The sequence below is a fragment of the Pholcus phalangioides genome, unplaced genomic scaffold (assembly GCF_987345545.1).
Source record: "Pholcus phalangioides strain wild (caught in Gottingen) unplaced genomic scaffold, Ppha-v1.0 ptg000015l_1, whole genome shotgun sequence".
In the NCBI taxonomy this organism is placed as follows: Eukaryota; Metazoa; Arthropoda; class Arachnida; order Araneae; family Pholcidae; genus Pholcus; species Pholcus phalangioides.
In genome coordinates, this window is record NW_028301608.1 from 14,540,695 (window position 1) to 14,684,873 (window position 144,179).

Sequence of the window (144,179 nt, forward strand, 5' to 3'; positions counted from 1 at the left end):
ATTAGACCGATACCATAGCTCGATGGTCAAAGGTCGGATAATCACATGAAATATGCTGGTCGACCGTGAAGAGTCGTGACCCAATGAGCGGCAAAAGTGCCATATATCTGGGCCGCGGACGGTAAAGGTAGTACTCTTAGTGTGGAATTTGTTTGAAGTTGGTTTTGCAGCAATATAGACATTATTGTAGTGAAACCAACATCTGAGAATTTCGACTTATTTAGTCACCCGTGCTCGTTTTCTTCCCGCCTTGGTCCTTCTATGCTAGAGGCTGCCAACGGTAATGTTTCCCATGGATCTCTTGATAGTCATATAAGGCTGCTTCGGATCTCTTGATGATAATGAGGCTGTGTGTCCCTACTATCGTCTCAGCACCACCATAGCTCCAGGACAAAATGAAAAAGGGCTGCACGTCTTAATACAGGGTGGGCAAAGAGTCCGTAGAAACGTTAAAATTGAATAAAAACCGAAATAAAAAACGGTTTGTAGGGTTAGCATTGCTAAGTCACGGGAATGTTTTTGATAGGGGAAAAAATAACTCAAACACAGCCGATAGGTGGAGCTGGTACGAGTGACTACGGTGGAAATATGCAAATGAGACGGTTATAAGAACTTGCGTGCTCCTAATCCACAAGCAGTTCACCGTTATAAACCGTGTGTGTGGACCTGGTGCACTTTGGACGTTGCTGGATTTGGGACTCGCCTGCAATGTGTTATTACCTGTGGTAGTCATGTGGAACACATACTGCTGTAATAAACGATTTGGAGACATTCTGTTTGTTATTTGCGTATCTTTTCTTTGACTTATGTACGTCAGCGCCACCTATCGGCAGTTTTTTTAGTTTTTACCTTTCTTGAAAAGCTAACCCTGCAAACCGTTTTTTATTTCGGTTATTTTTCCGGTTTTCATGAATTTTTAAAGTTTCTACGGACTTTTTGCGCACCTTGTATAGTATTTATTGCAAAAAAATCATTACGCCAGATGTTATCGTGGACACCCTGTTTAACTGAGGTTCCCTCATTCCCCCCCCCCCTTCCACATAGAGGCGCGGCTGACAGGGCTCCGACCGGGGGACTGAGATGATTCTTTCATCATTTCTTGTTTTTCACATTATAAATATAAAAGAAATAGAAGCCCCTGGACAGTCTGACTTAGGACGGGTTGCCATAGATCTGAGCCCAAGGGCACTATTGCAGGATATGGATGAGGTCATGGGTATACATACACTGCCCGGGTAGGACTCGTGTGTTTAGATGGCCCTGGGAGTCCCGTAAATTACTCCTAAATTCTGCAATTCAAGAGCCCTCACTACTAAGGGACAAAAAAAAAATTCTAAAAAACCCATTCTTTTACAACTTATTATTCGATTGAATTGGAACACCTCCTGATGCCTATCAAAAAAAACTGTTGTAATGCTTCGTTTGAAAAATTAGTGACCGGTTTTTAATTGATGTGATGCATAAAAACTATACAGTGTAATATTATTGAATGTTTTAGAGCAATAATATTAACTAAACCATCAATTTAGCCTCGGACTTAGACAGTTGTTGTTTGTGAGTTGTAAAACAATAATAGTAAAGTCCACTAAGTGTTATTTTTTTTGGTCTTCTTAATTATAATGTTTGAACTTTGCCTGTTTTTTGATATTATTTTACGACACACAAATAACAACTGTTAAAAGTTCGAGGCAAACTCTCAGATAACGTAGAACCATACCTAGAATTGTCCCTTACCAATCAACAAGGGGACACCAGTATCGATTGGTACTACATTGGTACTGCATATGTTTACCGCAGATGGCATCAGAAGATCAACAATAAACAATAATTTTGTTTTCCAACAAAAAAAAGCACCGCTTTTAATATGTATACATTTTTATAGCCGTGTTTTTTTTCAACGGAGAGTATTTATTAATTATCAGCCATAGAGTGCGCTCGACACGTGTATAACCCGACATCTATTATTCTCTTGGTTGGCACAATACTAATTTCAATGTAGGGAAACTATCTAACTCGACACATGTTTGACTTAACTCCGCTTAAGTCGAACATGATCACGAAATTATTTGAAGTATGAAAACTTTTTACAGAAAATTACAGACCAAAAAAATTTGTGAATTTGTGGATGTTGGAATATGGACGCAAAAAATTCTGTTTTAGATGCTGTTGAAATGATTGATTCTGCGTGGAAGTCAACACGAGTGCCACGATTCGAAACTGCTTCCGCCATGTTGGTTTTTTTTCTGAGTCTTTGGAAAACAAAATTTCTTAGAAGGTTTCTCTCAGATTACGTGTGGAGAAAGCATAAATAACGCTATAATACAGGTGATTGTATCGAGGATGAATTTGTGAACATTGACTCTGATCTTGTAACTTCAGGACTTTTAGAAGACAACGATATTCTAGAAGCAATCAACCAAAGAGCAAGTACTTCATGTTCCGAAGAAATAGAATCAGAAAGTTCCGATAAAAAAGAAGTACAGTCGAATCCCGTTATAACGAACTCCAAGAGACCGGAGAAATCATTTCGTTACAACGAAATTTTGTTATAAAGTAATCCCAGGTTTTTGCATTATTCCTATTTAAACTTATCTGGGGATCAGTAAAGTGTTCGTTAAAACGAGATTTTCACTATAACGGTATTCGTTAAAACGGGATTTGACTGTATCTGCACCTTCTCGTCATGATGCATTAAAAGCTGCAGATGTGAGACGTCGATTCTTACGCACTCAAGAAAAAGCCGAGCAATCGCGGGATAAACTGAATAGTGTAGAAGAATTTCTGTTTTCTCTTCTGGAAAAAGCAAATAAATATACTTGATTATTTTTCATGAGGTAAATTTTTTTTATATGTTTTGATTCTATTATGAAACAACCCCGAATTAAAATTAATGGGAAATAGCATATTTTATTTAATGGAATTGTTGGAATGTATATAATTACGTACACAAAAACAATCGAACAAAAATTTTGAGCGAAATCCCACTAACTTGATATCCGCTTAAGTCGACATGTTTGTCGATACTTTTAGGGTGTCGACTTACCGAGAGTCTACTGTATTAGGAGTAATTAAATTTTTGTTTTCAAAGTAATGGAAGAAAATATTTGCTACAGCACTTGAAAAACAAGTCCAAATAGGAATCCCTGTGGTTTGTTTATATAAACAAATACCATTAAATAGATAGTTCTCAAAAACACAACATTTTGCAATAATCAACCATTCGTGTTTTTCCATTTTTATGCATTGTTCATAGTTGTTGTAGAGAAATTCACAGATGTTAAGAATCTCATTATGTGGAATGCTAGTGAAAACATTTTCAAAATCAAATGTCTCAATGGATTTAATTTTATGTTTTAAGAAGTTCCAATACTTTGACATTATTGTTGATGATAATGCCGGATTTACCTGTTGTTAATTTCTTTAGGAATATTATGAAGCACAATTGGTGAATTTGAAACCAATTTTATGATTGTAGCTATTTATTTTGCATGTCACAAATCTAGAATTTAATTGGATTTTTGAGAAATTTGACAGTAGCAAATAGATGTTTAGCAATTTTCAAGTTTCTGAAATTTTCCAAGTTTCTTTTATTGATTTCTTTGATAGATCTGTCAATTGAAGTGTAGGTATTGTTAAGAGAATACTCGTTGATAAGTAACTCTTTATAAAACACTTTGAAAATGACAGCAAAATTATTTGCAGCTTTATCCACAACCGAGATTATAAATTCCTCTTTGAGTTGCTTGATTTCTTGTAGAAGGTTTTTTATCTTCGACGAAATTATTATTACCGTATATACTCGTGTATAAGTCGAGTATTTTGTATGGAAAAATCCGTTCCACCAACTGCGGGGGGGGGGGGGGGGTCGGCTTATACTCGGGTCAGTTTTTGATGAGAAAATATCGACCCCCGCAATCAGTTGTCATTTTTGCAACAGTGTTCGAGAAACCGGCATTATTGGTATGGGCAGGGCCGTCTTAAGAGCATCATGGGGCCCCGGGCCAAATGATTTTTCTGAGGCCCTACCAGGCAAATTTTCGAAAATCTCAACCAGATCCCATTTATGTGAGGCTCCCTTTTCTCTTGAGGCCCCCAGGCCGTGCCCGGGTGGGCCCATGCCTTAAGACGGCACTGGGTATGGGACATGTTCAAACCCCACAGAACCGATAATGTCAAAGCCGAGGCAAATCAATCGGAAACATCATTGGTTGGTGGTGGCTAACGCTGATTGTACAGCCTTAAAATATAAGCATCATTAAACCTCTCAAAGAAAGATTATTTGAGGAATTTGTGGATCGAATGGATGAGTTCCGATGATAAAGAAACTACAAAAGAAGTGGTGCCTTGAGGAAACCTGACATTGACCTCGTGTGCCAATGGGTACATGAGGCGTGGAATTCTGTTTCCACCGAAATTATCATCCGATCCTTCAAAAAGTGTTGCATCAGCAATGCGATGGACGGAACTGAAGATGATATCCTCTTTGAAAGTGACAATGGCGATGACAGCTCAGGAAGATAAAAAAGAAGTGCCTCACCCTCTATGATGATCTCATGGATCACGATGAGCTTGGAGACTCAGAAGAAACGGATTAAAAAATTTGAATCATTTTCTATTGTAAATTTCCGTAAGCTATTCATTTTGCATGAAAATATAAGATTTTTTTTTCTCTGAAATGCACGGATTTTTTGAGATCGGCTTATACACGGGTTTTCAATTTATTGCGGTTTTGGCGGTTCTGAAGGGGGGGGGGGGTCGGCTTATATACGAGTATATACGGTGTATGAAATTTCGTGATTATTGAAAAATGTCTTTATATCAAATACAACGCCACAACAGGCAAACTGCCCAACGAGGTGGCTGACTTAAGAACATCATGGATCCCCGAGCCCCTACCTACTACTACACCACACATGCTCCCCCCCGCGGAACCCCCCAACGAATCGGTACATGCGGGAATGTGCGTGTACGTGTAGTGCAACCTGACGTAAAGTTTGTTTCTGTGTAATGCTTGTTATGTGTAGTGCTGTCATCTGCCCCCAGTTTTACTAACTATGAGTGAAGTGTTATGGTTGAATGATTTACCGTTGTAGGACTGTTGCTCTCTGTGGCGAGACTTTTTAACGGGGAGATCGGCTCGCATTTGCGCCTTGAAGTTGGGAACCACAGAAAACCAACTTCAGCCGACCACCACTGTGGGGTTCGAACCCGGATCCTCGCATCACGAGTCCGGCACTATAACCACTCGACCACCACAGCGGCATATCTTTTAGTATGTGAAAAATCTCCATTCCATATATGTACATAACTATTGATTTATTTCGATTATTTACACGTTTTTGATTGTGTTATCCTATGCTGATAAAAAAAATTACATATTTTAGGTACTTAATTTTTTATAAATTAAAAAAAAGTCATTTAAAATAGCTTGCGCGCAGGATAAAATACAGTGTGACTTCGATTAACGAGCTTAATTCGTTCGCCTACGTGCTCGTTATTAGATATTTCTATTAGAACCTAGTGTTTCGCCATGTTAAAGGTATTAAGTCCTCTCAAGTAATATTAAGATCTGAAAATCTTTTGTGTGTGTAATTGTGAGGGAAGAAAAAAAGACTAAACAAAGAAATATTTAATTGACAAAATTTAATCGAATAATACTCTTCAAATTGTACTCAATACTGATCATTCCTAAAATAGACATACATCGCATATTTTCACTTCTGTAAAATACTCTTTTGCGATTCTTTGGTTTTCATTTGGCCAAAATCTTGAAAGATAAAAAATATAGATAACCTCTATTCTTTTTTGCATGTTCGGCATGCACATTACGTACAATTATAAGTGTACGTATAATTATACAAAAAATTGTTTTTGGCAATTGCATTTCCTCAGTGTGTTTGCTCAATATGAGTCAACATAAATTTCTTGTGCGTCTAGACTACCATTCGGATGGGGTTTTTTTTTGTTTACTTTTACCGCTTCAAGAGTTTTCAGGAACCATTCGTCGTGTCTTCGATCCATTCCAAGTAGTTCGACACCAAGGTATACACTCCTGGCAGAAGAGGACGAGCACAACCGATCCCTGCCGATACGACGCCGATGACAGTGAATTTACCATTTTGGCGTAAAACCAATGGGCCACCGGAATCACCCTGGTAAAAATAAAACACATTTCATATGGATAACTTCATATTTAAAATATGGAGGCATAACAATGAAAAAGCTCTATGCCTAAAAGCCCTATGGGGTATCAAGTATCCAATCAAGTATTACGTCAGCATAGATGGGGGGGGGGGGGAATTTCCAGTTCGCTGAATTTTGATGACAACGGGGGGGGGGAGAGATTTGGATGATGCTTTATGAAGATATAAAATATTCTTAATGGCATCCTATTCGGTGCGCCATAAACGGAAAAAACCTTTCGAAAACTTTTCGAAAAATTTGGCAGCTGAGCTAACATTCGACCTATTGATAAGTCATCCCCCTATAGAGCCACTTTAATGATCTCTAAATGTTTCACGGATCGTTCAAGTGTTCTGGAAATGTTTCCGGGCCGCTCTGGAACTGCGCCACGGATCACTTGAGTAATCTGGGAGTAATGACTTGAGTAATGTTCCGCGGGTAACTTGAGTGGTGTAGAACCACACTGGGGGCCGCTAAGTGCTTTAAAGGGGATCTCTAAATGTGCCACGAATCGTTTAAGTGTTCTGTAACTGTGTCGCGGGTTATTTAGATGATCTTTGAATGTGAAAGTGATCTTTGAGGCCTACATCAGTGATCTTAAAATGTGCCACGGGCCACTTAAATGCTCTGGAATTGTGTCACGGGTCATTTAAGCGATTTGTAAAAATGTGCCGCCTAGTTGATCTTTACAAAATTGGGTTTGAGGGGGCAAGCCACATCAGATAACGTTCAGGGCTACATTTGTTCGGCGGGTCAAGGGTTTACCATATATGGCTTAAAGGGTGGGTCGCAATGAATTTCTTAAAGAGAAATTGTGAGTTCTTCAAATAGCATTGAAATTAACAGAAATCGATTATAATAACATATAAAGGTATTTTCCTTTCGAAATTTTAATTTTTTTAAATATTTTTTGCATTAAAAAATATATTTTTTCCGTCTGGGTGGGGAAGCGCACGAGATCCCTATGCCCCCTCCTCCCGCGTACGTTTCTGATCCCACCAATATGCGTTAGGAGGTAGGGGGCAGTGATGATGAAATTTTGCTGACAGGGTGGGGGGGGGGTTAGAGTTTTGCTGACGAGGGGGGAGGAGGTCAAAAATGGCTAAAAATTTGCTTACGTAATACTTGAACGGCCCCTATGTACAAAATTAGCACATATTTTTGAGAAAAAGGAAGAAACCCCCTATAAGGGGTGGCACCACTTTTTATTAGAATATTTAATGGTGAGTTATAAGCGCTGAAAGATTTGCGAAGTGCAAAATCGAATTGTCGCCAAAATCTGTTACCACCAATTCTGCAAACATCCTTCTAGAGCTAAAATCGATCAAATTTACCGAAAACGAATCCATTGCTTTCGAAAGAGTCTACAACAATCCATATCGGTGATCTGATTCAGGAGAAATTTAACCTTTTGTTTGCAATGTGTGCATCATTGAAATGAGCGTTCGTCGAAGTAGTCATTTGACGAACATTTCGGAATCGGCGGTTACGGATTTTGGCAACAATTTCATTTTGCGTGAAAAATCCTACAAGGTGACACTACTTTTATCAGGATATCTGGATTTAATGGTGAGCTACAGGTGCTGAGAAATTCAAGTGCGAATTCGAATTGTCGCCAAAACCTATCAAAATGTCTAATTCGGCAAACGCCGATTTCAGTGAAGTATCACAAACAAAAGACTTGATTTCTCCTGATGTGGAACACCGATGTGGTTTGTGATAGGTCAGGGCAGGACAAATACCAGGCTACCATGGCGATCAAAAAACTGACATTGTCTTACTGAATTGCAGTCTTAGGACAGTACTCATCTTATCGGAAATTATGTCAGTGTATCTGCTAGCATAGAAAGAGGGGTTCTTAAGCCCCGAACAAGAATACACTAGTTGGACAAATTCTATCGATAAAAAAGTACCTGGTACCTATAAACTTTTGCTGGCACCTAAATTTCTTCTGATTTTCCAGGTCCTGTTATGGGCTCTTTCGAAAGCTCACGGAACGGACAAAGTTTTCGGTAAACTTGACCGATTGTGTAGCTAGAAGGAGTGTTTGAAGAATTGGTTATTACAGATTTTGGCGACAATTCAATTTTGCAATTCGCCAATCTTTCAGTTCTTGCAGCTCGCCAATAAATCTAAATATTCTAACAAAAATGGCGTCACCTTATATAGGATTTTTTTTTAGTTTCCGTGTAGATCTTTCAAGAAGGTTTTTCTCTAATTTGACGCATTTTGCTTCTGTCGACCATAACGAAAGCTGTTGGAGATAGAACAAAGTTGCTAGGGTGTTTTATGCTTCATTTGGACTCATCTATCTCCCACTTTCGTTTGGCAGATCATTCAAAGTTCACGCTGTATTTTTGATGAAATTATTGGATACGGCATATTATATTGTTTCATGAGTAATTTGAGATTAACCAGTACCTGACAAGAGTCTTTCTGCCCTTCTCTGTATCCGGCACAGAACTGGCCGTCCTCGAACTTGACCTTTCTCTTGGCTTCGTTGTACATCTTTTGGCATTCGTTTCTATTCAGAACGGGAACCTGCACTTTCTGAAGTTTCGCGGATCTTCTCCCACCTGAAGCAAAGGGGATAGGAACATTACTACACATGCCAATGGAAAACCAAATTATTTAATTAATTACAGTCGACGCCCGTTATAACGACATCCATTATTGCAACCTTTGCATTATAACGACCGGAAAGATAATACCCGAATTTTTCCCCTATTTCTACCATGTTATTTTTAATCCAATGTAGCAACCTACAAAGATTATTCAATCCAATACAACGTACGATGGCAGATCTACTCCGTCTCTTTTTTACATTTTGAAATGAACAAAATTCTTGACTTTTTTGATTGCACAAATTGTGTTTGACATTGACCCTTTATATCCGAGGTTCTTGACCTATGAGTTACGCCCTAAACTTGGGTTGCGGATGCTTCAAATGGTGGTCGTTCAAATCCCCAACCGGGGGGGGGGGGGAACTCTTGAGCTATGGGTCTTAACGCGAACTTGATTCACAGGAGATTGGTCGTGCAAGAACCAATGCAGCCAGGGATTCTTGAGCGATGGGTTACACTCCAAACTTGATTCGCAAGGACTTCCTAGATGAGTGATACGAATTCATTTACAGCCAAAAATGCACTTATTATGTCACTGGTTTCACTAATTTTAAAAAGAAAACATTCTCATGGGTCGCGAAGCTGATATTGTTGATTTTGGGTCGCGGATGAAAGGATAAGAACCCTTGCTTTATACTGTAGAATTCGGTTGATATAGGTTCACAAGCATATAATAAATTCCTTCAATTTCATTATTATTTTCTAACCTGGTGCATTCTATATTGCCCAAAATATAATTCTGAACAAATATAAATTCTTTTAAGAAGATATTTTTGAACATTCGATATAACGGCATTCCTAATATAACGTCCTTTTCCGTGTAACGAGGGGGGGGGTCGTTATAACGAACGTCGGCTGTATTATATATACAAATACAAATACAACGCCACAACAGGCAAATTGCCCAACGAGGTGGCTGACTTAAGAACATCATGGATCCCCGAGCCATTTTTGGAGGCCCTACCTACTACTGCTACCACCCTTTCCCCCCCCCCCTCCCGCGGAACCCCCCAACGAACCGGTACGTGCGGGAATGTGCGTGTACGTGTAGTGCAACCTGACGTAAAGTTTGTTTCTGTGTAATGCTTGTTATGTGTAGTGCTGTCATCTGCCCCCAGTTTTTCTAACTATGAGTAAAGTGTTATGATTGAATGATTTACCGTTGTAGGACTGTTGCTCTCTGTGGTGAGACTTTTTAACTGGGAGATCGGCTCGCATTTGCGCCTTGAAGTTGGGAACCACAGAAAACCAACTTCAGCCGACCACCACTGTGGGGTTCGAACCCGGATCCTCGCATCACGAGTCCGGCACTATAACATATTTTTAAAAATTTCATTTTACCTTCTTTTGGGTCTCGGGTCCATCCCCAACCAGTGACAGTAGCCTTTTGACCAGAAAAATTTTTCTCATCGGGTTTCGGAAGGCAGACCGGCCAGGAGTATCCGTCGTAATCGATCGGCTTCTTGAGTTTTAACAGTGCAATGTCGTTGTGGTAGCGTTTCGGTTGGAAGAGCCGTGGATGCAACACGATCTTCTCGAGTGGTATGTCCAACGCCGAATGGTTAGCTTCGGGTTTAGTTATGTCATATTCTCCGATCCGGACGCTGAAATGTTTGGCAGAATAACTGGAAATAAATTAATTCACCAAGTATGAATATTAATTAACCTCTTCAATCAAATGTTGCATTTTAGGCAGTTCTTGCTGTAAAGGGCGATTCTAAATTCATGGGACAAACTTTAAGATGTGATGCAAGACATTTAAACAAGACTTTTCAGTCAGTAAATGCGTGGCCGAATTACAATAGCAGAGGTTGTAGATGGTGTTTTTAGAGAGTGCACGGCAGCACTTCACCAGGAGCAAATGTAGCAAAATATCGTATTTTTAAAACGGATTCACCCCTTTCAAACCCGAGCATTCTTTTTTTGGAATTTTCAAAATTTTTCTGCATTTTTGACACAAGAAAAAAATGCAATAAAAACAATTTAAGCATTTGATCAAATGTTTGAATGATTTGAATGGCAGATTTGCTGACGTTCAAGATGTCAGCAACACTGACAGATTCTTTGCTCTGTTGGTCACTCTTATAGGTCCTCATATCCTCTTATTTTCAATTAGGAAGTTTTTACCCGTTACCCTGTCTTTCTTGAGGCAAACAGAAAACTTTCGTTTCTAAATGTAATATTCGCCGAGATATTTGAATTCAAAATTCGGGTAAAAGTTCGAAGAGAATAGCATAAATGACGGAAAGAATCATTGTCCGTTCGTTTATGCCGTGTTGTCGAATTTCTGAATTCAAATAGTGTCTCAGAGAATATCGCATTTAGAAACATAGATTTTTTTTTTTTTTTGGTCTTGCGAGAGACGGTTGAATGAGACAAAGGCTGCATTAGGACTTACAGGATTTTTCAAATACGAAGACAATACTTCTCAAACTTTTGAACATAAGCTACGTTTGGCGATGATACTTTTCATGAATCAAGAGATCAATTGTTTCGCAAAGTTTGAAATCCGATTATTTCAATCTACTCTAGAATATGAACCAGGGCTGTCTGAACAGCATTCAGACTCGGGCAAGTTAATATTCTGAGTCCCTACTATTTGGGTGAAAGTTTATCGATTCACATACAATTACTACTTTACCGCACACCACCGGTCATATATCGCCATACTACCCACCAGTGGAGTTGGGTGGTTGCCCCAGGATCGGTCGGTAAGCGCCCAAGTGGCGTGGTGGTAAGATGCTTGTCTACCACCGCGACGGTTGCTGTCACGGTCCAAGGTTCAAACCCGAGGGAGAATATAGATAAGATATTTTCCCTAACGAGCCTGAGGCGACCGCCGACAGACAGTGCCTTCATTTCCAACCCATCTCATTAATGGTAGCAAAATTGCGATACGGCCAGAGTTGGTGAAGAAGGATCGGTAGATACAACACTTGCTTATGTGTCTAAGATTCTATACCCGGATTCGAACCCGTAGATCTTGACGGTAACCTTCGTAGCGGAAAACGAGCTCTTACCACTGTGCGCTACTCGGTCGCTCGATTCACGTACTATACTTATTTTCAAAAACCAGTGTTAGATCTAATTATCTCGCAACCTTTCTGTAATACAGCCGGTGTGTGTCCGATTGGATCCACGTGTTAAGACGGTACAGTGATAACTCGTCTTACGGTTTTTTAGGCTATTGAAGGTTTTCTTTGTGTGTGTTGGTTGTGCAGTTAGTGTAAAATAGAATGATCTTCAGTGCCTCATCTTCCTGTAAATTCTTATTTATCCAGTTTTGGAGCTGTTCAATTTAGCCTTCGGTAAATTTCTGTCTTATTAATAGCGCTTCTCGGTCTTTTTTGTAAAGCTCATCTTTAAATGTTGAGCAGTACGTGGAACGAATTAAACGATTTTCCATGGAAACCCATGGGAAATCGTGCTTCGACTAACGAACGTGCTTCCGGAATGAATTATCTTCGTTAGCCGAAGTATCACTGTACTGTGATCATTATCAGACTGATTGACCAGTTGCAGTTGATGATAATGTCATAAAGATAGCAGGTTAGGGAGAATGTTTCAGGGGAAAAACTGTATATAAATCAATATTCAGAGAGCATGACACGAAGAACCCCTGTTTTGTTAACATATTTGTTCATAATATTCGTTTTTTCACTACTATAATCAAAAAATAAAACGATCAAACAAAAATAATCCAAGGGACCAATGAGAATTGTTTATATTTCTTTGGTGATTAAAAAAAATGTTATTAAGATTTTTCGGAAAGGAGAAGAAATAGAGAGAGAGAGAGAGAACTATGGATCAACAATTTATGGTATACAGTAGTGGTGGAGGTGCAATTTTGTAATCATTTAATAATGATAATTGAGATATAACATATGCTGTAGGTTCCTATTTGCTTTTGGTCACTGAAAGCAAATTCCATGGGATAGGCTGGGTTGTTTTTATATCCCATTCGCCATATTCAACTCAAATCTGCCATCTTAATTCAATTTTTTCTATCCGTTCAAAAATTTTCATGTAGACAATAGTATTCTGATGTTGATTCTGTCAGAAAGCACTGGATATAATATTTTCCCCCGTCTCCTAAACCATTTTAAGTTGCACAGTAATGAAAGTAAAATTGCGCGCAAAACACCTTGAAGGTTAAGGAGAATAATTCGAAGAATATAAAGTCAAACCCCGATGTAACGAGCTGCGATTTAACGAAACCGTTGATTTCAAGAATTGTTTTCTAAAATTCTGACGATTATTTTCCTCAGAATAAAGGTCAAACCCCTATTTAACGAATAAAACCCCTCGATACCACGATTTTTTTTCCAACTATAATTGTTTTTTTCATCTTCGTCACCAAAAACACAATCCAAAGACGACTTCCCAGGAATTGATTTTCAGCTCTTTGGAGGGAGCAGTATTCCATTTCTTTTTGAATAAAAGAGGCGATAAAGCTATTTAGAGTGTGCCTAGGAAGATTTCGGTGGCCAAATGGTATACACAATACCGTAAAACATTGCACTGTGCTGTCTGTCTTCATGTTTGTATTTTAGTAAAGAAATAAAGTTACTTCAACTTTTTCGCTCTGTCTTGACAGGGAAAGAGCGATGAGTTATCTGAAGAGAAAGCGTTTTCTGGTTAGCCAAAAAATGACGATTTCGACAGAATTTGATAGAAATGTTGAGCGCGTACCAAAAATGCTTATATCAAGCAATTTTTTATGCATCCTGATTTCATTCTTCAGTTTTGATATGATATATATATATATATATATATATTTATTTATTTATTTATTTTTTCAATTTCTGTCAGAAATAAGTTGATACAGCAATCCCAAATAAAGTGGTTTTTTAAAAATTGCCGGTCCCCTATAAAGTTTGACGTTTCGAGTTTCGAGTGTATGTTTATGCTCCTGATCAATTTTCTCCCGATTCAGCGGTTTCTTCGATTTAACGAATAAAATTGTTGGTTTTTTCTGATTCAATAAATCGGGATTTGACTGTAATTAATGTTTTAGATCATTCATAAAATTAAAAAGTGATCTCTTAATAAAATTGAGAATTTTTTTGAAAGAGCTTTCTAGGAATTTATATTTATCATAAAATATTTTTCACTCATCATACCCATGAAATATATATATGAAAATATGGGTGTATTGAAATTCGCAACGCAATACGCGTTGTTCTGTATCAAAGGGCATTTGTGTGCGCGCGCAATGACATCTGAAATATACATACCTTCAAGAGCGGAACTTTTCTATATTAATTTTATCGGTGTTTACCTGTTGACACAATGGCCAGCGGTGAGAATCCATTTCTTGCCAATGATGGCCCCTCCGCAATGATGCTGTCCAAACATATCACCTCCGAGACGTATAGACGCCTGGAAACGTATAACACGAAGAAAATGAAAATGTAACTTATCGAAATTAAAAATTAAAGAGGCTATCTTATACAGCGAAACCTGTCTCAGTTGTACACCTATGGTTCAATTAACCCTGTAAGGCCTACAGTGCATATTTGAATATACAGTCGAACTTGATTAATTCGAAGTCCATAGTCACTGGAACAAAAGTTCGAATTGTTCAATTTATGCAGGGTGATTCTGAATTCATGGGACAAACTTTAAGAGGTGATATAAGACACCTGAACAAACATTTTTGATCGTAGAATGTGCGGTCGAATAGCGAAGGCGGTAGAGGGTGTATTTAGATAGTGCTCAACAGCACTTCATGAAAATCAAATTTAATATTTTTCGTGAGAATCATTTGCTGCGATATGTGTTATCAACCATTGGATGGTGCATATGCACCTTCAAAATTGGATTGCAGTTTGTTTTTTATTGGTTCAAGGATAATCAAGGTTATGTTGTGCCAAACAATGATCAAGTGGTTATAATGACTTGTGGTAGAATGTGCGTTATCCTGGTCGACCATGGAAAGCCTACCACATTACAATACCCCGTACACCCGGAATGGTTGATAGCACGTATCAGAGCAAATACTTCTGATATTTAATAAAAATATATTTGCTTTCAGTGAAGTGCTGTTGTGCACTTTCTAAAAACTCCCTCTACCACCTATGCTATTATTATTCAACCACACATTTTGTAATAAAATCTGCTTGATTAGGATAGCTATCTTATATCAACCCTTAAAGTTTGACCCATGAATTCGGAATCACTCTGTATATATTAAATATTTATCTATACTGTATCTGTAAAATAATTACAAATTGAATCTTCATCAATATTCACACAGGATAATACAGTAATAATTGGATTGATCTTAGCTTTTAAACTCTTATAGTGAACTGCTGAGAAAATGAAAGTCTGCTTATGATGAACTGAAAAATGTGCCTTCCTCAGATTTTTTCCCCAGTTTTTCAAGGAATCAAGGTGTTATTCGCAGCCTTAAATCTCACTACAGGAAACAGTTTGTTATGCGTATTTTGAAAGGTATGAAATGAACAGCGAGTATAACATCTCTCTTTTGGAAGCAATCGTTTTGCCGGAGAAGTCTTGCAGACAAGTAACAGATGCAATAGTTCGCAACTGCTTGCAACAAACGGGTCTTTCTGAAAATGTAATAGAGCAAGGAAGAAACAGCATTGCGGACGATAAAGATGGAAAACCTACCGATCGCTATATGGTTGGAAAAGCATAGTGTAAATCTTTTTTCTTAGAGATGAAATTGAACGCTTCGAATCTTGTGATAATGAGGTGCGTACTTCAGATATTCATACCGATGATGACATCGTATCCAAAGTAAAACAAAAGAACGATGTTGATCAAGAAGATTCCTTACCCTCAGAAGAAAAAAGTGAAATGTCAGCACCTTCAATCTCTGAAGTGAAAGCGGCTGTAAACATTCTGAATACATTTTCTTTCTACGGAAAATGTGGACAAAAAAACCTTCGTATTCTTTCCTAATCGCCGTTAAGAAAATTGACGAACTTTACTTAAAATCGAAATATATTCAATCAAAAATAACAAATTTTTTCCCTAGGCTGTAAAAATTAGGCAAATAATACTACTTCATAAAATTCTTCCTTTCTAATATTTGATTGTCTATTTAAGTGATAATAATTTATTAGTAAATGTGTGCTGTCGCAGTGAATGTTTCCAACAAAACCACCTTCAAATGCTAAGAAATATCAATGTTTCAACAAATTTGGATATAGCGAACCTTGGGTTATAGTGAACTTTTATTGGGTCCGTAGACAGTTCACTATAACGGGGTTCTACTGTATATGGAAACAGTTCATGATCAGCAGTAGGTTCGGATATTCGGGCAAAATGCGATATAAATGTATTTTTTGCTTATTTTCAAACTTTTTTTATTGTAAAAATGCCCTTTTTTGAATTTTTCCTGTTGTAAATGCCCCTTTCGGTATTGTTTTATGTTCATTCGTGAATTTTAAAGTGATTGTTTTGTAGAAGTTAGATATTTTTACCATTGAGAACTTCAAAATAATTTTTACGTTTAAAATCTTCAACCCTTAGTACGAATTAATTGACTCGGTCGATTGTCATCGAAATGGAAGGGTTGTAATAATCGTGCTCTCGCCGACAGGTCAATTGTCCTCAGTCTGATTGCCGTGATATTATGTGATGGAAGGGGAAGGGGGATTTCAAAACTTCTCAAATGTTATTTAAATAATCATTAATCCTGTGTCAAACTTATTCGGTTAAGGAATTGGAAGAACAAACAAAAGTGTATTGAAACGTGTGACAGAGAAAAAAGATTTTACTAGCGCGCGCGCGCGTCCTCTGCTGTCGATTTAAAACAATAATTTCTGCATCGGTGCATATCTCTCATAGGAATGTTTTTATTTATATCTTTTTGGAAAAACTTATGCTGCAAGTTATTTTCTCAATGAAATTTATTATAGTTGAGTAAAGTCATAGAGAAACTTGATGCAGTCAGATATCGATTAATACATTTTTATCTTATTTTGTATCAGTTTCGATTTCCTGCGTGTCAAAATAAATTACTTTCATTTTTAGCGTCATCTATGGTTGACTTTAAATATCATTTTTTAATTTTACACGTATAAATTTTGTTTCCATATTTTTTCATTTCTCTATCGTTTATTTTATCCGAGAAATCAACTTCTGATACTTTACAAAAGAATCGATTATTTTGGTGAGTTGTGCCCACTTATAAAATAATCGGATGTAGTGAAATATCAGTTAATAGAATGTTTTCTCTACCTCAATGAACCAGAACCATTAATGCAATATTACGGTACCATTGAGAGTTGTGGCATCCGCTTGACGACTTTTTTTCCTCGTAGGGAAAGAAGAGTAAAGAAAGAGTAGGAAATATTAACACCCTCGTCTATGAAGATTTTTGCGATTCGTACCCGCTCTTTCCCATAATCCTGCGCGATTTTTCCCCTATTACGGAGTAAAGGAAACCGGATTTTTCATTACCCACGTGAATGGGGCTTAAGAGAACGTTGAAAAACTTAATGCCCATTGCAATGTAAGCTTAACCCCCGACCCCTCCAGTTATTCTGTTTCCCCCACCCCAACTTTTCTCATTTTTTTTTCAATTCTCAGTGAATATTGCACTTAGAAACGTGGGTATTTATTATCATTATTTTTTTGGCATCAGGAGATACAGGGCAACAACTTTCTAATTGGGTTTTTGAATACAGGGTGTCCGCGTAAAAAATTGATTTTTTTCATTTTAATAATTATATAACCCCTTGCAACATGAATGATGTATCTGTGTTTTACACGTTATTTGGATTCTTTTTCTAATTGTAATTATGCCTAAAGGTTCAAGGATCAACGGTTTGCCAGTAATTTGCGGTGCGTGCTGTTAGCTATGCACCCTTGTATAAACACTAACTCTTTTTGGCTAGAAATAGTTAATTCCTTGTAGGTATTATTATTATTATTATTTTGATAACTTCTGAAATTTTATATATATATACGCATTCGGATATTTATAAAATCTCACCGGATTAAGGAAATTAGAAATAAAACTAAATGTAACAACTATTCAACTTTGCTAAGGAAGATTTATAAGATTAAGTTTATAAATAACATCAAAATCATGGCAAACTATATATTTTACACTTAATTAACTAGTTCATGTAATTAATAAATCCCCCCCCCTTATTACGTATAATTGAATTGCTGTATTGATGAATTGTTTCAATTAAAAATTTGCCAACAGCACCAATTTAATATTTTTTTTGCCAACAAAAAAATTTTTCATACGTTTTCATTGGAATGAAGCATACAGAGTAAAAATCTGCCCATATTAGAGAGGTGTACAAGATATATATCAAAAGTACAGTAACGAGAATATTTTGTGGTATAGGGTTATGGCTGGTCCCATTCAAAACTCTCTGATGTAAGAAGGTGCCCAAGAGTTGACAGATTTTACCGTACTATCTATCATACTGCATAACGCCTTGTCGAGCCGTAATTCGGATTCATACTCACCATATAAGGGAATTCTCCGTCGTATGCATCTTCTCCTCCAACTATTCGGCCTCCTCTGATTGATTGAATACCACAATCGACTGCTATTGAATTTGAAACTATAATGGAAAAAATAATAATAGAATTATTAAATATTAGAAAATACAACAAAAATCAATGAAGCCAAATGAGTAAAAACTAAATAGCAAAGACTGAATTAGTTCCACCCACCGTTAATGAATGTTATTTTGTCATGCACACTGAAAATTGTAACTAAATTATAACGTAATGCTTATATACATTCAAACTCGGTTATAACGACATCGAATATTTCACGAAATTATGCGTTATAACTAAGGTGTGATTACAACAGAGGTGGATGTTTTCGAGATCTTTTTCACGGGAAATATATATAATCACAGGCATTCAAATACTTTTCATGCTGTTTTTATTCCTTTATGATAAGGATGACTAAATTGATGTGGAAAAATGCGGGAAATTGTTATAATCGTACGGGACATCGCTGATTTTTGCCAAAAATATTGCCAAATGTCGACATGATCACCAAATATTGTTTATGAATAACCTTTGGACAGAAAAAAAAAATGGTTACAGTAAGTCTGCTAAAATGTATTTCATGGGAAAAAATAGGAACTTGGCAAATACGAGTATGTGAGATGAATATTTATAGTCATATTCATTCATCATAAAGCAACTTATAACTTATGAAAATTACCTTCATTCCTGATTATAGTAATGATTGCGAATTAAAACAAGCTTCACTGAAAACATAGGGCATTTTTATAGGGAAATATTCGGGAAGGGAAAAATACGAAAATGTTTTGCTTAATGGTCATGTCAATGAGCAAGTCGGAACGTCAAACAGGCTATGAATCGTTTTCCAATGCTAAGTGTAAGCAGAATAAGAGACGAACATTGCCTAGATATGATCAGCTCTTATCTTTCGAATTTCTTCAGAAAACGACATTGAAACGGAAACAAAAGTGACTAAAAAATATGTCGTTGTGAGGTGTCACTTTTCATCGACGCTACAAGCACGGTCATTAACATTATTCTCTATGGGAATCAGTCCTGACCACCGATTGTTAACGTTATAGCCGAGCTGCCGTTACAACCGAGTTTGACTATAGATAGAAATCATTAAGGGATCATACTATATTTCCGTAATTTTGTTTTTGTAAATGCAAGTTATCATCTTTCTTCCTTATTTTCCCAATTATTGTCACGCTAAATGACGAGACATGCTCATGCTAACTTTTTCAGACATGGAAGAGTCATTATTACAAGTGTGACAAAGTGGAAAAGTATGTTTCCGGTGCATCCCACATACAATGGTCCGATGAGCTCAACGAAGCGCGACTCACATTTAAAATAAAGTGTTTATCTATGAGATGCCCGATCGGGCATGTTATTGTAATTGTCCAGTTTCGTCACGTCGATTCGACCGATTCCTTGCGTTTCACTTCCCGAATAATTATCATATTATTAACTTGAATAAGTATTCAACAAACGATCATAAGAATCCCTTGACTAAAATAAACGGTCCCGATGAAGGTTTTATTAATGGATTTTTCTCGACCTAAACACGACCAGAGACGTCTCCAGCAGTAGTTTTTCATGAATTATCTGGACTCAGGTAGGAAGCAATCATTGTATATTGATAATTTTGAAATTTTCCCTCTATTGAATTTTTTAAATTTCATATTCGGTTTCAGCAACCTTAGAAATTCAGTAGGTTGAAATTAATGCGTCTTCAACTGAATTTTACTTCATACTTGATGCGTACGCGTTAATTAATATAGTCGGTATTATTTTCGTTCGGATTGTTACATTTTTTACAATAGAACCTCTCGATAAAAGACACTCATGGGACCGAAAGTTTTGTCCGCTAACGGGAAGTGTCCGTTTATATCAACCAAATGCATTAAAACTCTGTTCCATGGGCTTTAAATGTGTTCATTAACATCAAAGACATTAGTGGTAGATGTCCATTATGGAATCAAATTCCACTGTATTTATCATCATGTATGAAAGTCACAAAAACAACAATGATTGCCACATATCGTATTCATCCGCATTATCCGGCATGGCGTAATACTCGAGGGACACCAACCTTTCGAATGTTGGAGTTTGGTCCGTTCCCGGTATGCCGGGAAAAAACAAGGTTCAAATAAGGTTCACAGATCCATTCAGCCGATTCAATGGATTTTTAAAATAAAGATACAGTATTTAAAGAATTTTCCAAAATCGGTAACTCGAATTCCTGGCACGCCAGAATATACGGACATTCTCGGCATCCTAGTCACCCTAGCAGTTTCCTGGCATGCCGGCTAATTCGGGGAACGGTACAATTAATGAGATTTATTATAATCGAAACATTTCATTACCAATCACATTATAACAATTCATTTTCTATGATATTTATTTTTTAACCAGAACATGCTCAAATATCGGTCATTTTTCGCCAAGTTTTCCCTCACCCATTCCAGAAAAGTTAATTTTTCTAATTATTAATTCTTCTAATTCTCATAATTGATTATTTCTAATCAACATGAATTAATTGTTAACATGAAAATGTTAATATATTGTGCGGGTTTCATCTGAAGATGCTTCAATTCAATCAGAAGAACCTCCAATTCATTTCATAAAGTAGTGGGTGGTTCTCTTGCTCAATTTATGGTTCATCTTTGGCTCTCCAGAATAGTTCAGTAGACATTTTCCCATGTAAAAGAACCACTTCAAAGCATAAATAGACACATAGAGATCAATATTTCCAGCTAACAGCGATCAATATCTCCTAGGATCAGCGACGTACACTTTGAGAAACACTGCCACAGAGGGCTTTATATGAAATCCAAAATACCAATTATATAAAACATTCATTAAAATGCTCACCTCCACGTCCTAAAACGCCGGCACATGTAATCATAAAACACAAAACAAGTATCAAGTAACGACATGGGTAGCACATGACGTCCAACAACAACCGCGAGGGATCGAGCGAGAGGTAACACCTTGTGGTCTGAATTCCGATGGACGGCGGCTCGATTTTTTATACCTCTCTCCCAGTCAATCACTTAATCACATAACAAAACAACAGAGTTTCGGGGTCTAATAGAGAAAAGTAGAAAAAAATAATAATAATAAAATAAAAAAGATGCTGGGCGTTGGAAAGAGCCAAGAGAATGTGTGAGACCAGTCGGGAGTGTGTGGGTGAGCGAAGTTCTGACCTAGTGACCCGAGACACCAAAAACAACCAAAAAAATTGACAAAAGGAAGCACAGAAAACACAAGGGAATGTTCGAAAGTGATATGGAGGTCATAATGGGATTGGAAAATAAAAGGATCGCGCACTACATGCGGGATGAATGGCGACAGTGTAATGCTCTTGACCCATTGCTGTGAGTTTTTACTTATAATTACCACAGTTTCCCTTTCAATTTCCCCTCAATAGACACGAACAGACGCGAATTACTTTCCGAGCGACCTTGTTGTTGTTGCTCTTCTTTGCAGGCGGGCGGGCGGGCGGATTTCCTTTACCTACAATGCGGTGTGTATTATTTCAAAACGATATTTTGAGACGTGTGGAATTATTAATAAAAACGCGAACGAGATGAATATAACTTAATTCTCTCCGGTTTCCTCCGGATGGTTACCGTCCCCGACGCGTCGCGAAATTTGTTTTACACAACAGACCGTTTGGATATTTTAAACCGACGAATTTTCCCCCGCAATATGCGTGATATTCACGAGGTGTTTTGTATGTTGCGATATGAAGCGTTTCAATCAACCTTTTCTAGTCTCATCCCTCGTTTGACGGAAAAAATAAATTTCGTAATTAATAAGCTTCCATAGTAGGCTTAACAGTTCTTCAATGTTTCAATATTTTTTCTATGTACAGTCGAATCCCGTTATAACGAACTCCAAGAGACCGCAGAAATCACTTCGCTATAATGAAATTTCGTTGTAAAGGAATTCCAGGTTTTTGCATTGTTCCTATGAAGGCTTATCTGGTGGATTAGAAAAGTGTTCGTTGAAACGAGATTTCCACTATATCGGCATTCGTCAAAACGGGATTCGACTGTATATATTGAACTTGCTTTAAGGCGAATATCTGTTTCTCTATCTCTCAGATCTCTCTCTCTCTCTCTCTCTCCAGTGAGGAATTATGAGCGCTACGTACATAATTAACCAGTCACATGACCAAATAATTTCTCCGTTGTACTACCGTGGTGCCCCTTTTTATGAAGATTCGCGTTAAAATATTTTTTATAAAATATTTTAAAATATAAACGCGATGTTCAAAGGCAAACTGAGGACAGCTTGTTGAACTGAAAAGTCACAAACAAGAAAAGTGTTTTTTTTTTGCGGTAGAAAGCGTCAAATAACCTATGTGATACACTACTTCTGCTAAACCACACATGCACCTCGTCCCACATTCCTCTGCGGAATTTCTAACAAATCGGTACATGTTGGAATGTGCTTGTACATATTGTGAACCTAACGTGAAGTTTGTTACTATGTAATGCTGGTTATGCGTACTGCTGCCGTGTGTTATGTGAATTTTACTATGGTAAGATACATACATCAACTTGAACTCAAATAGCATTTTTGCATCAATTGGAAATATGCACAATTTCACGAAAATTGTGCATATTCGTAACAATTCATCAAAGTAACGCAAGCTCTTTTCCGAAAAATGTTATCAATGAAATGGTAGCGATGTAAGAAATTTAAAAAAGGAGTAACATTCATAATACTTTGAAATACAACAAAACTTTGCAACAAATAAGTGCAGCACTGAAATAAAACTGAATGAAAATAAAATAAAATTGTGTTTGTGTGTGATATAGGTATTTTAATTTCATAAATATCAATAAAACTTTTTATTAAGTGTGTGAGAGAGAATTGAGAAATTTATTATATAAACACTATATTTTTAATGCAGCTCCGACCCTATCTCTTGGAATGAGCCCAAGTTCAGAACCATGTTTCAAAAACACATCACCTGCGGTCTGAGAAGGTTTTATTCCAATTCGATCATCTGTAATAATAGATGTTTCCTAATTTTCCTAACTATGAGTGAAGTGCAATTATTGAAAAATTGTACCATTGTAGGCCCGTTACTCTCTGTGGTGAGACTTTTTAAAGGAGAGATCGGCTCGCGTTTGCGTCTCGAATTTGGGAACCATAGAAAAACCGGACACGACTCCATGTTACTACTCCTCGGGAACTCCTAACGGATTGGACCGCATCGGAAGTTGGGAACCATAGAAAAACAAATTCAGCCGACCACCACTGTGGCGATGCAGGGGGTGCCCTAAAACCGGTTTTCTAACTACTCTTTTCGAAAAATCAAGTGACGTCACCTGATTCCTCACGCGACCATCGCCCGTTGGAACGCTGAGTAAAATTACTGTTTTTTGATAATTTTTTTTGCATAGTTCCAATTCACAAAACTCTATCATTTTTTCTGAGTAGATGCCACAAATACCGCTGATTATCAAGGTATATTTTTTTTATTTTTGACAGATTTTTTTTCGACCCATGTATGCAATGTTAAATCAATGGGAAGTATGTACGTTTGTAAAATCGAAAAAGGAAACGGAATTATCAGAACTTTTCCCCATTCCTCAAAAGGCCATCTTGTACGGGGAAAAAACTTTTCCCCGTAATGGCCTTTTGATATTCAACGGTCAGTGGGAACGTATAAATTGGAATAAGTTATGTTTTCATCTTTTTTTTATAACTCGGCCTTACATTAAGAGCCGCAACTACGGGAACGCAGGCGAATTTGGTCCGGGGGGGGGCAAATTTCACCCTTTCACCTCTGCTTCAATCAACATTACAAGCAGGGCCGCAACTAGATGCTTGGTCACCCGGGGCAAGTGCGAATTTTGGCGCCCCCTCTGGTCCAGCGTCCGGGGCGCGAGACCCACCTGCTCCTCCCCCCCCCCCTGACTACGACCCTGATTACAAGGGGACGCCAGAATATGTACTTGCTTGGCTGACCAAGCATCTGGTTGCGGCCCTGCCCACATTACTTGTTGAAAATAGAACAGGGCCTGATTTCGAATGGGGAAGTGAAACATTTGCCCTGGGACAGGACCGCAAATAGATGCTTGGTCACCCGGAGCAAGCAAGTATTTTGGCGTCCCCCCTGTAATCTCGAAAGAAAGGTTAGAGAATAAAATTTAGCCCCGGATCCATAGCACAAGACCCACCCGTTCCTCTCCGGGTTACGGCCCTGCCCGGGAGCTCCAACATTTAAACAGCATGCGTTCACTGATTAACAAAACGTCTTTGATCCAGGTTACGGATACCCCCCCCCCCCGCTGTGTCTGATTTGGGGCCCCAACATGGATGTTCAAACTCTTCGGTTTGCGGGTCATATGACAATGAAAACAGGGATAAAATTAATTTCAAAATGTTTAATTGATTCTTGAACAATTTGTGCATAGTCACTACTTCGAATTTGGATCCATAAAAAATCTTTCCGAGGAGGAAGCCCCAAGGGCCGTTCTAGCGCATGGGCAGTGCAGTTGGTTACAAAGTTTCACGTTAACGAGAAATATGTAAAACAATATAATGTCTAACAGGCCCGCAACTAGGGGGTGCAGGCGGATCTGGTGTCCCGGGCGCTGTACTAGAGGGGCGCAAATTTCACTCTTTAATCTCTCCTTCAACATTATGAGGGGGCGCCAAAATGCATGCTTGCCCCGGCTGACCAAGCATCTAGTTGCGGCCCTGATGTCTAATACTGTGAAATAAGATTTTGAATCGTGATGACTGGCGCTTTAAGCCTGATAGGGTGAGTCTTTTGCACCGAGGGCTCATCACAGTGTTAAGGCCTTGGCCAATTTATGGGAAAGGCAGACCAGGCTGTAGGGGCTGTAGTGACCCTTTTTCAACTGTTTATTATCATCCTTTTTTATTATTATTATTATTTATGTCAGTGTGGCAACATGTGTATTTTTATGCAGTCAAAGCCGACTGTCTTTAGTGTTTGTTTTGCATTCGGCTTCTCCGTGCGCCTGCCACACGCTCCTGCCGTTAAAGTTATAATGGTTGTATAAATTGTAAATAAAACATGTAAGTAATTAACAATCGCTATATTCAACTTATGAGCGAGCCTACTGAACAACGTCGCGCCCCCAACGCGTAACAGTGGTGACTTGTTTTTTTGAACATGTGAGATGCAAGTTGCTGTTTCCCTTTCCCGACCACGTTGTTTGTTCTACGACCGTGAACTTGCGTTTTCGGCTACCGGCGTTTTACGGTTTCCGATGAAAACAGATGCTGTCATCTCACCTTCCGAAGATGTTGTCAAGCATACGGTAGGCTCTTTTTGAACTTTTCTTGATTTGTGTCGCAAGCGCCACGATGTCAACGACTCAACCCGAATCGATGGAAATCAACCCAGTCGCGGTAAAAATGCCTCCGTTCTGGCGAAATCGCCCGGAATTGTGGTTCAAACAGATAGAATCGCAATTTTTGCTCTCCAAAATTAGCGCTGACTCGACGAAATTCAACTATGCAATTACTATAGTCCGTTTCAGGTTAACTTTGCAGTGAAGGGGAAGCTACGAGGGAACCGCATCACTCGTTGCTATGGGAACGAAAGCCTCTTAACCAATGTATCGATGCGCGGCCTCGGTAAGGTATGGCCGAATCTCGCCAATCTCACTGGGAAAAATATTTTTTACGTGTAACGTAATTGCACAGTTACATTAGTAATAATTATAGAATTAAAAGAAAACCATTGCCGATACTTTCAGAAATTAAAGTGAGGTTTTTGAAATCATTTGTTTTGTTTTTTGATTAGAAAGTGTTTTAAAATTTAGAAAAAATAATTATCTTCTATCAGCGTGTCACTTACTCTTCATTGATGTGCCGTAAGTAACAGTAAAAATTTCAAAAAACAGTCATATTTTTCCGCAATATTTCCCTTACCTCAGTGAAAGCCCAAACCACTGTGGACCCCCCCCCCCCTCCTTCTCATTTATTTTATCTGAAGAGACACTAAAGGCAAGGGGCATCGAGAGAAACAGGTGGGTGGAAGATGGCGTCCGTTCGTGTGAGTGGAAGTCGCGACTGTGTCAACACTCTCCGTGATCGGAAACTAAAACTATCCCATAAACATGGCAAAAAATAAATAATTTAAAAAAAAAGGAGGACATAAAACCAAAACTTCTGTACCCATAGAGGGCCTCTCATAATATCGGTGCTCTCCTGGAAGAGAAACACTTCTTGTAATCTATGAGTGAATATCTGAACTCACTGAGCCTATTTTTGGGAGAAAATAAACTGATTGAATATTCGTTTTTATGTAAGCCTATAACTGCATGTAAAACAATGAAAAATTGTATCGTTATGGAAAATTCTACCAAATAACGAAAAAAATATAAATATACAGTATACAATTGTGTAATGGAAAAAACGAGTGATATTGGCGGGGAAAATTTCTAGGATATCGCGCCAGAGTGTCGTCGCCGTTGCTATGGTTTTTTGATAATGGTAACCAATATTTTTTATTATTTAAAAATTTTAAACAAGTAAACATCGGTTCAAAACGATGTTTTTTCAGTATTTTTTCAAAATCATATAAAAAATTGAAATATTCTGTATAAAGGTTCATCTTAAACTTCCGATATATGAGAACTATATTTTACGGCGAAGGAATACACTCTCTACCTTTCTCTTCACTGCAAAGTTAACCTGAAACAGTGAATCAGCAGGAACTCTCGGCCATTTCGGATATCTTAATGAATCCACCGGCTCAAAATAGCTATGATGCCCTGAAAGAGCGGTTGATATCCCAGTATGCCGATTCCGAATCTTCTAAGTTAAAGGCTTTTTTGCAAGGCCTAGTTTTGGGTGACGAGCGCCCGTCACGTTTGCTATTGGAGATGCGCGATTTAGCTGGCAAACATTTTGATGATAAAATTTTGAAAACTGTGGTTGCAACAATTGCCAGTAGCTGTTCAGCAAATATTAGCCGTAAGCACTGACGACTTGCCGAAGCTTGCGGAGATGGCAGACGGCATATTGGACGTTACCAAGCCCACAGAAGTCAGTTCAGTCCAGCCGTGTCCAATCGGTACCAGATTAGATGAGATCTGCACTCGCCTGTCTAGATTTGAAACTAAACCTCATGGTCAGCGTTTTCGTTATCTTTCGCGATCTAGGTCTCGCCAATCTCTCCCAGCGGGACAAACATCTCAAATATGCTGGTACCACAGGGAATTCAGAGAAAAAGCGCGCAAGTGCACAGCCCCCTGCTATTACAAGCACTCAAAAAACGAGTAGAGCATTCGTTGGGGGCGCACAGCGAAAATGCTAATATTGCAAGTCGCCTATTCGTGTACGATCGTAAAAACGGATTGCACTTCCTTGTTGATACTGGAGCATCAGTATCTGTATTACCCGCTGAAAAATCTGAATTGTCAAACAAAACCAATTCCTTTCAGTTAAGTGCCGCTAATGGCACTCAGATTCCTACATTTGGTACTAAGATATTGAACTTGGACTTTGGTCTGCATAAGAATTTAGTTTGGAAATTTGTTGTGGCCTCAATCAATAAGCCAATCCTAGGCGCTGATTTTCTTAGTCGATACAGCTTTTTGGTTGACACGAACAAATGTCGATTAGTTTCACACGATTCAAAAATGTCCATATCCGGATCCAAGGCAGAAGTACCCTCCACTGGTGTGGCATTTGCTATGCATGATACTACTGACTATCATAAGCTGTTATCCAAATTTCCCGAACTGACTAAGATAAATTTCTCGACCAAGACCGTTAAACATAACGTTACTCATTTTATCGAGACGACAGGCCCACCTGTGTTTGCCAAGGCCAGACGTTTGGCGTAGGACAAGCTTACTATCGCTAAACGCGAATTCGCTTACATGGAAAGTCAAGGTTGGTGTCGGCCCTCCAAAAGCAACTGGGCCAGCCCTTTGCATATGGTTGCGAAAGCAGATGGAGGATGGCGTTGTTGCGGGGATTATCGCATGTTAAATGCCAGAACGAAACCCGATCGCTACCCAATTCCACACGTGCATGACTTTGCTCATTTTCTCGCTGGAAAAACAATATTCAGTACCCTTGATTTGGTTAAAGCATACTACCAGATTCCGGTACAACCAGCACACATTGAGAAGACGGCAGTCATCACTCCATTCGGACTGTACGAGTTTCTTTACATGCCTTTCAGTTTGTGCAATGCCGGTCAAACACTACAAAGGTTCATGAACTCTTTACTTCAAGAATTTGACTTTTGTTTTCCTTACTTGGATGATGCACTCATCGCTTCGACGTCTCCAGAGGAACATCTCGTTCACTTAATATGCATTTTCGAGAAATTCTCCGAATTCGGAATTGTCTTGAATATTGATAAATGCATTTTCGGAAAATCTGAAGTAGCATTTTTAGGACATACTGTAAGTGAGCACGGTATCAAACCATTGGAAAAGAAAGTTGAAGCTATCCTGAACTATCCTCAACCGCAGACCATTCAAGAGCTGCGCCGATTTCTCGGGATGCTTAATTTTTACAGACGCTTTATTCCAAACGCAGCGAAAAAGCAAATTTTGCTCAACGCGTACCTTAAAGATAGCAAAAAGCACGATAAACGTCTCATCCAATGGACTGAAGAATCCAAAATCGCCTTTGAAAATTGCAAGACTGATTTGGCTAATTTAACCCTTTTGTCATATCCACAGCAAAATTCTGCGTTGGCACTGATGGTCGATGGATTCGACTATGCGATTGGAGGTGCCCTACAACAACGAGTTGGAAATGACTGGCAACTCATCGCATTTTTCTCTCGTAAATTGTCAAAATCTGAGCAGAACTACAGTGCGTTCGACAGAGAACTATTCGCCATATACGCTGCTATAAAGCATTTTTTATACCTATTAGAAGGACTGCACTTTATAATTTTTAGTGACCATAAACCATTGTCCTATGCCTTCAATCACATCAGTAAGAACACCTCAGCCAGGCAGATAAGGTATCTGGACTTTATATCGCAATACTCCACCGATATTCGTCATATATCTGGTGTTGAAAATGTTGTTGCTGACGCTTTTTCCCGTATCAGTTCGATCGAATTTCCTTCTCTCGATTATAAGGAAATTGCCAAAGCTCAAAGGGAAGATGAAGAGTTGGAACAACTTCGCACTTCTACTAGCTTAGAGTTCAAACCCATGCTGATAAACAGCGAAATTGAAATTTTATGCGACGTTTCAACTGGAAAGGTTAGACCTTACATTCCTGGACCATTCAGATTCCAAGCATTCAGCACTGTTCACAACTTAAATCATCCTGGCAAACGAGCTACTGAAAACTTGCTCTGCAGTCGTTTCGTTTGGAAAGATATGAAAAAAGACTGCGCAGAATGGTGCAAGACTATGCCAAAAAACTAAAATCATCAAACACACCAAAGCGCCACTTGGAAAATTCCCGATGTGTGATAAACGTTTTGGACATGTACACATAGACATTGTGGGGCCACTCCCACCCTCCCGTGGATTCCGGTACTGCCTAACAATAGTGGATCGTTTCACTCGATGGCCGGAAGTTATTCCCATGGAGGACATGACAGCAGAAACTGTTGCAAGATGTTTCTTTTCAGGTTGGATCAGCCGTTTCGGTACCCCTGAAATCATCACCAGTGGTCAAGGTCGACAGTTTGAAAGTTCCTTGTTTCGAGCCCTAGCTACAATTCTTGGTATTAACAGAATTCGTACCACACCATATCCGGCCGCAAATGGTTGTGTTGAACGTTTTCATCGTGACCTGAAGACAGCGTTACCCTGCCTCGAAACTGGCCACTGGACCAACATGCTTCCTAGCGTTCTTCTGGGTATCCGCTCGTGTGTAAAGGAGGATATCGGAGCTTCATCATGAATGAATGAACGCCAGAACTTTGCCACTGGACTTATCCCGTTGCCGAGATCTCTTCCAGCCCAGCTTCGTGGCAGAGTCTGGAACACTTTATTTAGTGTCAAAAAAAACAAAACCATACAAACTTTTTTACAACATATTTTCCCCGGACAATTGGGCACTGTCGCGATTAACAAATTTTGTGGTGATTACGGACGAGATGGGATTAGGAGTTGGAGAAGTTTCGAGGTTTAGTTAAGATGAATGTACACATATTAGGATGGAGGTATGTTTTAAAAGCAATTGAGCCCCCCCCCCCATGCCATTTCATCTGTTATCTTACACTTGCCATATTATATACACAGGATACAAAAAGAAAGAGAAATGAGAATCTTATTGTGAAATAATATATATATATATCCATCGGAGCGAGTCATCTCGCTTAACACCTTATTGGTGAGCAAATGGGTTTGATAACTTACGACTAGAAGCCAGCATCAGTTTTATTGGGTTGAGTTCACTCGCTCCGTTAGTACATGCTATATCATGTATTAGTAGTGGCAGTCATGTGTGGATATGATTTTTGTTGTTGTTTTTATCCATTTCTGTTTTTCCTCCCACTTATTTTTGTAATATTTAAGACATTATTTTATAAATCTGGTGGACAGATTTCTTGTTTTTCGTTGGCGTGTATATATCTGACAAGGCTTGTAATCCTTGCTGCTGTGTTTTTGTTTTTGATTATTTGAGTGAACCATTGTTTTCTATTGTTTTCGGAATATTTGTACATGTGTAGATGTTTCGTAAATTTGCACTCTGTTGCATAGTGAACAGGAGTAGTACCCACCATACCGCAGGCACATTTGTCTGTTCGGCGGCGTTTCCGTTCGTGTAGATATATAGGGAATGGGCCGTGTGCTGTTATGAAGATAGTCACCTCCCTATTCCAGTTTAGTGTGTTGTATGTGACTCGAGGGACAATTTCGTGCACTTTCCTAGCTGTTGTTCCTTGGTCCCAAATTTGCTGCCATTTCTGTAGGGTTGCTTGTTTAAGTTGTCGCTTCAGGAGCGTTAGTGGGAAAGGGTTATCAAGTTTATTGTCACAGTTGATTGCAGCTTTGGCTAGAGAGTCTGCTCTCTCGTTTCCAAGATTACCTACATGGGCCTTGGTCCAACCTAGGAAAATGTTTGGGTTATTTAATAGACGCCGCCTTAATACACGTACTATTGTGTTTCTATTTGTTGGATCTAGAAGTGCTTGAAGGGAGGAGCGGCTATCAGTTATTATTAAAACTCGCTCTTCGGCTCCCGTTGCGTATTGTGCAGCTGCTTCTATCGCTAGAACTTCAGCTAGCTTCATCAGCAGAACTCGTCTATGGGACGCCACTTCGCTTACCTGGGGAGTTTTTCCAGCTCTCCAACGATGTTCCGCCCGATGAATTTGTGGAAACACTCCGCAACACTATATCGCAAATTCGTCCAGTTCCTACAACTACACATGGCTCGCACAAAATCTTCTGGCATCCAGCTCTAGATGACTGTTCTCACGTTTTTGTGCAATGTGACGCAGTTAATCCCACTTTGCGGCCGCCTTATGATGGCCCTTACGCAGTCATCAGGAGAGGTGATAGACATTTCACATTGCAGTTCCCGGATCGTGTCACTACTATAAGTGCTGACAGACTGAAACCTGCCTTCTTAATGAAGCCAAAGGACATAATTTCGATCCCACGGAAGACTGTACCTTCACGCCAAAAAGAAATGGAACTGCGTTCCAACTTATAATTCGTCGAGAGCCTATGATCCTCTCGACTGGGAGGGGGTCATGTAGCGACCCTTTTTCAACTGTTTATTATCATCCTTTATTATTATTATTTATGTCAGTGGGGCAACATGTGTATTTTTATGCAATCAAAGCCGACTATCTTTATTGTTTGTTTTGCATTCGGCTTCTCCGTACGTCTGCCACACGCTCCTGCCGTTAAAGTTATAATGGTTGTATAAATTGTAAATAAAACATGTAAATAATTAACAATCGCTATATTCTAAATGTGAGCGAGCCTACCGAATGACGTCGCGCCTTCAACGCGTAACAGGGCTTTAGTTATCGGTCTTATATTTATATAAATTTTCTTGAATTTCAACCAAAGAAGCCAGATAAAAATCTTATTGTGGGGGGGTCCTTTCAAAAATTGAGGCCCCCATCCGAGGATGTGGGGGGGGGGGTGCTGCAGATTCACTACCATATGTGTGTGTCTTTTAATAAATCGACATATTTTCATCAATTGATTCAATAGAATTTCAAGTTCTGACTTTCTAAAGTACGCAGTTAGCGTAAAATATTATACATAATCAATGCAGTAAAACCCATTTTTACGGCCCGGTGCGATCGCACCCTTCGCAGCTGTCCAATTCCGGCACTGGGGGGCCGGAAGTTGTGCACCCTAGGTTTAAACAAACGTATTAAAGCATTAAACGTAGTAATTGCATGTAGCAACATTCGCGTGCGCAAGGGAAGGGGGGGGGGAAGTAATACCCCCCTCCTCCTAGAGCCGAAATTATAGTGTTATTTTTCAGGAAAAAACGTACCCCCCCCCTTCCAGGTCCGTCATTTGGGGGGTCCGGGGGAATCTTGCTCCCTTCCCCGGCTTTAAAAAATGCACTAGAAGCGATATATGTGTATACATATATTGAGTATAAGTTCTTTGTTCCCCTCCTGCCCAGAAAATATTGAAATGACGGGCCTCCCACCCCCATCAGAAAAAAATGGAACCCCGGATAAGACGGTTTTCAATAAAAGTATCAGCAGAATAACAGAATATTTGATATTTGCAATGGCATCTCAAGATGATGTGGCTCACCATTCGGGAATCACTGTCTTCAATATAACCCCTAACATATCTCGCAGCACTGCCGTACTCGGAGGGAAGAGCAGAGTTGTCCTAAGAGCATCTTGGGGCATGCGGGCAAATTGATTTTTTAAGACCTCCCTACGTAACTAGAAATGGTTACACAGTGCCGCAACTATGATTTGTCAGTCGGGGCAAGCACGCATTTTAGTGTCTCCTTTAATTTTGAAGGAGGTGTTAAAGGTTGAAATTTGCACACCTTCTGGTTCAGCGCTCAGGGCACTAGACATGACTGATCTTCCCCTAGTTGTGGCCCCGTGATTGCTTACCAATTTGCATGCTTAATCTCGAACGATATCTCATTATCATGAGGGGCCACCTCTGCGTGAGACCCCCGGGCCGTGTCCGTGTGGACTACACTAGGAAAGAGCGCGATTACTTTTTTTAAGGCAGTTAAGAAACGAACGAAAACCCCTTCTTTTTGTTATTGCCCCTTACCCACGGTTACGTGGCATCCTGTTTGGGAATCAGTTTCACTACATTATAACTGTTTAAACAAGTTCAGGTGTGGGGGAGGTCAAAATAATGATAATAAATAACTAGCAATAAATAATAATAATAATAAATAACTAGCAATAAATAATAATAATAATAAATAACTAGCAATAAATAATAATAAATAACTAGCAATAAATAATAATAATAATAAATAACTAGCAATAAATAATAATAATAACAAATAATGATAATAAATAACTGTTAATATTTACCAAGAAATTTTTTTAAATTCAATCAAAATTATTAAACACTACAAATGTATCTAATATTTTTCTTTCCCTGTATGTTTTTTTCTCCGTAAAGACCCGTTCCTGATAATTTCCCTCTCGTGGAAGAGAGAAGCTGCTTCCATTGACTTAAGATTGTATACATGAGTTGGGGAAAAAATTCATTAAAAAAATCAAATAAATTTTTTCAAAATAAAAAAAAAATTGCTTGACAATAAGCGGTTTTTGTGGCATCCGATCATAAACGATGCTCTGTGACGTCACGATGTCACGTTTTCTCGTTGTAGCGCTTTTCGCCTGGTGATGGATGGTAACCTAGCAACGGATGGCCAGAGAGTTTTTTGGAACGTTTTAATCAGTTGATTGTATTTCGTCATAGAGTATGGATGTCGCGTATAACTTGTCCGTGTGTGTGTAAATAAATGTTCATGTCTTTAAAAATCAAATTTACATCTTCTCACTGCCGTCGCCTTTACTGGTGACCCGGACGTGATCCCGAACCTGCCAAGAACTTATCGCCATGGCTGAACAGCAAGAAAGCGATCTTCGAGTTCAAGCTGTCCACGCGAAACTGCCGACATTCTCGAAGGACAGGATCAAACTTTTTTTCGTCCAGCTCGACGCTGCCTTCAAGATCAACCATGTTACTTCCGAAGGAACCAAGTATAACTACCTAGTCAACTGCCTAGATGTGGAGGTCTTGTCAACGGTAAGTGACATTGTTTTCGATCCTCCCGCATCGGATCCGTTCTCGAAACTCAAGGAGAGACTCCTCACTGTGTATAAGCATTCAGCCGCGAAAGAGGTCAAGATATTGTTAGAAGACCTATCCCTAGGTGATCAGAAGCCTAGTACGTTGCTACGTAAAATGCGCGAGCTTTCGACAGGGCGAATTAGCGATGAGACTTTCCTCAAAAATTTGTGGCTTCAACGGCTACCAAAGAGTATACAAACGGTGTTAGCAGCTAGCAGTGAAGAACTGGACAAGCTAGCCGAGTTAGCTGATCGAGTAGCTGAGCTCACCGAACCCAATTACGGTCATGTAGCAGAAGCCTCGTCTTGCTCGGAAATAAGAGACCTTAAACTGCAAATCTCGGAGCTGACTAAAAGAGTTGAGCAGTTGGGCAAATATCCGAGGAATAGCCGGAACCGCTATCGAAACTCCAGTCGAGACCGACGTTATTCTGGTTCAAGGAATCGCTCGCGATATCAAAACTCCGATGAAAACACTGACGTGTGTTATTATCATAGCAGGTTCGGAAATAAAGCTTTCAGATGCAAGTCCCCCTGTGCTTACAACGCTCAGAATATTCAGGGAAACGGTCCAAGCCCCCCGCAGTAACGGCATGCGGTGGCGGCGATAACAGTCTTCATCATAGCCGTTTGTTCATTATGGAAAGGAAAAGCGGCATGAAGTTTTTAATTGACTCTGGAGCTGATATATCAATTTTACCTTACAAAGGCAACGGCAAACCGACAACTTTTGAGCTTTTCGCTGCAAATAGTTCCCGTATATCTACCTACGGTTTGAAACTCCTGGAATTGGACTTGAACTTACGGCGGAATTACAAATGGCATTTCACCCTCGCTGACGTTGAGAGACCAATTATCGGATCGGATTTCCTTGCTCACTACGGACTCATCATCGATATCAAAAACAAGCGACTTATAGATCCACTCACTTCTCTCACGTGTAAAGGTTTTACTTACAATGGACCTTCGACATCGATTAAAACAATCTCAGGAAACAGTGCTATAACTGAAATTTTGAAGGAATTTCCCGAATTAACGAGACCTCGTCCGTTTTCGAGGAAAGCTTCCCATAATACCTTGCACTACATAGAAACTAAAGGTCCTCCTGTTTTCGCAAAGCCACGCAGATTGCACCCAGCTCAACTCAAGATTGCCAAGACCGAATTCCAGATGATGTTGGACCAAGGTATATGTCGTCCATCCAAATCAAACTGGGCTTCCCCGTTGCACATGGTTTCAAAAGGACCGAATGAGTGGAGACCAACTGGTGATTATCGAAGTCTGAATCGAATTACTGTGCCGGATAACTACCCAGTGCCACATATACAGGACTTTGCGCAGAATCTGCATGGATGTAAAATTTTCTCTAAAATAGATCTGGTCAAAGCATTTCATCATATTCCTGTAAATCCCGACGACATTCCCAAGACAGCAATCATAACTCCCTTTGGTTTGTTTGAATTTGTAGTCATGCCGTTTGGACTCTCAAACGCTGCACAAACGTTCCAACGCTTCATCCACGAGGTGCTACGCAATCTCGACTTCTGTTTCTCGTATCTTGATGACGTGCTCATCGCCAGCCATGACGCAGAGCAACATCACAAGCACCTTAGAGAAGTGTTTGAAAGACTCGATAAGTACGGACTGACAATCAACACATCTAAATGCGTGTTCAATGTACCGGAAATTTCCTTCCTGGGCTATTTGGTCAATGAACACGGCTCGAAGCCTCTTCCAGACAGAGTTCGTGCAATCCGAGAATTTCCTCTCCCAGAAAACATCAAGCAGCTTCGAAGATTTCTGGGAACTTTGAACTTTTACAGGCGATTTCTACCATCTACAGCAGCTGTGCAAGCACCACTTCATTCCTTCTTGTCCAGCACCAAGAAGAATGACAAGACGTCAATTCCTTGGACTCATGAGACCAGGCAAGCATTCGAAAAATGCAAAACACAGCTCGCTAATGCCACTCTTTTGCACCATCCTTCAGCATCATCACCATTAGTTTTACATGTGGACGCCAGTGATTTTGCTATAGGTGCCGCCTTGCATCAAGTATCTGACGATAAGCAGCTACAACCACTTGCATTCTTCTCAAAGAAGCTTTCAAGCGCACAAAGAAGTTATTCTGCATACGATAGAGAATTACTTGCAGCTTATTCTGCTGTCAAGCACTTCAGGTATATGCTAGAAGCAAGACAGTTCTGCATTTGTAGTGACCATAAGCCGTTGGTGTATGCGTTCAGGCAGAAACCAGAAAAGTGTTCACCTCGCCAGCTACGACAGTTGAACTTTATCAGCCAATTCACAACAGAAATTCTTCATATAAAAGGTGTCGAAAATATTCCAGCTGATACTCTTTCTAGAATATCGGCCATTTCTGTACCCGCACCTTTAGATTATGTGCAACTCGCAGCTGACCAAGAGAATGACAACGATCTCAAAACCATCTTAAATTCTAGCGTATCATCTTTACAACTGAAAAAACTCAGCCTTCCTGACGCAACAGCCGAAATTTGGTGTGATGTGTCAAACGGCAAAATAAGGCCTTTTGTACCAATTTCTCAACGACGACGAGCGTTTGAATCATTGCATTGCTTATCACATCCTGGCATCCGAGCAACATCAAAACTGCTGAGCGACAGATTTGTTTGGCCTTCAATTAGATCTGACTGTCGTGAGTGGACTAGAGCATGTATTCCATGCCAACGCTCTAAAGTTCACCGACACACTCGATCCGCGCTGGCTGAATTCAAGGTACCTAACAACCGATTTCAGCATATCAATCTTGACATAGTTGGTCCATTACCATTATGCCAAGGTTCGCAGTACCTCCTAACGATGATAGACAGATTCTCCAGATGGATCGAAGCCTCTCCAATGCCAGACCAAACTGCCGAAACAGTCGCCAAAACATTAATTGCCACTTGGTTTTCAAGATTCGGCATACCGCACAGGATCACCACCGACCAGGGCAGGCAGTTCGAGAGCCAGCTTTTCCAAAGCTTGAGCAGATATCTAGGATTCCAACATCATAAAACGACTGCTTATCATCCACAAGCAAATGGGCTGATCGAGAGACAACACCGATCGCTGAAAACTGCCCTGAGATGCCGTATTCAATCGAATCCTGCTTGGGTTGATGCTCTTCCATTCGCCCTACTGGGTCTAAGAGCAGCAGTGAAAGAAGACCTGGGATGCTCTTCCGCAGAAATCCTCTACGGAACACCATTGCAGTTGCCCGGCGAGTATTTTTCGAAAACACCAGACATTATACAATCCGATTTCGTCCATCAAATCCAAAAGCTAATGCGTTCAATGAAGCCGGTGCCTACAACAACTCACGGATACACGCCGACGTATATTCCTAGTGATCTGCAATCCGCGTCGCATGTCTTCGTACGCAACGACGCACCACATCCTGCCTTACAACCAACATATCAAGGCCCGTTTCCTGTCAAAGATCGCAGAGAAAAATTTTTCGACATTGGCATCAATGGGGCAAGCAAGAGGATCTCCATTGATCGTTTGATTCCAGCTTTCCTTGGAGATAGCTTTAAGGTACCTTCAGAAGTGCCCATACAGCCATCCAGTACAGCGTTGCCAGCACAAGCAGTACCAGCAACTGTGACTCGCTCCGGTCGTCACGTCCACTTCCCCGACAGATATTCGACCACAAATTTCGTTGACACTAGGGGGGGAGTGTGTAGTGACCGATCATAAACGATGCTCTGTGACGTCACGATGTCACGTTTTCTCGTTGTAGCGCTTTTCGCCTGGTGATGGATGGTAACCTAGCAACGGATGGCCAGAGAGTTTTTTGGAACGTTTTAATCAGTTGATTGTATTTCGTCATAGAGTATGGATGTCGCGTATAACTTGTCCGTGTGTGTGTAAATAAATGTTCATGTCTTTAAAAATGAAATTTACATCTTCTCATTGCCGTCGCCTTTACTGTGGCATCCGCTCAAAAAAAATGAAGTTCTGAGCGTGAAAACTATACGAAACAATTCATGAAAAACCAACAATTTTACATGATGCTCCCGTTTGAGTGAATCACGTGAGGAATCCGGTCACGTCAAAACGAGTTTCATTCTAAAGCGCGCGCTTGCTATTACCTAACCTTATATATTTTAGAAACCTTGGTGGCGATGGTGATATGATGCAGCCTTGCAAAGCAGCAGCTGCATTAAGAATTATTCCGTTACGTTCATGGGAAAAAGACATGACGTCATATGCCATCGTAGCCAGATGCACCCAAAGCTCACATCTGCTGACAATACCACCAGATGGTGACTTATTCGAGTATGATGTCACTAAAGGTTTTTAACAGCTAGATGATGCGAAGATATACTTGTACTTTGGAAAGAAAGAAAATTCAACTGCCCGTGCAGGAAATCGAACCCACGTCCTTTCACTTTCCGGGTGAACGCCATAGACTGCAGAGGCAACGAATATCTCAATCTTTCCTTGGAGCTCGTTTGCACTGAACGGGACCGTACGTGGACGGTCGGACCTAACTCACACATCCGGGCACGTCCCGGGGACCTCTAAGACATACGAGTCCAATTATGTAAAAAACTCTAATGTTGTAATAAACAACATTAGTGGAAAGGACATTGTGTTTTTCATTATTCTCATTCGCAAGTGCCAATCTTATGTTGGAGAAAGATCAAAATACATAGAATCCGGGATGTAACGTCGGCTAAGAAATCTGATTACGATTTTCGCGATTATGCATGCAAGGTGGAAAGCAGGCATCTCTAGACAGTTGGAGGTGGGGGGACTCAGAAAAATCTCTTTGCCTGGCGGCCCATTATGCACTTAAGACGGCCCTGACTGAAATCCTGTCAGTCAGCCCCAGCAGATGGAAAAAGGAGGGACAAGAGGGAAGAGAAAAGGAAGGGAGAGAGTATGACGTCAGCGGTCTTCGCCTTAGCAGTGCTCCGAACCCGAACTAAGGCGTCTTGATAAGAACTTATTCAAGTGGCTAAACACTGAGAACGGGGTGTCCCCAACATCTTTCGTCGAAAGATCACGTGACTCGGTGAAAATACATATAATCCCCCGTTATTTTCTAATGGCTTCCACAGGAATTTAAAACAATAAATGAAAGAAATAATTCCAGCATCGATGAGATAATTACAGAATTAATGAAAGAGATAATTACAGAATTAATGAAAGATAATTACAGAATTAATGAAAGAGATAATTGCAGAATTAATGAAAGAAAATATTTTAGAACCAATGAAGAGATAATTTCAGCATTGATGAAAGACAATAGTCTAGAATAAATGAAAGAGATAATTCCAGAAAGATAAAAGTGATAATTCCAAAACTAATGAAAGCGAGAATTCCATAATTAAGGAAAGAGATAATTCCAAAATTAATGATAGAAAAATTACAGAATTAATTAAAAAGAGAAAATTTAAGTTAATTAAGGAAAAATATAATTCCAAAATTAGTGAAAGAAAAATCCTAGAATTAATTAAAGATATAATTCCAGAATTAATGAGATATAATTCCAGAATTAATGAGATATAATTCCAGAATTAATGAGATATAATTTCAGCATTAATGAAAGATATAATTCCAAAATTAATGAGAAAGATAATTTCAAAATTAATGAGAGATAATTCAAATATTTATCACACATTGAAAATTTTGGGTGTCGTACACCAATTTCTTAGTTGCGGTGCCGACCTGGTGCATGGGATTTGTCAAGCTCTTCAATCGTGCTTACGAAAATTTCATGTGCGCGGTCACTGGCTCACGTAGCTCTGAGGAAGAATTTAAAAAAAATTACTATTTCAATTTTAATGTCTGTAACATTAATATACTATTAAGCATGTAACATATTTATTCTTGAAAACTTCATGTGAATGATTTAAAGCATTACTGTATATGAATAAAGTATATCAGAACTTGGCAAATCCCAGACTCCAAACTGGAACCTGTGTGTGTGTGTGAGCGCCCTACACAAAATTTTCGGGATTAATAACAGTGTGTGTTTACTCTAACAGGAAAAATCATTTTTGAGTGATAACGGAACAGTACATATTGATCATAGTATTGAAGACCCTCTGCCAGCACAGTTTCATACCATATTCACTCGGAGCAAAATTTCTAGAATAATCACTTAAATGACATACAACTCGGCTCCTGGTCCTGACAGTTTAAACGCTAAATTTTATAAGATTTTCTGCTCGAGGATAAGTGCCATCTTGTCACGAGTGTTTTCTACCTGTTTCGAGGCCGGTCGTATGGGTTTACGGAAAATTCGCCGCCGGAAAATTCCCAGCTAGGAAAATTCACCGACTAACAATTCACGGTCGATGCGAGGGAGTGAGCGATAGAGTTACTAAGTCAGTGAGCGAGTGAATGATTGAGTGAGCGAGCGAGCTACTGAGTCCATGAGAGAGTGAATGATCCTAAAGATATGGCGGAAAGTTTTAATAATGACTTTATTAGAAGAAATTTAGATGACACGAAGAAATTACAAATTGCTGTTGCACAAGAGAATATATTGAATAATTCCATTAACTCTTATGTTTTACTGGAGAAACCACGAGAGAGACACCCAGGCTCTGTCGCAAGAAGCAACGTAAGCTCTTCGCCCCCCCCCCCCCCGTCGTCAAACGAAACATTAAGAGGAATAATAACAGAATTAACATAATAAAGTGGATACGCGATAAATTAACCCCCCCCCCTCCTCCCCAAAAAAAAAATTCTTAAAATCATCTCCTGTTATCACTTTGATATTATACAAAACATTGTGTGTGTGATCATCAGTAACCAATGGATTTTTTTAATGATAAACCAGCTGTTACCCATGGCTTCACTGGTGTGGATTCTGCAATCTCAAATTTACTCAACGATGATTGCTCCTATACCACTTAACAACTCATGATCCCCATGGGTGATGAACTTTCTGAAATCCCGTCTTAGTGCGTATCTACATCTACAGAGGCGGCTCAAGCGAGGGTGCAAGGGCTGCGGCGCACCCGGATGGCAGGTTATAAGGGGCGACAGCGTAGACCCCAAAATTTAACACGCTGTAAAAATTCACGTGACATCACGCTTTTCACGCTCGACAAAGGAAACGTTGAGAAAATAGACAGGGCCCCCTGACCGCAATACCAGAAATAAGAATGTAAGTTATCGGGGCGGCTTGAGACAAAATCTGTACCCATGCAGTACTTTTTTTTGTGCCTCCTGCCTATTTTCCTTCATAGCCCCCTACATCCTGCGTCAGGGCTCCTAGACTGGAATCCAGAGCCGTAGTGTACTTTCTCGGGGGCCAAAACAAATCTAAACTTTTGTGGGCCCCGAAAATTAGGTTCGGGGCCTAGTTACTGCCCTCCTAGAATCTTTCGCGGGACCCAAGCCAGATTTTTCTTGGGGCCCCCTTTTACAGAAAAAAAGAAAAATTATACAAATAAAACGCCACAACAGGCAAACTGCCCAACGAGGTAGCTGACTTAAGAACATCATGGATCCCTGAGCAATTTTTTGGAGGCCCTACCTACTACTGCTACACCACACATGCACCCCGCTCACAACCCCCCCCGGAACCCCCAACTAATCGGTACATGCGGGAATGTGCGTGTACGTGTAGTGAAACCTGACGTGAAGTTTTTTTTGTTTCTCTGTAATGCTTGTTATGTGTAGTGCTGCCATCTGCCACCAGTTTTTCTAACTATGAGTGAAGTGTTATGATTGAATGATTTATCGTTGTAGGACTGTTGCTCTCTGTGGCGAGACTTTTTAACGGGGAGATCGGCTCGCATTTGCGCCTTGAAGTTGGGAACCACAGAAAACCAACTTCAGCCGACCACCACTGTGGGGTTCGAACCCGGATCCTCGCATCGCGAGTCCGTCACTATAACCACTCGACCACCACAGCGGCCTTATAAGGACTTAGTCCCGGAACTCCAAGCTGAAGCCATGCCCCTCCCTCACGACTTATCCACACCATTCCTAACAAAAAAATGTATCACCCTTTCATCTCGGATTTTGCGCCCCTCCAGAGTAGACAGAAAACATTTTTCGGCTAATAAAACTTTTTTTTTTTACCCATTCACCTCGGGTATGATGTGCGGCCTTCTGAAAGAAAAAAATCAGGTTTATCTCGAGGTCCCCTTCACTGAAGCGCTAACAGGCTCCGGCAAGGCCCGCAATTGGGGCGGCATATGAGGCTTTGCACCCGGGCGGCAGGTAAGTTCGAGCCGCCCCTGTACATCTATATACTGTGTATAAAATAACATGTCCTGACTGATACTTCATCGCCGAGCCAAAACTGCTGAAGCTATAAATATCAAATTTTGTGAAGTTTTTTTTCACTACGTAGATTCACTAAAAAAGGGTTTTTCCATATTCGACCACTAAGGGTGTCATAAGGGGGTTCAATAATGGAGGGGTCATACGTTGAAATGACGCCAGCTGAAACAGAGAAGCTATAAATATGACATTGGGTCAATATTGTAATATAGACAATATAATAGAGAACAATCGGATTTTTTAATCATTTGTGAGATTACTAGATTAAAAACCAACTAACTAATTCCCTCACTCAATCACTCACTCACTAGGTCACTCTCTCAGTCACTAGGTCACTCGCTCAGTCAATCACTCACTCACTAGGTCACTCGCTCAGTCACTCACTCACGGACTGACTTACTCGATTATTGACTCAATCACTCACGCCCTCGCTAACTGACTCGCATCGAACTTTTGTGAATTTTGGTGAATTGTTGGTCGGTGAATTTTTCGGACACGGGTCGTATGCCAGGTTTCTGGCACCAAGCAATTATCACTCCAATGTACAATAAGAAAGGTAGACCGGATTGCCGAAAATTATTCTGCAATATTTTTAACAAACGTGGATGCAAAAATTTTTGAACGGTGTCTACTAAAAGAATTATTGCCATTTTTACTGGAGAGACGTATACTAACGCATCATCAATTTGCTTTTATCCCTGGCAGATCCTCAGTGGTACAGATGCTTCAATGTCTTGATGACTGGAGCAAGGTCGTGGAAAATAATGTACTAGCTGACATAATCTACATTTATTTCGAAAAGGAATGTGACAAAGTGAAAAGATCGGTATTGTTGAGTAAACTTAACTATGCTCTATGATGGTGTTCCCCCCACATGTAGTCAGAGCTATATCAATGGTTTACTGCCTGAAAAAACTCAGCAGGTCCGTGTCCGAAGCTGTCTGTCGAGACCTGTACAAGTCACAAGTGCTGTAATTCAAGAATCCGTTCACAGGATTGTGCTCTTTTCGGTTTTCGTTCACGGCCTTCCACCCGTACTGGGTCCCATACAAATTTCCATGTACGCAGATGATATAAAATTTTATACGAACATTTATGACTTCAACTCATGCTTCAACCTTCAGGCTGCTTCTGACGGGTTTCGCAGATGGTGTGAATCCAACGAACTTACCATATCTCTCTCAAAAACTGGTTCTTAATCTCGAGCACAGTAACCTAGGTTATAAGTATCCAATTGGTAACGTCTGTCTTCCTTCGGTCACTGAACACCGTGATCTCAGCAACCCCATAAATATCTCCCTGAATTTTTCAGGCCATCACTGTGAAAGCTCAGCTCGTGCCAAGAGACTATCATATTTGATTTTTCATACATATCGCAAATGCAGCAACTTGACACTTTTTCAGGCATTCAACACATTTGTAAGACCTATGCTAGAATATACTTCACCACTGTACCGAGTGGGAGGTGTCAAGACGCTTAAACAGCCACAAAAAGATTTACAAAGAACTTGATCAAGGAATATCTTGACCTGGTCTCCGCAAAAAATCCTATAGAGAAAGACTGGAACACCTGAATCAACTCTAACTCGAATGGCGCCGACTCTTCCTTTATCTAGCATTGCTCTACAAAATGCAGAGAGGACTTACATTCACAGCAGTCGATCCCCTCACTTACATCAACTGAATAACAAGCCAATTTACAATCAGAATTCCATTCTGCCGAAATAACACAAGATACCATAGTTTTTCATTCGCACAGCCCGCATATCGAAGTCGTTACCCGGTGAGATTGTAAGTAAGCCCACAATCCATCAGTTTAAAGCCGCATTCAAAATCTCATCTCATGCCAGAGGATCGCAGTCAATCATCCAGTGTCTACCAAATCTCACAGGTGCACAGTACCAAAGCCTCCTAGATACTACAAGCCTGAAACATATCTTCGTGATGTCATAACCCGAGTCCAGCAAAGCTTCGTAGATACTTCTAGGAGGCTTTGACAGTGTGCACAACTTTTAACCGAACGGATGGTGATATCTTTGGGTTCTAAGTTGTAGAATGAAGCGGTTTTCACCCAAAATTATGGTTTGTGATTTTCTACCCGCCTATGTGCAATTCGTCTTGATGAAGGGTCATCTACATATTTATTATTGTTCAAACCTCGAAATCTTCATTGTAAACCCTTATTTTTTTTTCCACCTTATCTGATTTACCACATTGCATCTATCCTAAAAATAAAATTTTATTGCTGTAAGTATAACAATGAGAGAGAGAGAGAGATATGAGTGAAAATATGTTTGGGGACACTAAACATTGAAAAACTGAATTTGAAGGTTGATCGCAGGGGGAAAAACACACATACTAAACAAGTTTCGAACGATAAATACTCCATATGCTACGCGAGTGTTTGGATTTAGTGTTGCTAAAAAACGAATATTTTTTATTGTATGGGGGTGGAAAACAATTTTTTTTTAATTACTCCCCATTTTAGTGACTTTATATATCCGTGATTGAACGAATATCTGTACCATAATTATTTCAAACGATGTGTCACAAAGCAATTGTTTGTGACGACAATTTCATCAATTTAGAAAACATATAAAAGAATATCCCATCAAACATTGCACTACTTTATATTATAATTTTGTTTCATTTTGCAATTCCCCAATTTTTTTTATAATGCCAGAAAAATACGGATGAAATGATATGCCACGGTTTTAGCAGAGACGACTCCACCAATAGCCACTACTCTAAAGATGCGGGCGTTCATCTTTAGTGCTCGTGTGAAAGGGCATGCGGACCCGCGTCCTCATCCGCTCCGTGTGAAAGGGGCCTAACGACCGGTTCGAGAATAACTGACACCCGTTCAAGGGCGTAGCCAGAAATTTCGTTCGGGGAACCACTTTCATTTCGGGGGCTGGGGGGACCAAAGTAATAGAACAATAGATTTTGCCATCTTTTTCCCTTTCTTCGGTCATTTTCTAACATTTCGGGGGGCGGACCAGACCCCCCGCTACGCCCTTGCACCCGCTCCTCTGTGATTGGTCAAGCTCATTGGGGAATGTCGGACTAATAGTCGCTAGTTCTACTGGGTCACATTATCTCTTAAGAGGGAATAAGGACGGATCCTGAGAAGACCAAAGCAGTAGGAGACTGGAAGCGATTAGAGAATGTGCACAAGCTTTGAAGCTTCCTGGGACTTTGCACAATACCTCGGCGAGATAGAAGGCCTCCGCATGGGTTGCCAATTTCATCTGCAATGTCATTAAGACTACCTAGAAAGTTTGCCACATTTGGAACCAAAGCATCCTATTTCGTTTCTTCTTATTTTGGCTCACAAATACTGCATGGTGATTGGATATGAGGCGCAGAAATAGCTAATTCTGAGCCCGATAAGAATGTTTTCCCTGAATATTCTGGAAAATGGACTATTTGCTGACGTCACGAGACGCATGCGGAGGCCTTCTACCCCTAGAAGGTGCTTTGCACCAATTACCGAAAATTCGTCTGAGTTTTCTCCAAAATAACTGGTGTAGTGGTTAACATAAGTGACTCTAGCATCGAAGGTTATGGGTTCGAATCTCACTCAGATCAGCTGTCAGTTTTTTTTCTCAGCCACCTCGTTGGGCATTTTGCCTGTTGTGGCGTTGTATTTGTATAACGAGACTTCTACACCGACTCACGGAAGCCAAACAAAAATTCTTGTGAGCTGATGAGTGCGAAAGGGCCTTTACGCCGCTGAAAGAAAACATAGGCTCCTATATTGGCGTTTTCCAAGTAGAGAAGGAATTCATCCTCGACACGGACGACAGTAACAACGGGATCGGAGCCATCACAACTGCTTTTCATCGGTTCTCCCATATCATCCTTTTCTCTACTTCTTGTCCTTTCCATCCACGTCCGTGAAGTGTCTCGCTTTTGTTACCAGATCGTTACGTCGCGGATCTTTCACACTTCGCCAAGGACTTGAAATGGGTTAAAACCCAAAGAAAAAAAATTTAGAGAACGAAGAGACGCTCTCTCTTCGAATTCTTCAGTCCGAGTCCGTAAGAATCCCTCGCTGACCTTCGTAGAGGAAGGCCGCACGATTTTTTGCTCCGGCCGACGCGCAAACCGTCACAACGCTAGCGTCGCGTATCTGCTTCACCCCCGGGTAAAAAATTTCCCTTTCTACGTCAGTCAACTTTTCTCGTGGCAGCGAAGCGTCATAGCCGGCGCCATCTTGATTTCCATTAGCATCATACATTGCAAGATCAAACAATTAACTATGCGTTAATTCGGCAAATAATAATAACCGTTGGATTGCCGATTCAAGTGCTCGCCAACCGTGCCCAGCTGACTTGCAGCAAGCAGACCGAGGTTGCAGTGTCCAGACGACCGAAGTGAGCAAGACCAGTGTGACGCCAGGAGATCTCGACAACAGCATCACAGGGCCAGAACTACAAGATCCCGGAAATATTTGAGCGAACAATTATTTTGTGTGTTAGTTCTTTTTAGTTAATCAATGTAGGAGTACTTTGGGTCCCGGAATATATTCAGGTTAGTGTTTTACATATCTATTCTATAATATAAAATCACAAACAAACTCGAAAAGGGCCTGTTGCTAAGCAACCGAGTGACGGAAGTGGGTGAAATTTTTGAGTGACGGAAATCTGTTACGGAAGTGGATTCGATTCATATATCGATATTCACATTCATATATCGTACATTCATATTCATATATTCATATCTCGATATGATATCATATATCGTACATTCATATTCATGTATTCATATATCGATATGATATCATATATCGTAAATTCATATTCATATATCGATATTGGGTCGATATTCACATATCGGGACCCATTTGACCCATCGGGACCATGTTATGTGCATGTACCAAGAGGCTCCTACATCCTACAGCAGAGCCCTTAGGCTGGAATTTAGATTTCGAGCCCCCAAACCAGCTTTTCAGGGGCCCCTCTGTGATTAATTTATAGTGTGAAAAATCAAAAAGTGATAAGAATCGTTGTGGCCCCTGTCAGCCTTTCCTTTGTGGGGGGGGGGGGGAAGGTCCATGCCGAGAGGTATATATATGTATAATATACACACACAACAGCAGTGCTCCCAACACAGGGTCGGGGTACCCGGGGAAGATTTCACGTATAAGTAAAAAGTTTTCATTTCCAGGGGCCCTTGATGGATCTCATTGTTTTCTTGCTGCTTTAACGTTGAAAAATTTCGATAGCGGAAGCAAAAGATATATCCAGTCTGGGGCCCCACCAAAAGTATGCGAATTGGTGTCCCGGGTAATTGGTTGGGGGGTCCTGGATTTTATTCGTTGGTAAAACGAATACAAATGAAAATTTTTCATGGTACTCGCTCCGTGGGATGGCCGACAAGCTTCCGAGTCGGGGCCCATGTTTACAGGTTTCATTTTGGGTGCCCTGGATTTTATTTGTTGGTAAAACGAATACAAATGAAAATTTTTCATAGCACTCGCACCGGGGGATGACCGACAAGCTTCCAAGTCGGGGGCTCCATGTTTACAGGTTTCATTTTGGGGCCCCGGACGAATCTCATTCTTTTATGTTGTAGAATTCGCAACAGCGGAAGCCCGAGATAAAGCCAGTCTGGGGCCCCACCAAAAGTATGCGAATTGGTGTCCCGGGTAATTGGTTGGGGGCCCTGGATTTTATTCGTTGGTAAAACGAATACAAATGAAAATTTTTCATGGCACTCGCACCGGGGAATGACCGACAAGCTTCCAAGTCGGGGGCCCATGTTTACAGGTTTCATTTTGGGGCCCTGGATTTTATTCGTTGGTAAAACGAATACAAATGAAAATTTTTCATGGCACTCGCACCGGGGGATGACCGACAAGCTTCCAAGTCGGGGGGCCCCATGGTTACAGGTTTGATTTTGGGGGCCCTGGATGAATCTCATTCTTTTCTGTTGTAGAATTTGCCACAGCCGAAACCCGAGATATAGCCAGTCTGGGGCCCCACTAAAAATCTGCGTATTGTGTCCCCGCTACTGGATGTGGGGCCCTGGATTTTATTCGTTGTAAAATTGATAAAAATGAAAAATTCTCACAGGGGGGTGTCCGACAAGCTTGCAGGTCAGGGCTTCATGGAAATGTTGGCAGGTTGTAATTCGGTGCCCCTGAATGTATCTCATTGATTTTTGTGGTTTAACATTGTAAAATTTGCAACACATCGGTAGCCCAAGATATATCCAGTGTGGGGCCCCACTGAAATTCAGCGAATTGAATCTGGGGACCCCCATGGGGAAGTTTTCTGGGGATACTTGATGAATCTCATTTGTTTTTTGTTGCTTTATTATTATTTTCATTAAAATTCGCTTCTTCAGTAGGCTGGTGCTTTCACACGTCCCTTTCCCCTTTTCCATAGCACGCTGATGAAGTGGGACGAAATAAACAAGATATGTCCGGGAGAGAAGTGGGGGGGGGGGTTGGCCCCTGGGGGAGAGCCCCCCCAGTATATATATATATTTTCATATCGTTTAGCCAAAACTTTTTCTTAACGTTTTACACATGCCATTTCGATAGGGGTCTCATCGTTTGATCAGATTTTATTTATTTTTTTAATCCTCATGCCACGTGTATTTTTGTACATTTCTCGTCGTTTAACGTAGCCACGTTTTTGTGTATTTTCTCCCTAGCGCCATTTTTTTTCTTTGTTCAGACATCCCTCCATTGGATAGGTAGCTAGTATTTTGTACTTCGCTGTAATTTTTTTTTTCTTTCGAGTTTCTATGTCCACTCTCGTAGTTGAATAGCCAGTCCGTAGTACTTCATGTAATATATATAGTGCACGTGTTTTTTTTTTTTTTTTTGTTTGTTTGTTTTTATTCTCTTAGATTTTAGATAGTTTTATACAATATTTCTCGAAATGCTTGACGACCAAGACAGCCCGACGGCCAATTCCTTGGATGATGTCTCTACAACGGGAAACGACACCACCTTCCCCGACACGCTCGGCACAACAATGAATGAATCCGACAAAACACCCAAAGAGTTGATAGATGAAATTAGGGAGATCTGCTCTGGTAACAATAACTCGGAAGAAAGTCGCCTGACCAATATTTCTATTGAGGTTCACAAACTGTTAGACAGCCTAGAGTCCAGGATCATCAAGCTCGAGCCGACCACAACAACACAAGCGAGGTATACAATGGACAAGGACATCCAGACAGACTCTTTTCTCCATGCCTTCGCCTCTACACAAACCCTACCCTCCTTCACATCAATCTTTAACGATATTCCAAATCCTATTCCCACACTTTCATCTGAAACCCAAACATCTCCTCTAGCTGTTTCTCAATCCCAGCCTCTCTCCACTACATCCACATCCACCAACACTCCACTTCCTTCCTCCTCAACACTTTCTTCTCTCCCTGTTACCTCCACTCCCAACCCATCCTCCTCCGCCTCCTCTCATTCTTCTCTCGATCCTCCTCACAGATCATCTATTATTCCAAAATCCTATGCTCGTACCACCTCCAACACTCGTCCTTCTCTAGACCTCCCTCCCCATGCACCCTCTATAATCCCAAAATCCTCTTCTTGCACCTCCACTGAACCTTCCTACCGCAGCCGCCTTGGACAACCTCTTAATATCCCACATCCTGTGCTTTATGCCCTTCCCCCTATCAAAACCCAGCACACCCTGTTAAAACCTCGCAACAAACTCTCATCTAAAACCACTAAACTTTCACAACCTGCAATCAAAGCGCCCTTAACTTCAGCTAACCACCCTACCTCTTCAACCTCTGCTCAACATGCTACTGCTTCAATCTCTTCTTCCAACACTGTTAACTGTTGCACTGACCCCCCTTCTCTACCTCAATCATATGCTCAACTTCTCCGTCTCAACAGACAGGTATACACCCTCCTGATACAATTCAAAAGCCCGATAGACGATGAGCACATACACAACGAGCAGGCCAAGCTCAAGGCATTCCTGAGAGCTAAAGTGGATCTACCGGCACACAACATCAACATTCAAAAAGTAAGACCGATCAGGAGTGGTATAGCTATAGACCTACCCACTGAGGAAGACAAGCACCGGCTCGAGCAACTACTAAAGAAGCTGACACAACACAACTCAGAATGGCAGGCGAAGACCCCCATGACAACACAACCAAAACTCATCATGTATGGCGTTTCGAGTAATACAACTGACCAACTCGTTATTGACGCCATATCTACAATCGCGCAGGCACAGGGGCAGATGAACATAGATTCTAGAATCTCGGCCAAACCAGACACAACACACCTTGTAGTTGCAGTCCCTGGTAGGGTACTAGAACGCATTCTGCTGGCCAAATCACTTTTCATACACTTGGAAAGTTACCGAGTGCGCGAGTACCTTCAAGTACGACGCTGCACAAGGTGCCAATCCCACAAACACACCACAGGCCAGTGCCAGTCAGAAACACCGTATTGTGCCACCTGTTCCGGTAGGCACAATACTTACACATGCACGGAGGATCGTGTCAGGTGCATCAACTGTTTAATGAGCAATGACGACCACTACACAAAATACCCGACAGGACACAGAGCATCATCCCCGACATGTCATTGCTACAGGTCTTTAACCGAACGGCTGAGGAAGAAAATAAACTATAAATAATTCTCTCAATATTTTAAATAAAAAATTCCCTCAGTACAATTAGCTACTACAAAGCTAAATCCTAAATATAAAAATGAGCTCAAATAGAATGCCAGATGTCATGTCCCACCTCTTTCCTACACAATTACTTAATAAATCTAGCATTAAACTAATCCAACTTAATTGCGACCACACGAAAGCGGCCATGGATAAACTTCCAATAATCTCAAATAAATACCAAATCGACATATTCCTCATCCAGGAGCCCTACATCTACAATAAAAGAATACCCAATATCCCAAAATCATGGTCGGTCTGGCTCGCAAAAGAAAATAAAGCCGCGATAATCTGTCCTAACCAAAACATAAAACCAATCTTAATAGAGACCCTTAATCACACCGTCGCCGTTAAACTTTCTTTCGACAACAAGCCTCTTACTCTGATTTCAGCCTACGCCCCTCCCCATGGCGACCTGAAAGAAACACTCGCTGAAATTCCCATTATCCTCGATGCAATCAAACCGGAACAAGCACTGATCGGGTCTGATCTAAACGGGCAAAATCCGCTATGGAACTATCCGAGGCTTAACGGTAGAGGCAAAGGGATAGAGCAATTCATTGGCGGACATGATCTTTTTCTCCATCACTCAAACTCAGACCCACCGTCATATGTCCATGGCGACAAAAAAGGCTGGCCCGACCTAACTCTCACAACAAACACAGAAATAGTGCAATGTCTAAATAGAAATATAACAACAGACTTCTCAGCCAGCCTTCATAAATACATTCTGATAGAACTAAACATCTCTGCCAACGCTATCTCACTCACAAGATTCAAAAGTAAATTCGGTCTCTCTAAACTTAACAAGCATCTCAGAGACATCCCCAAATTAATAACTTTAATTAATAATTGCCACACCTCGGAGGATCTCAACGCCAAAACGGAAGCGTTGGAAAACTTAATTTTCCAGGCTTGCCATAAATCTCTCAAAAAGAAAACATCCAAACTTAATATCAAAACCTCCTGGTGGACCCCCCAAGTAAATGCCGCACAAAATAAACTCAAAGCCCTACAGCTTAGAACACAAAAAGCCTCCCCAGATGAAAAACCCAGACTTTATATAATATTTAAACGTGAAAGAGCAAAATTTTATAAACTAATTCGCAAATCAAAGAGAGAAACCTTCAGAGACTTCTGTAATAAAGCTTCTAATCCTTATGGTAAACAATATAAAACAGTTAAATCCAAAAGCACCATCCCCTCCCAGCTTTTCAAACTTCTTGGAGAAGATGCACAAGGAACCCAAAGAGATTTTGCTAATATAATTCTGGAAAAACTCTTTCCCACACCACCTAACCCGTCCTCCGCACAGAGCACGAACACTATGACATCGTCGAACTACAATGACCCTCTATTCAGTCCGGCCGAAGTGGATAGGATTATAAAACTGATCCCGATAAACAAAGCCCCCAGTCCTGATAGTATTGACGGCCCGATAATCAAGCACAAACAATACCCAACTCTTTTCCTCACGCTGTTCAACAAATGCCTCGAACTAAAAACATTCCCCAACATCTTTAAGATAGGGCAAGTAATACTCTTCCAAAAAACCAGATGTAATCGACTCGTATCGTCCAATAACCCTTTTGCCCGTAGGAGGTAAATGTCTTGAAAAACTTTTGACTCAAAGACTCAACTTTCACCTGGAATCTCAAAACTATAACTCTAACCTTCAATTCGGCTTTAGGTCAGGTAATTCTATAGATGATGCCCTCAACCTAATACTCACTAAAATTAACGAATTCAAGAGCAAAGAACTGGACGTCGTCTTTATAAGTATCGATATTAAAGGAGCTTTTAACAACCTGACCTATTCCTCAATAAACCAAGAACTGTCCAAAGCTCCCCTCCCTAACAATATTAAATCAATGTTTTCGGACCTCCTAGCAAATAGACATGTCTTAATCAGAACACCGGAAGGCCTGGCGGTTAGAAAACAGGATATTGGCTGTCCACAGGGTTCGTGTAGCGGACCAGCTTTATGGAATCTTGTGGCCAATCAAGCCCTAAAAATCCCCCTTCCGGAAGATGCCCAGATCCAAGCCTTTGCTGATGACTTTGCCTTTGTGATAGGGTCAGTAAATGTATCACAGCTAGCGACAAAGGCAACTAAAATTCTTAACGATTTTTCGAATTGGCTTAATGAACATAACCTCAAAATCTCAACAGAAAAAACACAATTTCTCTGTTTCACAAAAAATAAATATCCCCCTAGGATCAAAATTAATGGTAAAAATATTAAATGCGTAAACAATCTCAAATATTTAGGCGGAACCATCCAAAAAGACCTCGGCTGGCAATCACACATCAATGAACGCAAACTAAAAGCGACTCGCTTCCATTTTAAACTAACTAAAATAGCAGGAAAATCCTGGGGCATCTCACAAAGCATTAGGAACACTATCTACAAGACGGTGGTCGAGAGATTCTTGGCCCATGGCGCCTCAGCTTGGTATAGGCATCCAACCAAAAAAACACAACAAGCCTTAGATAGTGCACAGAGGAAATTTCTTTTAACAATAACCGGAGCCTATGACACAACAACTACGCTGGGACTCCAAGTGATCACAGGCAACTGCCCACTACACCTTAAGCTCCAAATGGAAGCAGTCTACACAAACGCAGTTAGGTTTAGGAAAAACATTCAACCAGAACTTCTAGACTTTGACCCCAATAACTTTGAAGCACGGGAGCATGGCTGGCACCACCACCCCTCCTGCTCAACTATCCCCAATCAAATTTCGATTGACGGCCACGATATAAAACTAGCAAACACCCACATATACACAGTTGGCTCCAAAACCGATGAAGGCGTCGGAGCAGCCTATTGTGTATACACAAACAATACAGAAAAGCAAACGTGGCAAGCAACGCTAGATAAAAACAATAGTAACTTCCAAGCAGCATTGTTAGCGATAGAAGCAGCTGCACAATATGCAACGGGAGCAGAAGAGCGAGTTTAATAATAACTGATAGCCGCTCCTCCCTTCAAGCACTTCTAGATCCAACAAATAGAAACACAATAGTACGTGTATTGAGGCGGCGTCTATTAAATAACCCAAACATTTTCCTAGGTTGGACCAAGGCCCATATAGGTAATCTTGGAAACGAGAGAGCAGACTCTCTAGCCAAAGCTGCAATCAACTGTGACAATAAACTTGATAACCCTTTCCCACTAACGCTCCTGAAGCGACAACTTAAACAAGCAACCCTCCAGAAATGGCAGCAAATTTGGGACCAAGGAACAACAGCTAGGAAAGTGCACGAAATTGTCCCTCGAGTCACATACAACACACTAAACTGGAATAGGGAGGTGACTATCTTCATAACAGGACACGGCCCATTCCCTATATATCTACACGAACGGAAACGCCGCCGAACAGACAAATGTGCCTGCGGTATGGTGGGTACTCCTGTTCACTATGCAACAGAGTGCAAATTTACAAAACATCTACACATGTACAAATATTCCGAAAACAATAGAAAACAATGGTTCACTCAAATAATCAAAAACAAAAACACAGCAGCAAGGATTACAAGCCTTGTCAGATATATACACGCCAACAAAAAACAAGAAATCTGTCCACCAGATTTATAAAATAATGTTTTAAATATTACAAAAATAAGTGTGAGAAAAAACAGAAATGGATAAAAACAACAAAAATCATATCCACATGACTGCCACTACTAATACATGATATAGTATGTACTAACGGGACCCGAACAAGAATTTTTATGACATTCCCGTTACAATGATGTAAATGTGATAACCACAAGTGTCCTTCATAAGCCATAAGGTTTCATATAATAACCATTACACATGTAGTTTATATTATATATATATATTCATTTTTTTTTTTTTTTAATATAAATATAACCAGCCAGATCGAGTCAACCAAAACACCAAGACCGAAGCTGATCCTTAGCTAAGGCTCTCTCCAGACAATCCCCCATTTAAATCAAGCCCACATTGCTCACCAAAATAGGTTTAGGGCGAGACGACTCGACCTGGCAGTTATATATATGTGTATATGTGTGTATTTCTCTTTCCTCCATTCAAGTTGTCCATGCATTTCATGTCCACAACACACGTGCGTACTCATATTGTCGGATTCATGTTGCTCACCGAATAAGGTGCTAATCGAGATGGCACCGCTGAGAGATCTCTAATTGTATATATTCCCCCACACAATACTTCTATTTTGTATATTTTCATTAAATCCACCGGAGCGAGTGAACTCAACCCAATAAAACTGATGCTGGCTTCTAGTCGCAAGTTATCAAACCCATTTGCTCACCAATAAGGTGTTAAGCGAGATGACTCGCTCCGATGGATGGATATATATATAGTATATATTATTTCACAATAAGATCCTCATTTCTTTTTGTATCCTGTGTATATAATATGGCAAGTGTAAGATAACAGATGAAATGGCATGGGGGGGGGGCTCAATTGCTTTTAAAACATACCTCCATCCTAATATGTGTACATTCATCTTAACTAAACCCCGAAACTTCTCCAACTCCTAATCCCATCTCGTCCGTAATCACCACAAAATTTGTTAATCGCGACAGTACCCAATTGTCCGGGGAAAATATGTTGTAAAAAAGTTTGTATGGTTTTTTTTGTTTTTTTTTTTACACTAAATAAAGTGTTCCAGACTCTGCCACAAAGCTGGACTGGAAGAGATCTCGGCAACGGGATAAGTCCAGTGGCAAAGTTCTGGCGTTCATTCATTCAGTCCGATTCCGTAGAATCTCGCTCTTCTATTCAAACAATCACGTGCCACGCATAATTTACATGCATTAACAAGCCTTTACAAAGTTTTACCTTCGTAGTAATATAATATTGTGTAAAGTTTTTCCTATCAAATATTGGAGCGTGAAGGTCCAAGTAGTTCCAAATGCCCGCGATTTCTAACAACAAAGTAAACAAATTGGGTATTCGAAAAATATTTTGTATAACTGGACCGCAGTGATATCTGAAAAAACATTCGAGTTTGAAACCATGAGCGAGTGCGTCGACTTCTTATTTTTCGCGATCAACATCGGAAAAAGCTCGAAGACAAAGCTGCACTAGAACATCATCTCGAGCCCAACTCATGTACTATATCGCGATAATGAAGAAGTAGCGAGAGTCTCGTCCAACACCACCTCATTCTTGATCGACGAACTGAAAAAACATTTTTGCGAATAAATTTCAATGTAGAGATGAGTAATTTCATTGACAAAGAAAACTCTACGTGTCAAAATGCAGCTGATGAGTTATCTTTCAAACATTTCTTAGAAGGAACCGCGCCACTGGAATCACAAAATAAGAAAGAACTCATTATAAACTACGTTTTCGAAAAGACAGTATCATTAGTGTCCCTGAAAATATGGGCACCAACTACGAATGGTCCAAAGTATTTCGAAACGTATGTAAATGCACCGCCGAACCACAAACCAACCGAAAAATTCACAATTCAGGAGGAGGAACTGCACCATTGTGTAGAAAAAACTCTACGATACAGACAATATGTAAATGTGAAGACACTGACTGTGATCATCAAAAACAGTCAGCAAAACCAAGAAATATCGAAGCTCTATCGTCTGGACTTGATAGGTCATGCAACAAACGACGGACCCGGGAACATCACAGGTAACCGATTTAAATCTCTTTTTTCCTATATATGTAGGATCCGAATTCGGGTATTTTAACCACTTCCCGTACCAAGGTTTTAATATGGTGCCCTTGTCCTAACCTAACCGCATGTTAGAAAACGAAGACTGGGGGGGGGGGGAGAAAAAAAATAAAATGAAAATAATAACGTTATTTTCTAGAGTTCTTATTCGCTCTTACATGTACATAGTAGAAAGATACATTATATGTGTGGGGGGACCTCCCGTAGATAATAGGGTAGCTATGAAGCTCCGCGATGGTGAAGAGAGAAGGAAAAAATACAGAGAACTTATTTGAATTTGCTCCACTGCAGTTTTAGACGTAATATTACGCCAGTAATCGTAGAGAGTTTAAGGAGAAATATCGTCTCTCTCTCAAATTCCGCATTGGAAAATTTCATTCACCAACAATTCTTAGAGAATGAGATGAGGGTTGTTGATCACATTTTTGTAGGGAAAAAATGTCAATTTTTTACTCGCGGCTGGGGACCCATGATGTTGAAAAGGCCCATAGGCGGAGATAGACATCGAAGTCTTGTGGGAGGCAAGATGATGATGTCGATTCGTATATACACATATACATAAGATCAGTCGACTCCACCTTTGACGGTGGGGGGAATGCCTCCATACTTTCCCCCCACCCTTATCTCCGCCCATGAAAAGGCTGGGCCGTGCATAAAACCTCCACAAGAAGGTGAAGCTCAATGAACTGTACAATGGTCTGGGACGATTCCCATCATTTTTTTTTTTCACACTGAAAATTCACTTCACACAGGGGGCTCAACAAAAATCTCAGACAAGGAAACTTGCTCAAAGATGTAGAACCATGGTGGGTGCGGACTCGGTGATGTGTTGGGGGGAGGGGGACTTTGATTTATTGTATAGGTTTGTTGGATCGTCCCGTATTTTATCCAACCCTTTTCCGTTAGAGACATACGTGTACTTGCGGAGGGGGGGGGGAGCGGGTTATAGCACAGGGTGAAAAATTTGAGGAAAGAATAGTCAAGAAAATTAGAATCAAATAGAAGATGGGCAGCAAAACCATAAATGCGCCTCTGGCAATATGATGACAATGACATATGATATCAATATCCGAAATCTTAACTTCAGTTGATGACACTTCATTTAAAATGAGAAACATTTGTAATCACTTGGATTCCTGTATATCTGAGATCATAAGCAGATACAGGCTCCTTGGAGGAACAAAAGGGGGGGGGATCGCTGAGGTTATGTATAGTGAATTTTCCAGTCGATGCCCTCCACCTCGCCTTCTTATGCAAAAAAAAAATTTGGGGGGGGGGGAAATCAGGGGGGAGGGGATATCCCTCTACACTCCCTCTGCATCTGTCTATGTCTGAGTTGGACCAATATGGGACATGTAAAGTTTTTGTTTGCTAATGAATTTTGTTTAGACAAATGGCGCTCTACTGCAATGCTGTACTTGGGGAAAAAAACCTGCATTTATGCTTATTATTAGGGAGTAAGACAGAAGCCATTAGTATCTATAGATAGATGTCGATTGAAAAGATCAAAGGATACATCATTAGTGTAAATATGTCTTCAGGTCAGAATGCCACTACTTTACGCACATCAACTGTGGTCAAGCCACCATATAGCAATTTACTACCAATGGAGTAGGGTTGGAATGATATAATAACCCGATTCAACTTTGATACTTTGCAGTGTTTAAAAACAGCAGCAATGAAGGTCATACACAAATTAAACTCAGACTTTATGAATCCTAGCAACTTCCATCCTTTCAGTATATTAAAATTTCTAGGTAATATACGAATCTATTATACTTAACAGATTTGTTTTTGACACTACAAAAAAATAGATGCTGTGACACCATGATTTTAAGGTAATCTGCAGACCAAGAAAAAAATATTGAGAGGGCAACATTGTCATCATGGCCATCAAATTTATACTTTAGTTGACATCTTTTCTTAGTTTGATGACGTTAGTACCACTAGAAAATGTGCTTTTAAGTACTGAATTTATTTATTGCGGAAAACTGCAATTGATACATTTATTGATAAACATTATTAAAAACATATTGATTATAGATCCATTGATCCCTTCAAAACTCATAGTTTGGTGCATTACTCAGAAATAACCGATACTGGCATCAACACCTTGGGTTATCAGGAGGTAAATAGATTTTTCACTCCACTCTGAACGCCCGCCCACCAAAACTCAATCGGTAGTAAATTGCCCATGGTGACCTAAGTTGTGTTCGGTTTGAAAGGAAGGAAGGAAAGTTTTTCTGATGAGGACAAACCCGGTATTGAACTCACAACATCTTTAAACAGTTTGGACTGGATATCCATGAAAAGAGGTGAACCATTAACTCAAACACCTCATGGTAGAAAATCTGCACAATGCAATTGTGATCATACACAAGACGTCCAACAAGCAAAAAAAAAAAAAAAACTTGTCTCCTGCATAAAAAACTGAAAAATCTAATTTTTTGAAAACAATCTAGTATTCCTAAAACATTTTTTAACATTATGTTATTTATTAACAGTCTATGGTAAAAGATTTACCCAAATGGGAAAAAAACAAACATGGGTAAAAATTACTCGAAGTCAAAACACGTCAAAATCAACCTTTGTTCTTAAGGCTGCTATGCAGTCACATAGGCATTGATGATAGCCTTGTAATTTTCTGAAACATTAAAAGTTAGAACATATCCTTGAAAAACATGAACTACTTTGAAACATGCATAGTTTATATTTTGCATAGTTGTAACATGCAAGTTTATCCCTTTCAGACCTGGTATACATAAACATCAAGGTTGTTGTAGATATTTTTTTAACCGCATGGAGTTTAACAGTTTTTAATGGCAGTTTTTGTTTTTTTTTTGTTTTTTTTTGTGCAGAACTCAAGATCCTGCCTATAAATATGCTTTAATTGAAAGTAAGCATGGTGTGCAGCTGGATATGCAGAGAGAAACAACAGATGATTCGGATCCTGTAATATGAAATTTATATTTTTATAATCCCCATAATATATATTTTTTTGTGATGATTTCAGAGTTTAAATGTTTAAATGATTGCTCTTTTGGTAATCACTCTTCCTAAATTTCTTTGACTTATTAAGTTTTTGAACCAAAATCCTCATTCACTACACCCGCAATAAAGTCAATTTACTGAGGTGAACTTGAAATTCCTTCTTTCAATTAGCACTCAATCATTTTAAAATAAAAGATTCATTCTTTCCAACAAGACTAGAATGAGTTGAATTGCCCACTTCACTTCAAAGAAAAAAGTTTAAAAGATAAACACTTGATTGATTTTTATTTCTTGCACAGTAATTTGGTACTTAAAATGCAACAGAGTGGGGGGGGGGGGAAGTTGTATGTAGATGAACAATATGAATTTTGAGAAATTTTATAATTGAGAGTATTACAATATTATTTTTAATATATTTTTTAAAGTACTAGCTAAATGCTCGGAAGAAATTCTGAATAAGTTGAAGTACAATGTAATGCAATTCATACAGTGGAACCTTCCTTAATGGACACTTTTCTGATCCCCGGTCCCGTGGGATAGGGATTTAATGTATTCCACTCCCTGTTAGCTGACAGTAAAATCTGACAATATCATATTTTTTCCAAATTATAATTTACTAATTTTTGGTCATACACAGAGAATTTCTGTTTAATCACAAGCTCGTGTTGGTAAACATGATAAATAACCATTTACTTTACTCACCATAGTAATACTATGATAAATAACCAATTAATTAATTACTCACACCAATTAATTACTTTATTTAACTGGACATAACTATGGTCAGAGATGGTGAATTGAAATGGTAATGTTGGCTTTGTTTGTTGATACATGTAAATAAAACCAACATTACAAGACTGAAAATGTTATGAATGTTGTCAAGCACCATGATAAACGCGATGATATTCAGTTTAAATATAGCGACATTGCTCAAAAAGGTGTAATCAAGATATTTGTTGTCCCTCATAATTTTTATTCTTAAATTTTCACATTATATTATTATGTATCAACATCATTATCTCACTCACCCTCAAAGACAATATATAAAAAGTAAATATTAATCATTCACCAGACACCACCTGGAGCGTCACCAATGGTGATACCCAGAAGCCATTTACCGAGGCATCTCTCTTTGCGGTATCTCACATATTTATTTTACTCATGATTCCGCTTCACACATTAAGCGCCTTTTAGTGGTTTGAGAAATTAAAGACGCATTGTCACAAAGGATCCTGAAGTGCCTAGCACTTCAACACTAAGAACTACACCCTCATCGAACTCAAAAATGAGCATGTGTGTTCTCTGCATAACCTTGGTGTGCTCTCTGTCTCAACAGGAAAAAGTCAGAATTGTTTTACTTTCAGTTTCTATGTTCGGACGAACAACTAATATGATTGGTTAATAAGGTGCTTTCGCACTCATCACATATTCCCCACTTCAATTAATTGTTGGTTATTTTTTTAGGAATATATAGGAGTTATTTGTGACACCAACATTATGACTACCCCCCGCTGTCAAGACGTGATCTTAAAAATCATGGAAAGAGCCAAAGCAGGCAAGTTTTCATTCAGATCATCGTTAATATCTGTAATGTATAAAATGAGAAGTTAAAATAATTAAATGTATAATGAAAGTTAGTAAAAGAATGAATTGAGATACGGTTGTGAGAGGTTGAAAAATATTCTAAAAGCATCTCCAGATGATGTGAGCTAGTAATGGTAGGGAAACATTGAGGATGAACTTAGGGAGAATTTTCATTCTTTTTATATTTGGAAAACATTCTTTTTATATTTGGAAAACATTCTTTTTATATTTGGAAAACATTCTTTTTATATTTGGAAAACATTCTTTTTATATTTGGAAAACATTCTTTTTATATTTGGAAAACATTCTTTTTATATTTGGAAAACATTCTTTTTATATTTGGAAAACATTCTTTTTATATTTGGAAAACATTCTTTTTATATTTGGAAAACATTATTTTTCATGGGGAAAAAAGTTTCTCCAACATTGCACTCAAAATCTATGTGTTTCATAAACTTCTTGGTGGGAACGTTTAGGGTAAAAAGGTGCAAAGTTAATACATCATGGGCCATGTCACGAACATATTAAATTAAACCAAACATAACACACATTAAATAAAAACCTGGACACAGGCATTGTATGTCACAAATTACTTCACAAATCACTTGTTAAGCAAACAAACATATTTTTAAACATTATTATTTACACTCATCAGCCAAATCATTTTAAACAATGTATTCTGCATTAATAGAGATTACACTGGTAAGCCTTTTCAATATGAAATTGTAATAAAAATTGACAAACAGAAAACCAAAAAGATAACAAAGCAAATACAAAAACGTTGGACGAGCAAAATGCCCAACAATGTAGCTGAAAAAAAAGGTACCCATTGAAAAATTTGAGAATGTCAAATGTAACAAAATACAGCAACACAAAATAATAGCAAGTATCACAAAAAAAAAATAATTAATATTATATAATTCACTACCCAAAAAAAATTAAGGTTGTCTTATCTAAGTATGGATAGCTACTCAATTTATCCCAATATGAACACCATATTTATTTTTAAACGTCTCAATTGTAATAGAATTCATGACAACCAGGGACAAATTATTGCGCTTATTTTCAACCCTGTAAGAAAAAATTCTCTGAGACACCACAACTTGGAGTTGTTCCTTATTAATCGATACTGGTGCTCTCCCCCCTTGTTGAAGTACTCGATTGGCAATGTCTTAATAACTCATGGTCCATCCTATCAATCTCATTGAAAGTCTGTCAACAAGTACATGCGTAGCTCTTTTCTACACCCCCTTTGACCATATCCCTCTCTAAAATCATACCTCATCCGCAGAATCATCCTATATGCAAGCAAATATGATATTTCTAAGCATGTTGTAAAATTTTAAAAATTGGGTGTGGCAAGAGATTGGCCATGAAAGTTTTTTATTACATTTTTTATATCTCTTGCATAAGAATACAAAGAGTTTTGTAAGTTTGAAAATCACTGCTTTGGAGTGATGCATACTTCATAATATTGGTGAATGATTATAATCTTTTTTCCAGTCTTTTCTTGATATCCAAATGAAACAATGTGCTAATTTATATTGCATGTATAATCAGATTTTATATTGTTCAGTTCCCATTTTACTCATGTAATGCTACGTATTTCTGTTAAGGATGCAAAAATTTTTAATAAACTATCACTGCTAAGAAAATATATCCATATACAGTTACTAGCAGCTTACTTGATCTTAATTTTTTTTTTTCTTTTTAGAGGGAGTGCCACTAAAAATTATTTATCCCTGGATGCTCATGGATGAACTCCAGATAGACAAGGATTTCCTGCTGAGAGATGAAACCCAACCAGAACGCAGGGAACGAGTATGTTTATGGCCCATACTAAGCTGAATAGGCACTAGCATAACTGAAAAAAAAAAATAGTAATGATTATAATACATAAAAATAACTGAATACACAATAACACTAATCATAAACGCAATAAAACTATGAGTACACAATCACTAGTAATAAAACTAGAAAGGATGAAACAAAAACCGGAATGTCAAGCAAGATTACGTTTATGACTCATGCTAATCGAATTGATTGTGCTTGATGATGATGATTGATTTTTACTAGATGTCTCTTTTTTTTCCTCCTCACTTTTAGAGAATGTTCTCAAATATGGGCGGGAATTTCTTGCAAGAATGTCTGAAGAAAGAAGACTTTTACCTACAGTCTGAAGATATGGTATCTAAAATTAAAATGTTTTTTAAATCTATTTTTTATGCATGCTTTTATGTATAAAAAGAAAATCAATAATGAATTCAAATTCTCAGTTATATTTTATTTTGCATAGGCAAAATGTGGAACACTGCCACTTGAATGAATTTTTTTGAAATGCTGAAATTGAAAATTTCTATACTATTATTTTAAAATCTGCGATGGGTTGGATAGAATTTCTAAGCAAACCACATCCAGCCCGCAGGCCATAATTCAGCTGCTGTGGTGGTCAACTGGTCACAGTGACGGACTCACATCATTAGGGACCCAGGTTTGAAGCCCCACTTCTGCCACAGTGGGGGTTGGCTGAAGGTTTTCTGTGAGTTCTTAACCATGAGGTGTAAATGTAGGCCGATCTGCACGTTAAAAAGTCTCACCACAGAGAGCAACAGGCTTACAACAATACAATTATTCAATCATTACACTTCTCATGATTAGAAAAACTGATGGCAGATGGTGGCACTGCACATGACAAGTGTACCCATGAAACAAACTTCACCAGGTTCACTACACATACACACACATTCCAAGATGTACCAATTCGTTAAAAGTTCTGTCAAGGAATGTGGACGAGGTGCATGTGTGATTTAGTAGTGGGCCATAATTTGCTTATCACTAGAAAATATCTCAATTCTACAATTCTTTATTCAGTTGCTCATGTTGTGCAATTTGCTGTGCAATGTAGCATGATTACCATGACTGAGCATTACCACCCATAGATGGCACCTTTATTTCCCACCCAACTCCGCTAGTTGGAAATTTTTATATGGCAATGTATGACTGGAGTTAGTGCACAGTAAAGTAGCCCAATGATTGACCGAATGATTGACTGAAATTCTATTTTTAACATTCTCTTTTACATTTGCTCAGTATACTTTCAACATTTTTACAGAGTTTTTGGAACAAGAACATAATTAATGACATATCAATTCAAAAAATAAATGTTGTCACCATTCTCGGATAAACAGGGTGATTCAAAACTCAATTTACAAACATTTAGGGGAGGTAGAAAACACAAAAACAAAACAGAATGGTGACAACATTTTTTTTAATGCAAAAAAAATTTTTTGATGCATTTCCCGTGATTCTGTGTTTTGTGTTTTCTACTTACCTAAAACTTCGTATGTTGAATCAGCCTAGCTGTAGAATAACCTAAAATGTGTATATTAACCTGTTCATATGCAAGTTAATCATCTTCTCTCTTTTTTTTTACACATTGATTATGTAAATTTTATTTTGCAGATGGCTCATGCAGAAGAACAATATAACTGAACATCAGCCACACCGGACGAATATGTACTCAGATGCGCACTGCAACAGGCAAAAATAAATGAGTAGTACTTGTGTAATCCATTATATTTTCCATGATATGTATTTATGGTGAAGCCAATACATCAATTATCATTTTTACATTAAAATAATATATTAAATAAGAAATTCAATATGTTATATTGCATGTTAACGAGGAGATAAGCTCACAGCTCAATAGCATAATTTTAAATTTTACAAAAAACCATACATTTACACAATTTTATAAATCATAAAAGCTGATGCTATGAAGTAACTGATACTAACATGGTACAAATATTCAATAATGAAATTCACTCATGGTTCGAAATTATGATATTGGTTGCTCTAACTTCACACACAAGAGTAGATATGCTCACAAACTGATGGGTACAAATACACTTCTGGCATAACTCCCTCATGCCTGGTGAAAGGGAAGGAAATTATGTACAATGGGAAAACAGGTTGAGTTTGATTCAGAAGTTTGTCTTGCAAAACCAGCAAATTTTCCTTTATAATGATGAATAGCTGATGTCAAAAAATAAGTCACGTATGGTGATAGGGGGTTATTGATTTTAATTATCTGAATCTATGTCCCGATAAAGTAAAAATATTGTGTATCTGTGTATTTTAAGCAGCAATCGAAGGTTGTGGAGCTGAACCCGAACTAAACCCGAAGAAGCCTCTGTTTTTCTTGGGGCCATGGGTGTGTACCCTGTTTGTCCACCCGTCGAATCCGTCACGGTATTCTCAATAATCAATGGAAATTTCCATTGTACATCCAATTGGGATTTTTGCACCATTTATTTTCATTATGGCAGTTTCAAAACCATACCAGCATAGGCCCCACATCTAGCTGCCGGCCTCTCTACCGAGACTTTTGAGGGCCTCGGTCTCATTTTTTACAGGCCCACCTATAGTGAATTTTTAATGTACACAACAAAAAAATAAGAATTGTCCTGGGGCTCGACCATCTACTTGTCGTTCATAACAACCTGTCCCTCGCTGAAGGACAATTCTGAAAGACAAGCTGAAGGACAAAATTCTCAGCGACAATTCTGAGCGACCATTTTCCACTCGTTGAAGATTGTCGTTCAGACCACGTGATACGATAAGTACGCGAAAATGCTTGTTCGAGAGTAATTCATCTTCTGAGCAATCAGCGCTATGTTAAGGAAATACAACAACTACTATGTTTTTTATTTTAATTGTTCTTCCTGCCGGTGGCAACAGAAACATTCTGTCCCTTCTGTGTGTTTTTTTTCCCTATCGCAATGAATGGTGCTCAACCCAAGCGATGCTCCAAGACTATCGCCGCTTAGTATGAGGTGATGATAATTTTTTTGGAGAAACGCCTTGCTTTAATTGAGGGGAAGCTGTCCTCTGACCTCACAAGTCACGACAAAAATACAACATGGTCACGGCTGGCGACAAAATTAAATGCCATTCCGTATGGTCCCAGCAAAGATGGGAAGGATTGGAAAAAGGTGAGTACTTCCAAGTTTGTTGAATTTTACCTTGTAATTTATGAAATATAGTTAATTTATTAAATATGTTTCATTTATAAAACCAACAGTTTTGTTTCCTGCTGATGTTAGAAAAATTACAGAAATGAAATAAGGAAATATTGCATTTAATCGCTTAAACTAAATTTTTTTTTTTTATCAACATCTCTCAAAGGAAAAAAAATCTAATATAATTGTTTTTTTATGTGGTTTATATAAAAAATGGTAGAATGTTACAAAAATTAACAGCGGTCCAAACAGGCCTTTTTGAATCTGGTTTTTGAAGGTTGAATTAATGTGGCAGTTATGCATAGGATGATTATTTAAACCACAACATTTCTTTTTGTGTAGACATGGACTCACTACAAGAGTACTGTGAAAAAAAAAATGTGAAATTCACTTCATCCAATGTCACATTTTCTCACAAGCGAAGAGCTTCTTTACATTGTGATCTCATTAAATTTAACTTTTGGGATACTGTACCTATTACCTCTGGCATACAGAAATGTTTCACACATTTCCAATTGAGTTTTGTGGTCTTCCAGTTAGTGCCGTCTTAATGCATAGGCCCCCCCACCGGGTTTGAGACTGCCCTGCATTTTCAGAAACTTATAACACATACAGTTGTGACATGATGGCATTGGGTTGTATCATTATTGCATATAACTGTCTGAAAGTTTGATGCATAATGGATATGATTATGAGGTATTATTTGTTAAATCTCCTTCACTTGAATACACATTTCAGGTCCTGTTGATGTATCCCTTACTGTTCCTTCCCATCAAGAGGAAACAGCCTCAGCTTCATTGAACAGGACGCCACAACGAAGAAAAAAAAAAAAAAAGGATGCTATAGAAGAGCTCATACAGGCACAGGAGGAAACTGCAATAACCTTCAAAGAAGTACCCACTTCTATAAACAATCTTTCATCACAGTTATGTAACATGTTTAAAGATTTTATGGAAGTATATAAGAAAAATTAAAATTGTGATTTTTCCTTTTTATTGATTGAATTTGTATTGCTGTATTTCATTTAGATAGGTCACTTTTTAATCTCCCATAGGAGACTGGAGGATAATACGGTCCTGTTTACAGTTAAATTCAACCATTTAAAAATTCATGAAATGTATGCATTGGCTAACAGAGATCAGGAAATAACAGATTGGAAAGTTAAAATGAACAAACACAGGGAAGGATCAAGATCACTAAAAATATTTTAATAAACCAAAATCAATGAATTCCTCACACCTTGATTAAGTAATGAGTCAACTCAGTTACATTTAGTTTCATTGTGCATTTATTTTATTTTCTTGCAAAATTTGAGGTATGGCAAGAATTTAACTGCCAGGACAATACATTGCAGCATAAAACACTAGAAACACAAAACATTTTATAAGCAATACTACATTCAAAAACTGAAAACATCACAATCAAAAATTCACAAAGATAAAACTTGGAAGACAAACGCAACATTTGTGCATGCCCTTCTGGTCAATAATGCTTTCCCTCCTTATTTTTGACTGCATTCACACATATAGGTTGGAAAAACACACCCGCAGTCAGTGTTTACCGCTCCAAAAAAAAAACCCCACACAGTTCACTAGCAATAGTCATTACCGCTGAGCATACATTGCCTCGATGTTAAGAGTCAGAAGTTCTGTCTGAAATAATAAAAAAACTATGTAATGATAGTTAAAAAGACTGCATAGAAGCATGTGAATTATTAAAACCTGACATTGTGTCAGACAGAAATCATTACAAATATCCTGAAATTTAGTAATGGAAAAAAAATTTCACATAAAGGGTGAGAACAGTGTTCAGACAACATACATGTATAGTACTACAAGAATAAATTCTGTTTGATAGTTTGTATAAAGATATCACACCTTTTCTTATTTTATGTCATTGCATAGTGACAGTTTTCATGGAACGTATCATAAATGACTACTAAACCAGACATGCACCTCAGCCATATTGCTCTGCGGAACTTGTAGCAAATTGATACATGTTTGAATGTGTGTGTCCGTGTTGTGAACCTTGTTTCTGTCTAATGTTTGGTATAGTGATGCCATGTGGCACCCATAGGTATAAACTCATTGAAAATTTGGGAGGGAGGGGTTCAGGCTCAAATAATGGTGTCGTATAAATGCAAAAACCATATAACTGGCACTTTTAAAAAATTAATTCCCCCCCCCCCCCACTTTCCACAGACGTTTCCCAAAATTCAAAATCATAAAGGATGATTATTGGCAAGAAGTTGAAATACTATATTTCTCACCAATTGTGCGTTGACGGAGTGAAACTGCTTCCCGTTGACGTAGGAAGGCTCTGGATACTTCTTGTCAAACTTTGATGGTGCCACAACAGGAATGTGTATACAGTCTATGGCACAGATAATTCCCAGGAATGTGAGCTTCTCCCAAAAACTCTCTTGCAGGTCGACATATTGGGACATCTCACATACTTATGTAGCATCAACGTATTGATGGCCTCAGTAACTGTATGGATAGAGTTACTCACAGACTGTTCGTACATCCCCAAACTGACGTCTTGGCTCAGGCTTCTTCGGTAGGCACCAGTGACATGCACATAGAACCTGCGCAAAAGTCAAATCAAACATGAGGTAGTTGTTCAAGATATATTGTAAAACTATTGTATTTGAATAAACTAATGTTATGGTAAAGTGCTACGAGAAACTTCTGTTAGAAACAAATGCTAACGCGCTCTCGGAAAATGTAACCATCACCACCCCCCCAAAACATGAAAAACAATGACATATAGTGTAACTATCAGTTAGTAATGGAATGGTCATTATAACGAGCATATAGACTGTATACCGTATCTCTCACTCATCCCCCCAGTGCAAAAGTACAAGGGAAAAACATGCATAAGTGAGAGCAGGGCCGCAACTAGAGGGGGGGAGCAGATGGGTATCGGGCACTAGACCCGAGGGGGGTGCAAATTTCATTCTGATACCTCTCCTTCAAAACGTTACAAAGGGGCATCAAAATACTCGCTTGCCCTGGGTGACCAAGCATCTAGTTCTGGACCTCAGTGAGAGAGGCATACAAGCGAATAGCATTATTATCCATGCAGTGTGCAATCGCTTCAGTACTAACAAAAATAGGTAAACCATTAAGTGAATATTTCATTGGAACAACTGTGATGGACAAAGGGTGATCTAAACAAAATACTGTAAACTTGTTTAGGGTACTTATTAATTTTACACACACATATATATATACACAGGCAAGGCTTGACAAATGGAAAAAATATTTAGGCGCCTGCCTAATTTCTTAGCTGCCCTGCAAAATTTGGGAATCACAGGTCTGGGGTTGTCTCAAGAACGCAATGGGTCCATGTGCCCCCATTCCGCAGTACCCCTACGCTTGGATCTTTGCCGGTTCTTTCCAGAAAAGGTGAATTTAGAGTGTAAAACAATGAAAAATGATAGAAATCGTCCCCGGGCCCCTTCAGCCCCACCCTTGTGGGTACCATGCATGGGCCTCAGGCAAAGTTATATTCTAGGACCCCCCTTAATTAACTGAAAGGGCCTGTAACTTATAAATTTTATGCTTTCCTCGCGAGAATCATAGCACCAACTCTCTCTTACGAGGCCACTTATGCACATCGGGTCGTGCCCGGAAGGGGCCCCACGTGTTAAGACGGCACTGCACAGAACTACATATTTTGTGCATGAGTTTTTCAAAATACTTTTATTTTGAAAGCCTAGTGTTTTTTAATGAATATCAAAATTACTTGAAAACATCGTGAACATAAAAAATGTATAGGCCTAAATAGGCTTACGTTAAGTACTAGATTCGTTTTCCATTATTAATAAAAAAACATTCATTCAAAATGAAACACCACTACAACGAATAATTTCTGATTAAAATTTTTTTAATTTAAACGTTAATTATTACTTACCTTTCTCTCAACTGTCAGCTGTGTCCGGTGTCTCGAGTTCCGACCAGACATCGAGTTCAGGCCAACATCGGCACAATTCCTCGAACATTTTTCTTCAACCTAAAAAGGTTCACGAATTCTTTATCCGACAGCTTAAACGCATCCATGACGTATCTATTTCAAACCGGTCGAAGTTAAACGTCAAAAAAGCTTCAGGTGTTGATCATGTCTCCAACTCTGCACTAAAGAATCTTCCCACAACAGTTATTGTTTCACTCACTAACATTTTCAATGCATTACTTTTTGCTAATTATTTTCCATTTCTTGGAAACACTCGGTTGTAAAAACCATTCACAAAACAGGCACAGACCCATTGATGCCAAATTCTTACAGGCCAATCAGCCTCTTATCAAACATCAGCAAGGTATTTGAGCGAATTGTTCTAATGCGCTTCGAAAAAATTAGCACCGAGCTCAATCTGGTAAGACCTGAACAACACGGATTCAGAAAAAATCACTCTTGCGTTACTCAGCTAATGAGAGTAACTGAATATATTACGAGTCATTTTAACAACAGAGACTACGTTGCAGCAGTCTTTTTAGACATTTGCAAAGCATTTGACAAGTGCGATCACCCAACGCTACTTGTCAAACTTATCAACTGCAACTTACCACCTTATATAATAATCTTTTTCTATAACTATCTTGTTGGGAGAACATTTGAGGTCAGAATCGGAGAAAAAGATTCGTCAAAAAAATAGTACGTGCATCGGTTCCACAGGGAAGTGTGTTGGGCCCACAGCTCTTTTCAATTTACATTAATGATATCCCGGCACCTTCCAATGGAATAATAGCCCTATTTGCTGATGATGCTGTGGTATTGTGTGGCAATAGAAGTGCAACACAAGCGGTCAATAACTTACAAGAAACAATCGATGACATCACGGACTGGTGCACCGACTCAGACATAGTTTTAAATCAAGAAAAATGTAAGTTTGCTTGGTTCACACACTGCCGAAACACTCCCCAGAATAGAAGAATTCACATTAACAACACAACACTCTGTCCAGTCTCGAAGGTTAAATATCTCGGCTGCATTCTAGACAAAACCTTATCATTCACACACCAAATTAGAAACGCACGCAACAAGACTAACAATATCATGGGTGCACTCAATAAAATTACCTTCCCACAAGCAAAGCTAACCATGAAAAATAAAGTCTTACTCTTCAAGTCAATTCTTTGGCCAACGCTAACTTACGCCTCACCAGCATGGGCACATGCCAACAAAAATAATATAAAAATCCTTCAACGTGGACAAAATAGAATCTTCAGAAGATTTGTAAGAGCTCCATGGTTTGTTAAAAACGAAAATATACAAAAAGACCTTGGTATTCCTCATATTTTTTCATATATCAAAGAACTCAATAAAACACAATTTGACAACATGGCTGATTCGGAGTACCAGCATATACGTGACATTGTTGACTACCATCGTGCCCCAACTCCACGTATCTCGGCAAGGAGGAAGGCCTATCGTAGGCCTCAACAAATCTTTCATCTCCAATGGGAGAAAGAGAGAGAAAAAAAAATACTATGTACATAATTCTGACAATTTGGCATCTATTTATTTTTTAATATTTATCTTTCTCCTTTGTGTTTTTCACCCTTTGATAATTGCATATGATTGTTATGATTGTGGCACCTATTTAACTTGTACTTGGCACCTATACCTATTTAACCATATCTAACCACATTTAAATCAAAAAAAAAAAAATTTCTCCATACTGGCGAACTGAGCTAGTTTGAGGTGTGTATTTGTGCGACCTGCTTTCTTCTGTGATCTGGTTTTTGAGGGTTTTTTATGAAAATTATTTGTATAATATATCAATGGACTGCTTAATGTAGAATGATGTTTAATGGAGCTTGTCATATAAAAATTGCATTCGCGTGTACTTGACCACTGCCCATTGCCATGTATGCTAGATTTCTTTCTCCGTAGATGGAAGAGTTGTGACGGCATTTTACACGACCAAATCCCTGGGCTTAATTTTGTTTTTTAGCAGTGACCGACCAGGACCATTCCTCCCAATATTTGTCACGTTTGTTTCTCTTCTTTCTTCCACTTTACATACACACGCACAACTACACTACAATTTCTTTCGTTCTTCATAGGCCCTTCACGGCCCGTTTGTAATCCCACAGTCAGCACACACGGAGCTGGGAATGGGGGAAAAACTCTAATTCTGGTCTGGTCTGGTCTATTTCAAACCGGAGCACGTGCAGGCATTTGAGAATCGTAATAATCATTTAACAACACGTAAGTCGACGCCATCGCCATTGTTAAGCCTACTGAAATAATTGTCCTTCCGCTGAACGAGAGGTTCCCGGCTCTCGTTCACAATTGTCCCTCCCAGCGATCCGCATTTATCGTTCACGAAGAATATGGTCGCAAAAACTTCCCTTTTATCGCTCATAACGAGAAATCGCTGAGTGAACGATAAAATCGTTACCGGGGACAAGTAGATGGTCGAGCCCCTGGTCCCTCAAGCGTGGGCCCGGTCAGCAACCACCCTTTACAAGGGCATTCAAGCAGCTAGAACTCATAGGCTTTTTAGTTCTTCAACGCGAGGAAATTCCTTCCTCACGTTGAAGAATTTTCATAGGAATTTTTTCAACGCGAGGAAGAGGTGATTTTTATCTTTTTTTTTTCGTTCCGAAGGTTTCGTCTTTTAAAATAAAATACACTAAAATCTTTTCTCAATAGGTTTGAAGGCTCCCCCCCCCCCCATTCCAATCACAATAAAGAATTGACCATTGGCAAAATCGGACAACCAAAAATATCTTCTCACAAGCTTCTGCAGCTGGTTGTAGGCAAACTTCACTGATCGTTTAATAGCATTTTTAGCATTGGGGAAAATAAAAGAACTTCGGAAAAAAAAAGAAGAATATCAATGGTTTCAAAATCTTCTTTGCTTCCTTGGAGTTACCTCCCCCATACCTACGTACCATTTACCCTACACAAATATATCCGCTGCTACTTCCGCTTTCTGGCATCCAAAGGGATGTCGGTCAAACTGAAAGACCCCCCGTCTTTGCATATGCTCTTTGGAATTTCTTCACTAATTGTAATAGCCACGAGCACTTTTTGATGTTATCAGGGTTTGAAAGTGGAATCTGTTTCTTCTCTCACGAAATGTAAGTTTCAGGAGGGAAAAAAAATCATGTTTCCCATTTCAGAAGAAAAGGATTTCCTTTACGAAAATTGCGCCCCCCCCCCTAAATTTTGCGACCAGGTGGTAACGCATCTTTTGCAACTGCTTAGGTCTGGTCTGCTTCAACAAAATGGAAAATGAAAAAACAACGAGATTTCTATTGGTTTAAGAAAGGGGTCTTCCTTTTGTCACACGGACCCTTTGTGATGGTCACAGATGCATACCCTTTAGAGAATAATATTCGGTATATAATAAAAGAATAAAAAGTGAATCGTTTCCTCATCCAAGATCACTGACCCTCCTGAAATCCTTCAGAAGAACCGAAATAACGCAGGGCTACCTTTAAACAAAGATCTAAAAATCATACCCCCAACTGATGGGGGGGGGGGGCTAACAGGGCTCCTACGAAGAATGAAAATTTGTTTTGGCACTTCCCCCAAATTTCCCACTACAAGCCGCCAATTCTACCTTGGAAATACTGTATACAGAGGCACCCTGTCTTGGCCGATCTCGTGGCACACCCCTTTCAAGTAGGAACCGTGGCTGTACTCGGCACTGTTTGATTTCCAAACAAAAATGTTGCTCCAAATGGAACCATGGCTCCAGAAGAGTGCACAAAAAGGGATGAAGACTGGGCCTCCATGTGATCAGAAATAGATAACTCATAAAAATTGAAAATATTTAAGAAAATTTAATTGAAATATCATATTGGTATATAGAGAAAATACCCATATATGATATTTTAATTAAATTCTTTCATCTTAAAATGCTAATTTTTAAGGTTAGTACCGCAAGATTTTTCGGAAAATATTCTCCTGCAGCAGAGCCTCAGACTAAACTTTTCATGTGCCCTTCTATAGTTAATTTGCAATGTGCAAAACAAAATATCTTTATCTACTCGTGCAGCCCTTTTTAATATATAATTTCTATGACGGAGCTCCGTAGATTCGTCTCTTTTATTTATTTATCATTTACTGATTTGTTTTATTTTCTTCGAGTGACTGCGGAGCCCTTCCCGAAGTGCGCATGGAGTCCCAAGGACTTCGCGGAGCACCGATTGAGAACCGCTGGTCTAAGGAAATAAATGCACGCACAATTGTACCACTGTCAAGACTTGTAAGCAAATTATCCCATATCTGCCGGCATAGGTGTACGCTGAATTTTCTCGGGGGGGGAGGGGAGTTTATGTTTTTTCCTGCAAAATAACACTATAATCTTAGCTCAAAGGGGGAAGGTATATAATAACCCCCCCCCCCTTTGCATACGCCAATGTCTGCTGGTATCAGTCATAAACAAGGAGACAAATTTTCCTTATAAATCTTTGAAGGCATTCATTTCTTCGAGTGAAATGTGTGTCTGCATCACCCCATCAATGTAGAATTTCATTTATTGTAAAATACTTTTACCCTGAGATAATGGAAGGACGCCTGCGTGCAGGGCCCCAACTAGATACTTTGTCACGCGGGACAAGCGGGAATTTTTGCACCCTTTGCATGAAGAGGAAGCAGTTAAAGAATTAATTCGGCGCCCCTCCTGGTTCAGCGCACCAGACCCGCCTGCTTCCCCCTAGTTGCGCCCCTGCCTGCGTGGACAGAATCTTAAAAAAAAGCGTGTGTGGGCTCCAAAAATACCCATCGTAGGTGCCTGAAGCTGTGGAAATAACCACTGGATAAGTAGAGCAACAGGACAGAACAAGATTTATAGAATGAAGAAAAAAAGATTTTTCATTTTTTGTTAGGTTTTTGTTTACTGCAAAACACTGTGGGTGCTCAAGAAGCAGCAGCAACCCCGGGTTCTGACGCCACACCAAAACATATGCATCTGGATACCCTCCATCCCTTTTAGGCAAAACAGGGAAAAGGGGCAGAAATGTGAGAAAGCGGGGGGGGGACACTACAGTAAAATGTTCGCTGTATCAGCGCTTAAAGGCTCTATCAATTGTGATGGTGTTGGAGAGGTTCGCCGGATGCGGCCAGAGATGTAAACGAACTAGTTTCGTAGCACGACATATTATATATTACTAGGACATTATGAACAGGACATTGCGAAAATAATTTTAACCTTTTCAATTAGCGAATTACAATTTAATTTTATTCATTCATTGAAAATACTTCGGCACGGTGAATTACACTAAACTCGTTACAATTTACATTCAACATGGACACTCTCACTCCACCAAATTAAACACGCAATAATTTTATATATAGTTTGAATCACTCACCGTCACCTCGGGGCAAGGTTTCTTGCATCCCCTACATTGAGGGATCACGACCCGGGGTTAGGAGGAGGAGAGAGAGAGAGTAAATTCACGACTCTTCAAGCGCGACATGTTGGTCGTCCAACCTCCAGCAATACCTCTCTCTGGCAAAAGCCTCGTGTGTTCCCAAACAAGTTGGTGGCTCTGCTATTGGTCAAAGGCAATCGCCTGATTTCTGTAAGGGGTTTTCATTGGCCCAGAGGCACAATGTCTGTCTGTAGAGTTGTGATGGTGTTATGTAATACGTACTTATTCGGTGCTCAAGTGCGTCTTAGAAATACCTGGTGAGGGAAAGGAGAGCACACGTGTTGCATCCCATGTATGTATGTATGATGTGTGGTTTCTCGATGGGGGGGGGGGGGAAGAGTGTGTGTGTGTAAGATGCACTCGTGACATATTACCTACGGGAAGGGGGGAAAAATTTTACGAAGTAAAATTTTTCAATATGAGATGGGTGAGAGACCATTACATATGGCACGAGAGAAAAGGTGAGAGTGAATCGCATACAACATAACACTGTAAACATAATGTGTACAACAGAGTTCAACAAAAAAAAAAAAGTGTATGTGCGTGTGGTGGTCGAGTGGTTATAGTGCCGGACTCGTGATGCGAGGATCCGGGTTCGAACCCCACAGTGGTGGTCGGCTGAAGTTGGTTTTCTGTGGTTCCCAACTTCAAGGCGCAAATGCGAGCCGATCTCCCCGTTAAAAAGTCTCGCCACAGAAAGCAACAGTCCTACAACGGTAAATCATTCAACCATAACACTTCACTCATAGTTAGAAAAACTGGGGGCAGATGATAGCACTACACATAGCAAGCATTACACAGAAACAAACTTTACGTCAGGTTGCACTACACGTACACGCACATTCCAGCAGGTACCGGTTCGTTGGGGGGTTCCGCGGGGGGGGGGGGGTTGCATGTATGGTGTAGCAGTAGTAGGTAGGGACCTCCAAAAATGGCTCGGGGATCCATGATGTTAAGTCAGCCACCTTGTTGGGCAATTTGCCTGTTGTGGCGTTGTATTTGTATATGTATGCATGTTAGAACTGAGCATCAGAATACATGTCAGGAAGAAAAACAAAATATATGTCAATAGTATCATAAGTTGTGTAAACAAATTTTTTGTGCCAGCAAAGTCAAGTATGATACTGTATGGATCAAATAATGCTGCTTGGTTAGCATGTGTGTAATACACAATCAACAGTGTTATGCCAAATAAAATATACAAACAAAAATTTAAGACAAACTTGTGCTTCGTAGTTGCCAATGAAGATATAATCAATTAGAAATGTCCATCTATGTACATATCCTCTGCTGCAGGAAAAAAAAATTGACACTTATATTTTTTTACAAAAGAATGAATCACAATTCAACTTCACAACTATATATCAACAACTTCAAAAAAATAAATCAAAACTATGATAACAAACGTCAGCATCTGGCGCCAAGAATCTAAATTTCCAGCCTAAAAGAAATAAGCTTCACAATATGACATCAACACTAGAACTACTTTTACATGAAAACCCAAAAAAAAATGTCACCTTCACAAGGAGCAGTATGCACAAACACATATCATCAATGATATAACTTCAATGTTGAGAAAGAACGAGGATTCACTGGAAAGAAAAACTAGGAGAAAAAAATATATTAAGAACGTGCACACACATACCAATACTTAATTATATATAAACATAGGGAAGGTGTAGGAGATGACGAGTGAGTGAGAGTGCCTGTACCAACTTAAATGATATATCAAAGTGTTAGAGACAATTTAACGTATACATCATAAATGCGTAAAAGAAACCTCAATGCTTAAAAAAAAGTAATTTCAAAAGCAATTAAAAAAACCACGTTGAGTTAGGGGGGAAAAAATGCAATGACAGATAAATATTAAATGCAGAATTCAATATCTTATGGTAGAAAAGGAACAATGGCAGCGACAAAATTAGATTTGCTGACCTGAAATGACATTGAATACTGTTAATTCTGAACAATAACCTCATGATAAACGAACACCCCTATCAGTCTCCAGATGTACCATAACACATACAAAACATCAACGGGATCAGTCACCATTATCAGAATGGCCCGGTAACCCAACCATAATGGTGACGACAGAATCTATACTTTTTTACGCCAAATATAAATTCTCAAAATATTCATCAATAAATCTCAAAGACAATACAAGGGAGAAACTGATTTGTCACAGATGAGTCGACACACGGGAAATCATTGATCTTAACAAACATCAAATCATGAGAGATAGCACTGAGAAAAGAATATACATTGGAACATAGCAAAAGTCTAATGCGGTCTGACGGACGAGTAGTATGCCTGCTAGAGGTGACAGTTCGACGTAGTGCGGATCCAACGTAAAGTTCTGAAGATAAGTGAACAAAGATGAGAGTTCAGGAAAAATGATGACAGAATAGCACCGAGTTCAAGTAAAAGCAATGAAGAAACAGTTACGATGAGCATTCATGATTAACTCTTTAGCGTCATGAAGGAAAACCGGAAAGTATTTCGAGTGTGAGCATGTTGTGACATGTCATCGGCAACGAGGCAGGCATCGCAGCTATGTTGACAAACAAACACATGACATAAAGAAGGCTCTGACCACGATCCATCAGAGAAAACAAATTTTCCTTTCCCCCACAAGTTCCAAGAGACGATTTCCCATAAGGCAGTGCGAGCGAGAAAAACACCTTAAAGGATTTCCCTTTTCCATAATTGCTCACGGGATCGGTGCAAGAGGCAAAAAAAAAATTTTTGACGACGTGCGCAAAGGAAAATACCTTTTTTTTCACATGAAATCATGAAAATGGCTATCCAGCATTGTTACACACGCAATCAACATAATATGTACTCGAAATCAGATCGTCGACAATAATCGGAATTCAACATGAGAGAGAAACAAATTATACGTTCAAAATATGACAAATCACACACTCAATAAAAGGAAATATTTTAACAAATGGTAGAACACAATTAGATTTTTTTTTTTAATTTGAACTATGGAAAAATACGCTAGCACAAATACGTTACAACGATTAAAAAATAATAATTACGACAGTTCAGTATAGTTACGCCAAGTTAATCCTGACAATATTTAAGAGTGCACACTAATATACCACAGGTTCGCTGGTCGACGGCACCACTATGTTGCGGAACTTTTAAGTCGCACCACTCTATGTTGGTATATCGATACACCATTTCCATATTATTTATTACTTGACAATTTATGAACAGGATATTGCGAAAATAATTTTAACCTTTTCAATTAGCGAATTACAATTTAATTTTATTCATTCATTGAAAATACTTCGGCACGGTGAATTACACTAAACTCGTTACAATTTACATTCAACATGGACACTCTCACTCCACCAAATTAAACACGCAATAATTTTATATATAGTTTGAATCACTCACCGTCACCTCGGGGCAAGGTTTCTTGCATCCCCTACATTGAGGGATCACGACCCGGGGTTAGGAGGAGGAGAGAGAGAGAGTAAATTCACGACTCTTCAAGCGCGACATGTTGGTCGTCCAACCTCCAGCAATACCTCTCTCTGGCAAAAGCCTCGTGTGTTCCCAAACAAGTTGGTGGCTCTGCTATTGGTCAAAGGCAATCGCCTGATTTCTGTAAGGGGTTTTCATTGGCCCAGAGGCACAATGTCTGTCTGTAGAGTTGTGATGGTGTTATGTAATACGTACTTATTCGGTGCTCAAGTGCGTCTTAGAAATACCTGGTGAGGGAAAGGAGAGCACACGTGTTGCATCCCATGTATGTATGTATGATGTGTGGTTTCTCTATGAGAAAGCGAGAGTGTGTGTGTAAGGTGCACTCGTGACAATGGCAGCGGGGACTCCAGCAAGATTCAAGACTCATAGAGAGGAAAAACAGGCAGTTTGTCCTTTAATTTTGTTTTTTCTTCGTGTTCGATATTTATGGGGAAAAAAATCAGAAATCTATATTGAAGGTTTTTATTCCTGAATCAATTCTGTGGGTGCTCTGCCACGTTCTACAAGAGAGTGTGGGTGCTCGAGCACCCCCGGCTCCGACGCCACCCTTAACCCGCAGACCAAATGTGGCCCGCCACCGCAAACCTAATTTTGTAAAAATGAACTAAGCTGCACATTTATAATTTTAAATGTGCCGCTTAGTTCATTTACGGTCATCACGGGTCATTTAAGCAATTTAAATCGCTTAAATGACCGACCCGTGGCACAATTCCAGAGCATTGAAGTGGCCCACATTTTCAGATCACTCAAAGATCACTTAAGTAACCCGCGACACAGTTCCAGAACACTTAAACGGTCCGTGGCACATTTAGAGAACCCTTGAGTGACGTGGCACAGTTTCAGACACTTAAGCGGCCCCCAGTGTGGTTCTACACATCACTCCAGTTACCCACGGAACATTACCAGATTACTTAAGTGATCCCTGCCTGATCCGTGGCATAAATTACGAATCACTCAAGTGGCCCGGACACATTTCCAGAGCACTTGAAGGATCCGTGAAACATTTCACTAAAGTGGCTCTATAGTGGAGATATCAATAGGGAGAATGTTTGTTCAGGAGCCCAATAACTATAAGGTTTTTTCCGTTTTTGGCGCACCGAATAAGATGCCATTAGGAATATTTCATATCGCCAAATAGGGTTGTTGATGACGTGTGTAAGCATCATCCAAACCCCCTTCCCATTTGTCATAAAAAGTCAGCAAATCGGAAACCGCCATCGACGCCGACGTAATATTTGAATGACCCCTAACCAAAAAATTAGCGGCGTCTTTGAGTCGCAGAGCAAAGCTTACTTTATTTGATGATAAATTTATATTGTAAACAAAAAATCCGAGTTCCCTTTCTACATTTAGCTAAAGATATATATTTTGTCTTTAATACATTTTTCGCTAGAACACTGGCTTTCAAAATTAAAACATAAGAAATAACGGAAGAATGCAATTCTAAAATTGTTATTAGAAATTTTAGGTCAAGAATCCCTGTATGGCGCATTTCATTGGCTCCTTGAAATATGAAAGGTATAAAAATCACCATATCAGACATTTTCGTCATCGCTCACACACTTATTAAGTTTGTACATAGATGTCACTGCATTGATTCTCTGTCATCTGCTTTGCGTGGAGATGTGAAGTCCACAGTAGCTGCAACAGCCCAAACGCTTGATCAAAGTCGCTGAGATATTTGTTTGTCATCCTTGTAATTTTACTTTTTATTAAAGAAAAGGCTTGAAGTTCAAGGAGAAAATGGAAGAAATTGGAGTCATTATACCCGAGAAAGTGAGACATTTTAATTCAGCCACAATGTCGAGCTCGTGTAGCGTTTTAATTTAGAATGGGCTTCATTTAGATTTTGTCGCGTTTCCTAATGATTCCCCAATATTCTGTTTATGCATCATTACGTTCACGCAATTACCACAATCATCTTAATAATAGTAACAAAGTCATAAACTCCGGGTTCGAATAGACCTTGAATTCCTGTTATATATGTCTCTGGGTTCAAAAAGAGTGACAAGGCTTGGGGGCAGTGAGTCTGGCCATAGGGGCCCAAATATACAGGGGGTACATGAACCATGCCCGCCTCCCACATCCTGTAGCGGGTGGGGCCCCCTACCCCTTGGCTGGGATTTTTTGAATGTCCACAGTATTGCGGACATTTGGTGTGTTTGGTACCATTCAAGGTGAAAACAGTTTAATTATCCTTATGAGTTTAATTATCCTAAGGTAGTACCAAGATCTCGCAACCCAGCTTATGATGTAAGGAAATACGTTTTTTTACCATTCACCTGCTTTTTTCCCCACATCTTCCTGTACGGCACAGAAATAATCCATGTTAGAAATTGGAATAACCCTCAGGTCATACACACATGTAATCAAAATAATCCACACGTGCATCGACAGAATTGAATGGACGGTATAGGTACACTGGTGCTACAAAATCAGGGAAAAGAAATCATGAAGATGCAAAATTAAAATTCAGTGGAAAAATTAATGCCCTAGGGTTGAAGTTGCTAGGCCTTGGCACAATAAAAGTAGTTTAAAAATTAACAGTGCAAAAAAAAAAATCCAGTAATTTATAATAATACAATGGACCTTAGGTTAATGAGTTTAATTCGTTCTGCCTACATGTTTGTTATGCAAATCGCTCACTATTTGTATCAACTTCCCCCATAAAAAATAGAAACTCCAGGCCTGTTGCCAGAAATTTTGTTTGGGGGATGTACCGAAGTGATAGAACAATAGATTTGGCTACCTTTTTGTATTTTTTTGTCATTTTCTGACATTTCGAAGAGATCAGACTCCTAAGCCCCCTCCCTCGCTATGGCTTTGAGAAACTGATGAGTTGTTTCACAATTGTTTATTCACGTAAAAATGGCATTCATTCAATAGTACAACACAACAATAATAATATGATACAGTGGAACTACAGTTAACGAGCATAATTCGTTCCGTGGATGTGATCGTTATCTGAATAGCTCGTTATTGAAATCAAACTTCTCCATAGAAAATAATGGGAGAACTCATAATTTTGTTCCAAAATTATTCATTCACATACAAATGACTAATAAAAACAACATTCAATCAATAATTAAACACAATAATAATATATAATGCAATAAAATATACATAATATAAATAACGCCATAAATAAACGTAGAATACAATAATGTTTATAAACATTAAACATTATTGACTATTAACATACTCTAAACCAGCAGTTCTCAACCAGTGCTCAGCGGAGCCCTCGGGGCTTCTTGTGCCCCCCCCCCAGGGGCTCCGCGGCTGCTTGAGGAAAATAAAAAAAAAAACAGTAATTTGAAAAAAATAATTATAATTACTTTAGAATAATAAGAATAAATCAGATAATTTTTTGCTGAATAAGTAAAAAATAAGTCTACGGGGCTCCTCCATAAAAATTATATGTCACAAAAGGGCTCCGCGAGTCAAAAAGGTTGAGAACCGCTGCTCTAAACCATGAGAAAGAGGAAAACACTGTCGTTAGAACGATTTACAGACTCACTGTTTTTAGCAAACTTTTTCGTTTTGCATGACTTTTAAAAAGAGCCTGATCTAATGGCACTTGCTTTTGCCTCATTTTTAGGATTTCTGGAAAATAAGAAATTGCAATGTTCGTTGAACAGATTCATAGCTAGCACACTGCTACAACTTTATTTGAGTTGTTCTTTTCTACAGTTTTGCACCCACATTCTACACATCTCTCTAATCTTAATTTATGTGACAGAGGGACTTCTATCCTTCTCAGATGAGATACCATACATAAATTCTTGCTGGTGCATGCAAAAGAGATCCATCTACCACTAACTTTTAGACATTTTTCACCACTAGTTCTTGAATGCCATCCTCATGCACCTCCAGTCCATGGTCTTCTGCAAGCACACAATCTCTTCGACAAGTAGTGGCTCCTCTTCATGAGCTAGCCCCTCAAAGTCATGTTCAATAATGCAAATCAGCCCACAGTTTTCTCCAAGCAGAATTGAAAAAAAAAAAAAACTTCAAGCGTGCGTGCACATGGCTACAATTCTATGTCTAGTTTGTATCTTAAATATTCACACTCGCACGTGTGTTAATTTTCTGCACGCTTACCAAAGAATTTAGGGGGAAGAATATTATTCACAATTTTCCATAACATGTGTATGGGCAAAAGCAAAAAACCATCAGCTCAGTTGTGATAACGTGAAAATAAACAACGCAGAAATTTTGCTCGTAATGCGAATCATCGCTTGTTAACCTAGTCAAAATTTGTTTAAAATTTTTGCTCATTATGCTAATTGCTCATTAATCAAACTGCTCATTAGGGCCCTTTCACACGGAGCGGATGCGGGTCCGGAAGAAGTTTTAACAATTGGAATATACTGCGCCTTTCAGACGAGCCGAAAAATCTCCGCACCTAGGAAATGTTCATGCGGGTCCGGACGTCGTCCGCATGTGTCAAAACCTAAGTGCGGGCTCCGCATCCGCACATAGAAGTTTTGACAATAGGTTTATTCGGAGCTATTCAGACGATAGGACGATTCAGGATGCGGAGCGAATTCGTCCGCATCTTTGGCTACTTTTTGAAGGTGATTTTTCACGGAATTTTTTTAATTATTTGCCATAAATACCCTTAAAAACACCATATGATGGTCCCTGCTCATTAATATAATGTACCTACATACGTGTATCCCTTCGTTTCCTTCTGAGATTGAGATATAGAAACTTTAACTGCCTTTTGTCCATATTTCACAATTTTATATAATAAAACCTGCCAACAACGGCCACTGACGGGACCAAAACTATAAGCCGTTCTGTTCATTACGAATATTTAATTGACTACGTACTTTAATAACTTTTAAATTTAATTTAAAAATTTTAATTTTTTTCTTTTTAAATTTTTAAAATTATTTAAAGAATATAAAAATATTTGAAATATTATTTTAAATATTTGTTATGTTTTTAAATTTTTAATCTGTTAATTTTTTTAAACTTTAAAAAAAATACTTTTCATAAACAACGTTATCCACGCGTACGGTGTTCACTCAGGGCCGGATTAAGACGTTTGAATACCTTAGCGCTTGAATATTTTTGGTGGTTCCCTCGATACCTACAAGTATATTTTACTCAATATTTAGTCTGTAAACTTAAAAAAATGAAATTTTATATTTCAGAAGTGACTAATCTAAGGATGGGATTTCACTCTAAAAGGTTTATGAAAGTTATTTTATAAAACTTGAAAAGAGCAACTAATAAATTGCAAGTGCAACCGATAAATTTATTAGTTGCTTTTTAAAAGAATTATAAATTTTTTATAGTGTAATCCGTACTTGAGGCCGGGATTATACTATAAAGTTTTGTAAAAGATCTTTTATAAAAGTTAAAAAATTCAACCAATAGGCGCATCGGTTGCATTCAAACAAATGCAACCGGTGATCTTAATGGTTGAATTTTTCACGTTTTATCAAAGAGCTTTTACAAAACTTTTATAGTGTAATCCCGGCCTAAGACAGAATTGTGATGTGAATATTTCTAAGCGCAGACATTTTGAAAGTCTCCACTCCTCCCCTTTTTTTATACTTGCAAATTCTTTGATATTTGCTGAATTTTTTTTTTTGGAACATCGAATGTTTTGGATGTTTTTGGATTGGATTTTTCGAACATTGGATGTGTTTTTGGAATTTTCTTTCATATTTTTCCGAAAAGACAGATTCTTTTTCAAAATTTTTTGAAAATATTTTAAGATATTTTCTCCCATCGACTATGGTCATTACCATGAACTCAAACACACACCTGTGTTTTTAAACTCAACAAATTTTAATTCTGTGAGAAGGGTGATTCAGTAATGCGCGCAATAACACGCGGGGGACTAACATCAGACAACCTCCCACTGGAGGGTTGTTACATACACTCTTACACATTTCTCCCCTTCGAGAGGGAGAGAGACATAATAATAATAAGAAATACACAAGAAAAGAAAAGCGAAAGTTGACATCAACTCCATCTTGTGTTGGGAGCAAAAGATAAAAAGTTAGGCGTTTCCATCCCGCCCGGCGTTGTAATGCTAATTACAACCAATATCAATTTAACACAATACAAAAGAAATTAAAAAATGCTTGAAATCAAAACTTGTACACAATACATATTGTAAAAATAATTATGAAGAATCATGAGCATATAACTATAATTGTAATAATACATTTGCAAGATAAATGCATCTTACTTGTGCAGGCATATCCTATCTTAAGCATCAAAATGAACTGAAACAAATCTAAACACATAACTGCTGTAATCAAACACGCGTTGCAATTGATTAAAAATGCAACAAACATATGTACAGTCAATTCAAATTAATATCCATTCTGAAAAGCTTAAAAAAAACATCATTATCATATGCAATGAAATTATGCAGCAAAAATGAAAATACTAAGATATATCCGATTAAATATGATAAACACAAACACTAGATAAAAAATTACACGAAGACCAAGTCACTTCATTTCTCTTGAAGCGGGAGCAAACAAATTTTTGCTATGGATCGTTTGATTAGTCCATTTTTAGTTCGAACAGTCACAACGCGAACCTTGTGATCTGGACCTGGAATGATTTCTTCGATTCTTCCAAGTAACCAGTTACACGGTGGCACGTTATCTTCCTTGACAATCACCATGGCACCTGGTTGCACATTAGATTTTGAGAAGTGCCACTTATTTCGTTGCTGGAGCGAACTTAGGTAGTCCATCTGCCAACGTTTCCAGATGGTCTGAACGAATCGTGTTGTGAGCTGCCATCGAGATAGTCGGTTATCACCAAGGTGGCACAGGTCAGGCTCAACAACGGTGTTAAGCGATCGTCCAATCAAAAAGTGAGCTGGTGTTAGGACATCAAAGTCATTAATGTCTGGCGATAGAGGTGTAAGTGGTCTGGAGTTCAAAATTCCTTCAATTTGGGTCATAACAGTCTGGAACTCTTCCAACGTGAGTTTGGAAGACCCAACAGTTCTTTTGAAATGGTGCTTGAAGGACTTGACACCAGTTTCCCACAAGCCTCCAAAATTTGGAGCTCTTGGAGGTAGGAAATTCCATGTGATTTCCTCGAAGGTGAAAAAATTAGCCACAGATTCATCAGGTTTCACAACCATCTGATGAAGACGTTTCAACTCTGTGTTGGCACCGACGAAATTAGTGCCATTATCGCTGAATATTGATGAGCATTTTCCACGTCTAGCAAAAAACCTCTTTAGACATGCAATAAATGCGTCTGCTGTCAAATCTGACACGAATTCTAGGTGGATTGCTTTAGTCACAAAACACACGAATAAAGCAACATATATTTTATGCAATTGGCCCCTTCTCTGACCCTTGAATTTTACGTAGAATGGGCCACAAAAATCTACTCCACAAACGTTGAATGGAAAAGTTCTGTTTACTCTTTCCTTAGGCAAGTTGCCCATTATTTGCTCAAGAGTGGTCGGTTGTGCACGGAAGCATGTTACACACTCATGAACTATTTTTCTTGCAAGGTTTCTTGCACCAACAACCCAAAAAGTTTGGCGAACGAGATGCAGTAAGGTTTGAGAACCTACATGCAGGTGTTTACGGTGATAGTATTCGAAAATCAGTCTCGTTAGTCGGTGTTTGGCCGGTAGAATTATCTGGTGTTTTTGATTGTACGAAATGTCTGCTTCATTTATGCGACCACCAACGTGAAGCAATCCTTTCTGATCGATGAAGGGATTGAGATTTTTCAATTTGCTTTTAGTGAAGACTTGAGGCCCTTGCTTCAAGTTCCTCAATTCCTCACTGAATTCCCTTTGAACTATCTGGATTATTTTCATTCTTGCCACGTCAAGTTCTTGGGCAGTGAGTGGACCTGATTTTTTGTTTGTCTTAGATCTTGCATTAGAACAAAATCTAAGAACGTAAGCAACTATTTTAATGGTAGTTGTGTATCTGCTGGCTTTCGTTATTATGGGTGTTATAACATCATCAACACTTGCTACCAATGAATGTTCAACGGATTTCTTGAATTCACTCGCAAATGTCTCATCCTCTGCTGCCAACGTAGGTGGATCTAAATCAAAACTAAGTTCTGATCTCAAATAATCAGGACCGCTCCACCACAATTCATTGTGAATTAATTTGTCAGAATACAAGCCACGTGACACCAGATCTGCTGGATTGTCTTCGGATCTAACGTGGTACCACTTATACCCACTAGTTATTTCCTGAATAACTGCCACTCTATTGGCTACAAAAGTTTTCAACAAATGAGGTGAGGTGTTGATCCATGCCAGAACAATTTTTGAATCTGACCACAAAATAATTTTCTTAAGGTCTAATCTTAGAGATTCTACGACCTTACTGATCAACTTGGACAGCAACACTGCTGCACACAATTCTAAACGAGGTATAGTAGTCACCTTGAGTGGAGCCACTCTTGACTTACTACACAAAAGCTTAACGCTGTACACATTTTCAGAAAGACACCGCACGTAAACTGCTGCGCCATAAGCCTCAGAAGAAGCATCGGCGAATCCATGTATTTCAATTGAGTGACCTTCACCAGATAAGCAATAACGATCAATGCATACATCATTAACAACATGCAGGGCAGTAATAAACTTGCACCATTCGGTTGCTTCCTTTTTTGGAAGCGTATTATTCCAGTCCAATTTCAACAGCCACAAACGCTGCATGAATATTTTTGCCTTAACTATGATAGGCCCTAGCAAACCCAAAGGGTCAAACAGTCTCGCTATATCCGAGAGAACGGTGCGTTTGGTGTAATCGGAAGATAGGTTTGAGCTTACCTTGAACGTGAAATAGTCCTTTTGGGGATTCCAAGCCAAGCCCAACGTTTTCACAGTGACATTGTCCTTGGCATCAAAACTGTATCCATTCTCGCCATGGTTGACTGCGTTTAGCAGTGTCGAATTGGAACACCACTTGTGAAGTGTCATTCCACAAGTTTGGAGCATCTGTATCAATTGACGCTGAAGCTCTAGAGCGTCATGTAGTTCATGTGCACCAGACAAGATGTCATCCACATAAAAGTCCGAGAGTGCAATCTTGGACGCATATTAAGGAAATCGAGATTGTTCGTCTAACGCAAGTTGTTTCAGCACACGTGTAGCTAAATACGGAGCGCAAGCTGTACCGTAGGTGACAGTCAATAATCTAAACACCTTAACAGGATCGTTCAGATTTTCTTTCCACACGATTCTCTGCAAATCACAATGGCTGGATTCAACCAGAATTTGCCTATACATTTTTACAATGTCGGCGGTGAAAGCATATCTATGTTGACGAAATCTTATCATAATTGAGAATAAATCCTGTTGAATGGTTCCACCATTCATGAGCAAATGGTTAAGAGACACTCCTGAAGAAGAGATGGCGGATGCATCAAAGACAACGCGAAGTTTTGTACTCGCACTATCAGGTCGGTGAACGCCATGATGTGGCATATAGTAGGTGTTGTGATGAACTGCAACAGAGGTGAGTTCTTCCATGTGTCCCAAACCCTCATACTCCTTCATGAAGGACACGTAAAGCTTTTTCATATCTTCATCCTTGTCTAGTCGTTTGCACGTTGCGTTCAATCTTCTACTAGCCATAGCCAAAGAATCTCCCAATTGTGTTTGATATGATTTAAGAGGTAGTTGCACTACATATCTACCTGCCTCATTTCGGGAATGAGTCTCACAAAAATGCTTTTCACAAAGAAATGCCTCAGTACTTTCAATAAGCTTGTTTTCGTTTATGGATTCTAAGTTCCAGAATCTTTTCAAGGTGTTATCTAAATGTTCTAATTCATTTGATAAGTGACAATATCGCACATTACTTTCGGTTTGGTTTTGCACCGCACCGCAAACTATCCAACCAAAAACAGTTTCTTGCAACGATATTTTAGATGTGGTAATCCGATGTTCGCATAAAATCTCAAAGAATATTTCGGCACCCAATAAAATGTCGATTCTATTCGGAACATTAAAGTCGGGATCTGCTAGCCGTATATTCTCTGGAGGGGAAACTTCAGATTTGTTGATGTATCTGGAAGGACTGAAACCCATCACTTTCGGAACTATTAGCAACTCCAATGAGCGCCTAAACTTGTCATCTGAAGATGAAATTACCACATGCAGTTTTTGGTTTATGTTTACTGGTAAGCCGCTCAACCCAGACACAGCGACGAAAGTTTTATTTCTTTTCAGCCCAAGTCTCTTTGCGCATTCGGTAGTGACAAAGCTTGACTGCGATGCACTATCCAACAGCGCTCTACATGGTTGTAAACAACCTCGTGAATCCCTCACGTATACCACTGCAGTAGCCAGGAGAACGTAGTTATTTGTCACTTGTCGACGAGTGCTGTTTATGAGGGACGATGTGTGACTGACTTCCCCCATCTCATCGGATTGTTTATCAGCAAGCGGGAGTACGTTTGATGCTTGCGAGGACGACTTTCCTTCTTTTTTTGTTTTGTCTTCTAACAAGTCATTTCTTTTAACTCTGTGAAGGAGGGTGTGATGTTTGTAACCACAGATGTTACAGCCCTTGGACATACATTCGTTTACTGTATGGGAGTCATTTAAGCAATTGAAACAAAGGTGTTTCTTTTTCACTATATTTTGCCTCTCATTTATGCTTAGCTTATGAAATTCCAAACAATTATAGATGGAGTGTTCTAATTTGCATACAGGACATGATTTCCCGTAGTTAGAGGATTTTACAGCAAAGGTCCTCGATTTATTTATAGGTGAATTGTGAGGCTCACGAACGGGAATGGTTCGTGTGATACCTTCCAAAAATTGACATCTGCTTTCCAAAAATGAAATCAAACTGTCCCAACTAGGAATTTCTGTAGATTCTAGGGTCATTTCAAATTGTTTTCTTGTTTCTCTGTCCAATTTTCTGAGAATTAAATTGGATAATATTACTTCACTCAGAGCATCTGTCTTAAGATTTGCAATGTTTAATGCTCTCAGGTGCTTTAGAACGTTGTCTAGCAAGGCTCTCAAATCTTTAGCCGACTCTTGGGTGATTTTAGGGATTGAAATTAATGCATTGATATGCGTATCAACAATCAAACGTTTGTTTTCAAACCGTTTCTCTAGTGCAGAGAATAACGAATCGAAGGTGTCTTCAATGCTTTGGACTTGTCTAGCTTCACCTTTCAAGGCAGCTTGTAAATAATACAGTTTTTGTACATCGGAAAGGTTAATATTTTCGGTGATCAGAGAATTGAATTGATTTTTGAACAAGGTCCACTCTTCATATTTACCACTAAATTGTGGCAGGGGAATTTCTGGCAGTTTTACGTTTTGCTTAGAAGTATTAGTTTCGATTTTACTGGGAACGAAACTCAACAAACTCAAACGGATTTCAATGTCCTCTAATTTTTCTTCAATTTCACAGAGCTCTAAATTTAGAACTTCGAATTCATCATTTTTTAACACTTCATAATATTTCAATTTCAACTCTTCAAAACTGTTTTTTGTCGTGTTTAATGTTTCTTTTCTGCATTTAATTACTGCCTCACTAGCACTTTCATTATCTGACAAGAATTTATCAAGTCTGGTGATTTGGGCCTTGACGTTGCCCTTACGTCGACTCAACACAGTTAAATTCGCCATCGTGCGAATCGAAATATGAATTTGGTGAAATTCTACTTACAGTTTCTTGTGTAGAAAAGTTGAGTATCCAAAGTTGAGCTGATTCACTAATCAACTATCAATCTATAGGTTCACTGATGCTCGATTCACTAATCAAATATCAATCTATAGGTTCACTGGTGCTCCTGCGATGACGGACCAACGGCCATGGTCATTACCATGAACTCAAACACACACCTGTGTTTTTAAACTCAACAAATTTTAATTCTGTGAGAAGGGTGATTCAGTAATGCGCGCAATAACACGCGGGGGACTAACATCAGACAACCTCCCACTGGAGGGTTGTTACATACACTCTTACACATTTCTCCCCTTCGAGAGGGAGAGAGACATAATAATAATAAGAAATACACAAGAAAAGAAAAGCGAAAGTTGACATCAACTCCATCTTGTGTTGGGAGCAAAAGATAAAAAGTTAGGCGTTTCCAGACTACTTGTGAGGATCGGAATGGAGGCATCTTTAGGCTCAATGATAAAAACCACCAAACAATGCCTCTAGGCTGCCTATGGGCACTGAATCAGGGGTGAAGGAGAAAAATAATTACAAAAATTGCGAAAAAACAGTTTTTATGCACGAATTTCGAACTAAAGATGCGGGCGATTCGTCCGCATCTTCAGCGCTCGTTTGAAAGGGTATGCGGACCCGCATCCGCTCCATGTGAAAGGGGCCTTAACCGAAGTTCCACTATGTATCATAATGCCATAAATAAAACATTCAATACAACAATATTTACGAATCAAATTACTCTAAACAACTAGAAAGGGGAGAACTATTGTTTAGGACGATTTACATTCTCACTTTTCTGTAAACTTATTCCTTTTGTGTGATTTTAAGGAACCTATGCAATGACACTTGCTTTTGCCTCTGCTCTGAGGATTTCTCTGAAGTGAGGGATTTCTCATTCTCTTCATTTCTCTCTCCTCTTTCTCAGACGAGATCCCAACCATAAGCTCTTGCTGTTGCATGCACTGGGGGGGGGGGGGGATCCATCAGTTCATCTACGGTCAACTCCTGGCAGAATTTATAGTTTAAAAAAATTGCAGTGTGCGACATCTAGTTTCGTATGGACATCCATATTTGTTAAGGGCATCTTTTTCTCAGCCATCTCATTGTGGCATTGTATTTGTATCGTAAACAGTCACTCATATGGGTTTTCATTTTTCGAGTAAGACACGCTGACCGCAGTCTGGACTGGAAAATATTACCCACAATTTTTTCCACAGTACATGCGTGGACAAAAATGAAAAACCATTAGCTCAGTTGTGATAATGTGACGATACATAAGTGAAGCACAAAATTTTTTCTTAATGCGCAAATTGCTCGTTAACCAAATTTCAATTGTAGTCCTTTCTGAGAAAATGCTCCAGAAGATAGGGGGGGGGGAAGAGGAATACTCTGCGATTTGTAGCCCCCCACAATATCAAACTTTAAATGCAAGGAAAGTCAACCCCCACTGAATTTCACAACTTGCAAAGAAATACGAGTTATACAAAATTTAAGTGTATGTAGGCTGCATTTTGAGGAAAATAGGCCTAACAGTTCTGTATGTTTGTGGATTGAATGTGGTTATGTTAGAATCAGGGTTGGGTTTTTGACGTCAAAAACTGGTTTAAACCATCAAAAACTGTCGAAAACCGTCATAACCAAAATGAATGCCTTTTGATAATGTTATGAACACAATAGGTATACAACATGATGAAAAACTTACTTTTTTGCATACCAGAATGTTTTATTTTTGAACATTAATTTATTACAATAATTAAAATAATGTTAATTATAATTTGCAATTTTGAATTCTTCAACATAAGAGCCTAGAACATATAAAATATAATTTTATGGTTTATTTATCTAAGCTACTCATTACCTGTGTTCAATATGCTAAGTGGAATAGAGCTGCTTATTCAAAATATGTCTGATAGGGCATCAGGGTTAGGTTCTTGACCCCAGAAACTAACTCTGTATTAAAACTATCAAAATCTTACTGTCAATGATGTCAAATAGTTTTTGTTAATTTGATAGATATGTTAAATAACAAAACACTTTTATTTAGATTAAAGGGTTTTATATTCAGAATTATAATTACTGAGGAAAAATACCAATTTTGATATTTTAAATTTTGTGATCTGTCCAAAATTTTATTCGATATAAAAATTCTCAGTCAGCATCTGTTAATGCACTAATTAAACTTGTTTATTTTCACCTAAAAATTTCTTAGATAAGGGTGCATAAATTCACAGAGCTTTAAAGAGTATTTTTAACCAAAGCAGAGCTGACAAGACTTGATACCCAAAGCATTTGTTTTGCACGTTTGAATACAGCTTCAATTGGAAAACCATTGCATTATAAATGCTAGTAAATGTACCATATCATAGGGCAAAAGTAAGAATAAACCAAGTTTGACATATACAAGCTAGCATTGCCAAATTAAATGACATTTTAAAAGTCCTACAATTTAGTATTTTGATCACTAGATATATTTCAATGCTATGCGCAATAAGAGTATCGTTTTAAGTATCAGTGGTTATTTAGATAATTTAATAATAACAGAAATCAACATTACATACATGATGTAATAAACTTTTTTTAAACACTTATCTGTTCTAGAGTACAGCAGATGGTTTATATCAATGCAAACATATATAAGCAGTTGAAGAAATTTTCGAAGGTCAAGAATCATCTTGAATCAAAGAATGTCAAATCGTGTTCCATAGTTTTCCCTTTAATGTTCATGTTATGCTTTATTCAAATTTTATAAGAAAAAAAGCATATATATTGTCCAAAATAATTCTGTCGAGAGTAGAAAATTATTTTAGAACCATATGAAATATTTATTCTTTGTATAACACAGTCACTTTAAACATTACATGCAATTAACATGTGTATTTCCAGTGGAAATTTCTATATCGAAAAGCAATATTTGAGGTTTTTGATGTAGGGTTTTTGATGTGACAGTTTAAATTGCGGTTTAAACCGTCAAAAACTGTCATGTGTCAAAAACCTAGTTAGAATAGCATCCTTTGTCAATCTACTTCGGTTTGATTTTTTTGCTTTGAATTTATTTTTGAAAATTTATCTAATTTTTAAAAGAAGTTCTTTAATCATTAGATTTTCAAAATCTTTTTTTTTTTTAAATCCCTCACTATGACCAAGAATATTCTCGAATTAAAACTTGTCATTATGCCAAAAATTGTTTTGTTTTAAATGTTGCCGGAAATGAAAACAGAATTATATTTTATAATGTAACCCTATGTGTATATGCCAGTAGGAGTCGCTTTGTGTTATCCATTGAGCATTGACTTCTTGATCACTTACGTTGAGACTTTTTTTGAGCACTTGATGACTTAAAATTTGGTTATCTACTTGATGCGTGTAAACAGGCCTTAAGTCGCACTTTGAGCGTACTTAAGCAGTGTTTTCCTAAGAGTAGTTTTCTTTGCACAGTGTGAGGGTGGGGGATTGGTTAAATTCAATTTTTTAAGCTAATTCCTCCATCCTCATACTTCGCAAAAAACCTACTGTTAGGAAAACTTTGCTTTACTGAAGTGTTATCAATCATATTTATTAATATCCATTGCACATTTTCCACTGCAGAATTGAACACATTCAGGGAGGGCTCTAGGGCTGTGTGACGGTTGCAGTCAAATGGGGCGCTGTTATAAGAAGGGTGGCGAACCAGGGGTGAAGAAAAGTAAATAGTGGCAGTAAAATTAAGGGGGAAAAAACATGTTTTATCTGCAAAATTCAAACTATGAATGTATTTTTTTTCTCACATCAACTCTTCTATGAATGTATTTGATGGAAGGATTCACAGAATAGCTTATACTGTGTAAATTTTTTATGCTCTTCATCTGGCTGACAACACAACTGAGTTTCAGGGGTGGAACACCCCTTGAGCAGCAGATTTCAATGAAACAGAAATGGGTGTCGCTGGACCGGCTCAAGCCTACATTCTTGCAAAGCGACTCTCTCAGCGATTCAACCCAGGTTCCTACTACAAGAAGCTCATCTGAGCAAAGTCTATTGTCAGAACTGGACAGTCTTCAAGTTGTGTCATGTGGAGTGGTAGAACCGTGTGTTCCATGATCTGCTAACCCTGAAACTCCCAAGGGTAGCAATGTTGCAACAGGCTGGAACTCATGCAAATTGGTAGTGAGGGGAAGGACTGCCTTAGGGCTGTTCTACCGGGACTATGAAACTATATCTTCCACAGGAGAGAATTTCTTCTTTATCCATCCCTGATTGAAGTCATTTATCTGGTTAGGTGTTTGAATTGTTGAAAACATTGAGAATATGTAGAATATGATAATCTGCAGTAAAACCACTCCTAATGGACACCTCTCAGATGTGGTCACCCCTCTTTTACAAACAAATTTTTTTGTCCCACCCGTCCACAAAACAGAAGTTTTACTGTATGTGCATTTTGGCTGATGAATAATATGTGAGACTTGGATGCAAAAATACATTAAATTTAGTTAAATGGGCTGTGGTGCTCCGATGAAATATAGATATACATCTGGGGTTTGTGTTCATGGGCAAAATTTTTATGCATCTAAAATGTTTTATTGCTGTGAAGTTTAAAAACTGAATTTTCTGTTCAATATTTTCATTTCCTTTCCTTCAATAGGAAGAAGTTATTAGTGAAGCCAAACAACCTGGACATATTGCAGCTCCTTCGATCGATGATTTTGATATTGAAGATCTGTACGCAAAGTATAAAGTGAGCTTCAGAACTTTAAAATGTTTATTCCTTTACGATCCAGAGAAGTGTTTTTGTGACTTAATTGGTACTATATAGCTCACATTTTCTAGCAATTCCCTCCCAATCATGACGAAAAGAAAGCGCCTAGATGTTGGCTTTTGTGGTTTATAAACACATTACAATCGATTGTACATATAAGCTATTCAAAAACACAAAAGACAACATCTGGGGGGGGGGGTCCTTTCTGTAATTGTTCATTATAACAATGAAGTACCATTTTTGCTGGATGTTACCTTGACAAAGGGCTGCAAAGTGTTAAAAAAGGTAGAAACAATAATAATAAACAAGTAAAAAGTATGTAAATGACATATCAAAGAGCTTGCAAACTAAAGGCATGAAACAGAATGGCACATCTGTTGGATTCAAGGATGTAAATGAGACAAATGTGAATGAAACACCCGAATCGAATTCTGCAGAGTTTGCCTATGATGAATGTCTTTCAAAAACTAAAAATGGGCATGTGTAAAAAGTCAGGAGACCTCATTGTAGAGCTCATGGTGCTCTTCTATTATAACCATACTATACTTCTCAGCCACCTCGTTGGGCATTTTGCCTGCTGTAGCGTTGTATTTGTATTTGGTGTGACTTTTTTAACTTGGAGAATTTTATTTGTATTTATACCTCCTGTTTAATGTTAAATATGTTCTGTAGTGTGATGTCCATGCATTTGTTATTTTGTTAGGCAAGGTGTGTTAAAAGGAAAACTAAAATGTGCCAATTTAGAGTTGAAAATGCGTGGTACGGTTCTAATATAATGGAAGAGTACCAAACTTACATCAAAACAAATGGCTGATTTCTATTCACATTCAGTGATGTATTGTACACGTTGACAATACTACAAGAATTGTGATAGAAAATAGTGGCTCTGAGCAGATTAGAATTGCTATAATGAAAAATATTCAGAATTCAGTGCCTTGTTAATATACAGGGTGATTATAAAAAAAACTATCCCGACATATGGCCCCCTAACTATCATATCATTCACAGAAACTGAATGAAATTTTGGCATAAGGTATTTTGATGTATGCGCTCAAGAATGATATGGAAAACAACAGTGTCACTCTAACAGTTACGGTTACAGTGAGGAAAATTTCAAAAATATCAAATGGCAACACCAAGTTTTTTGTATTGGAATGTGATCTCCATTGTGAAAAACCTTAAATAGCGTTTGAACGGCAACTGTAGCATGAAAATCACCGGCAGTAGATAGGCTAAAAGTGAGGACAACCAATAAGGACAGAGAAGCAGCATAAAATAAAGCATTTTATTGTGTTTCACAAATTTTCCACGTGACCTTGTGGAGGACTAATGAGGCTGGGATCTCAGCCGAAGAAACGGTGTGACGAATGAAACAAACATTAATGCTCTGGTGCACGGCAAAGTCCTTTTTACTTTTTCCTTGCCTAGCTCCGGGGATTTTCGTACTACAGGTGCGATTCCAACGCTATTTAGTGTTTTTCAGTATGGAGATCGCATTCCAATACAAAAACTTGGTGTTGCCATTTGATATTTTCGAAATTTTCTCACTGTAACCGTAACTGTTAGAGTGACACTGTTGTTTTCCATATCATTTTTGAGCGCATACCTCAAAATACCTTATGCCAAAATTTCATTCAGTTTCTGTGAATGGTATGATAGTTAGGGACCCATATGTCGGGATAGTTTTTTTATTATCACCTCGTATATATATATTTATGGAGACAAAGTTAGGATTTCAAATGTTTCATTATAAGAGTTATTAGTCCCCCTGAAACTTTGAGAGAACAAAGATCCACCTTTTCACTTGAACTGATCCATTCTTCATCTGATTGTCAGAAGTAGGCCTATATAATTGAAGGCATTATAGGGATATAAACTACAGTAAAACCTTGATATGTCGTCACCTCAAGTTATCGAAAAATTATGACGGCTTAAGCGGAGTTCCGTCAGTTTTAATGTGCAATGTTATGAAAATTGATAAATTTAAAGTAATATGACATTTATTAAAGTATGAATCGAAATAACAATATTAATGAAATTTATAGATTGCGAAAGAAAAAATTATAGCAATTTTTTACCTTTTTATCTCTTATTACTTAAATTATTGTGATGAAATGTACTGTACACTTTGATTTATACTAGCAATTTTTAATTTAGACTAACAGAGCAACTGTTTGAATATAAGTAGCTTTTCTTCATAACAGAACTCTCTATTGCACATTAATTTTACATATACATCAAATTTTATTTTAGTGTTTGAATTCTTCATCAGTAGTTCATGATGTAACTACAAAGTAATCTCGAACACTTTTGACTTGTTCGAGGGGCCCTGGGCAGGAAAAAGTAAACATAAGACCTCAACTTGGGAAAGAATGTCTAATTTCTTTCAATAAAGATATTTTGTTTAAATTTTAAGCCCTAAATTAGTAGAGTCCATGCTGCTTTCTATAATTATTTATTATCCGTGCCCGTTGCACTTTGACTTTAACTTGATTCTTTGATTTACATAATTTTTGATTTCCTTGCACTATATGTAATCTTTGACATATCAATAAATTTTGGTTTTGCCGGAGATGCGAAGTATTTACGTTGCTTCTTGCGACAGAGCTTGGGTGTCTTGCGGTTTGTCCAGTTTCTCCATTGGAGCCCAGGCAGAAATGAGATCTAGCTTGGACAGTCCTCAACGTTCCAAAAACTTTAGTCGGCAAATGCTTTTCTCCAGCGTAACTTTCGTTACTTAAACTTTCCGTTTGGGTATATACGATTTTATGGTGACTTGAGCATATGGCAATGACGAAGAGCATATGACGAAGCATATGGCAATATGACTTTAAGCATATGGCAATGCTGTTAACAAGCTCTTTTTTTTAATGGGAGCCATAAAAAGTCTGTTCCTCTTTCTCAAATTTTTTCATAGTGACGAGTTAACCGAAATTAGCGACGAGTAAACAAGGGTTTGATAACATTGTGGTCTATGAGAGCTGGAAGAGCCTGAACAAAAATTACGACTTAACCGGAGTGACGACTTATCAGGGTGACGACTTAACGAGGTTTTACTGTATATAGTGTAATTAATTTCATTCATCAATCATAAATTTGCAAGATTCATTTATAATTTTTTATAATTTAGTCCCAAAAGATTTATTTCTTATACTTCTGAATAAAGTGATCCTATTAGTATTTATTATCCCTATTAGTATCTTACCTGTGATGAATTCTACTCCCTTTACTTGATTTTGATTACATTTGAAGCAGGCATCTTCAGCCTATTGCTTGTGAGCACCTGCATGTTCTTGATCAACTTCATACTCTCTGGAAAATGATCAACATTTCCTCCCCATTGAAGATTCACTCAATCGCATAAAAATCTGCTGTTAGTAATTTAAGCAAACATCGTAATTATCTTATGGGTACGCACTCCCTTAAAGAGGTTGTGTTTGGTACATTGATTTCTGATGAACTTGATCTGTGTCAGTGAATAGATTTATAAGTTGGGGGGGGGGGAGGGAATGCAGCCAGGAATTCACTTAAGTACATCAACTTCAGTATAATTAAGCTACATCAATGCGAATGGGGTATTGAAACGTCTTTTCAGTTTCAACCTCAAATGTGGCTCTAATTACAAAAAAAATTAAAAAATGAATTGGCAAAGGTTCTGCATCCGAAACAAAAATAGGGATATTTCATGTATGTAATTTTATGTGCTGAATAATATTTTGACCGTAAAAAGCTGGATTGGCTATGATTTTCATGGAAATTACACATTTATTACACATAATAATGCAGTACAATATTTTGAAACACAACATAAATATATAGGAAACATGATAAATGTGCAAAAAATATAATACATATGTAGAAAATTCTTAAATATATAGAGATATGTCATTAAAATATATAAAAACATAACCCAAGTGCTACATAGAAACACAAATGTATTAGAGCACACAATATTTCATTTATTGGTGTTTGACATGTACTTCATTTCTCATTCTGCTTGTACTGGACATAAGGAGCATCTCTTACAATTGTCTAGCAGTGATCAGCCAGCATCAAGATTGACAATTTTCCTTGGTAACATTGTTTGATAGTCCTCACCAGTTCTTTGGCCATATAATAATGCCTGTGAAGCACTTTTTAACTGTTTTAACAGAGGGATATATCTCCCAAACCAGAGCCAATAAAACTTTTCATAATCATATTCAACAGATCGAAATCATTTGAATTTGCATATTTTCTTGTCGACACAATTTCATTGTTGTCAAGTGTTATCTTAAAGTTGATTCTGGGAATGCATCATATATAGAAGAAAAAACAATTTGTAAATGTGGCTATTTAAAAAAAAGTGTCTCTCTCCAGAAATTTTTTGTTTTAAGTATTAATTTCTATTTCAAACTTATCTTATTTCATGGGTGCCAATGCTTCCGATTTTTCAGCTTAATTAAAATCTTCCGGTTGGAAATCTAATTCTTCTAATTTTTTGTATCTTCATAGAAAAATCCCTAAATTGGGATTATTGAGCTTTGTTTGAATGGAAAATCTCTAAAGAAAATACTTTCAGTCCTTGCAATTTCAGGCTGACCCCATTTCCTTAGGAAAAATATGAGGAATCACGATTTCAAGTATGAAAAATCTGTAGTTGTCACCAAATATGATATTAAAAGCGAGCAAAGTGGCTAATTATAGCTAAAAAAATTGGGTCAGTGAAAAATGCATCCTGGAAAAATGGGACTTGTATATGGTCATCCATTGAAATTTAAAAAAAAAAATCGTCAAAGTTTTTTTCTTTTATTTATTTGACATGTTTGCTTTGATGCAGAATGTGCCATCACGTGATAAACTACAGATTTTTCTAGTCCGTGAATTGGCACCTATGTTATTGAGTTTTGGATGAAAAAACAATTGATATTGAAATTTTTCATTTGTGAAAGAAACTTCAAAGACAGTTGGAGTTCCTAGAAGTACAAGAAGAGTACATCAAAGACGAGCAGAAAAACCTCAAGAAAGAATACTTGCACGCCCAGGAAGAAGTCAAGCGCATTCAGAGCGTACCTCTCGTTATTGGACAATTTCTAGAGGCTGTTGATCCTAATACTGGTATAGTGGGCTCTACTACAGGTGAGCAATGCTATTTTTAATGCATGGATGTCATAGAAATTTCACTATTGAGATTTTCCCTGTGTTTTATCAATTTATTTATCAATAGGCCTAGTCTTGTTTTTTTCACTCATTTATCTTTTGATTTGTCAGTCTTGGAATTTAATGTATCCTATATGGTCAGGTACTTCTGCTATTCTTATTTCTGACAGCTTGTTGCTGATAGAAGAACATGGGAAATACTATAATGAATCATAAAACATTTCATGATTCATTCCAAAATGTATGTTGACATGCCTTTTTTATGCCTGGGCATTTTAATTCAAAATATAAAAACATGCATAAAATGTTCAATTTTATCCCAATTAATCATTTTTTCTCATATATTTAAATAGTATAGAATATATATCAATAGGAACAGCATTCTTGACATCATTGGTGGTCGGCTGGTCCGAGACCAGTGGTTAAACAATCTGACCACCGAGGGAAAACATTGTAGTGGTCCACGGGACCAATACCAAAAAACGTCACCAGTCAGTTTGACACCTGAAAATGTCTTTTTTGCTGAATGTGCTAAAAAAAATGTGCATTTATGTGAAGATATGTTGTTTTAATTATTTCATAATCAATGTTGCTGTTTGAATTTTAGCAAAAAAAGACATTCAGAATATATTTTTTTCATAGCAAGTATTTTTGCACATTTTTTTCTGAAAATGTAATGTAAAAAGGAATGTCTCTTCAAACCTCCACACTTGTTTGTTGATAAAACCACAGAATCAACACTGGTAGCTTCATAAGGGTTGACTACAGTTCTAATTGTTTTTTATTGATTTTTGCGCTCCTGGTGATATATCACTCTTCTAATTGGCAATATATTTAGGAAAACTAATTATTATTCAGAAGAGCTTTTTCGGTTAGTGAATCACTTATGATGTCTGTGGACCAGTAGGTTCTCATATTCACTGGTCCGTGGGACAAATGACTTTTTTTTTCCGATTCTAATGCTGAGACATTAATATTGATGGCCCAGTTCAAAAAGGCAACAAGCCAAAATTCTATGTTTTGAGAATTCTGCAATTTAGAGATTCATTTTATATGAAACTGAATGTGAATCAAATCAAATTTAATTATGATAGGGAGCATACAAGCAGAATTGGGAGATTTTGCTGTTTTGAAATATAATTTTAAATAAATAAATATAGAGGTGCTTTCCACCATTCTCATGTCATGCATAACTCAATAATACAAATTTCTTAGTTGCCCTTTTAAACCGGCCATCAATATTATGTGATATACTCTTTACATAAAGATTTTAGGCTGCCTTTTTTACTTTGCTGCCAGGCAGGGTCTGCAGTAACTGAAAAACTAATTTCATATGCACTCTGAAACTATTCAGTTATGTGAATTTTGTTGTACTGTTCTGTGTATATCATATACTTGTCCTAGAATTTTACAGCTATTGTGTGATTGTGATCATAGAGAAGTTATCTCCGCATCAGTTTTTATTTATGCCTCCTATATTCTAGGATCAAATTATTATGTGAGAATTTTATCCACTATCGATCGTGAACTGCTAAAACCTAGTGCCAGTGTCGCTCTTCACAAACACAGTAATGCCTTGGTTGATGTTCTTCCTCCAGAAGCTGATAGCAGCATATCCATGCTCAGAGCTGGTAATGTTCACATACTTCTTGCATTTCAATCTCTCATTTGAGTTTTGCATTATATAATTCTCAGTGTTGTTCGATTTTAACCAAGTGGTTTTTTTTTTTCAAAAAGTCAAATAAAAGTGGCCTAAATATAATTTTTCCTTGAAAAATATCATATTGGATCGTTATTAATCAAAATTTTTAATTTTTATCACATTTTATATTCTTGGGGTATATTGTGATGGTATATCTTTAAATGGCATAAGATGGTGTAAGTGGTTTTTTTTTTCAAAAGTCTCATAAAAGTGGTCTGAATATATATATTTTTTCATATGAAGTATCTTAGTTATTTAAAGTTATATACAGAAGCCAAAATTTCTCATTCTTACCACATTTTCTGATCTTTGGCTACATTCTGATGCTCTATATATACCAGGTGTACAAGTATGAAATGCGGATTTCAGAAAACAGATGGTGCACCAATGCAGTTTGCGCTATAAAGATTTGACACTGTGCCATTTTGTTGTGTCATCAACAAGTGTCAGACGTGCACGAGTGATAAATTGGTAAAGTGTGTATATAGTGTTGTATTGTTGTGTTCAATATGTCGAAATTTATACCGAACAAAGAGCATTCGCAGACAGCATTAATTTTTTTGTCTTCATTTGAGGAAAACTGCTGCTGAATCATACCGATTACTTCGAGAAGCTTATGGTAAACATGCTCCATCGCAAGATACGTGTGAATGATGGTTTCGGTGTTTCAAAAGTGGTGACTTCGATGTTGCAGAGAGGAAACGTGGAAAACCGCCAAAAAAAAAAAAATTGTGGAATTGGAAGCATTGTTGGATGAAGATGATAGTACACAGACACAAAAAAAACTCGCAGAGCAATTGGGCGTTAGTCAACAAGCTGTTTCCAATCGCAATGCTCCATGGCAATATGCAATGCTCCTTGATAATGTTCAATGGTCAATATGCAATGCTCCATCACATATGGCAAAAGCGGTTTGTGGTACATTGGAAACACTCAGCTGGGAAGTTCTACCCTATGCGGCTTACTCACCAGACTTAGCTCCTTCCAATTACCACTTGTTTGCATTGATGGGTCACACACTTTCTGAGCAGCGCTTTGGTTCGTACGAAGATGTGAAAAATAGCTCGATGAATGGTTCGCAGCAAAAGGGGAAGATTTTTACTGGTGTGGTATTCACAAATTTCAGGAAAGATGGGAAAAATGTATAACAAGCAATGGAGCATGCTTTGAATAAAGCACTTTTTATCATTCTTCCGAATTTAACGTGTTTTTTTTTTGAAAAAAAAATCAGCATTTCACATTGTATACCTGGTATATCTTTACCAAATTCATGAATAAGGATTGCATCACACATCTAAATGTAGTGGTGTATTATCTCACAAGGTTTCTTTTTCCCTTCACAAAGCAGCAGCAACAGTAGTGATACCATCATGCTAGGGGCAGGTGGTCTTATAATCCAATAAAGACACCAGCTGTCCCTAAAGCGCAAAGATTAATGTACTAGTACTTACATTACCTCACAGACATTTTCATTTCCTTTCCCCATAAGAAGTAGCACATCTCACACTATATCACCTAGTCTTAATATTCAATAGTTGTTTTTTTTATACTTTCACTGTTAGGCCCAGTTAATCAGAGTTCTACTGTATAGTAGTAGTAACAGATTTATGAAAAATAATCAGCTATATACAGGATGATTATAATTAAAGTTTTGATTTTGAAACTATACAATAAGTACTGGTCAGAATGGATTGGAAATTTGCATGGATACTCTTGAAGCAATGGAATTTTCTTTGGCGAAAGAAATGTGCAAGTAGATGATGCTGTACTTGGCCAGCATAATCTATTGTGTGCAGCCACATCATTTCGGCCCTTCCACAGCATCAGTGTGGTATAGAACAACTTCTATCGAGATGCACATTGCAATACCAGCTGCTGAAGACCCGTTTTGACAATAACAGGATTGCACGACACCTGGCCGGTCATCAGTTCATTTGACCTTAACCCTTGCAACTTCTGGCTGTGGGTTGTCAAAATGTTATGAACAGTGGTCGGATTGCAAACTTTGGTGAATTGCAAGCTTCAGGGCATCCCCTATATATTAGAAGTTCCTCAGGAATATTGACGTAGGGGTGCATTTGGTTTAATAAAGGTGAATTGCAAGCGCATCCACATCATGACCATGACATATTCTGATCTGTTGTTAAACAAGAATTTTTGTGCTTTCACCTCATAGCCAGAACACGGTGGACAACATATTTAACATTTCTAGAGTAAGTTGGTTATTTGTTCAATTACTTCACTCTCTCTATTTTTGTGATGTTTCCATGAATTATGAAATCGTGTAATGCTATAATTAAGTTATCATTTTGTCATGACTGGCTATTGTTTCCATTCTGCAAGCAAATTTTCCATGTGTTGGAGGATGTCATTAATTTTACATTTTAAAGTCTTTTTTCCCCCTTACTTAATAAAATTTAATTTCTTCAGAAATATTCATGTCAATTTTCAAGTCATTGTGACAATCAGTTTTTGAAATCAGAACCTTAATTATATAAACCCTGTATATCGTAAATCATCGTTAATTAATCTGCATTATTTATGCTTCATTGAATATATTATATTCATCTAATTTTTATTATACAACCTCTGACAATAAAGTTCGGTGAATAGTCCTGTAACATTAACGTAGATGAAATGTTAACGAAAGTTACCATACTGTCCTTCGAAACAGTCACCTCCCATTACTATGCACCGCTGAGATCTATGCATGTCCTGGAAACTTTGCAAGAAGTCTTCTTTTGGGATGGAGTTCAAAAGCCTCATCACGTGTTGTTGGATGTCAGGAATAACGTCAAATCTCTTTCCTTTCAAAGCGAGTTTGAGTCGTGGGAATAGGAAGAAGTCTGGAGGATTGAGATCTGGCGAGTATGGTGGATGTTCAATTTGCACCACTCCCTTTTTTTGCCAAGAACTGTTTGACGATATTGGCTGTGTGAGGGCGAGCATTGTCGTGAACAAGAAACCATGAACCTTGTTGTGCGTACTGAGGTCGTACTCTGTGTACACAAAGTTTCATGAAACGGGTCAAAATTTCAATGTACCTTGCAGCATTCATCGTCGTTCCCTCGGGTAGAAATTCCTTGTGGATAATGCTGTGACTATCAAAAAAGGTGATAAGCATCGTTTTGATGCGTGATTTTTCTGCTCCGACCTTTTTCCGACGAGGTGATGCAGGAGAACGTCATTCCATGCTTTGCCGTTTCGTTTCAGGGTCGTACCTGAGACACCAGGACTCATCCGCAGTGACAATACAGTTCAAGAAATTTGGTGTTGCATCCGCCGTTTTGACAAAATCCTGTGAAGCCTGTAAACGTGCCTGCTTCTGATCGTCAGTCAAGTGATGTGGCACAAGACGACAACACGCCTTTTGCATCCCTAAATTCTGGGTAACGATTTGTCGCACGTGTTCACTGTTAATCTGCAGTTCATCAGCTATCATGCGCACAGTTAATCGACGATCTTTCGTGATTGTTTTCGTCACTGACGGAGGTCGCCGGTCTTCCGCTATGGGGGTTGTCAGAAACACTTTCCCGGCCTTCTCTAAAACGGGCAAACCACGCGTACACACACTTCATGGACAGTGCTTGATCTTCATAAACACGTACCAGCATCGCGTGAGTTTCTTTCAGTGTCTTGCCAAGCTTAAAACAAAACTTTAAATTGATCTTTTGTTCGTTCATTTTCTTGTTCTCAGTTAAGAACCAACACAGTAAACAAGCAATTTGTAAAACAAGTCTTTCACGGAACACAAATGACGCTCAACTGAACAACTGTGGCGGCAGATGGTCAACACTTGCCACTACGCATGTGCAGCATTTTGCTTCATCAGTGTTGCCAGATCGGCCATTCTGACTTCATTCACCGAACTTTATTGTCAGAGGTTGTAGTTTTTGCAAAATAGCTTCCTAATTAAGCATACTGAAAGTAACTGGAGAAAATATCTTTATATTATATGATTAATAATAATAATAATAAAAGAATTTTCAAACACAGTAATCCATTGAGTTAAGCAAAAAATAATTAAGTTGCAAAAGTTGGTTTTTGTTAAAATGTAAGAAATATTTATTAATATGGGAATAGTGTTAATTACCATTAATAACTAAACATTTTATTTTAATTAGTTATTGGAAGCTTAAATGATTTTTCAGAAATTTTATTGTTTTTAATGTTAATGCTATTTAAAACAAAAACAAAAAAACCTGGTTTTTTTACCAACCCTGATAATTCTATTAAAAGTGAATAATGAAATTATGCCACTTGGTTTTTCTTTACAGTATATGTAGGTTATGCTATCCCAGTTTTTGTTAATAATACTGCCAATCATTTTTTTCCAGATGAAAAGCCTGAAGTAACTTATGCAGACATTGGAGGTTTGGATATTCAGAAGCAAGAAATAAAAGAAGCAGTTGAACTACCACTTACTCATTTTGAGCTGTACAAGCAGATAGGCATTGACCCACCTAGAGGAGTTCTCATGTATGGCCCACCTGGTTGTGGTAAAACCATGCTTGCTAAAGCTGTTGCCCATCATACCACAGGTTAATTATCCATCTATGATTGTTAAAAATATTTTTGTATTATTGCTTCTGTAATTTCCTACCTATAATCTACATGATCACAGCTAATGAAATCGTAGGGAATGGGGTTTGAGGAAAAACATTGATCCTTCTACTCACTCACTTCTATATGCTATCTGATACCTTGAAAGAAATAATAAATTAATATATGGCATGCTAAATATAGTTGGTATAAAATTTTTTATTACTTATTTTTATTCAAATGTGTCTCAAAAGAAAAGCTGCAGATAATATGTAGGAATTTATGGTATAGGTACAGTAGAACATAATTATAATGGACAGTTAAAAAAAAATAAAATAAAAATAAAGAATAAATGGTGCGTATTTTTATCTGACAAGATAAAAGAAGCATTTTGTATTCCCAAGCAAGCGATTAAATATCAATCATTGTTTTGCATAAACATGGATGTGTGGCTGCATTATTCATACCACTTGCCAGCCAGAAAAATTGAGATTTTCACAGTGTATGTAAACTACATAGGCATCTTTTTCAATTCAACCTATGTTGAAGACTGTTTTTTATTTGATATATAATATACACTTTTATAATAACTAACTAATTCTAATTTTTATAGCTAACAAATTCCAAATTTTTGTGATAAGTAAGCCACAACTTATCGAATTCATATTTTCTAAAATGATCTCAATTAATTTGACATATACTTACTCTCTGAGTACAGCGTAGATTGTAAATTTTATTATCTTTTTTAACACGCCTCTTATACACGTACACTCACACACCACATACAGTTTCTGAACTTCATCCAGCTTGTAGGGAGCAGCATCGAATAGGGAAGCTTATGGGAGTCTTAAAGACTCGGTACGCCCTGAAAAAGTATATCTACCTCAGTCAATCAGTCAGTTTATAGCTAACTACTAGCTGCATTTTCGTTTATGTACACCTGCTTTATTACAACACTCCTATCAGAATTAATTATTTGTTATAAACCAGACTTTCATTGAAATGCTTTGCTAGATTGTAATTTTTTTATTATCTTATAAAATCTTTAGTGGTAAAGAACTAATGATTGAATTCTTCCAGTAGATTTGGTTTTCCTTGGCATTGTAGTGCCACGGGTATTGTTTTGTTTAGAAATGTATTTGATTTGGTTGTATTTTCTGTTTTTTTACAATCAAGTTGAAACATTTCGCATCAGTTGAATTCTTTTTTCTTTTTTTCATTTCTGGAATTTATGAAAATATGTTATTTCCAGAACTATATTAATGTTTGTGGTTATTTTTCTAGCTGCTTTCATTCGTGTTGTGGGCTCTGAGTTTGTTCAGAAATATCTCGGTGAAGGACCACGTATGGTAAGAGATGTGTTTCGTTTAGCCAGAGAAAATGCTCCAGCCATAATCTTCATAGATGAGATTGATGCCATTGCCACAAAACGATTTGATGCTCAAACTGGAGGTGAGAACACAGAAATATAATTCTTTGAAAGATTATTAATTGTTTCCATTTTATACCTCTTGAATCTTTGTTTAATTATGCATACAATAATATGTGTATATCGTGTGCATAATTTGTCATTCTCGTTTTGGCCATTTCTTTTATCAATTCTATTCATTGTCTTACATCAGCATAGGATTTTTAATAGAACATCAATATTGTTTCAAAGGTTCTTTAAGTGTATCAAGATTAGTAATCTCTGTCTTATATTATATTGTATTGCATTTAGAATTACAGATTCAATATTTGAACTAATAGTTGATATGAAAACCACATTAAAAGGCTTAACAAGGCTCAAATATCAAGCAGCTGTTCTCTTGTACCATCATAATTAGGGATGGGACAAAGTTTGATTTTGACCGAATGGTTGAATACAAATATTTGGTTAATGTCTTGGCCGAACACCAAATATTTGGCAGCAGAATATCAATTTTCTTAAAATTCATTACAATTATAAATAAAATTAGTGTTTTTAATTGAAAATGAAATTACTGAAAATTTAAAATGATTGAAATTGCACTATAATTATGTGATTGGAAGATTTTTATTGCCACGGAATGAGACAATTATATTTAAAAATCAGATATTAATGTTGTGTTTCAAAGAATCAATTTTTTTAAATGCTTGTTACAATTTCACATCTAATTAAGAAAATTTCAACTATTATTTACTCCCAATTAGTAAAGCATCAAAATTTATGACTCATCTTCTTGTTTTTCCTCTTTAGATGACTTTTCTCTTTTGCGTTTTTCAGTAACTTAATACAGTGAAACTTGGGCTAATATTATAATATGATTTGTTCCAGAATTGCATTCATTAGTCCAAACCTGATTTTCCATAAGTTTCTATAGAAAATAGTTTCAAATCATTCTAGGAACTGTCCGAAAAATTTCAAAGCAACTTTAGTAAAACACTAAGAGGCACTGTGAAAAAGATAAATACTGACCAAATTCTGAGATAAACAACTTCACAATTGAATAAAGGAAAATTTAAAGCAAGATAAAAAACTGGACATATTTTTATTTGGCACCATGTATGTGTTGGCTCCCAAGGATATGGCAGCGGCTTCAAATCAAAGTATTTTGGGCTTTTTCTAACTATTTCAAAAGCAAACTTTATTCAAACTTGGAACGTTAACATGCATAGCCTCAATATGACCACTTTACTCCATATTTCTCAATCAATTCTCCTCCCTATTACTCTTTGAATTAACGTTCTCAAACAGTCGCTCGTTACTCGAGCACAAAGTCACGATACATCTTTTCCTTTTCAGCAACTGCTCGATAGCTTCCTACATATGCTTTGCATTCTAGTTTGGGAGACATAGTGAAAAAAAATGAGTGTGAGAGGTAGTGGGCTATGTGATATATTCAGCTCATTTCTCTCTTACATGTAGATGGAAAAAATGAGTTCCTGGAATGTTATCCTGGCATCCATATTTGTCATGGGCATTTTTTTCCACCACCTTGTTGGCCATTTTGCCTGTTTTGGTCTTGTATTTGTATAATGTAGAAATTGTTCAGTTTGGTATTAAGAATTGCTGTATGCACTGAAACCATTCAAGTCCAAGGCTTTTTTTGTAAATGCATTTTCCCTTAGCTTAATTCATTCATTATCAGATGGCTTCAAATATTTCTGAAAGACAAGGGTATCTATAGGAAGCGATTCCAAAATGGGAAAAACATAAATCTGGCTTGAGTGAGTTACTCTTTGGATTCATTTTGATTGGCATAAAAATTTAGTTCTTGATGCATCTGTGACAAAAAAACTTTTGAAAAAAACTTTTTTTTTCTGAAAAATTCATAAGTTGAGGCATTGATTAGCCAAAGTATTACAGTATCTTGTCTATTTACATCCTTCAGTAGTAAACTTGTGTAATTCATGTTAATTTTTACCTTATTGCTGTGTAGGATTCTGTTTTCAGTTTCATATTTTCCCTATCTTAGAAATTCACTCGTGATGTAACCGCACAGATATACACCACACAATAAAATTTAATCAGTAAATTTCAAATTTATGCGAAAAATTCCAATCAGTATATTTTTTTAAAATTAGTTTGATGTACTTAGATTTACACAGATGTTCAGCCAAATACCTAAGCAACATTCAGCGAAAGAGCTTAATAGGTTGAATACTAAATAGTAACTGAATATTCTTCGCATCTCTAATCATAAGTAATGAAACTGAAGTGCATTTCAATTCAAAATCGAAGTGTTTTAATGAAGGAAGTGAAGTTGTCCATTTTATTTTTTCTGAAATAGTTTTTTTCTTCAAAAAATCTAAGAAAGCTAAAAATTAAGAAATATAGTTTCCCTGTACTGTATTCGTGCACTCGCAAGTTCAAAGACTGTTTTAACAATATGTAAACATGGCTGCTTTTGTCATGAGAAATAGGGCTCATATTTTGCCACTTCCAACCCAAAGCTTATTGTAGGTTTTTTTTTCTTTCTGTTTCAAAGTTTGTTTTTTTTTTGATTATAAAGAACCAACATTCTACAAATAGAGAGCATTTTAAAAATTTATTTCCACATAAGCTATGGCTATCATTGCAGACTGCAGAATATTCAAATTCATTTTAGAGGATTCTTGTATTAAAAGGGGCTACACAGTAGGGGGGATCGAAAAGTATAAGAAAATTTTTTTTTGAAATTACTTTTTGCATAGGATGGGAAAGTTGTGTCTTGGGTATATTAGTTTGCGTAATTGTTTTTATTGAAATCCATTCATATCTTCTGGTGCCCCAAAACTAGTTAAAAATTGACATTTTGATGAAAATTTATAAAAAAATTTTCGAAATTATTTATGGCGTGGGTGGGAAAGTTGGGTCTTGGATATATATATATGTTGCATAATTTTTTTATTGAAATTCATATCTTCTGGTGGCCAAGTGCCCCAAAACTAACTAAAATTGACGTTTTCTTGAAAATATTTTTAAATTACTTTTGACATGGGGTGGGAAAGTTCAGTCTTGGGCATATTAGTTTGCATAATTTCTTTTTACTGAAATCCATTCATATCTTTTGGTGGCCCAAGTTCCCTAAAAATAGTTAAAAATTCACACTTTTATGAAAATGTATTAAAAATTGTAAATTAATGAAAAATGTTTATAAATTTTGCAGAGTATTCAGGTATTAAAGTATAAACTTACAAATAATAATAATTTTATAATACATGAAGTATAAATTTAAAAATCGAAGCAATAAATCATAAGAAAAATTGAAGTTATATAATGGCTTTTTTAATTGTATTAATTTGAAAATTTACATATTTCTAAATGTTGTAATGCTTTTTGGTATTAAAACGTTTGATATGGCTTTTTGATTTTATCCTATTCAATATGGAGCAGTGTCTCTTTTTCCACACACACTTTCTGACGCCTCAGAAACTAGGCAAATGCATCTTTCAACTGCTTGGGTATGGCATGAATATTTTCACCATTCCTTCCAACACTATACTAAATAATTTTATACATTCAATAATAAACAATAAATGATTTTTCATTCTCTGCCTATTCTATTTTCCTGTAAAATTGATTATTCAACTCATTTTTTATTCAAAATTTGCATAAAAATTAATTTTTGGCAAATATTTAACTGTCTCGGGGCACCGGAAGAAATTAATTGAAGTTGAAAAATTTTTGTATTTATGCTAGTATGCTTAAAAGACAACTTTTGCACCCCAAGCTGATTCTTTTATCCACATTTCGATTTTTTGATCCACCCTTCTACACAATGCACTCAATGGTATCTTTAAATGTTATTGACCAAGCTGTTGTTACTGAATGAATGAACGTCAGAACTTTGCCACTGGACTTATCCCGTTGCAGAGATCTCTTTCAGCTCAGCTTCGTGGCAGAGTTCCGAACAAGCTATTGTTACTGTGGAATCCCTCAATAACCTACACCATTGTGCTAATGGGTGCTAAAAAATTTTGTTGGTAACGGGTAATGTCCATCAATATACAGCAAAATACATCGAGGCTCTGTTCCATAGACTTTAAAAGTGTTCATTAACAGAAGGTGATTGAAAATGGGGAGTGTCCGTTATAGAGGTTTCACCATATATAAAGGGTGTTCTGGTCATGGATTGACAAACTCAGAGGGTTGTTAGTAGACAAAAAGAATAAAAATTGCAATAGAACATGGTGTGTCGCAAACCACATTGAGAGGGTGAAAATCACGAAAAACGCATGCAGGTTTCAACATCACGCTGAAACGACAAAAATATTTATTTGATTAATTATTGCAAGAGTTGTTGGAAGTGGCAGCCGCTGACATCATTGCACAGTCTACAACGACATAAAAACTATTCCTGGACATGCTCGAAGAAACCAGGTATGCTTTTGATGTCTGCCGCAGCAACGGTAATCCGTGCTATGAGATCCTCCAGTGTGTCCACAGGCATCGCATGAATGAGTGATTTAAGGTGACCCCATAGGAAAATGTCATGGATTGAGATCTGCCAAACGTGGAGGCCAAGCAATGTATCCAATCCACCTCCTTGTTTATATAACATCAAGGCAGGGCTCCCACTCGTCCTACTTTTCCTACTTTTCAGTAAAATGTCCTACTTTTGTCCTACTTTCTCGGTTTTGTCCTACTTTCTCGGTTTTGTCCTACTTTCTCGGTTTTGTCCTACTTTCTAGTTTTTGTCCTACTTTTCCTACTTTTTATCAAATCCTATCGACAAAATTTGTGTAATTGGTTTTAATTGAGCAGGAAATCATTGATATATTGCCAAATATTACAAATGTTGAAGACTGCAATTAATGATTTGCCAAAGCTGAAATTGTATCATTTTTAAGGTTATTTGGGGGGGGGGGGGGGTTATGTGAACCATTTGGTTGATTAATTTTTCATTTGCTTAGTTTGAGGGTTCAACAAGTATAGTAGTCATTAAAAACTTCTGTCTGGATGGAAAAATAATTTTTTTTATTACTTCATTGTCTTGTACAGTAACTAACATTCAGCATTCAAAATTATAGTGCAAATAGGTGAAACAACAGTTTGCATTTCAAAGCAGTTGGATACATATGCCTATTCCAGGTTTGGTGATTCTGATACCCCAATAGCATTCAGTTTTATGTATTTTTAAGGCATGAAGAGGCATAAACAATATTTACAATGTTCAGCAAATAGCTAGAAATGGAAGTGTTTCATTTGTCAAAAATGATTACACTGGCATATTGAACAGTAAAATGTCAACAAATCCCTTTAAAAAATGATGGACAGCACAGTAAAACTACCTGGTTCACCTTGCCTTATTTACATCGGATCTTGTAATCTACACATTTTGCACTGTGCTTCTGAAAGTGGTCTCGAAGGAGCGTCATTCTTAAAATACGTACATTTTCAAAATTTGCTGTGCGTTGTCGAAGAGAGTTGACAAGCTCTGCACTTTGGAAGACTCCAAAAAAGAATGTAATATGTATGGGGAGAGACAGCAAAGAATTATTTGTGGTTGCTAGTGTATTGTTTTGGCCAAAAATTGGTTTTGTAACCAAGTCATTTGTCATTTTGTTTTGGCTTGAGTCAATCTTATAGGAAACTGAGTGTTATGAAAAAAAAAGTTAATTCAAAATTAAATTTTTTTTTAATTATTTGAAAATTTTTTTTTTTTTTTGCAAAAAAAAATTTTTTTAGGGATTTTTTCCATTATGCTATGATTATGTTGTCTAAGGGGGTTACCCTCTCCCATCCTACTTTTTAGTCTTGCATTTTCCTACTTTTTCTCATTTTTTGAGTGGGAGCCCTGCATCAAGGTAATTCACACCTCGCGGGAAAAACGTGCAGGGGCACCATCATGCATGAACCACGTGCCTCGCTGCACTGCGGACAGTGCACTTTGCAGCAATTCCGGGAGGACGTGTTGCAGAAAAACTAGGTACGTTGCTCCATTCAGGTGTTCAGGCAGCAAGTATGGCGTTAAGAGATAATCACTGAGGATTCGTGCCCACACGTTGACACTAAACCTCTGTTGAGATTTCCATGGGACACTGGCGTTGGGATTATCCATCACCACATGTGTGCATAATGTGTGTTGACAATATGTTCTCACGTATAGATGGCCTCATCAGTAAATAAAACAGTCAAAACCTGCATGTGTTTTTTGCGATTTTCACCCTCTCAACATGGTTTCCAACACCATGTTCCATTGCAATTTTTGTTCCTTTTGATGTCTAATAACTCTCTAAGTTTGTCAGCCCATTAACAGAACACCCTGTATGTAAGCTGCCTTCCTCATTGTTTAAATTCATTGAATCCGTGAATACTTGTACATTATTATTTTATGAACTTTTTAATGATGAAAAAAAAAATTAAAACTTTTCTTTATATGTAGACATTGCCAAAGTTCTGGCAACTGCAAAATCATTTCTCAAAGTTTTTGTGGCATTTTGTGAACATGAATGAGAATAGTATTGACTACATAATCGCAATATTATCTGACGAGATCAAAATCTCTTTCTTTTAATAATTAGTTCTTTTGATGTTTAGAACTTGAGTTCTAGAGATCAAATGTACATAATAATAATTATTATTTTATCAATTTTTAGTGGCTATGCTAAAAACCCAACATGATTACAGGTTGTTTAAAAGACCCGAATTCAGATTTTTTAACCAATTCATAGCAGTGTCTAGTTTTTAGTTCATAAAAATTCTAGCCCTGATAATAATAAATAATGACAAATTGTTTGGCAATATTTGGGCCTTGATTAAAACAAATAATTTAGCATTAACCCTCTAGCCATGGATATGGCCTCATATCATGTTTCACATTTTCTGTAAAAAATTGTGGGCCATGCTAATATTGCGCTCTATGCACGTAGCAGATGAAAATATCCCGTAATTACGTACATAAAAATTCAAAAGCTGCCCTTGGCTGGAGGTTTATTGTTATTATTATAAATCTGTTCTTAATTATTTAAAATTACTGCGTAAAATAATCTTAATGCATTAAATCAATAATTACAATTGTTTTATAGATTTCATAATTAGTATTAGTCATTAAAATTTCACCAATTCATTATTAATTAAATTGTAAGTTTCTGATTGTTGTGATGAAATTAACTACCATATGATAAATTCTCAACATTCAATCTCATTCTTTTGATAGCTGATAGGGAAGTTCAAAGAATTCTTCTTGAGCTGTTGAATCAGATGGATGGCTTTGATCAGACTACTAACGTTAAGGTATGTATTCCTTCAATATCATTAATTTTGTGATTTACTAAATAAATCAAATTCATTATACAAATATTATATTTACTGAAATTGATGTTTGAAACAGTCTTGAAAGAGCAAGGAAGAATCTCAGAGTTTGAACATAACATAGTTTTAAAAATTGAGTTGTGTGAGGCATATTTTCATGCTATTATAAGCTCATAAATTGTTGAAATTTTCTGAGAATTCTTTTAATGACTTTTAAATCCACAGAAAATTTAAATTTGTTTAGAGTAATAAATTTTATTAATTTGCTATCAATTTTTCTGGTATCTGCTATATCTATCTGGTAGTAATGTGAATGATGTACAATTGTTTGTCACAACAAACCTGCTATAGTATTACAATGACTGGTATGGTTGAGTCTCAAATGTTTTTATATTTATACCAAGTTTTGTTTTCATCTGATGTAATGGCCTGCAATGATCATTCAATCCATTAGCATCCAAATTCAGTTCTGTCCTGCACTTTTTTAATCCTGAAAATGAATGAAATCCCCTCCCAGAGTGTATTTGATATTGGATAATTTGGCATAATCAGCTTGTAATGACAAGAGACACAACATGCTGTATGATTTAACATCTGTGTGTGATTGTGCCTACTACCGCCATTTCTCAAGCTCAGTGGGTATCACAGAATCAGGATACAAAAGTTTTTGACCACAACATATGTCATCCAATACGCATTAATGATGATCACTTTTCTTAAAATACGCATTAATGATGAATCACTTTTCTTAAAATAAAGAAGGAAGAGGATATACTGACAATAGACATGTTTTCATGTTGAAAATTGGTACTTTTTCGTAAACATTCATTCAACAAGAAGGCTGCCTCGTATAAATGCAACACAATATCCACAATTCTTCCAGTGTTAAAAGATGCACTGTAATAAAACCCAGAGAATTTTGTGTCCTGAAAGTTTGAAAGCAATGCCCAATTTCTAGTTTACCATGATGACCTGGTGCCTGGGATTTGTTAAGACCCGATGAAAAAATATCATTGTGTTTGTATTTTATTATTTTCTATACTCACATTATAACTAAAATAATACAAGATGCTTGCTTGACCAGGCATCATAGCAACCATTTTGTTACAACAACCGTAAAATCAATTCCCAAATGTTTTGATATTATAACCATGTTATGTATTTTCTTTTCAATATGTCTGTTTTTGACGAAATAGGAAAAGTTATTATAGCAAGCTTATACCAGGGGTGGCTGACTTCTCACTCTTCAAGGACCAACATAATGGTCAACTTTGCTGCTTCATGGGCCCCACCAGGGACAAGACTCCGGTGTATAAGCCACACCAATAAAATGACCCAGAAAAGTCACAGATTTGTCTCCATCATAAGTAATATGGTGAAAAATAGACACAACTTAGTCAATAAAATTTAACCTGGGCTCCACTTTATAAACTGACATTTCCATTGCTTTTCTGGTTCCCAGCTAGTAGATCACAGCATCAAAAATTACTGTTTCTTTAGAAAATTAGGCCATTCAATTTCATCGTGTTTGAATTTTACAGACAAAACATTTTTCGTATATTTTTTTCTGCAATTATTTTTATCCCTTACTCCTGATTTGCAACCTGTGGGTCCATGCGGGTCAAATAGATGTTCAAGGAATTGATTCATGCACCAGTAGCCTTCGAGACAAGTTTTATAATTTAGATGGAAAGCATGCCAAAAGTCAGTCGTGTGTATAGTATTGACTATTATGGGTAAACTCGTGATGGTACCAAGATAAAATGGACTAGCTTTGCAGACCACCTGTATATGTGAAAGGATGCATGTGCACACACACACACACCCCATTACCTGGTGTTCCTGTATGTTCATGAGATTGCATGCAACCAGATTTGCGATGCATGCATTTTTACTACTTCAGTTACCTTCTTGAAACAGGTTTGAGAATGTGTTAAGTCTGCTTCAGTGTGGAATGCCACCATCTTTCTATGTCCAAATTTAGAGATGAGTGCTTCTCTGTGTTCGACGCAAAAAAATCATTGTGTCTGGGTGTGGAACTCTCTTGTTCAAGGCACAATATGAACCAATCATTCTATATGACACATTCTGGTCTTTTGGAGAATTATTAGGGTCTGCGTAAACTATATATATATAGGAAATGCCGATAGTCTACTGCTGCCACTCAATATAATGAATTGTAGAGGTGCAATGGTAATTTTCATGGTTCAAAGAGTATCGTTACATGATTTCCACTGTATATTATCTGTATTCTATGGAATGAAGTTTCACCTCGGTGGGCAATTTGCCTAGGGTAGCCTTTGTGTTTGTATTTGTGTATTTGCATTATAAAGAGCATCAACTGTAATATGATCAATGCGTGAATTGTGATGCAGAGTGATTCTGGTTTTTTTATACATTTTTTTTGTATGTTAGGTCATCATGGCCACTAACAGGGCAGATACTCTGGATCCCGCTTTGCTTAGACCTGGTAGACTGGACAGAAAAATTGAGTTCCCCTTGCCGGATCGCAGGCAGAAGCGTCTCATTTTCTCAACCATCACAACCAGAATGAATCTGAGCGATGAAGTCGATTTGGAAGATTATGTTGCTCGTCCCGACAGAATATCTGGTGCAGATATCAATGCTATTTGTCAAGAGGTAATTTTTACATGCACTCATTATTGTTATCATACTTTGATTTTGTCATTAATTTAAAGTATTTCATAACTGCTGACACTTTGGATATACTATCTCAGTTGGAACCTTTGTTTTGGTGAATACCTTTTGAGGACATTGAATGTCTGTATGATAAATTTTGTTTATTAATCATTGTCTTAAAATTTCATTTCAGGCTGGTATGCATGCAGTGCGGGAAAATAGATATGTTGTTCTTGCAAAGGACTTTGAAAAGGGTTATAAGAACAACACTAAGAAAGATGAATCTGAACACGAGTTCTACAAGTAAAGTTCATATGCAGAACTCTTATTCGGTTACGAATCAAAGTGTGTGTGAAGACTTTTGCTCTGGTGAATGTTTTGGTAGCAATTGTGTGCTGATGTTTTTTTTAAAATAAAGTTCAATATATTCACAAGTTTAAAGTTAGTTTATTATGGGAGAAATTTGTATATATTCATACACATACAGTAAGATCCAGGGTAGCTTGATTTAAGCTATTCGAATCCTGATTTAAATCAGGTACTTTTGTTATTTCACGCAATTTTGAACTATATGAATTTTTTTTTTACTTGCATGATGTAATACGAGTAAATGAGAGATAAGATTCATATTTTAATTATTTACACATTAATTAATATTTAAATAAATGCGATAAATGTATTTGTTTTTTTGGGGGGGCGGTGGTCAAGAGTCAGGTTGCTAGAATTAATTCAGTTTTTCCTCAGATTTTAGAGAAAGATTTGTCTCTTCCAAGAACTTTCTATATCCCACAGAGAAAGTGAAGTCATTTGAGAGAGTTAACTGTATAGACAAGATTTTTATCCCTGGAATGGACTTTGCTGCAGGCTTTGTGGAAGTAGCCAATGCACTATCTGTGGGAATAATTGTTATAGTTGGGAAAGAAGATATGTTTCTTTCCAAAAACAAATAGTAAATAAATTTCAAAAGTCAGTAAAAAAATAAAAACATAAAGTTTTCCAAAACTCTAATTCTTACCCCCCCCCCCCCTACTTTTTAGATTTATAGTAGTTTTTCAATTACCGACCACCTACAACAGTGGTCGGCAAACTCATTAGCCAACAGAGCCAAATATCAACAATACAACAATTGAAATTTCTTTTGAGAGCCAAATTTTTCAAACTCAAACTATACAGGTACATTGTACATTACAGTATGTATACAGTTGTATAGGTACAGGTACATTGTTATTAACTTAAAGTATTCCTTAGCTAGCCTTTGCTAAAAACATCCTCGATCTGACTGAGGTACGTTCACTGAGGTCGACCCCTTCCAACTCTCCCATCCACACTCGTCTTAAAATTAACTTAATAAACTTTACTTAAAGTTTATTAAGTTATTATTTTACTTGTTGTCTTACTGATATCTGGAAAATGTCTCACTGTAAGCTCGTCCAATGAGATGTTAGCTGGAGGACGTTGATGAAAGCCCAAGGCGGGCCGGGCCGTCTTGTGGGGCAGAGGCCCCAGGAGCATCGTCTTCGGATGGTTGCCCCTGGTGGATTGCTTTATCAGCGATGACCGATGTTGGATGCGGATGGAGAGGTGGCCACGGGAGAGTCGTCATGCGAGGTGGTAAGGTCAGTGCCGTCTTAAGGCATGGGTCCACCTGGGCACGGCCCAGGGGACTCAAGTGAAGAGGGGCCTCACAAAAATGAGATCTAAGGGACTATCGTCCCCATCTGAATCCACACCCGAATTCGTTTCACTTTTAGCGAAAAAGTGATTCCATGAATAAAAATACATAGTATACTCTGTGGTGATCCTTGTATTCGAAGAGATGAATTTTTTTAAGAGATAATTTTTTAATACATTTTTTCTTGTTATCTAGGCCAGTATTTTCAAATGTGGCGACCCCACCGTTGCCACAGTGTGGTCGGCTGAAGTTGGTTTTTTTGTGGTTCCCAACTTCAAGGCGCGAATGCGAACCGATCTCCCTTTTAAAAAGTCTCGCCACAAAGAGCAACAGACTTACAAACAGTACAAATATAATTCAATCATAACACATCACTCACTTCACTTCTGAAATATAGATGACAGCTCTGAAAAATCAAACGCAACACTACATACGCACTCAGACCATTAGGTACACGCACAGTTACACTTCCGGCACAACTCACTAGGTAGTAAATCGCCCATAGACGGTGATAGACCTTAGTTGTGCTCGGTGTAAAAGAAAGTATTTTTTCAAAAATGGCGCTTATACCTGAGAAAACACCATCTATAGCAAAAAGCCTCCGCTCGCAGCTCGTTACGTCATTGAAGAAGGTCATCTCACCTATTGCCAGTGGATGTACTCCATAAAAGGGTAAAGATGGTGCTTGCGTCGGCCTGCTATATCCAATGGCTATAGGTAAGAGTAAGGCGACTTGATAAGGGTAGTGGACCCCTATTGTAGTGGCTATATGTGAGAGGACCGTCTTAAGTGACGTCACGATCTTCGCGTGCGAGCCTTCTGCTATATGCCTGAGCTCTCTTGGTCAAATCAGCACGAAAACCGAGGACTCCCTGGGCTATAATTAGCCGCTCGCTATATTTTATCGCCGATTTCCGTCTTGTTTCTTTTCTGAAACTCGTCTAGCGCCGCACACGTTACCAACTACTTGTTTGATCCGTGGACCACATGTTGGAAAAAAAACACTGACGTATGGAAAAACTTGTATACAATTTGTATGTTCGTAAGGTTCGATAAAGAGGAAACTCTTTTGAAGTGGATCTCGAGGGATATTTTTCTCGTGATATTTCCTCATTGTGCGTCCCTTCTCATGCTCAGAATTATGTTATTCGGAAATTCTTGTTCGCGTAGTTTGACTTTAATGTTGATCCAGCGGGAGGCGTGGCTAGCACAGTGCGAAGTATTTTAATGGTCGATTTTGCGTTGCTGTAACCGAATTATTATTTTTTTTGCCCTGAGGAATTCTGCGGGTGTGGACCCGGCTTTAGAGAACGGGAACCGTATTAAAAATTGAATTTTACATTTCAGTGTATAAACGGCCTCTATTAAAATAAAAGACACATTTAAAATGGGCACGTTATTCCTTATCGAAAGTATGTTTCTATCACTCGGTTCAAAAGATAAATTGTATACAGTTGAGATGCTCGTTTTTTCGAGAACCCGTACGCACTTAATAATTACGTAAAAATATAATTCGTAAAATCGAAAGTTCGTAAAATGAGGGAAATGAAAAATGAATTATTATAGCGCTGCCGTTTATGACAAAATCTTGCATTTACAATCAGTAGAATTTGAGAAATTTTTCCTTTTTATAACGGATTGCGTGACTTTTTTTGGATCACCCTGTATTTTTCCAATACTTAAAACTATAAATTTTCTGGAAAATCAAGATAAGGAGCCAGCTAAAAAATTGTCTGGGGTCCTGTCAAAAATCAAGACCCTATTCAACGACGATGTGGGGCCACGAATTCACTATCACAGGATCATATTCCTATGTGTTCTATTAATAAATCGACATAGTTTTCATCGACAGAGCTTGAAGTTCTGGGTTTTTAAAGCAGTTGCATTAGTTAAATGTAATCACACACAATGTGTAATATAATTTGGTTTTTACGGCCCTTAAAGTTTTTTGGTGGCCCGTCGCGATCACACCCTTCGCATCTGACCAAGTCTACCCGTGATTGGAGGTTCGTAAAATCGAACGTCGACTGTATAAGGATACAGATTTACAACCTGCTAGAAGTTCCATTTCGACCAATGTGCGAAGTGGAGTTCAGTTTGGAATGATTTTGTTGCGTATTTTCGAAAAATGTACTCAAAAATATAAAAAAACCGAAATTTTCGCCATTTTCTTTTAGAGATAAGGACATAATCGAAACCGAAGACTATTTTCCACTTGACGGACAACTAATAACTCATAAACTGTCTCTTCTTTTAAATCATCAAACATATTGTTAGACGACGTGAATACAAAAGAATATCTCTATGCTTATTGTGTTTGATCAGGAATATCGTTCATGAACAGTTTTTCAGGTCACATAATAATAATAATCATGTCAAAAAGAGAGAGAGATGCAACCAAGAGTGATGCGTCCCGTCACGCGATGCTTTCGTCTCTCAATATTCCTCGTCCAGAGTTATTATATTAGAGACATTCCGCGAATTTATTCAGTTTCTTGACAGACATTGCTTCTACTCGCATACCGATTCGCAAATATTTGTGTTAATGACTATCATTGAGGAGCTCTTTCTTCGCCCGTGAGAAATCTCGTCGACGCCCTCGTCCCGGATACACACGCCTTCCCCTTCGATCTTTTGCGGTTTTCTCCAAGGGACGAGCCTTTCGCTGTACAGTATTTCTGTTTATTTCATATAAAACAGGGGATTCTGAAGACAATTGACTACGTGCAGGGCACTTTTTTTATTTAAACACTGTGCTTTTCATAAAACAGGTGGGGTTTGAATCATGGATATTGTACGAAATCCTGTGAAATTTCTGAAATATCTTTAAAACTTTTTGGGATATTCGAAATTCTGACCATCAAAATTGGCTAATTTTCAGTACTTACACCATTGTACACTGAAAACCACATTTTTGAATAGTTTTGATTTTGTATGTTGCTGTGAGTGTTATTTGTGCCATGAACTAAGTTTTAAGATACATAAAATATTCTCTGAGATATGACAGTTCATGAAACAATACGTGAATTTTCACAAAAAAAAAAAAAAAATTGAAAATTTTCATTTAACAGCTGTAACATATTAAATTCTAAACATATAATCAAAATTTTACTTCATTGCACAGCTATTGTTATCTGGAACGCTGTTGAAAATTTTCATGAGAATGTCTCGCATAGTTGTTGAGAAATGTTGTTTCCCGTGGAATAAAGTAACGGAAAAATGAATCTTCAAAAAATGCGTTTGAAAATTGTTTGTTGCCTTTGAAACCATTGTTGCAGATGATTTAAAGTAGACATAACTTTGTTTTTACTTATTTCATGTACGAGAATAAAATAGTTCTGGATGTGCTGTGTAAGGCCGGGCGGATAACACTATATCATTTTGATGAAAGGTCTTTTACAAAACTTGAAAAATGCAACCAATCCATGCGCGAATGTAACAGGTACGATTATTGGTAGAATTTTTGAAGTTTTATAAAATATCTTTTATCAAAATTTTATAGTGTGATGCCAGCCTATAACATTCTTCCACATAAATTTATAAAACCATTTTCAACAATTTTCGAATCATTTGAACGTAGTCAATTGCCTTAACGTTTTTTAGCCGCGACCCAAAATCAACAATAAGATTAGCTTTGCGACCCATAGAACTGTTTGCACTTTCAAATTAGTGAAACCAGTGACGCAATAAGAGCATTTATAACAGACGGTAAGTGCATTCGTACGACTAATCTAGGAAGATACTGCAAATTCAGTTTGGGTCACGATGCATAGCTCAAAAACCCTTATCTTTAAGAGATTTTTTATGACCCATATCAGACGCCCCGGCGAACCAAGTTTAGGTAGTGACTCATGACTCAAAAACCCTCGGCTAGATTCCCTAGGTAGATTCGTTTGACCGTTCTCGGAAGACAGATTGGGTCGCGACGAAATCCCTTGGCTGTAAAGGGATTTGTACGACCCATTTCGCAAGCCTCTGCGAATCAAGTTTTGGTCGTGACCCATGGGTCGAGAATCCCTGGCTGTAAGTTTATATGTATACGATTCATTTCACAAGCCTCTGCGAATCAAGTTTGGGTCACGACGCACAGCTCAAAAACCCTTGGTTTTAAGAGGATTTGTGCGACCCATATCGGAAACCCCGAGAATCAAGTTTCGGTCATGATCCATGGCTCAAAAATCTCTGGCTGTTAGTGGATTTGAACGACTCGGCAGCCATAAGACTCTACGACCCATAGGTTAAGAACCTCGGATGTAAAAAAGTCCTATGTAAATGGTATCGGTCCCTGCCCGACGGGACCGGCCAGTTCAAACTGGCCAGTGATCCGTGGCCAAAGTCCGATAACAAAAGATATGATTCGGGATCATCGTCAAGTTGCCGCATTTTTTCGCGATAATTATGTCCACGTTAATTATGGCAACCCATCAAACCGTATTCATAATGCGGTAATAATTTTTTTTCCTCCAAAATTTGGCAAAAAACTATATATGCTTATATATATAATTATTTTTATAGTTTTTCTCTCACATTTTTCACTTTTTTCTCTCTCGTTGCATGGAGCTTAAGCCGGGTTTTCCTAGCAGCAGATTTTTTACGGTGCGTGCAGCGTGTAAACGGTGATTGGTCAAAAAACCTGAATTTCAGGTTTTTAACCAATCAGCGTTTTCACGCTGCACGCGCTGTAGAAATCTGCCTCTAGGAAAATCTGGCTTAATCACTTGGGTAGACGTTGGCGATTAAAAAAAAGGATTTGGCTCCTACAGGGCCGTCTTACATCAGCACATCGAGCTTTGGCCAGGGATTTCCGGCCAAAGTCCGAATCATTTCTGCGATTTGGACTTTAGCCGAAACGCTTGACCGATTCGCGAAGTGGCAGGACTTCGGGCTTTGTCAGTAACATATATACAGGGTGCCTTTATAAGGGAAATTTAAATTTCCGAATCAGCTTTGGGGGCGCTTAGACCCTCAGAATCTTCAGCTTCGACGCCACCGCTTCAAATTTTGAGATTTTAAGTCATCTGAAAATGTTTTGTAGTTGAGAAAGAAAGAACACTCTGGATAGCGGGCAGTAAAATTAGGGAAATTCAAATTTTTTCCAAACTAAAATTTATTAACTTTTGGTCATAAACGGAGAATTTAACATATTCAACACTAAGATTACGCTCAACCCCAAGCTCATGTTGGTAAATATGATGAGTCATCAATTAATTACTTATTTAACTGAACATAAGTATAGTCCAGGATGGTGAATTCGAACGGTAATATGTTGGCTTTGCTTGTGGATACTTGTGAAGAAAGCCTACATTACAAGACTGATAATGTTATGAAGTTACCTTGTTTTACATACACACAGTGTATCAGTTTTACATACACACAGTAGCATATACATTTTATCATTAAAATGTATAGGAACCAACTGCGACCGAAGTCAAACGTCGTATAAATGCGAAATATGTCGTATAAACAAGGTTCCCATGTACATCGTACCTGTTCGTTAGTTCACAAAACTTTTTAGTCCCACGGATGTCCGTTATCGAGAGATTCTACTGTATACAGAGGAAATACAAATATATGTCTCTAAAAATAATGTCAACTCATATCAAATGACACTGAAAAATCCAACAAAAAGAAACGGGCAAAACCGGTACATTTGTGCAGAAAAAAAGTTGGTACGGCCAGAAAAAAACCGGGATTGCTTCGGGAAATACGGGACGTATGGTCACCCCACTAATACCGATGATAATTGAGAGCAATTCATCGGGAAAATGGAAAATACCACATGGGGAAAAAAAAAGAGAATGAAGGAAAATTATGGACACAAAGAGAGTTTAGTGTCGATCACACGATGACTCTTTTTTACGAGTGAATTGTTGTTCTTGTGAATCATGCGGAAAACGATTACATTGTGTGATTACGATGATCCAAGTAGAGAGAGTTCAGTAGCATCATCGGAGGATGATTGACCACCGGTAAGTTTTAAACGAGAAAAAGGAGGGTCAATGTTGTCGTCACACAAAGGGAAGTTCACGTTATCGCATCGGCAAACAACTCACGGAGATACGCCTCAAGAAAAGGAAAATAAGAACAAGTTTTTTTGTGACGAACACAATTTCCATATTCAAACTGCAGATCGAAGCACAAAAAAGAACGAAAAAGCGAAACTAAAAGTATTACGTCATTTCAACATGATTCGGTTGTATTTTTGCAATAACAGCGTTCGGAAAAATTTCCTTTGGCATGAAATGATGAGTCAAACTCATCCTAATATAAACGTTTCTTCTTTTTTTAATTACTGCACGTTTATCACCAGAGCCCGGCTTATGCGCACTAAAGAAAGTGTCGAAATATGTTCTAAAAATACGAAAAAATATGCACTTGAAAATGCCAAAATATGCACTTAAAAATGCCAAAGAGTATGCCCTTAAGAATGCCAAAGTATGCGCTTGAAAATGCCAAAGTATACGCTTGAAAATGCCAAAACATGCACTTAAAATATGCAAATACGCACTTGAAAATGCCTAATTATGCACTGAAATATGCAAATACGCACTTGAAAATACTAAAATATGCACTTAAAAATGCCAAAATATGCACTTAAAAATGCCAAAATATGCACTTAAAATATGTAAATACACACTTGAAAATGCCAAAATATGCACTAAAATATGAAAAAAAAAGAAATTAAAAATGCTAAAATATGTACATAAAAATGCCTAAATTCGTATTAAAAATTTTTCATGCAAAAAAAAAAACCAAAGCAGATATGATTTTAAAAATGCATATTTTCTATTTCTTAGTGCATTATTCATTTATAAAAATATCCCCACACGTATGGGTGTGTATAACTACTGCATATTTTTTTATTTAGGCATTTCTAATTTCTAGTAAAGCCTTTGCCACGGGTGCCACATCACGGAGCTAGGCTAATAAAGTGGGTGATGCTAAATGATGCTGATGTGTGTGTGTGTGTGTGTGTGTCGGTGCATTGATACTAAATTATAATATTTTTGATTTCGATCACGGTATGAGAAAACGAATTGCTAAATCCCAACCCGTGTGAAAAAAGAAAAAAGCTAATGTTATGCAAATATTATGAACAATATTTATTTGAAAAATTGTTTAAAAATTTGATTGAAATTTCGTAAAAACTCAAAAAAGTAAGCACCTATTCAGAAAATTCTTTGATTTTACTTATTTATATGCATCAATGGTAAAAAAAAGCCAAAACATGCCAACTCATATACACATTTGCGTATAATCTGGACTCTAATTAATCCTTAAATCATCAATATGTTTTTGCTTCGAGACCTGATAAGTTTTTGACAATGTTAATGACACGTATTGAAAGCCGGAAAAATCATTAAAAAAAAAAATATATATATATATATATATACAGTCAAACCTCGTTAGTGCGTCACCCGGTTAGCACGTCACTCCGCTTACCGGGTCACTTTTTGGAAGTCCCAATTGTCTTCAGGCAGGAATTGGCACAGCTAGGGCTCACTCCGTTTACTAAGTCATATTTTTGCTCTCCCAAGAGTGACTCATTAACGAGGTTAATATATATATACTAATATATATATATACAGTCAAACCTCGTTAATGAGTCACTCTTGGGAGAGCAAAAATATGACTTAGTAAACGGAGTGACTAAGTTTGACTGTATATATATATATTAGTATATATATATTAACCTCGTTAATGAGTCACTCTTGGGAGAGCAAAAATATGACTTAGTAAACGGAGTGACTCGTTAAACGGAGTATAGATAGATAGATATACAGCGTGGGCAAAAAGTAGAAACTTTGAAAATGAATAAAAACCGGAAAAAAAACCGAAATAAAAAACGGTTTGCGCAGGGTAAGCATCGCTAAAGTTACGGGGATTTTTTAAGATAGCAAAAAAAACAGCCGATAGGTAGCGCTGACGTACATAAGGCGAAGAAAAGATACGCAAATAACGAACAGAATGCCCCTCAAATCGTTTATTACAGCAGTATGTGTTCCACATGACCACGGGGGATAACGTGAGTGAGTCACAAATCTAGCAATAGCAGGTCCGGATGTGTCCATGACACCTCTCGACGGATCGCATCTTTCAGTTCCGACAGATTGGATGGACCGGATCGATACACACGGGATTTCAAAAATCCCCATAACCAGAAGTCTGCCGGTGTCAAATCGAACGTCTGTATCAGGAATGCCTTGACCGGAGTAACAGTATGACTAGTTCCTCCATCTTGCACACACGTGACGCATTTCTTTCACGCAAACAAAACGTTGCTGGATTCGTGACACGCCGGCAACGTGTTATCCCTGTGGCGGTGGTCACGTGGAGAGAACATATACTGCTGTAATAAACGATTTGAATGCATTCCGTTCGTTATTTGCGTATCTTTCCTTTGACTTGTGTGCGTCAGCGCCACCTATCGGCTGTTTTTGAGTTATTTTCTTTCCTTGTATTAAAAAAATTCCAGTGACATAGCGATGCTAACCCTGCAAACCGTTTTTTATTTCGGGTTTTCATTCATTTTTAAAGTTTCTCCGGACTTTTTGCCCACGCTGTATTTCAAATTGTACTGCTTATACAGGGTCTTATTGAAGATGTGCAAAACCTCAAAAATCTCGCATAACATAAATGTATTGAAGTGAAAAATACTTTCCAAACATACGCAAACGGGGGTTATGGCATTTTACTGGCGAACTGTTGATCCTAGAACCTAGAGGATGTTTCCAATCGGAAAAAGTTGCCAAATAACATGTAGTACTCAGATATGTCATTCATGTTTCAAGGAGTTGTATAGTTATTAAAGGGAAATAAGAAAAAGTAACTTTTTATACAGTCCTCGTGTGCCCCAAATCCCAGTTAGAAAGTTGTTGCGCTGTCTCTCTTGACCTCACCGAAAAAATTCCACGTTTCTAGTGCATTGCTTGTTATGCTATATTGCCGATGATGGTGCATTGCGTATTGGTGCAGTGCTTATTGCGGATTGTGGTGCATTGCTTATTGTGCTACATTGTAATACACTTAAAATAGTGATTTGCTATATGCATTACGTAGTGTATCGCATGTTGTATTGCTGGGGTGGGGGAGAGGGGTTGGACGCCGAAGGCATCGGGGCAAAGCCCCTCGTTATGGTAATAAAAAAGCCATTTGAAAATAAATTTGGGCAATAGTACCCACCAATCAGCGAGACAAATTGTAAGCGTGGCCCCGTGCACTTGAAGGTTGAGGAACCACTGCTCTACAATCATGGCCCCCACAAGGATGGGGCTGACAGGGCTCTAACCCGGAACGAATTCTTGGTTATCTTCGTTTCTTCACCCTATAAATTTAATATAGAGGGGCACGTGCAAAATTTGCCCTGGGTGCCCGATTTTTCATTGGGGGGGGGGGTGCACTAAAGTGACTTTATAGGAGAATCATCTCCAGCGTGGTTTTGTTAACTGCTTGGATCCCTCCCACTACTACTACTACTAAACCCAGACATGCACCTCGTCCATATTCCTTTGCAGGAACCTCTAACGAATTGGTACATGCGGGAATGTGCGTGTACGTGTAGTGAAACCTGATGTGAAGTTTGTTTCTGTGTAATGCTTGTTATATGTAGTGCTGCCATCTTCCACCAGTTTTCTAAGTATGAGTGGAGTGTAATGATTGAATAATTAATCGTTGTAGGCCTGTTGCTCTCTGTGGCGAGACTTTTCAATGGGGAGATCGGCTCGCATTTGCGACTCGAAGTTGGGATCCCTCCCACTGTGAAGACAGTGGGAACCATGTTCTGGGGGCCTGCCAAAACAGTACAGCCTAGGGGGAAGTATGTCTATGATATCTATACGTAGGGCACCAGCGGCGTCCCACGTATTTTAGACTTGTGGGTGTTCGTCTTTATTTTTTGTATAGTGATTTTGATTTCTGAATTAATTCTGAGGGTTGCTCAATCCGGTGCTGCAAAATACTGAGAGTGCTGGAGCCCCCACTGCACCTCTACTCCAACGTCACAGCAGGGCAGCGTGGAATAGCTTCCTTTCTTGCAAACCGAGCACAACTCAGGTCTATTACCATCTATGGGTGATTTACTACCTTGTGAGTTGGGCCGGAAGTGTAACTGTGTGTGTGTGTACCTAACAGTCTGAATGCGTATGTAGTGTTGCGTTTGATTTTTCAGTGTTGCCATCTATAATTCAGAAGTGAAGTGAGTGATCTGTTATGATTGAATTATATTTGTACTGTGTGTGTTTGTTGCTCTCTGTCGCGAGACTTTTTAAAGGGGAGAGATTGACTCACATTCGCACCTTGAAGTTGGGAACCACAGAAAACCAACTTCAGCCGACCACCACTGTGGCTACGGTCGGGTTCGAACCCGGGACCTCGCGACGCAAGTCCGTCACTGTGACCACTCGACCACCACAGCGGCTAACCGTGGAAGGACTGTCGGGGCTAGACGATCGCTGCTTAGAACTGCAACTAAATACTCTCGATCGGGGCAAGCACGACAACCACCCCCCCCCCCTCCTCATAGGCGGAGATTGGCTTGGAAGTGTGGGAGGGGGCACGATGATGATGACGTCAATTCCTCTATACATATATACATTAGATCAGTCGACTCTACGTTTGACTCTGGGGATGCCCTCCCCACGCTCCCCCCCCCCCGTATCTCCACCCATGCCTCTCCTGTGTAGTTTTAAACGTCATTAAAGAAAGAATTTAGCTCTTCTTCTAGTCCAGCACCCAGAGCACCAAACCAGCGAGCAATTTTGACTTGGGGGGGCGGGGTCAAAATCCTGTCGTGGAAAGAATTTTAAGCTATTGCTTCATTACCAAGTCAAAATGTATAACTCAGTAAAAATATTTTCATTCCGTTTTGCGGCGACCCATAAAATTTAGCGACCCAGTGCGGCTGCATCTTCCGCACCTACCTATAAGTCTGGCTCTGCGTCATGACCCCCGCAAGGGTGGGGCTGACAGGGCCCTAGCCCTGAGGCCCGGGACAATTCTCATCATTTTTTGCTTTTTTCACGCTGTCAGCTATAGAAGGGCCCGGGAAAAGTCTGACCTGGGCCCTCCCCCCCCCCCCCCCCCCACAAAAGTCCCGGCCTAGGGAGACCTGCTCCAGGATGTGTGGAGGCCATGTCCTGCGTACACATATGGTATTTGTCATATTACACACTGTGAAAAGAATACGTGAAAATAGGAGAAAGTCCATGTCTTTGGCCTCCTCCTTCACATACTAGGTTTGTTTGGTGTATGTTTGTCTTTGGTTGGCTGGTCTCGATAATTGCCTCTATCCGTTCCAGTTGTGGCACCCATAATAACAACAACAACAACAAAAAAAACCTTTTCTGCGACTCTCTTTTCATCATGAGAGAGGAGAGAGTCATCAGTTAGCGAGAGCTTCGTGATGAATCAGGAAGTCGGTAATTGAGAAAAGAAAATGGAGACCGTAGCAGCCTACTGTGATGGGGCTACTACTAGGCTGCTCTGTATCTCCCCATATATGTGTCTATCCTATAGTATCACTTCTTGTTTTCTACCTCCTTCGGTATATCTCTTTACTTCCTCGACCTTTAATTTTCCGCTCTGTAATTTCTTGATTGGATTCCAGTTTTCATAATGAAGTCCAGCAGTCCCCGATCCGATTCATACTGTCATCGGGGGTGTTCGCAGAAGGGCCGCCCTTTACCAGGGGGCGAGGTGCGAAAGTAATTTCTCGGGGGAGGGGGGGGGGCTCTCCTTAGACCGATTTTATATATTTTGTGTGGAGGGGAATCGACATCTCCAAAGAGTTACACATTATCGCAGGATATAAAAGGGAATGCGCTGAAAAACATCTACTTACAGTGGAAATTCTGAATTTTTTAATCAATGGAAAAAAAATAATCCCATAATTGATGAAGATTTAGAATTTATAAGAGCGAAAAAAATATCGGAAGTTCAGAATATTTAAAAAAAAAAAAATCCCCGAAATCATGAAAATTCAGAATTAAGCAAAGGAAAAAATCTCAGAATTGATAGAAATTCAGAATAAAAGAGAGAATAAAATCTCAGAATTGCGATGGAATATCAGAATTAATTAGAGAAAAACTATCAGAATTAATGGGTATTCAGAATTAAAGACAGAAAAAATCCCAGAATTAAAGAGAGAAAAAATCTCGGAATTAATGGGAATTCAGAATTAAACAGAAAAAAAATCCTAGAATTAATGGGAGAAAAAAATCTCAAAATTAATGGGTATTCTGAATAAAAGAGAGAAAAAAATCTCAGAATTTTATGGTGAAAATTCAGAATTAATTAGAGAAAAAATTTCAGAAATGAAAATATACAACGTGATATGTGTATTTTTGTTTTTACTTCTATTAGTGTAAGTGCGACCCGTGCGACCGCACCTGTCACCCACCCCCTAAGGACTGCTCTGGCTCGCAGAGCTGTCTTAAGAGCATCATGTGTCTTGGCGGGCAATATTACTTTTCTTAGCCCCCCCCCCCAAACATGACTATAAATACCTGCTTACTAATGGCTTACAGTAAGGGTGCTTAACCTTTTTGAGAGGGCAGGCCAATTCATTCGTTCGAAAACTTATCGCGGGCCACTTGAGTGATCTGTAAATGGGCCACGGGTCACTTAAGGGATCTGAGAATTTGCCGATGGCCACTTGAATGATGTGGAACTGCATCGGGAGTCATTTTAGTGATCTGTAAATGTAAATGTCTTCTGCAGGCCGATTAAGTGCTCTAGAACTGTGCTGCGGGCAACTTTAGCTATCAGTGATTGTACCACGCAATGGTGTACGCAAAAGCCCCCAAAGCCGAGATTATAGTGTTACTTTGCGGGAAAAAACGCAACCTCCCTTGAAAAGGGGGCTTTCCAAAAGTATTGAAATCCACCCTTGAGAAAATTCTGCGTACGCCTATGGTGCCACGGACAACTTAAGTGATATGGAACTGTTCAATGGCTCACTTGAGTGATCTGAGAATGTGTTGCTAGTTTATTTTTGCAAAACTAGATATGAGGTCGCGGACATTACCAGATGAGGCCAATGGCCATATTTGTTCTGCGGGCCATGGGTTGAGCATTTGTGGCCTACAGGCCACCACAGGCTTACTTTCATAAATTTTAACTTATTTTAATTCCCCCTCCGCACGGCCCTCGGGTCGTGCACGGATGGGCTCAAGCATTAATATCCACAGGGGGAATAGTAATTCACTAGGACTGTTCGTCATAAGTTGCAGCCCTGGTAGAACACGACTCTTCGAGGCCCTTTAGATATAGCATTCTTTGAGACAGACGGAGGCGTACCTCCTCTCGAGACGATCAAAAATCGAAAATATTTATCATATTTTTGTAAAAAATTAAAATAATAATTTGGCATCCGAATGGGCCCCGAAAATTTGTGGGCCTGGTCACGTGCCCTTATTTGCTCATGCGAGAAACAGGATCCACCACTGCCCATATTATCCTGCTCTGGATCCATGAATGTATGTGTTTGGTACTATGATTTCCAATACAGTTATTCAAGGTGCAAAGGAAAGCCCTTTATCCTGGAATAACACGTGATTCTAATTAATTATACTTCTAATAACATGTGATCCTACAATCATACTTTCAGTTGTAAAAAAGTATCCAAATAACGTGTTCGGCTGCGTCATTCATATTACACGGGATTGTATACAGGGTGTTCTGTAAGTGCTAGTGCGGCCTTTATCTCATCAACCATCCGTCGTAGAGGTATGGTTTCAATTTAAAAAATGCTTAAAACACGTTCAAAAGAAAAGAGTGAAAATAGTGTGTGTAACAAAATAAAAATATAAATCAAATCTAAATTTTTATACGCCCCCCCTAACTTCCAATTAGAAAGTTATTGCGCTATATCTCCTGAGGCGAACAGAACAATTACGACAAACGGTTGGTGAGACGAAGGCCGCATCAGCTCCTACAGGACACCCTGTATAGTTATTAAAATTTAAAAAATAACTTTTAATTTGGTTACCCTGTCCTAACAAAAGCCAGTTAGAAAACTGTCAGCAGTAGACATGTTTTTAAGTGTATGTCTGAATGTTAAAATTCGTGGAATGCCACGACTTGGGAAAAGGTTAGTCACCCCTGCTCTAGGACCAAGAGCAATTCCAGGATAAAAGGACTTTCCTATGCCCCTTGTATGAACTTTGCAGTCTGATATTTCCAGTGAGAAAAATAAGAAGACACAGAAAATAACATTTCAGGTTATACATGGCTATTGAAGTTGATCATCCTTAGTATCGTTACATATACTTTCATATTAATTTCTTTGTAGGAACATCCACACCTCATTTCACATCTCTCAAAGAGATATCGGAGTGTTCCCGAAGGATCGATGTGTCCGGAAATTTTTCTAAATAAAAAGTAACATTGAGCCACTTCCGACACAAAGGCAACAAAAAGTAAATTTATTGATGGATTCAACAATCACCCCTTCATCAATATCATGTACTTCGAAACATAAATATACTTTAGATTTAGAATTAGAACAGTGATTAATCTAGAAATCCCGTATATATAACACCCGTCGATCGTCTCTCGGTGCTGGGAGCGTCCTTGAGATACGGTGAGCGTCCTGTGTTGTTAAACGGTAACCTACTGTAGGATGATGACTAGAGCCCGACATATATGCACTAAAAAAATTGGCGAAATATGCTCTAAAAATGTTCAAATATGTACTTAAAATGTTCAAATATGTACTTAAAATGCCAAAATATGCACTTAAAATGCCAAAATATGCACTTGAAATACCAAAATATGCACCTAAATACCAATATATGCATTCAAAAACCCAAAATATACACTAAAAAAATTACCAAAAATGAGAAAACATTTATCTTCATTCAATCATTAACACCTCTATTAATTCACTAAATTCCACCTGCGACAGAAAAACCAATGTTATAAAAATGCAGTAAACCCCGCTTAACGGACACCCCTCAGATGCGGTCCCACTTTTTCTTACGGTCAAATAATATTTTCCCCTTGTATAATATCATCTCAAACTCCTGATCAACGGTCACCCCTCTTTTACGAACAAATTTTTTTGTCCCGTCGGCGACCGGAGAAGAGAGGTTTGACTGTATTATTAGCACACGAATATTTATTTAAAAAATTATAAAAAAAAAGTGATTACGCTTATAAATAAACCTTCAAAAATATGAAAATTATTTCATTTTGTGCATTTATATGCATTAATGCTGAAAAAGGAAAAAACAATATGTGCATATAAATTTGCATATAATCCGGGATCTAATGATGACTTTTCACTCGTGGTTACATAGTCAGTTCAGGTTCTTGCACCACAGCTTACGTTTTTTGCCGAGACTGGACGTGCAGCTGTCACGGCGTTCGTCCTCGCTTAGATGAAATGGCTTCGTGTCACAAAAAGACGCATCTGCAAATCAGTAGATCTGATATTTTAGCAGCGGGAAATCTGGAATCGCCGTGGCATAATCGAGTGTTACGGTGGCCATTGCAAATAGAAATCATAAGCTGATTGCATTCCTGCAGAAATAGATGTAATTAACTAGATAATCTTGTTAGACAATGATTATATGCATATAGAAACGTCCTCTCCACTTGTCAATACAAGATTCATCGAAAGACTAGTTATTGGTGGAGATGAAGATTACGAGGAAGAAAATTCATCACTGCCTCCCCACGGGGACTCGAACCCCGGTCGAGTGCTCCACCATCTAAGCTATGGAAGCAGACAGAATATTTCACCCTTGGAGCGTATATATATGTTGAAAGGCACCGTACATGGACGGCGTCAACAATCAACTAATAGCTCGTGAATGACAAAGGCCAACCAGATGGCCATATGCATATAGAAGAATTTTCTTCCTTGTAATCTTCATTTCCACAAATAACCAGTCTTTCGATGAATCTTCTAATGATTATATAAATTGTCTCAAATTCGAGGACGGTCAATCCCAATATATGTGAGGCATATATTGGGTAACTGATAGATCATTGCATTCTTGTATAGCTGTAAACGCTCAAATTGTTCCAACCACGAAAACACCGCTAATTATTCTGCGCGACCTCAAGTTATAAGTATGCGCAGTAGTGGATCTTAACACGCGAATGGATGGTGTGCAGTCGACATCGGTAAGTTTAATTCGTCAATGGTCACACATCCACACGCAAAAAAAAAAAAAAAATGAATGCTAATAGTTTCTCTCTCTCCTACTTAATAAGGCGGTCATGTCAACCCTCCCCCCCATAAAGGGAGGGGGGGGGGCCCACACATAGTAATCACTAGAAGAAAATAACTTGGCCATAATACAAAAGTTTTTCCTTCATGATGAAATTGCTTTTTCAGTGCGTGAGTTAGAAAATAATTTGCTCGACTGGAATTGAGAGGAATAATAATAATAATAATAAAAACAGCCATTATATACACGTATGAAATGAATGAAGAAATGGCGGAAACAACAAACTCCATAAACTTGAGAACAGATTAAAGCAGAAATGCGAATTGTTCTTTTTTTATTATGGATTTTGATAATGGAAGCTTTCGCTTTTCTCCCCCGGATTAAAAAGTCTTAAGATGCCAGTGAAAATGGCTCTTTGCTGCCATTTTCTACTTTGGTAGACGCTCGGGGATTCATAAGAAAAATAACATCTTATCCATTAAGAGTGTCTTATAGCTAATTAATTAAGATTCCAGGAATCTCTTTCTTCGTAAGATTATGTTTCCGGAAATTTTCAGAAAAGTATTAAAAAGAAATTAGTATATACTATTTATGTACAGTATATATTATTTTAAATAATTTTTATTGTTAACGATGACTCTCTCTCTCTCTCTCGTGAAATCAAAGTGAAAATAATAATTTATTTCGACGGATTATTTCGATAAATTGTCAGATTGTAGCTACTATTGAAATTTACTTCATTTTATTTTGTTATTCGTAAGTTTATTCGGTATTAAATTGCTGAAAGGTATTGTTTTTGGAGTTGGAAAGAGGAATCCAGACATTTTTAAGGCCCGAGCCCGTGGAACGGTATCATGAAGTCACCAACACGGTGAGATACCGACTGTAAATGGCAAATGAAATATTTGAAACTTTCATGTAAGAATTAAACCTCTGAAATGAAAAGATAAAATGTGCGTGAAAAGCAAGAGAGCTATATTTGTATACTTATACTACGCCCGCGTTCAGAGAAGTCTTCTGATGCATTGGTATGTATTTTCTTTATTCCAGTAGCTGAAGATTTTGAAGATGGAAAACGCAGATTGTACATAGGCGGATATAGACGTGAAAGTATGGGGCTGGGGGGAGGGGAGGGCACGGTCATTATTGCTGGGGGAGGCACAATGATGATGTCAATTCATATATACACATATACATTAGATAACTCCACCTTTGATGCTTGGCGGGCATCTTGTTCCGATTTTCTTTGTTTCTTGCGTTGAATACCGCTTGGTAGTCCGGTGGTTGGGGAGCTAGCTTCTGACTGTGCAGGTCTGGGTTCAAATCCCGGGTTGGGAATGGATGCTTACTAACGCACTAAACAAATTCCCTGGACAGATCGCAAAGATCTCTTGGGTATATAATCTTTTGAAACTTCTTATATGTTATGTAAGTAACCAGTTACCATGTTTAGAAAAAATTGTACAATTTGGTCATGAATTTGATGAGCGGTCAAAAATGGGATATGCATGTATAATTACCAATTTGGGTTTTTTTTAACTGGAGCATTTCATGATCTGCGCTCGCGAGTTTCAGAGAGAGATGCTGTAATTGTTTCAAATAAAGGTGCCGACATGAAGAAAACATTGGGTGGGGTGCTGAAAGTTGCTGGTCGTCGCGTATATGCGGAACTCGGTGGGGGATGGTGCATTGGATTTTTAGAAATTATAGGAGGGCCTTAAATGGCCTCAGTCCCTAGGTTCCGGCTCCTATAATTTGAAACAAACGTATAATCTATGAAAAAAAAGTGAATTCCGGATAATCGAATTTTTTCGCTAATCCAAACAGCTTGTTTTAATTAGTTTGGAAGCGTAAGGCTGGCTCTATATTGTAACAAGAAATAGATACAACAAAATATTTTTGATTTTTTTTCCCGGTATTCAGAAAAAAAATTTGATTCCACGGAATATTATTGAATATTTAAGAAGCACGATTCAAATATGAATATTATCTCAATGTTTTGAACTTTCGGGGAAATGACCAATACTAATTTCGTATTTCCCTGTATACAATGGAAATTACCTGTCATCATCGTTATTGGTTCTATTTATACTCACGCGAAGTGCAATTTTGTGAAAGAACGAGGAAAATACTCGTATTTATGGGTCATAAAAGTTTCCGAACAACATTCTCTAGTGCTTGTGTACATAACAAACCGTATCGTTGCTTGTCAAATTTACTCAGGTGACTCTCTGAAGAGGAGTTGCGTAGAGTATAGCTGCGGGAGATACAAAAGCAACAAGAAAATTATTTACAAAAAAATTGCTTTTTTTTTTGTTTTTTCAAGCTTTGTGGTCTGCTATTTACCTGGGAAAAATTTCATTTTATATACTATTATTCGGGATTCGTTATATAGGGAAACGGGTATTCGTGCGCATCATCGTGATTTAAAAATGGTTTGTCGCTGTGCGCATCAAGATGCCGTGAGACAGGCTGGAGTCTTTTTTTACAACTACGAACCATTGGAATTAGTTGAACAGTTTCTCAGACCAGCGGAAAATATGAGGAATCATTTGCGGACAGAAAAAAACAGTAAACACAGCGAAATAACAAGTATAATACTTAGTGTGTTTGCGGGTCAACAAAAAATATTATAAGGCAGGCAAACCCTACTGCGAACTACACTTGCTCTAGGTCGGTGATTCTCAACGTGGGGCCCACGCCCCACAAGGGGGAAGTTTGATTTTGAGGTGGGGAGGGGGAGTTTGAGTTTTTCTATGAAGGATTGGAACCTTCCGAACTCCCTTCATTTTTTTTTTATATCAGTTCAAATTTTTAATTTTAAAAAATTTCTTGTTGGCTTCTCTCTGTTATTTTTCTCTTTCAGTCGAAGGGCTTTGACTAAGGGTTCTTGGTGTTTTGTGTTCCGTGGGAAATGTGTGCCAGTAAGGCAAAGTTATATGGATTGAAATGAGCCACCTTTCTCAGAGGCAACAAAAGCACCACTGAAGCCTTTCAAGTAAGACGGAGTAGGGCAAAGTCAGCGCCCGAGTGGCGTGGTGGTAAGATGCTTGTGTGTTTTCTCACGAATATTAACGTGGAGGCGCGTCTGGTCTTTCGGTAAGATGCTTGTCTACCAGAGTGAACGTTGCTGTCACGGTCCCAGGTTCAAACCCCGAGGAAGGATATAAGGTAATTTCCCTAACGAGCTTGAGCTGACCACCTAAAAAGCACCTTCATTTCCAACCAATCTCATTAATGCCACTAAATTGCAATATACGATATGGCCGGAGTTGGTGAAGGAGTAGGACAGCGGGATCCACAGAACCCCCGCCCCCCCCCCGTGCCAATAAAATGAAGGCCATGAACTCCTTTAAAAATTAATATTCTGTGTATAGCAATGTAAAAACATTGTGTTAGTTGTTTTCTCATTCAAGCTCACGGACCATCCGAAGTCTCTCCGAGGGGCCCTGATTGATAACCACTGCTTTTAACTAGTTAAAAGTAGACAGAAATGGGGGGCAAAGACCCCTGTTAAATTCAAAGAGACAAAGCAAAAAATAACGGCATTTACATTTGGGGTACCCCCCGGATAAGAGTACGGGGGTCATTAGAGGGGGGGATCTCAGAGATGATTTGGTGGGGCATGGCCTAAAAAAGGCTACTACTACTACTACAGCCTAAAAAAGCTGGGGACCACTGCTCTAGGTAGTTAATGTGCTGGCAATCGACCGACAGTATCGTCCACCAATCAATCGGTTGTTTTTTCATTTGCGACTGCGGAATGTATGCGAAGGAAGAAGAGCAGTGGTGTTATTCGTTTTTTTAGTGGAAGAGACAGTGCAAGTTCTCCGTACACTACCTTCGTTCGCCAATGCACTTCCCGAACTCCAACTCCTTGTGCCACTATATATATATATATATATATATATATATATATATATATATCTTTGAAACGATAAAACTTTTCTTTTCATATATATATATATATATATATATATATATATATATATATATATCTTTGAAACGATAAAACTTTTCTTTTTATTTCTTGGTGGCCATCTTCAACTTCTACGATGTTGAAGATGTTTATCGAACAAAATAATTTTGGATCGCCAAGGAGCCAGAACCTTGGCGCAATCGGGAAAACGCCAATTTAGCGGGTACTTTGCGAATGGAATTTTACTAAAAGGTGACCATTTCGGATCCATCGTAATGTCAAATTTGACCCATGTTTGAGAAGGACAATATCACTCACTGTTGAAAGCAGTGTTTTTCGTATGGGCCCACCCGGGCACGGCCCAGGGGCCTCAAGAAAAGAAAGTGTCTCACAATAATGAAATGTGGTTGAAATTTTCGAGAATTTGCCTGGAAGGGCCTCAGAAAAATCTCTTGGTCCGGGGACCCATGATGTTCTTAAGACGGCCCTGACGATATGTGACTAATGGGGTCCACAGAAAGCCGCGAAAAAGATTAAGATGTGAAGAAAAAGCTTCTAAAAGAAACATGGTGGGGGGAAATTGTGACTACTCTCACATTGCAGCAGTGATGCCTATAAAACTAGGGCCATCTCAACGCATGGCTCCATCCAGCATGATCCTTGGGGGTATCAGGTCCATAGGATGCCTACACGACGAGATTCCTTGGACAGATCGTAAAGATCTCTTGCGAATATGTGATGATTATATTATAAATTATAATGCACACCATGCTTTTCGAGAGTAAATATGTTGATATATACTGCTACCTTCTAAGCTAGCTTATTAAGGAGCCCAGGAACATCACTCTGCTTGGGGAATCCTATGATATTGAGACAGCCCTGCATAGGACCCCCTCAAAAGAGGGAATGTCACTGATCCCTACCCCAGGGTGTCCGGACATCGGTCTTACTTGAAAATTTTGCTCACTATAAATTTACTGAAAAAAATCAATTCAATATGTAGAGAAGGTCTCGTTCCTGGGTGAGGGGTGGGTGCAAAGGGTGTGGCCCCACCGGGCCACTTAATTTTATTGGCTGCAAAAACGGGATAAAAATATTCCCCCTCCCCCACACACACAATACTAAGAGGGGAGAGTAGACCTGGTATCAGAACCGTTTTAAGAGCATGATAGGTCCTCGGACGAATTGATACTTCTGAGCACCCTCCCCCCCGAGTATATGCCTGCCTACCAATTCACGTGATTAATCTCGGAAATATTAACTTGATCTCATTATTATGAGGCCAACTTTGCGCTTGAGGCACCCCGAGTCGACCCATGCGTTAAGACGGCACTGTTTGGTGTTAATGGCGCCCGACCAAAAGGGCACTAAATTCTTCCTTTAACCAATTATTTAAAATGACACGGGGGAAGGCAAAGTTCGTACTTGCTCCGACTGTAAGAATATGAAGTTGCGGCCCTTTGGGTATATATTCGGTTCTCTAGTCCCCGATAGCCTTTCCACTATGGTTTTTCCTGCATACAGATATTATAGAGCAGTTGCCTAAGGAGCAAACTTTCAATTTTTCCTTTGAGCATCGGGCACCACTGTCTAATTTATTGCCGAATGGCTTTTCATTACTATGAAATAAGTTTGGTAGTCGGTAAGTTTGGTTTCTTGGGTGCCAATGCAAGACTGACGTTCGCCAGGGACGCTGGGGGTGAATGGGGAAAACCAGTTTTATAGGGCCCCGAAGCTGTTTTTGTACTGGACAGCAAAAAACACTAAGGTCCGTCTCCAGGGGGGGGGGGGGGGATAAAAAATTTGGTCCAAAGAAGGCCATAGACAAAAAAAAAGTTTAAGAAACGCTGGCTTGAAGGACTGTAGAGTTATCTATTGGCCAAAGTTGTGACTAATTTCTCATACCGGCTTGTTTGAAGTCCCAGGCCTGCCCATGGAGTCCTTTCTGGAACACCCCGTACATGAATTCAAAAAACAATAGAAAAGGAAAAAAAATATTTCAAGTAATTTTAATTGTAATTTGGCTGGAAATTGGAGAGATTTCTCTAAAATGCCCCGTATGTACTGAACGTCCCTCAATGAAAATGATACGAGTGGCACGCGCACGAGTACGATTTACTGAGTTGATAGTAGCACGGACTAAGAAAAGTTGTTCTACCACTGGCCGACTGGACCATACATGCTCAACCTATGTCCCAAGGCCAAATATAGCCCTGACTCATCCGATGTGGCCCATAACCTAAAACATATTTTTTTTAAAATAATTGAATTATAATATTCAGTAGTGTTTGATTTTCACTTACGTGACCCGTGGAATATTTTCAGATCACTTGAGTGATGACTAAAGACACTCGCGCTACCCATTTTCAAATCATTTAAGCTGACCGTGGCTTATTTCTTAATCACTAAAGGGACTCGTGTGGCACACTTCTATATCTGTTAAACTGCCCCCGCGACACATTTTCAGATTACTCTTAAGTGACCAGAACCACATTTCCAGCTCACTTAAAGAACCGGCGGCACATTTGAGATCGTGCAAATGGCCCGCGACACGTTTCCAAACCAATAAAATTCTCCAAAAGGGGTGAGCACCCTTGGGTTAGACAGATTAAATTTAAGGAATTCAAATTACATTTATTCGATGACTCTTCTAATCGAATCGTTGCAGCACTTAAGGATGACATTTAAGTGCTTCGAGATCGGGCAAGGGGTGCCGCGGCGCGAGATATTTCAAATTCTAATCTCATTCCCAAGGGTGCCTGCCACTTGGAATTTTCAAAGTCTGATCTCATTCCATCAGAGAGTTCTCTGAATGTTAATCGCTTTTCTGGAAAGCGCTTCTGTGACACATTTCAAATTTAATCTCATTCCCAAGAATTTCCATAACGGAAATTGAATAAATTCCCTTTTCAAACACATTGCGTTACTCTAATCATCAGAAAATTGTAATATACTCGGAATATTTAAAATATGTATCGTTAAATATTGTGGGGAATCTATAAATTCTCACGGCATCCTTCGGAATTAGAAATATAATTCGAATTATCTCTGGACGTCCCTTGGGAATCAGTTTAGAGTAAGGGTTAGAGGGATGCGCAACCTGTTCATGGGCCAGAACTGCGATATTTCGGCCGTTCGCGAGCCAGAAATTTACTACGACAGATGCGGGAAACACTGTGTGAGTGAAGAGATATTGATGTTTCAGGGAAGGAAAATTCATCTCTGCCCTCACGGAGACTCGAACGCCGGTCCCTCGTTTGCCGGACGAGTGCTCTACAAACTAAGGGGTCATTCAAGTATTACGTCAGCGTCGATTGGGGCAGGGAAGGGGGGTTTCCGATTTGCTGACTTTTGATGACAAGGGGAAGGAGGGGTTTGGATGATGCTTACGTCATCAACCACCCTTTATGAAGATATGAAATATTCTTAATTGCATCTTATTCGGTGCGCCAAAACCGGGAAAATCCTTTCGATAGTTTTATTGGGCACTTGAACTAACAATCTACCAATTGATACGTCCCCTACAGAGCCACTTTAATGATCTCTAAACGTTTTACGCATACTTCAGGTGCTCTGGAAATGTTTCCAGACAAGGGGAAGGGGCAC

General features: G+C 38.3%; 5 protein-coding genes and 2 long non-coding RNA genes across 11 annotated transcripts; 5 read left to right on the forward strand and 2 right to left on the reverse strand.

Annotated features, from left to right (window-relative positions):
• Positions 1–5,631: 5,631 nt before the first annotated feature.
• LOC149075503 (serine proteinase stubble-like) lies at positions 5,632–63,555 on the reverse strand. Its single transcript, XM_089242866.1, has 6 exons — positions 63,451–63,555; positions 18,270–18,367; positions 14,089–14,189; positions 10,149–10,432; positions 8,605–8,759; positions 5,632–6,152 (listed from the first exon to the last, which is right to left on the reverse strand). The coding sequence occupies exons 2-6, from the start codon at positions 18,270–18,272 to the stop codon at positions 5,991–5,993; spliced, it is 705 nt and encodes a 234-aa protein (XP_089098992.1). The 5' UTR covers positions 18,273–18,367; positions 63,451–63,555; the 3' UTR covers positions 5,632–5,990.
• Positions 27,497–28,144, forward strand: LOC149075504 (uncharacterized). The gene has a single exon (XM_089245433.1). The coding sequence runs from the start codon at positions 27,497–27,499 to the stop codon at positions 28,142–28,144; it is 648 nt and encodes a 215-aa protein (XP_089101559.1).
• Positions 34,316–35,137, forward strand: LOC149075505 (uncharacterized). Its single transcript, XM_089245437.1, has one exon. The coding sequence runs from the start codon at positions 34,316–34,318 to the stop codon at positions 35,135–35,137; it is 822 nt and encodes a 273-aa protein (XP_089101563.1).
• On the forward strand, positions 46,906–66,223 carry LOC149075506 (uncharacterized). Of its 4 annotated transcripts, XM_089242871.1 has the most exons (6): positions 46,906–47,364; positions 60,049–60,142; positions 61,646–61,736; positions 63,480–63,586; positions 63,872–63,952; positions 65,228–66,223. In XM_089242871.1, exons 2-6 carry the CDS (start codon positions 60,110–60,112, stop codon positions 65,255–65,257), a joined length of 342 nt encoding a protein of 113 aa, XP_089098997.1. In that variant the 5' UTR covers positions 46,906–47,364; positions 60,049–60,109; the 3' UTR covers positions 65,258–66,223. The 4 variants fall into 4 exon arrangements, with proteins under 4 accessions (XP_089098997.1, XP_089098995.1, XP_089098998.1 ...); XM_089242869.1 differs by having other exon boundaries at positions 63,872–66,223; XM_089242872.1 differs by lacking the exon at positions 60,049–60,142 and having other exon boundaries at positions 63,872–66,223.
• Positions 66,224–66,234: 11 nt separating this feature from the next.
• On the forward strand, positions 66,235–67,729 carry LOC149075507 (uncharacterized). Its single transcript, XR_016194004.1, has 2 exons — positions 66,235–66,759; positions 67,525–67,729. It is a non-coding gene; the product is annotated as an uncharacterized LOC149075507 (long non-coding RNA).
• Positions 67,730–67,792: 63 nt separating this feature from the next.
• LOC149075508 (uncharacterized) lies at positions 67,793–74,608 on the reverse strand. Of its 2 annotated transcripts, XR_016194006.1 has the most exons (3): positions 70,705–74,608; positions 69,056–69,373; positions 67,793–68,438 (listed from the first exon to the last, which is right to left on the reverse strand). It is a non-coding gene; the product is annotated as an uncharacterized LOC149075508 (long non-coding RNA). The 2 variants fall into 2 exon arrangements; XR_016194005.1 differs by lacking the exon at positions 70,705–74,608 and having other exon boundaries at positions 69,056–70,583.
• A 6,725-nt stretch (positions 74,609–81,333) lies between these two features.
• LOC149075509 (26S proteasome regulatory subunit 6B) lies at positions 81,334–119,238 on the forward strand. Its single transcript, XM_089242874.1, has 9 exons — positions 81,334–81,458; positions 95,970–96,062; positions 101,015–101,201; positions 102,707–102,853; positions 107,262–107,465; positions 108,751–108,918; positions 116,070–116,146; positions 118,580–118,804; positions 118,998–119,238. The coding sequence occupies exons 1-9, from the start codon at positions 81,426–81,428 to the stop codon at positions 119,109–119,111; spliced, it is 1,248 nt and encodes a 415-aa protein (XP_089099000.1). The 5' UTR covers positions 81,334–81,425; the 3' UTR covers positions 119,112–119,238.
• The last annotated feature ends 24,941 nt before the right edge of the window (positions 119,239–144,179 follow it).

Coding starts and splice junctions, on each gene's coding strand:
- LOC149075505 (XM_089245437.1), top strand. CDS start 34,316: ATGGCTGAACAGCAAGAAAGCGATCTTCGAGTTCAAGCTGTCCACGCG.
- LOC149075504 (XM_089245433.1), top strand. CDS start 27,497: ATGCTGGTACCACAGGGAATTCAGAGAAAAAGCGCGCAAGTGCACAGC.
- LOC149075509 (XM_089242874.1), top strand. CDS start 81,426: ATGGAAGAAATTGGAGTCATTATACCCGAGAAA. Junction 101,202..102,706: donor TATAGTGGGCTCTACTACAG/GTGAGCAATGCT, acceptor CCTATATTCTAG/GATCAAATTATTATGTGAGA. Junction 102,854..107,261: donor CATATCCATGCTCAGAGCTG/GTAATGTTCACA, acceptor ATTTTTTTCCAG/ATGAAAAGCCTGAAGTAACT.
- LOC149075503 (XM_089242866.1), bottom strand. Junction 10,433..14,088: donor GCTGGCCATTGTGTCAACAG/GTAAACACCGAT, acceptor ATTTATTTCCAG/TTATTCTGCCAAACATTTCA. Junction 6,153..8,604: donor GGCAGAAAGACTCTTGTCAG/GTACTGGTTAAT, acceptor TATTTTTACCAG/GGTGATTCCGGTGGCCCATT.
- LOC149075506 (XM_089242869.1), top strand. CDS start 60,110: ATGCAGAGAGAAACAACAGATGATTCGGATCCT. Junction 60,143..61,645: donor CAACAGATGATTCGGATCCT/GTAATATGAAAT, acceptor TTATTTTTTTAG/GAATATATAGGAGTTATTTG. Junction 61,737..63,479: donor CATGGAAAGAGCCAAAGCAG/GCAAGTTTTCAT, acceptor TTTTCTTTTTAG/AGGGAGTGCCACTAAAAATT.